General features: G+C 45.6%; 2 protein-coding genes across 3 annotated transcripts in view; both read left to right on the forward strand.

Annotated features, from left to right (window-relative positions):
* The first annotated feature begins 4,772 nt into the window (after positions 1-4,772).
* Positions 4,773-113,164, forward strand: LOC126527090 (calcium-activated chloride channel regulator 1-like). Of its 2 annotated transcripts, XM_055068550.1 has the most exons (21): positions 4,773-4,859; positions 12,241-12,410; positions 15,233-15,530; positions 16,882-16,988; positions 17,800-17,976; positions 20,584-20,711; positions 23,161-23,275; positions 26,424-26,651; positions 28,309-28,608; positions 31,243-31,461; positions 32,061-32,334; positions 35,607-35,780; positions 40,097-40,393; positions 76,375-76,487; positions 81,220-81,330; positions 84,636-84,773; positions 85,751-85,877; positions 93,764-94,075; positions 96,061-96,199; positions 107,832-108,177; positions 111,457-113,164. In XM_055068550.1, exons 1-21 carry the CDS (start codon positions 4,853-4,855, stop codon positions 111,619-111,621), a joined length of 3,945 nt encoding a protein of 1,314 aa, XP_054924525.1. In that variant the 5' UTR covers positions 4,773-4,852; the 3' UTR covers positions 111,622-113,164. The 2 variants fall into 2 exon arrangements, with proteins under 2 accessions (XP_054924525.1, XP_050030771.1); XM_050174814.2 differs by lacking the exons at positions 76,375-76,487; positions 81,220-81,330; positions 84,636-84,773; ... (3 more) ...; positions 107,832-108,177; positions 111,457-113,164 and adding an exon at positions 41,549-43,161.
* Positions 113,165-126,555: 13,391 nt separating this feature from the next.
* The window catches only part of LOC126527091 (uncharacterized), a 25,595-nt gene continuing 24,108 nt past the window's right edge, over positions 126,556-128,042 (forward strand). Inside the window, exon 1 of the mRNA XM_072284356.1 lies at positions 126,556-127,179. Within this exon, the coding sequence (XP_072140457.1) occupies positions 126,984-127,179 (196 nt within the window). The 5' untranslated portion in view covers positions 126,556-126,983. The remainder of the gene's footprint in view (positions 127,180-128,042) is intronic.

Raw genomic sequence — 128,042 nt, forward strand, 5'->3', positions numbered from 1 at the left:
TCATGAAGACGTCAACAATGGGTTAAGTCACCTTCCAATACTTTTTCTTGCTTCGTCAGGAGAGTACTGGCAAAAACAAGCGCACAAAAATGCCTGTGCCGTGACTGAAAGGACCAAACTGATTTGGTCAGCGCGGGCACGCATATGTTAGAAGTTCAAGTGTCATACCGAGACGCTGCATTTGTCCCTATCGAAATATCTGACGCGGCAGTAAGTTTGACGACTCCCTTTATTATGTGTGACATACCACGGACGTGTCTATGTTTGATTAGATAACATGACAATTGATCGCCTAAATCAGAAAATAAAGATTACAACGAAGGCGCCAAATAAAACAATGGATGAAGGAAGACGACACGGAACAACCACGTCACCTTCCCTCGTCCGTTGTTTTATTGGGCGCCGTCGTTGTAATCATGTATAGCCAACTCGCCCACCAGCTCGTTCTCAGAAAACAAAGACAATAGGCAAGGAAATAAAAGGTGACAAAGGTGAGCTAACTCCGACTAGAGGTGTGTTATGCTCAGCCACAATCTATTGATTATCTACTCCATTGCGCAACTTCTCGCAACGCCCAATCTTTTCGTGGATAGCTTCGCATTCGGGCGTTTTGCTGGTGAGTACTGTCGCCAGATGAGTGTTCAGGAAATGGGATAAACCAACTGTAAAAAAGTTGAAGTTCAATTTTATTGCACTGTTAATTTTTGTTACAAAACATCCAAGTCCCAAAGCAGAAGCTGTTTGGGGGGCGGTCGTGCTGTAACATATATACGATAAAGTACGTACGGTCAGCAACTGAGGTTTATAGCCATATATATATATATATATGTATATATATATATATAAATTGGAAGTGAATATGCAAAGCAACAGTAATAATGTAGCAAAGGTAGTAGTTTTATAAAATCAGCAACACATAATGCAAGGAAGCAATATCAAATTATTGGAAAATCATAATTTGTGAACACTACGTGTGAAAAACAATGAAGAAGCGCTCCACATTACTATGTTGAATACTGAGCACATTTAAGGTCCAACATGCAAAAGAACACAAAAGCTATGACGCGTGCCATGGCCGGAGGGCTACCGAATAATTTTCACCATCCCGAGTTTTTGTAGCATGCACTCAGAGAACTGTACATCACCATTCTTGCGCATTACCACACTTCAAAACGGGCCCATTGCCGACAGAATTCAAGCCTGCAACTATGTGCTCGGGAGGAGAACCACTGAAACATCGCGCGCAGCGTACCTCTAACAACCAGCCAAAAATTATGTTAAATAACATATTAAGTTAGGGGATTGATTTTAGTCACTTTCTAGCTAAAAATTAAAGTTGGACGGCGATTCAACCCCCAGTTGAAGTCGATGAGAGACAAAGCTTTCCTGAGCGAGTCGGAGGTGAGAACAGGGTGCATGAACCACATAATTTATTCCGAGAGGCCCGCAAAGCCTCCAATGGCAGCGCCTGCGTTTTCGACCAGAGGCGCACCGTTTCAACAACAGCGTCTGCAAGCGCTAGCTGCCACGAGCGAAGAACGCGAGAACGCTCCCCTTATAACCGGTACGCTGTGCTGTACCACTACATGGCGGTGCCGCCAACGTTGGTACATCGCACGTGTGTCCATTGGTACCATCGGTAATTGGTACCGATGCCACTGGTACCACCGGTACCAAATCTATCTTCAGCGTCGGCGCATTTTTTGTCCGCGCCATCTCTGTAACTGGCCCAGGATAGAGGCTAGAAACACATCCAATGCGGATAAGTTGGGGTAACTCGCCAAAAAATCTTTGTCTTTGAAAACGCATTCTTCAATAATGCACAAAGTGGTTTATTTTGTGGTGATGGCTCACTCGTCTGATGGGGAGAGAGGATAAATAGTTACACAGCATATACCAAGCATGAGCTAAAACAAAGTTCCTGCAAGGGTCCTTGCCCGAAGCCACGATGCGACGTTTCTGTAGGGTTGGTGAATAAAACGGACATAGCCAGCAATTGTAAAACAGAAAGCATGACGCATTCAGATCCTGTTGTGAAATTCAAAAACACTGTTTTTTTGTCCAGCTAATCTTCGAAAGACATAGCGGCAATTCTGTCTTACAGGAAGTACCAGCAGGTCAAGAACAAGTTCTTCTTAGCCACGGCTCTCATTTCTTGCATTCTGCCATCTAGTAATTTCACCGATAAATAAAAGCTTGAATTAGGAAGGAACAGCGCTAACTAAGACTATCACGAGAGGGAGAGCCACACAGGACAAGCGCTAACTTCATGTACCTTTATTCGCCGAAAGATCAGCAAATATAAGGAAAATCACGAACATGCGCACAAGCACCATAATGCATCATCTGCCAAACCGTTCAAGATACGACATCTCGCTTTTGAAGGGTTTCAGGGAAGTGTCAATAACATAGTTTTTTCTTCTCTTCTTTATATGGAATACGTCCAAAACTTTCCGTGTCTTTGTACCTCTGGCTCTGCGAAGAATCTTTATCTCTCGGAACCGGTGTTTACACTCATTCCAGTAGACGCATTGTTTCCATGGCGAACATGCTGCCACTCGGTCACACGCAGTGCAAGTTGCGCAATGTTGCGAAAGATGCGCACCTCCTTCTTTTAGCGATCGCACGTGTTCAGCTGCACGGTCATTTACGCATCTACCCGTTTGGCCCGCATAGGTGTTCCCGCAGGTCAAAGATATTTCATATACCACCTCAGTACAGCACTTTACAAACTGCTTTCCGTGTTTTTTGGTTCAGCTGCTCCTCGTACCATCGCTCGCGACGCGGGCGCAGAGCTGTGCTTGTTTTCGAGGAGCCGAAAAAACGTCTGGGACGCCGTGTGTGTTTGCCACCTTTTTCATATTGTGGGCTATCCTATGTACATACGGAACCACTTCCGGCTTCGCAGCTTGTTTTTTTTATGCGCACGGTTTCTTGACCATGGCACCTTTAATTTTCTGCAAGATCGCTTCAGCCACTGATGTGATAACCGTGCTTGGGAACCCAGCCGAAACCAACCTATCAACTTGCTTGTCATAGCTCGCACGCATTGAATGGTGACCCGATTTCGCGAGAGCAGACTCAAGACAAAGTTTAGCAATGGAGCGTTTTACAGCTTTTGAATGCGCCGACGCATAAGGAACAAGCTCATTTTGTGCTCGAGGCGCATACTGCCAACATGCATGCTCTTCACCCAAGATAATGTTAATGTCTAAAAACTGCAATTGCCTCTGCAAGGGCAGTTCATGCGTGAACACCAAACCCCGCCCCATCTCTTTAAAACTGTCTAGGACAGTGCTTACCCCATGTGTGTAAGTCAAAACGGTCAGTTTGTTAAAAACTTTAAAAATGGTCAACATACTTGAACACTTTTAGTACACCCTTTTTTGTTGAAATTCGCTCCAAGGCGCTGTCAATACAGGTTAAGAAAATGTTAGTAAGCAACGGGGCTCCGCAGGCTCCAATTAAAATTCCTTGTCTTTGTCGATAAAGCTTGTTCTCAAAAGAGAGAAACGTCACACCAAGGTAATATTCTAGCATTCTCATAAAATTGTTTATTGAGAACCCGGAGGAGTCTTGGAACTCTAGTGTACCGCTACTGTCCATAGCATCTGTGACAGAAGTAAATAGGCATCGTCGGGCACAGAGCAATAGAAGTCTTTAACATCTACTGAAAACACATAACCAATGAAAACACTTTTTCTCAAGATACCTAACATTTTGGAACTCCTTGCGGCGTACGGATCTTGAACTTTAAAGGATGTAAGGAAACAATGACTCTACTGCAAGAAGTGTGAACTACGGTTCCGAGAGATAAAGATTCTTGGCAGAAGCAGAGATACAAAAGCACATGAGGTTTTGGAAGCATTCTATATAAAGAAGCGAGAAAAAACTGTGTTAGTGATACTTCCGTGACCCTCTGCAAAAACGAAATGTCGTATCTTGAACGGTTTGGCAGATGATGCATTAGCGTCCTTGTGCGCATGTTTGTGGTTTTCCTTATATTGGCTGATTTTTCGGTGAATAAAGATAGATGAAGTTGGCGCTTGTCCTGTGTCGTTCTCCCTCTCGTGATCCTCTTAGTTGGCGCTGTTCCTTCCTAATTCAAGTATGCACCATCTAGCTCAAACGAATGCTGTCCTGAAAATAAAAGTTTATGAGACTGATTGATTGCAAGAAAAAAATATTTGTTTGATTTACGTTTATGCACAGCTGCAGTGTACTTCCTCGACTGGAGAAAATCTCAACGGAGGTAGTGTTTCTTAAGATTTTAAGGAACCCATTCCTGAAGGCAGTTTATCAGCCTTTCATGTATGCTTCAATGCTCAGTGATTTGCGGTCAAGTTCCTGAAAGCACGGGACAGGCATTCTGTTGGGATTGCTTACGATCCTTCTTCAAATATATGACGACAGCCGAGAGCACTGGCATGAGTAATTCGTGATAAGAGTTTCCACCCGGAATGCGAGTATTGTCAATATTTAAAGCCTGACTTAACAAGTCATCACATGTGACCCAATTAAAGTTATATGAACGCAGCTGACATCCTTTATTTTATGATGTCCTCAGCTGCATTTCTCCTTCTCTCTCCTGATTTCGTTTGCCTTTTTCAGAGCACATAAACAACATTTCCATATTCTTTGGTCGAGTGAAAGGGGATCTGGGGAATCATTGAGGAAGTTTTGAACAATGCGCGAGGCGTCGTCACTGTCAATTCTTTGCGCGATATCTAATCAGCATGCCTGGCAATCTCATAGAAAGGGTGCAGTAAAAGGGGCAACGTTTCGCACATACCTGCAGTACACAACTGGAGGCGAACTTCGCTAACGGCCTCGTCTTTTCAAGAATTGAATCATGAAAGGTATGTACAACAGCTCATAATTAATTATTTTCCCGCATTCATTGCTCTTAGTGAAAAATAAGGCACCTCGCCTAAGTCAATCAACTGGGCTATAAAACTATTAAAAAAAATGTTCTAATATAGAGAACAGTCAGCCAAACGGGTTAGTGAAGTATGAAAACCTCCTTTAAAACGCGTCCATTGGATTTTCATTGTTTCATTAAATCGCTTTTGAAAGATGGTTACTTTCGTTAGTTCTTTGTTTTTGGCTGCGGAACACTACAGGTATCGTCATAAGTCACTTAACCTTTTGTCTAGTCTACTTAATAATCATTGACTTGATTTCAGCAATAGCATAAGTCAATGTTCCAAATAAAAGCTTATTATTGGTTACCTAATCACTTTTATTCGCGAATGCGCGCAAGACATTGTGCTCCAGAGAACTGCAATGCACTTATAGGAAGCAAAGATTTCCTTTTTTTAAGAAAAAAAAAACCCGAAGTTCTGCGACATACTGCTACTGCAACAAAGCCTTCACGAGTGCTGCGATTTAGCGAAACATTTAACTCCACTACCCCAATTTCCGCGGCTTGGATAACCACGTATGTTGATGTAAGAGCTCATCCACATTTGATCGTGCCCGTGCAGCCTACCTCGTCTTTGATGAGTACAGTGGGAATTCGCAAAGCATCCGTATGCGTAAGCGAATACAGGTAAACTATCGAAAATTGGTGGATTCTGAGTGAACCATCTGTAGTTACCACAAAGTCTCTTATTTTTTTATTTATTAAATACTGCGGACACGGGGTCCAAGCAAGGAGGGTGACATATGGTACATACAATGAAAATCAGATTGACAAAACAAACAGAACCATGAAAGTACAAGATTAGGAAGTGGATTCAATTATACAATTCCATTCGGTTACAGTTCGAGGAAAAAAAGAAAACGTATATGCGTTTGTTCTTGGAAAGTAAGGGTTTAATGCATCACGCCTGCAGTCGCATGTAGTTCTGGTTGATATCTGCAATAAATTTTCAGATGGGTCAAGGGATAAATTGTTGGTGTGAAGTAGTTTATGAAATTCAAGTCTCTCTTTCTTTCTTCTAAGTTCTAGTGGTTCAAGGCTGTTAATTCCCATAAGTTTGGTGGGGGAATCACATCTAGAAAATTTGTTGACTATAAATCTGACCGCTTTTTTCTGAATTCTCTCAATACTATTGATTTTAGTTTTTGTGTATGGATCCCAAACTATGCAAGCATATTGCAGCTTAGTTCTGATTAGAGGGATGCAGCATAGCATTTTAACTTTAGATGGGGCTTTCCTAAGTTTGTGTCTCAACAGGCATAGTTTTCTGAAGGCTGAAGCGCAAGTGTTACTTATGTGATCATTCCATGATAGTATATTGTTGAGGGTCACTTCCAGGTATTTATAGCTAGTGACTTCATGAAGAGGTGATGGAGCTAACTTATATGTATAAAGCAGGGATGATTTCTTATGTTTCATTCGCAGTAGTACGCTTTTATCTGTGTTTAGTGTCATTCCCCAGCATCTGCACCATGAAAGAATACTATTTAAACTGCAACATAAACTATTTTGATCATGGAGGGAAACAATATCTTTAAAGAGAGCACAATCATCGGCAAATAATCGAATCTGTACATCACCTTCAGCAGTGTTAACAATATCATGAATATATGGAACAAAAAGGAGAGGACCGAGCACACTGCCCTGGGGAACGCCCTATGTGACCGGAAGGCAGCCCGATTTTTCGCCATTTATCTCAACGAATTGTTTCCAGTTAGACAAATAAGCATAAAACCAAGAGATAAACATCTGCGGGATTCCTGCATTTTCAAGTTTTAGAATCAATTTATTATGAGGGACCGTATCAAATGCCTTACGGAAGTCAAGGAAAATTATGTCTATTTGTCCGTTCTTGTCAAGGGTTAATGCAAAGGAATGAACTACCGTGACTAGCTGTGTGACAGTGGAATGCCCTCTTCTGAACCCGTGCTGAAAGTTAGTTAAAATTGAATGCTTTTCAAGGTATGTGGTTATGCTTTTCGCTATGATATGTTCGATGAGTTTGCAGCATGATGACGTTAAAGAAGTAGGATAGTATTTCTCTACAAGTAGACGGTCTCCCTTTTTATGAATTGGTGCTATTCGGGCTGTTCTCCAGTCATACGGTAACTCAGACGACAATAATGAAGCACGGAATATTATAACAAGAAACTTTGATAAGGTTACAGCATATCTACGGAGAAACAAATTAGGGATATTATCAGGTCCACTTGAACATTTCGGTTTTAGGTTCAGCACCATAGAGAGTACACCAGCATACGATATAAAATTCCCATCAAACGGTTGGTACACTGGGCAGTCACGTGAAGAATCACTGGGATTCGAGAAGACACTGTGAAAAAACATATTAAAGTGATGAGCAAGTTAAACCTTCTCCGTGACCATCTGTCCATTTATTGTCATTGGGGATATTGGTTTCTTCTTCTCGGCAATGTAATTCCAAAATTTACTCGGATCGTTTGTAGTAAAATTAGGCACAGATGAGTTGAAATAATAATTCTTTGATCTACGCACGGTAAGTGTGTGCTTGTCTTGTACTTGAGATATTAAGTTTGGCTGCGTACGGGCCTTTTTTAATTTCTTAATTTTACGTTTCATACGAATGACGTTTCGATTGATCCATGGTGTTTGCTTGTGAACTTGTTTTTTCTTATTTGGTATGAATTTATAAAGGCAAAAATGACACATGTCCTTTAAGAGGGTCCAAAGTAAGTTAAAATTATTTACTTAAAAATCAGTTAGACAATTTTCCAAGTAATCAATCAAGCATGCATCGTTCGCATGACAATAATTCTTGACAAAATGGACAGATGATTTTTTAGTTTTAGCACAGGAAACTAGCTGTAAGCAAACACAAACAAGATAGTGGTCAGATAGCCCCTGCTCGATCACCACCGTGAATTCAGCGAATTTCCGAGCTAAGAAAACAAGGTCCAAAATTGAAGATGAAGAACCTTCCACACGTGTCGGTTCAAGAACAACTTGTCTGAGATCATGTGTTAACATATCAAATAGTACATTAATATCGTGACTGTGATGTGGCCTAGGTTGATGGCGCATCCATTCTACACCGGACAAATTAAAATCACCTAGTAGAATAATCTTACTGTGTAAATAATTATTCATACAAGACTGTAGTTCATGCAATAATTCAGGAGGTGATTCAGGAGGTCTGTAGATTCCGAATATAATGAGGGTATAACCCCAAAGAGATGCCTTGATGCATAAAGATTCCAACGTAGATATTATGTCCAGAACGACAGCCTCTATCGGATCTTTAATTAGGACCGCCATACCTTCTCCCCTAGAAGACCTATCCACGCGATAAACACTATAGGAGGGAGGAAAGATGTCTTGGTCGTCAATATCCTGGCAAAGCCAAGTTTCGGTAATAATAGTAATGTGAGGCTCGTGTTGAAGCAACAGTATTTCTAAGGAATCTGCTTTATATACAATACTTCTAGCAATCAATGTATAATAATCGTAGTTATTTATTCCTTAAAAGTTCATTGTTTCACGACTGTGTTTGCCGAGAGCGACTATCTGCAACCTATTCCCGTTTGTTTTGCGATTCGTCCCAAAAGAAAACATGCCTGTCTACTTTGAGCTTGTCGTGTATAAGTGACACCATTCTTCCTTGAAGTTTATCGTTTCTTGCATTTTCCCACAGAAGCTTGCACTTATTTAAGGTAGATTGCGAGAAGTCTTTCTGGCAGAACATACTAGTTCCCTTCAGTTCTTTTTTTTTTGCGTTTTGCAGTATTTCTTTCTTTTCATTAAAATTCTGAAGATACAGTATTACCGGTCGCTTGTCACCTTGCTTTCCTTATCTGTGAATCCGACTGACAGAATCACAGTGTACATTCAATTTATCATTGAATACATCGTTAACAACTTTATCTTTGAGTGCATTTTTTGTTTCATTGGGAATTTCAGGTATCCCATAGATGATCAGGTTAGATCGTCGGCTTCGATCCTCATGATCTGGCAGCTTTTTAGCCTCCAAAGCAGATCAAATGTTCAATAGACTGCAAGCTATGGGTATTTGCTACCGGGGTATCTATTGTTTGCGTGATTTGTGTCTGCATTTTGTTAAACATGCTGTAAAGTTCCAAAACCAGCGCCTCAATTTTCGAGAAATGCGTTTGCAGTTCTTGTAGATCGTTACGAAGAGTATCCTACCGCTCTAATAACCATGTAAGCATATTGGTCCGTGTAGGGCCGGGATTTACTTCAACATCACCGCAAAGTAGCAATTTACACACAACGAGACACTCATAAACCATAGCAAGGCATCGGCGTGGGCACGGCAGTACAATAACACTACGATAATCGCTACGCAAGGAGGTTGTATCGGAACCAACCAGCACAATGAAGAACAAGGCTCCTATCAGTGTCATGGCAGTTCCTGGTCCGCCGTTCCCACAGAAGAAAAATTCCTGTGGCACTTCTTTTATACCGGCGATCACCGATGACGTCAAAGCGCTGCGCTCAAAAGGGTTCGTTAGCAGCAGGATTGTGTCTGGATATGACGATGATATTGGAGGCGCCATGTCACCGCCGATGCTGCATATGCGTACATCGCAGAAATAATGTTTGCCGAGACGTTTATGAACAGATATGTGTCTTGTAAAATCTTTGGCACGTATTGCGGAAAGCTCTTAAGCAAGGCATGTTTGTAAAAGCGGATGGCAGCAGATCGTGATGCCAGACCTACTAGCGGAGGCATACGGCCAATGGCAAACAACGCTTACGAAAAAAAATGAACATCGTGCATTAGGTCCCTGAAGCCTGTATTTAATTACCAAAGGTGAACTGTACCTTCAAAGCACGAGGGGCGTCGTTAGGTTGAACATAACATTCGGTGACATTCCATCTGTTATCCCAGCAACTTATGTTCGTTAATGTGTGTGCAGATAATTCTCTCAAAGGCACGGGTGTGGGCGCAGCGGAATGAAGCTAGCAAGCAGACACAGTTTAGGTACCACTATATATCCCCCATCCCCTCCCTACGTGTAGGGTAGCAAACTGGACTCCCTGCCTTTCCTTTCTTCCTTCTCTCTCTACTAGATCTCTAAATATAATATGGCGAATACCTGAAACCAGCCACCCGCTAATTTGTGAGGAACCTTGCAATGCACTTGGAAATACTGTCGCTAGTTAGTACTCGCTCTCAGTACCACGCTGTTTGTGATGCACTGCCTGCTAATATCTGATATACGTTTAAAGCGTAAGCTTTTCTTAGCTCGTTCCTCGGCTTCGTACTGTCTGCGTTGTCCACATGCCTCCTCTCTCACCTCTCAGACCCCCTTCCCTTTGGTAGAAGCACACGCCATGATGCCCGCGCCTCCGCCAATGAGATAGGAGAGCTCGGTCACGTGACGCAAAACTCGGTTCCCAGGCACACCAGCGGATGGTGTTGCCCTCAACACGTCACGGGTGGCGGAATCCGCTGATTACGCCTGCAGTTTCATTGAAGTCGTGGTCTCGGCGCGGTCAAGCCTCACCTTTCCCTTCGCGAGTCGGTAGTGGTGCGGGCGTTTGCCCCCACCCTGCGTTAACCAGGTGGTGTTTAACATCACGGCGTAGGCCAGTGCATGCTTAGAAAGGCGGCGACCACTAGAGCATCGTAGATGTGTGTACTTTAAAACAAAGTGCTATGAAACGTCCTTTACATTGAAATGTCATGAAAAAAGCAGGCACTTCCGACTACCAAGCGATTCGGCAAGCTCGAGGTGGGGAGCGAAAACGCCTAGCCCGCGACACAGCTAATGCTCCAACATTAGCGTTACACACTCATAACCGTCATCAGAGTTTATTATTTTTTTCTTCAGAAGCTGAGTTTTGTCTGTGAAACAGTTGTGTTGGCTTTCCTTGTGGCGTTACGCTACATCGAGCTAGACGCAACCGCATACAAGGCCAAGAATGTGCTGAAGCAAGCTATGGGGGGAAAGTAACTTTTTATATTTATTTATGGATCAATTATAAACAAGGGTTCAACTTGCTATAAGGTACAAAATTTTCATATTGTAACTGGGCACCGCAAACTTATAAATCAGGAAAGAACAGCTAACCGCGGCTCTAACCCAAATTCATGGCATCTGATTGCGCGTGGGATGCTCTACCAATTTAGCTACGGCGGTTGCTGTTCCACCCTCAAATTTCTGAAATAATTATGCTTAATAATGGTTGTTACGAAAACCTACTGACTTTTGTATTACGCACTCATTCCTTTTCGGAACGATGGATACATTTAATGTGCCACTCGTGCAACTTCGAAGAGAAAATCGAACAGTATTTAGTTTTTCTGACTGTTATGACGTCGAACGCGACGTTATTCGTATCCTGTTAAACCGGCTATATCTTATACCATCGTCATAGATAAAAGTTTTCAGACGATGGCCCCACGCGTCGCAAGCTGCCGAAGCAACGCGGACATTACTACGTTTTATGAAATGGACTGGCCTTAGTGGCCGACTGTCGGTGTGATGGGAAGCCCACGTGTTCGCAGTGCTAGTGCAACCCGTCCTTTCTTTCTTTTTCATCCTTAACCCCGTTACCCCTCCATCCCTAATTCGTTTATTCCATTACACCGGTAGGGTAGCAAACAGGAAGCACGTCTGTTTGACCTCCGTCACTCTCCTTTCACTCTTCCTCCTCCTACTTTATGGGTACTTGTGTGACATCCGTCATGTGTGGTATAGCCACCGTCCCGGCTGTCGAGAGCGCGGGAGCGGTGTGCTTCGGAGACCCTTAGCGCCACCCACCGGAGGAGGCGGGAACGACATCGTTGTTTCTGAGCATGCGCTGTTGGGCATGACAGGGCTTCGGCACTGGCGGTCGTAGCCATGTGCCTTGCGCAGCTCTTCGCTACAGGTGATCCTGCTCGATGACAGGGGATTCCGAAATATGGGCCAGGCGATAGTAACGGCTCTTTATCAGCGTGCGTCCTCGCAACACAGCGTGACCCAAAAACGCACGCACATGAAAAACCGCATGCTCACGCAGAACCGTCATCGGGCAGAATCAGCAGAAGATGAGAGCTGCGCGAAGAGAAAGGCTATGACCACAAGTAGCGAAGCTTGGCGCTCGTGTCAGCTAAGCATGCTAAGAGGCAACTAGACCTCCTTTAGGCGGTATACCAAGGGTCTCGGAAGAGCACCGCTCCTGCGCTTTAGACATCCCCGACGAGGGCTGTGCGTCACCTTAAGAACAGGTCAATAGGACGTTTTAACTTACTCGTGCATGCAACCAGCGTGTACTTGAAGGTTTTCCTAAGAAACCATTTAGTTTTATTTTTTTGCTCTGTTTCACAGTGTATCATGACAGTATGGGCTCGCAACTACCTGTAGCAACCGCACTACTGTGCCTAATGAGCTGTGTGTCATCCCTGGAAATAGACAAGACAGACGGCGGCTACAAGGACCTGTTGATATCGATCAACAAGGACGTGCCCTACAATGAGTCCATCGTGGAGAACATCAAGGCATGTGACATAACTCGAAATTTGAAACACATGTTGAACTACGCAGGACACGCAGGCCACGTTCCAGTAGCAGAAATTGAAACGCCTATCATGAAAAAAAATTATCATCACAGCATCTCTTACGTGTTATCAGAATATATTGCGACGTTTATTGACTTGGTATGCGGTAGGTCACTTGGCGTAATTTCCAATGCCTGTTCTTGACTTTCACTTACGCCCCTGTGACAGATGTCTGTGAACCTGTAAGCGCCACAAAGCATTCTAGTCGTTTCCCGCTTGTTCCCGCTTGAATTTGTGCTGAAGGTACAAATTTACCGAAGTTATGCAATGTCTCAGGAAACTTGCGAAGCGTAATAACTTCATTGTTGTAAAACTAAAGTCTCACTGCACTGTCTTTTGTATAAAAACTTGCTGCAGTCATCGTTTTGTGTTTGAGCACTTAATTTAGAGCCTGAAACAACCTTCCTGCAACCTGTTCAAACAACATCCTGCTCAAACTTGGCAGTTCTATTGCAACTAACCGAAAACTATGCTCGTCAAGGACTGCTGGGCAAATAAACGTTGGAAATGAGGCAACTAGAAGACATGTACATCGGAGTGCTGTTTGATCATGAAAACACAAGCAAATTATTTGGTCCCTGCGCCAATCCAGGCCAGTCGTAGGAATTTTTGCACCCTCAGCATACCTAATTCAATGACATCGACATGAAGCCAAGGAAAGCAGAAGTGAAGTTATTTGTAGGTTAAATTGAAGCGTACCTATGACTTATAAACTAAAGGTAAATGAAGATGGCTGAAAAAAAAAAATCTTGCCACCAGTGGCAGCTGAAATAAAAAGATTAGCGTAATCATTTATACACAATTAAAACTACAAATAACTTCCCTAATTTTTTCCTTGGCTTCATCGTCTGTCAGCTTCATACAGTTGTGATTAACGAAAATCGGGCCCCTCAGTTCTCTTCCTCGTCTAATTCAGACTTGCCTCGTGTTTTCTGGTAATCGGATGTTTTTGCAGCATATCAATCTTCCCGGTTAGTACATTTATTACAGCATATAACAGTTTGTAAAAGAGTTGGCTATACTTCGGTTACTAGGCCAATATTAGAATAGGGTTGTGTTGTGAGGGATTATCCCGCAAAAAATAATATTGGTCACTTGAATTATTTCAGAAAGAAAGCTAGCCTTTTAAAATTTTCTGGCTGCAGCCGGCCAGAATCATATTACCAAAATTAGGGAGAACAACTGTATTATAAAAAAAAAACAGTCTAGAAAATGCTGGCTCTCCTGTAATCGAGAGTAGATGTAAGCATGAAAAGGCTACCGGTAAAGTAGATTGGTTGGAATAATTACGACTACTCACAACCATCTCACAACCATCCCCGGCGCACCGGACGCTGCCGGCCTGGCCGTTGCCTGGTCACGCAGCGTGGCTCCATCTCTCGAAGGAGGCGACGCAAAACCCGCGCCGTGGAACTCACGGACCGCTGGCGTTGAAAAGAGCACAGACAACCCTGTCTCAGCGCCAAAAGATGACAATCAAGTGTATGCTGCAATTTATCTCCCTTTATAACGTCGCCATTTGAAATGGCAAATAAAATTTTGGCGTATTGGAAGTTACAGCTTGAGCGATATTGTGAGCAAACATTAGGCAAAACCCGGAAGGAATATTTTTGTAAATTGTTTGGGCAGTAACTAGCGTGTGTAATGCGGTCCTGCCCAAAGGGTTGGGGGCCAGAGACCGAATTTTCTTAAATTTTGACTAGTTGCCCGGATGATCTCGTTTTCTTCTCGCAACGATGCCCGGATAACGGTTGTGGCTTTTGGATCACGGTTATTTGAGGGTCGCCCACAACGGGAGCTAAAAAGCATTTCATGCTTACAATCCTACCTCATAGATTCTTCTACTCAGTATTGCACCAGAAGCTCGCCGTCACCATTATGTTATCTGTAGCACCCTTATCAATTAGCCAAAACTAGCCAAAACTGTCACAGCAGTCATTCGCAGTATCTACCACCTTACTTTGTCATGACTAACTAGTGTACATTCTATTTCTATCCCAGAACCGTCGCTAATGGAAACAAGGTTTCCATTGAGCGGCCGTGGGTGTATAACGCTCTTTCTTTGGTTGTTTGCGCTAATGCTATCCTTATGTCCTTCGAAGTGCTTACGCTGTTGTCAATTTTTGTCGCATTCCTGTGGCTTCATGCATTTTTTCCGAGTGTTTATGTTCTTTGTATTCTTCTAACTCGTCCTCCTTGCGTCATTCTGCTGCAACATTGAATACAAACGTATAAAGTACAACCAAAGATCCCCCGTACTAAGCTTATGCATCATTCGCCCTTGTTGCTTGCCATTTACCACTGAAATAAGCTGTCTGCGGAAACCGCTTCTGTCAATGACCATGACGCTTTTGTTAGCAAACTGAAGTGCCTATTGCGTGACGACTGTTAGAATTGTATGGTGCCGCCTACTTAGAATTGTATTATTCTCTATTGTTACCACTACCATTTTAGTTCTGCTTTTTCCAGTGTGTTCTTAGCGTTTGCAGTGTATTTTTCAGTATGTTTTATCGAGTTCTGTTCTCAGAAAATTGCGCTCTTTTTCATTATTTATTCACCGTAATATCTTATGTAATGCTATGTAAGCTCTGATGTAATGCCTATAAATGGACCTTTAGGGCACATGAATAAAAAAAGAAAGAATGAACGAAATAACTGTCAAGGCACTCTTTAGACAATACCTCGTCCTTCTCTCTTGTAATGATGAACAATCATGGCAGGAAAAGGTGAAGACTACTTTTTATATACGTGGACACTTGCAGAGCCTGCTCAGATCTTCGTCCGAATTCCTGCACCGGGCAACAAACGGCCGCGTGTACATCAAGCGCGTCACCATCGACTTCCCGAATACGTGGCCTCAGAGAAACGTTTCACGACGCGTGTCCTCGAGCTCCTTCGAGAAGAGCGACGTTCGTGTCAAGGTTCCTGGGTCACTCGCGGAAAACAGACCTTTCACGAGGCAAATGAGACCCTGCGGTAAGCCCGGAGACTACATCCAATTAACGCCCACATTCCTCAGCGAGCTCCATGCGTCAACAATGAAGACGTTCAAAAACCCAGGTACGCTTCTTACGCAAACTACCCCAGCCCTGTGTATCATCTGCTTCATCATAAGCTTCTTTAAATAAAAGTGCTGTCACAAATTTTAGAAGTTATAGAAACATTACAGAAAAATTCTTGCACGTAAACAGATGACAGCACGTATGAAGGATGGAAAATGAGGAAATACTTATATTAAACTGATACACAAATTGACCAAGAAATTCCGGACCAGGCGTCATCGCCATCAGCCTGACATCATGAAACAAAGCAAAATTTGGTGACACTGCATGCATAAGGTTATGTATGATCATGTCGCTCATCAAGAAATAAACAGTGCTGCGCACGGTTCTTCTGGCTAACACTTGCATGTGGCTGCCGCAGCGATCGCGGAGACAAAGAGGGCCAGTGTGTAATGACGTTACGACGCCTCATCATCCAACGCAAAAAGGAACAAAAGAAAAATTGTATGGTGAATATCTCGCAATGGCAAGCGCTTTATAAATATCAAATAAAATGGAGTTCGAGAATACGTTTGCCTACAAGTTTCTATGAAAAACATGTACTGTAATTACGAAATGCAAGAGGTGATTAACACATATTTCTTGATTATTTCCTTACTGACGCTACCTGTCTGCGAAATTTTGTTCCAGTACATAAACAAGTTGCACAATTAAGCAGCATTTGCGCAGCTAGCATAGCTTTCTTTATTAATATTTCATATAATTTAACGTTGAGGACCCTGTATAGCACCACACACACACACGCACACACACACACACACACACACACACACACACACACACACACACACACACACACACACACACACACACACACACACACACACACACACACACACACACACACACACACACATACATACATACATACATACATACATACATACATACATACATACATACATGGACGAGCCCTTATCCTCGACTCGCTTGTATCGACGAGTAATGCAGAGTGTCGAACAAGACACTTGGCATAATGCGAATAATGACTGTTCAGCCTCCCCTTGCGGGGCATAAAATGACATCAGTCATAAATAAGCGTTTGGATATTTCTAGAATGAACAAGAAATAGCCAACAAAGTGAAGCGATGAATACTAAAAACTGCATTTAAATAAACAAGTAAATGATCAAGTTAATGAAAACATGGTTACAAAGAACACAATATTCGAGGCCGTTATTCAGATATACAAACCCTGTCGGAGCTGTAGTTCCAACTTGTTTATTCTGTGGCACTGGCGCATGATGTGTGGTGGCCTGCCGGTTGACGCAGACGGAACTGTACCTGACGCTCTTCGGCATGACACGCCTAATGATGAGTTCTTTTTGATCTTATGTTCCACGCTTGCAGCGTACGTGTTCGTGCATGAGTGGGCCCATTACCGGTACGGAGTGTTCGACGAGTACGGCAGCCAGGATGACAACCAGTACCCGCTTACCTACTGCGAAGGCAGGGCGGTGAGCACGTGATTTGCACGTAGGCTGCTATATAAGAGCGCTGTTGCTATCCAGAAAGTAGCAATGTCCCAAAGACTCTTAAACACCGCATTTGCCTTCTCCGCTTTCAGGCTAGGCTAAGTTATGCACTACTTACACAACTACACAATCATGAGCGCTCTTTGTGGCGCTGTAAGTGAGTTTAAATTTCATCTAGGTGCTCTCTTTTTTGATCATTTGCGATATTCATCTATTTTTCATGAAACGTCAGGTCTTATTTTAACCATGCTTTCATATGTAAATTTTTTTCTATAACGTAGCACTTTCATTGGAAACAGTGCGAAGGTTTTTGTTTTCATTCGAGGGTTCCCATCGAAATTTTCCTGCCAGATCTTCAGCCTAATGTTTATTGAAATCTAAGTACACCACATTCATTTCCTTTTCCAGACGCGCTTCCGTCGAACCCTCGATTTCATTCTTTTATTTCTTGAACTTTTCAATCATCTGCCATCGAAATAGCACTGTCATGGCCGGAAGACGAACCAGGGTCGCCTTTCACACTTATAGAGTGTAGCATATATTTAGCGATACCAGCAGACGGCAGCGAAGTTGCAATGTTTGGTCTGCAAGCGAAAAAGCTGTCGCGAAGAAAACGAGGGAGATGGGCTAGGTATAAACAATAAAAAAAATTGCCTGCTCGCTTCATTCACTCCAGTTTCCTCATTGCAAATTTTTCACGAGCCAACAAAGAGCATTTTTTAACGTAAAATTCCGGCGCGCTGAAGTTGGTGCTTTTAACATGCATGTTTTTTTTTTATTCCTGCTCTCTCAGGTCAAACTGAATTCATGCTCGGAGAAGATTCGCTTCATCCCAAGACAGGTGTCTGGAGGAAGGTGTAAATTTAACCCCAAGACCTGCAAATTTCCTAAGGACTGCTTGATTGAGTTTTTGCAGTCGCCGGAGGATCCCGTCGAATCGTCAATCATGTTCATGCCTTATATCACCAACGTGAGTGTCTTCTATTCGACGTTCGTATTCGTCCTGTCTACTATGACCTCTCCACAAAAATACCTATATGCCACTAATATTGGGCATGCACATGAACTGAACTGCAATGAAGTTTCATTTCGTATAGGAAGGATAGCAAACGAAAGAGAGAGAGAGAGAGCTGTTTATTTAAAAGGAGAGAGGTTTGCTGGCGTAAAAGTATTCGCCTACAAGGGAAGGGAAGAAAGACCCTAGGAGGAGAGAGGCAGAAAAAAAAAATATCACTTGATATCTTCGTTTCGCGTTTGACTCCTACATATCCGAATACATGACTCGTCCTGACTTCGCTGCCGGCGTTTTATACGAGGCACATAGTCCGAATAATACGGTTTTGGGAGGATGCCGATCGATTGAAGTTAATCAAACAAGGAATCGAGTCTTTGACGTTGCATTTGGGGAGAGTGCCAGGGATCTAATATGCGCATAAGTGTGCACGGGCCTTGAAAGACTGTTGCTATATTTATCGCGTATATGCCTTTCACATACCTGTACGCTATACAGTCCAATCGGCAACCAGCGCTGAAACTTCGCGCGCCAACAGCAGCGCCGTAACATACAGCCTAGCCAGTCGTGGAAACAGTTATCAGACGCACACACATCAGCTTCACCGCTCATATTGAGGTACATGTGCCCGGATTATGGCCTCACTGGAAACCGGCGTGTTAGAACGTATGAGTGCATGCGCTTCTCCAGCGCCCACAGGTATGGCCAGAGCTCGGCTGGGGCGCACGGAGCTAAAGCGAACACTGATACAGGCGCGCGTCTAATATAATTAAACATGTGGCACCATTTTTGTGGCCTCCCTATCGGATGGTTCAGCATGCTTCAGTTTCACACTCAAACTGCATCTGCGCCTCCTGGCCAGCGCTGGTTCCCATATAATATGTCCGATCGATTCCACGGAGCCAAAGCTGTCGCAACTGGGGCTTCTAGTTTGACCATGGCGGCAGACTAGGCTGTTTGTGTACGCCACGTTAAGCAGTAGCCGACGATAGAGTGCCGCTAAATAACTCTAAGGTTAGTCATCTTGGAAGCCTTGACTGAAGTTCCGCGTCAATATATGGTTCGTTGCAATTCTTTCCAGCGTCGGAGGTAGTTAAGACAGCTAAGGAGACAGTCGAGACAGCTTCGACCCCAAGTAATGGGACGCGTCTCAAGCCGTCTGGAAGACGCATGGAAGGACTGCTCTGCGACGTGATGCCACTTCGCGGCTGCAAAACAATTTATTTATTTATTTATTTATTTATTTATTTATTTATTTATTTATTTATTTATTTATTTATTTATTTATTTATTGTACCTTCAAGGCCAGAAGGCGTTACAGAAGGGGGTGGAACAAAATACACAACCTGTACAGACGACAGGTCGTAATAATAAAAAAATAAAAAACGCAGATTAACAAAAGTATTTTTGAATAGTAGTCCTAAAAGCAGACGTATCGGTTATGTCAAGAACTCAGGCCGGGAGATGTTAGAGTCATTGGTAGGTTCAGGAATAAATGAATAAAAAATTGGTTCGTGCGACAATGTGGAACGCTCGATTTATGGTGATGGTCAGTACGAGATGATATGCATGCAGGTTCTGAGAAAAGTTCGCTTTTTACGTTCGGACTGTAGTAATAAATTTTGTGTAGCAGTGATAAGCGTGCTAACTTTCTAATGTTGGAGAAAAGCAAACATTATTACTGTATGTTTATTTGTTACGTCTGCGAGCGTATGAAAAACACGAAGAGACTTGCATTAAGCGCATAGGAAAGCGTGAGTGCGTTTTCTTGTGCTCAGACGACCTTCCCGTCGCAGGGGTAAAATTGAAATCGTGGGTGCATTTTGAAGTTTTCGGAGGAGCGCTAAAGGAAGAGACGAGTAAATACAAGACCGTCGAGTTTACAAGCGTCCTACGCAGCCGCCAGCTTGGTTGGACAATCGATTAGACTGCATTGTTTTTGAGTTCAAGGCTATCCTCCCGAAGTCGTCTTCTTTGGCGTCTTCGTTAAAATCGGAGCGATACTTAAGATAGTGGCTGTCCGCTCAGCCGTCTACTTTGCCGTCTACGGCGAGTATCGGAACGCAGCTGTAATAGTAGGATGACCACTGCTACTTGTCAGTCACGTAGGGACTGCGTTGTTAAATGCGCGGTAGGAGAGTGCGCCAGTGTTCAGAGCATATGGTATCGTTTTGTCTGACCCTTTGGATGAACTCCATGCGGGTGGGAATATCTTTGTCAGGCACATAACCCTTTAGTCCTCGCCTCCCCCGTGAACTTCCAAAGACATACAATGCTCAGTCAATCACTGAATTCCACACGTTCCTGTTTGTAGGATTCTTTCTGGAAGGGAGAAAATGATAATTGGTCATCCTCAGAAAGAGAAAGAAATCACGTATATCAGCGATTGTGCGATGTTCGAAGTTCCTCAGAAATATCAATGCAACAGTCTTCAGCAGAGCATTTATGGGCATATTGTAACGGTGAGCGTACTGTGTAGCGAATTGAAGGGTTTCATACCAAGCAGTGGACCGCGACGTTCAGCTAGAAACATGCTCACGTAAGAGACCACAACGCACTTTGCAGGTGAGCCAGTTCTGTGATTCCGACAATGGAACGCGCCGGCACAACCGTCTTGCTCCTAACAAGCAAAATGCGATCTGCAGGGGGAAGTCCACGTGGGAAGTCATCAGCGAGAATGAAGACTTTAAGAAGTATTCCCTTCTCTTTCGTCTCTGTACAGCACTTATCACTAAGCATTTGTACGTAAAAATCACATGCAACACCGAAATGCAGAAAGTATAGCTTCCTAAATGGTACATTTCAGTTGGATTATTGTGTGCATGAAAAACATTTATGATCAAGATGACTGTCAATCGAATTGGTATTGGCTTTGATTATAGACGTTTCAATTTTAATTCATTTCCAGATTGCAGCGCGTTAAATGGAACCTTTGCATGATGGCACTTTTCTATGTATGTACTATTCACTTTCCCGTCATGGGATATGACCATGTGGTACTCACAAAACTTTACATAGTTCATATGCATTACGCCTAAGGCCTAGGCTTTTAGCGGAAGCCTTAAAGAATTAAATTGTTGGGTTTTACACGCCAAAACCACGATCTGATTATGAGGCACGCCGTAGTGGGGGACTGGAATATTTTGGACCACCTGGGGTTCATTAACGTGCACCTAAATCAAAGTACATGGGTGTTCTCGCATTTCGCCGCCGCCGAGGCCGGGATTCGATCCCTCGACGTCGTGCGTATCAGCCCAACACCATAGCCACTAAGCAATCACAGCGGGCGAACGGAAGCTTAATTTTGAATTGCAGTCACTGTATCGGAAAGAAACGCGGACAAAAAAAAGGACACACTGTCCTCTTTGTCCGTGTTTCTTTGCGCTACAATGATTTCAATGCGTATCAACCAACTTACCCTAGCAGAAGTTTTACCACCTAACTTTGAACATTGCCATTCTGCGTTCATGGCAGATAGTGATTTTAGATTATTCAATCGCACACTGACACTTAGAAACGCGCGAACCGCTCTGAAAGTGCTCTCATCAATTGTTTCTACTCGTGAGCGCACCCAAAAGAATCGCAGCTCGATAGTTGTGCGCGTTGGCACCTGGTGGAAACACGAATGGCTCACTACTTAATCTCACATTTGCCACTCTTCTTCACCCGTGACAGCTGAAACTCATTGCTGCTTAGGAACGCGCGGACAATTACAAAAGCGCATCGCGATTAATCTTCACCACTGAGGCTCTTCGATCGTAGCCGCTAGCACTTTGAGACAATTTCAACCCGCATCTGGGCTAGTGAAGAGATAAATAACCACAAGTTTAGCGCAAGTGTCGGACCAAGCAATACAGCGCTTACGCTAAATTTCCCACTGCGTGGAATCTACAAGATATGTTTCAATTTTATTCTGTAGCAATGACCGCACGAGTCCAGCTCTGGCCTAGGCTCACCCACCGTAATGGCTTTGCGTATGGCGTTGCGCTGCTAAGCATGTGGTCTCGGAATCAAATCTTGGCCGCGGCGGCATCATTTCGATGCAGGCGAGATCACTATAGTGCATGCAAATAAACGGCACGTGCCGTTTATTTGCATGCACTTTAATGATCTCCCAGTGGTCTAAGTTAACCCGTAGTCCCCCACTTCGGCGCGCCTCAAAATCAGGTCGTGGTTTTGGCATGAAAAACCCAACAATTTTTTCGCTTAGCTTCACGCAGAAACCTGAGTGATGCCTGGATAGATAACACTAATTAACGTAAATTTAGTTACCCATGAGTGACACACGATAGTGGAGGACGCGATAGCGATGTGCACAGCGACACAGGCAGGTCGTCGACTCGGTTCGTGTACAGGCGTAAGAAAGCACATTGCACTAAAGGACGCACATTCATCGAACAGAAAGCCGTAGGAAAAGAGCTTCGTCACGTCCTGACTGCGAGGTGCCAAGTGCATCTCGACACACAATCTGCAAGATACTAAGAATGGGTCGCAGCAGTCCTTGAATAGGCATTTGTATTAGTTCTGCTACTGCCACACCATCACTGCGACTGCTAGCAGTCCTAGCAGCAGCAGTAGTAGTAGTTGTTGTGGAGCAGTAATAGTAATGGTAATAGTAATAGTAATAGTAGCAGTAAGTATTGTTGGTACTTATTTAATATTGACACGGGCGCAGTCTGAGTGATTCTTCAGGAATGCTATAAACGTAATATCACTTATTTTAGTCCACGTTCTTTATTACTTTATCTTATTTTAAAGGCAAAAATGAAAGCAAGCTGAATAATGCAGGCTGTAGTCAAATAATTTGGAGAAAGTGACTTAATGAAAATAAATGTACAGATCGAAAAGACTGGAATGACAAAGCCGTTGAACGTAGCTTTCAAGGATACTGAATAGCTGAGTGAAAATTCCTGCGGCTTCCTTAAAGTAGATAAACCCATGGAATGGAGCGGGGATAGACACTTAGGCCGATTCGATGAATCAGTGATTCTGAGTTGCTTTTCCATGAAATAGGCTTAGGCCGGCTTACACCCAGCAGCATCCTTCCATTTTTCGATCATATTGTAAGAAGATATACGAGGACAAATATAAATCAAGAGCCCTAATTTGGGCACGTCCTGCACTCTCCGATTATCCTTGCAGCCTTCCCAGGCCCGACATGTCCAAAAGCATCGAGGTGTCATTTGAAGAGACGCAACAGAGGGAGCATCTGGCCCAGCGGGTTGTTCTGGTTCTCGATGTCTCGCAGAGCATGGACGTAAGCGGCTGTTGTTTACAAGAGATTATGTTTGTGCAACGCGTCGGTCTCGATGACGAAAATACGACTTAAACATAATCGCCCAGAAAAAATATTTGACTCTTCGTGCCAGCCTCACTTTCTGGTTTGAAAACAAGGGGGAAAATATCATTCTACGTGAAAATCTTGCGAAACTTCCTCATGAAGGGTCGCCTTTGGCTGACTTGAATTATTAACCAATGCAGCGCACCATGAAACCGTGATTTGATGAAAAATAAACGGACGTATGCATTTTCTTTAAATATGTGAATAAGACGAGGCTTCTGACGTCACAGGTATCTAATTATACCTTCAGCACCTCACGTCTCGCGCCTAATTTCGCTCACCATGCATATCAGCGCTCTCACGCGGTTATTGGACCTCTTTTTTTCGGCACCCATCGCATGCGCACGCAAGGCCGATAGTTTTGCACGACATAATATTGCTCAGCGACACCATGAATTATCAAGTATCGTGTACAAGAAAATAATGTATTTACAGGCATTCTGTGGTCCGTTGGCCCCTAAAGACAAACACTGGTAATTCATTTGATACGCTGAAGAACACGGCTCGCTTTAAATTTTGCAAAATCTATGATGTCGCCAAATGTTTACGTCGCTCCTCGATGCATGGTGTTCATACGGGTATAACTGAATATTTCCTGCTTGGTTGTTTCCCGGGTGCACATTAAGTAATCACACGAATTCAGTTGCTCTACAATTTGCGTGGCCAGATATGCAAGGCTCTTAAGCTGTGTTTTGTCATACGCCCGTTGACCCTTATGAGCTGCGCAGATAAACCATTTGCGAAAGTGTGCAATCATGGATAACGTCGGGAAACGCGTTATCTAAAGCTGTCTGAACAAAGAGGGGAAGAGTTATCGGTTTTCTCTACGCTGTGTTTGCGCTGCGCTTATCAGACTTATCTCGCGGGTTCGGCTTTTACGCCCAATATTTCCGCGTGTTTAAGCTAGGCCTTCGTAGGACCTGTTCTCAGGTAAATAAGATCGTTAACATTGCATTCAGGAAATTCATTCGTTAAAAGTGAGTTAAGAGCTTCAATAACTACACATGATATGGCGCCAATATTACCGCGAGCAGAGGTGGGTATGGACGCAAGCGTCAATTGTTGGTTACACCGCATGGGCCAACGATCGAGCCAACGGCCATGTGCTTGCGCGATGATGTTGACACTGTGATTTTTATCTCTCAAATTTTATCCGGCGAACGTGACCAGCGTGGTGAGATTTAAGGGTGATAAGTGAGAAGTATAGCCTACATATGTGAGAATGATCACAAACATTGTCCCGTTTTATTACTTAGAACCGCGACGTACTATAGAGTTGACTATGTCCTATATTATTACCAAATTATTTAGCCCGCCATGTCTTCCTTTCTTTCCTTTATTCTTTTTCTTTCTTTCTTTCTCTTTTATTTGAGACAATTTCATACAAATCGGCTCACGAGGCACAGCAAAAGGCCCGGAAAGAGCCTGATTAGGATATGCCATCCTGACAGCGTCTGTCATACGTTATTCATACTTGTTGAAATAGCGTATGACTTGTAGCTACGGGAGCACTCGACAAGCGGCGGAAACTATGGTATACACGTTGGGTAAGCAGCACCTAAATAAAACATTTTAGCAGCAATATTCGCAGCAAGAACCACATACAGACACATTCGGAAAGTCGTAACGTGTGCAGATTGATGTATACAGATGGTTGCAAAATAAGACTGCATCATATGTAATAACCGAGTAAAATATTCGCAGCCTCTCCCGATAATAATAAATTATGGGGTTTTACGTACCAATACCGCTTTCTGATTATGAGGCACGCCGTAGTGGAGGAGTCCGGAAATTTCGACCACCTGGGGTTCTTTAACGTGCACCTAAATCTAAGTACACGGGTGTTTTCGCATTTCGCCCCCATCGAAATGCGGCCGCCGTGGCCGGGATTCGATCCCGCGACCTCGTGCTCAGCAGCCTAACACCATAGCCACTGAGCAACCACGGCGGGTAGCCTCTCCCGAAAGGCAAAGCATAGATTGCGATAGAAAATTAGCATACATCTATACGAAGTAAGGATAGCAGTTTTATTAGCCTTATAAACTTGTAAACATTCGCTGTTTAACTAAATTCCCAAGCACGGCGTCACGCGTGCCCGCGCAAACACGTACGCATCTCACTCGATGACCGCGTAAGCTTGCTGTGACAATGCTGGAGTGAGAAAGCGTGGCAGCAGCCGCCAGTGAATTGACCTTCGTGCTGCTTCTCGCTTCAAAGCGAATTAAGCGGCGAAAACACAGTGCACACGAAGCTATCAGCACTTTGTCCCCATCGCAGATCGTTTTCAAGGCAGAGGCCGAGCGACTGCGCGCGTCTGCGCCATACGCAGAAGGCGCCGAAGTAGAACCCCCCCCCCCCCTCCTTTCCCTGGTGACTTGCGCGCAGCGGAAGATGGCGCGCTTCCTCCACGCTTTGCTCCTTTGCGCTCGCGAGAATGAGCCGCCATCGTCGGCTCACCCTCGCACGCTCTCACTCGCACGTGTCGCATACGGCGCGCGCCAACGATGTGATCGCCCTTGGACTTTATACGGAACATCACGCAGACGGCGACGCGATGTCAGAAATTGGCCTGCAGTGGCCACGTAATTCATATCGCAATAAATACAATACAGTACACTATGATTATCCGGTCCTTTGTAACAGTGCCACAGGATGCGAGCTAGATGAATAAGGGTATCCGAGGGGATCAATTTTTTTGTTTTTCACAACCATGCGAAGTTTCAGACAGCAGTAAGGGAGAAAGCATAGAAAGTTAATTATTATGTTTGATTGAAGTAGTAAATAAACAGGGTAAAGCGTCGAGTCATATAGAGGGTCATATAGACGGTCATATAGAGGGTCATAGAGGGTCATAGTCATATATATAGACATCTGTAATAAGTTGCCTCTTGGTCCGGTTTCACTCTGCTTTACCTGATTAGTTCTACATCCCAACTAAACGCAACAGATAACTCACCCTATGCCTCATCTAATGGTAGTGCCAAAGGGTTTCTTCACTTCAGGCAAATGGTCATGCGCCCAAAGGGCATAGGTCGCTTCGCTGATGTTTTTTCGCGTATTCCAGGACTACGACCGGATGACGTTCCTGAAAGAAGCGGCGACCCGATACATCCAGGACATTGCGGATGGCTCGAAGCGGCTGGCCATCATTACGTTCAGTAACGATGCGGCGGTCCGTCACACCCTGATGCCTGTGAACGTAAACACCAGGCAGAGCTTCCTGAATACGGTGAAACAGTTGCGCACCGTCGGGGCGACGTGCATTGGCTGCGGCCTCCTGCGAGCCCTGGAGGTACGCACAACTTTTGCGAGTGCGAAGTATGAGAGGGAAGCTTTCACTCGGCGAGTTTTCTCGAACTCAGTGAACGTAACTTCATTTTCTGCAGTCACTGCTACTCCGTATTGTTGATTTTCTTACCTAATATTTCGACATAGCCGGCCCTGTTTGTGGTCCAACTCCCGACGTTTAAAATAATAAAAAGAGATTGTATTTAAGATAATTATGATGGTTAGTGTGCTTAAGTTTGCGTGTTTCGTCACTGCTGCAGTGCATTATGCGGTAGATGTGGGCTCGGCTCCCAGCGGCGGCAAATTGCTTTTCGTCCACTTTCGCTTACCTCTACCTTATCATCTCTAAACATTAGTTAAAGAACAACTAATTTCCCCAATGCCTTTTCTTGGCCTAATATGGTTGCATTATGCGTACGTATGTCTAAGTGTTTTGGTCTATTATTTTGTGACACCTGTTTTGAGGTACTGTGGTTATCTATATATATATATATATATATATATATATATATATATATATATATACGACCTCCTTTAGATGTTTTCTTGTCAAGCACTGACCATACAACACTCAGCAGTTCATCGGGCTAGCATATATATATATATATATATATGCTAGCCCGATGAACTGCTGAGTGTTGTATGGTCAGTGCTTGACAAGAAAACATCTAAAGGAGGTCGTGACCTTATCTACATTGATGCGTCATTGCTATAAGGCCAATATTATGTCGTGCCTCAGAAACAAGTAAAGGAAAAAAAAACTGCATAGGAACGAAGTAACTGATTTGTTCAACATAAACAGAACCTATATTAAGTTGCGTTTATTGCATTTAAGAGAAGCAGTCAACATACACGAAATTCATCAAGCACAATGTATATTTGCTTCTTGTTTCTAAACAAACATTGTCCAAGAGATTAATATTTCCAAAAATGGGAGGCACCAAGTTTAAAGCTATGTAACTCAACAATGGAAAGTTTATATTCTACACCGCTTCCAAGCACTCAGTCTGTCAATGTCCCAAAGCTACACGTGGGCTGAGGAATACGCCGCAGAATAGGACTCCGGGATTTTATAACATGCTATAACATGTTTTCGCATTCCGCCACCTTCGGAATGCAGTTACTGAGGCCCAAAAAGCTTGCAGCTCATGCTAAGCAGCAGAGACGCCATTTCCTTAAGCCAACGGGACGCGTGAAAATTAGCCACAGAATGCGGTCTCCCGTTTGCTCTATCATAAAAAAGTGCCTCGGACTTCAAATAAACTGCGTCTAAAAAGCAGGCCTGGAGCTAAGGCCCATACGCCTTAAGCCCCTGGCCCTGGGGTCAAACACCTGGAGAACCTGAGAACTTTCCCAAGTATTCTGCACCATCAGCCACAGCCGACATTCGCTACCCGCTATGGCTCTGTCCAGAAACAAGAACTACGAGAGAGAGAGAGAGATAGATAGATAGAGAGAGAGAGAGAGAGAATTCTCAGAGCTGCCAAGCTGCGAAACAGACACACAGATGGATTTTGTGGCTTGTGGACAATAAGTTATATAATTCACTGCTTCAATTCTTCAACGCACAGGGCATCCACGCTTTAATTCAAGTGCTCCCACGAGGCGCAGTACATTATGTAAGAAAAAAAAAAGAAAAAGAAAAAAAAACATCGTTACAGGTACTGAGGACTCCCGACGAGACACCGGAAGGCGGCATCATCGTGTTGATGAGCGACGGCACTGAAAACAGGGCTCCTTACCTCAATGACGTCATGCCGCAGTTGACGGCCGCCAAGGTGGAAATCAGCACGTTGGCGCTGGGGTCCAAGGCCGATGATAAGCTCGAGAAGTTGGCCACGGCCACCCGTGGAAAAGCGTTCTTCTTTCAGGACCTCCAGGGCGACACCGCGCTCCGCATGGAGACAGCCTTCGTGGAAGCCACCGTCGCACAGACCGGTGCAGACAAAGATTACGTCACGGTACGTATGGCGCCCTTTCACGGCACCGTTTTATAACGTCACGTGGTCCCACACGACACGCTATCATTTAAACAGGCATGCCTTTTCACACGTTTCTAGGCAACCGGCGCACTTTGTCGCCGAGGATGGCACAGAATTCCCCGTTCCCGCTACTTAGCCTTTTAAACACTTCGACCAGGACTAATCACAATAAAACCATCCAACACCCTATTAGTCGCGCGAACTCTCATAAATGCTCCTTGCTCCCGCGGGTCATTCCATTTTTATAAGACTATGCTATCTGACACATGTGTAAACTATTTTCCACTTGAATGGTTTGTGAAGTGTATTTAGCACGTATCAGAAATTCCTAATCTTGCATACTTAGTTACATTCCTGCGTTCAGATTTGCTTCAAGTTTTCTTGAAATTCATTTTTGTTACTCTTCACGAAGTAATTGTAACTAATTGTGTAACTCATTCCCCCATGACATATATATATATATATATATATATATATATATATATATATATATATATATATAAGCCCTAAATAATGGCAATCATAAACATCAGTGTCATCAACCCATCTTATACGCACTGCAGGACGAAGGTCTGTTCCGTCGATCTCCAATGACACCTGTTTTGCGCTAGTTGATGCTCTCCTAGGCCTACAAATTTCCTAAATTTCTTTCACACCGCATAGTTTTCTGCCGTCTTCGACCGCGCTTCCCTTCTCGTGGCACCTATTCGGTAACTCTAATAGATATCCGATTATCTGTCCTACGCATTAGTACGTAATTGTTTTTTAGCATAAATTTCCTTACACAAGGCCTAGTGCACTGTTAAACCGACAGACTACATCAAACAGACCAACAGTTAGAGAAGCCAACAATATACCTTTCAGTCACCCTGCATGCAGTTGGCGTGCGCGACACTTTTTGCTGTCGAGTAGTGACATGCTGCGTGTGAGTGAACGAACGCTCTGCTCGGCCAAATGAGGCTCCATTGTAACTCTGTGGGCACAGCATAGGTGGTGTCCACAGCGTAGTGGTGTCTATGACGAGATTCCCGATGTGCGATTGCTTCTGGTGCTTGAAATTAGCAAAAACATAGCCTTCGAGATCTGTATCGGCTACTCAGTGGCAACCACGGCTCGGCAGTGGGTTTGGACTCCTCCTATAAGTGCCCACGACCACTTTACTGAAGGCATTACCATCATTTGACGCGATGTTGGACGCGCCGCGACACCTAAGCCATGATTTAAGGAATAGTCTTTCCCTTCCCTGGCAATTCCTGCAACAAATAATTAACTTGTTCTCGAGCTTTGATCGGGTCATTGTACACAGAATTACGATTTGATTACTCTGTGAGCACTAGTACCCACTAGAACGTTCACAGACCTCAGAATCCTTTCAACGAGGTCTATAGAACCTTGGAATATAATTACGTTAAATGTGGAACATTTCTTGACACTCCATATTCGTGAATCAAGAGAAATACGTAAATTCGTCGAGATCTGTTATTTTACGGCCCGGATAACATGACGCATTGCGCCGATGTTAAGTAAGCATCGCCCCTGCAAACTTCATTGACGTCGACAGTATATACCTTCGAGATTAGCGGGAGGTCACCTAAAACATGAAACCCCGCATCACTCTTGCAGTTATTTCCGGCAAGGGGCATCATTTGCCTTTAGAGACATGAAAACGTGCGCATTTGTAAATATTACAGCATATGGAGGAATGCAGAGTGAAATATTAGATATACAGGTCCGCCACCGCAAGGTAAACGTCACTGTCACAGCACATTCCGAAAATTAGGAGATTAGGAATTCCAGCCATGACATAAATGGTGACGTAGATACCTGTGTGTGCAACAACTCGTTGAACTAATCAGCGATGCGAAAAAAAAAAGATAAAATCAAAGACAGACAAAGAGAGATAAATGAGATGCGAAAGGGAGGAGGGTTAACCGGAATATAGATATCCAGTCTGATACCCTGCACTGGGGATAGGGTAAGAATAGCTGAGCTAACGCTAAGCAATTTTTTTTTCTGTCGCGCGTTTACTTGGGGGTTTTACGGGCCAAAACCACGATATGTTTATGAGGCACACTGCAGTTGTGGAATCTGGATTATGACCACCTGGGGTACCTTAAAGTGCGCCCGCAGCACGGCACACAAGCATTTCTGCATTCCGCCTCCATCGAAATGCGGCCGCTGCGGCCGGGAAATGTACCCGTAACGTCGTGCTTAGCCGCGTTACGCCATAGCCCCTAAGGCACCGCGGCGGAAAGTGGAATAAGATCGAGCGGACGGAATCGCTACAAAATCGGGGCCCCGATTGTCGCGTTCCTGTCCTCTCCCACCACAATAACACCATCCTCAACGACCGCATTTAAAGTCCAAATAGAGCCCGGATATTGAACGTTCCATAAAACCCAACGGTGACATCGAGTGGCTGACGAAAACTCGTCTGGTCAGGGATGATCATGGCAAAGAATATGGTGGTTCACCCATCACAGTGAACAAGACTGCCCTATGGGAGCCGACACGTGGTTTGTTTTCTTTTAAAAGTTTTATTCCGTGGTCCGTGTCCCCTATTCTGCACCGCAACAGTGCGCTCAGGCAGCCGCTTTGTCGTTTTATCAACAGCTCACTGACGTCGAAAAGGCTTTTACGGGCAAGTTGGAGGAAAAGTTCGTGCTCGAACCTTCTTTGGGAAACAACACTGTCGTCGCCGTCGAACGAGTGAGCCGTGAGGTCGCTAACATGACAGTGACCCTCATCGATCCCAGTGGCAAAGAATGCCACAAGTGCGCAGTCCACGGCGACGCGGGAACGAAGAAAATCGTCGTACCCAGCCCGGCGCAGGTAATGTACCACCTTTCTCTGTACAGCGAATGCAATGACTGGGGGTCAAAATGATCAGCAATGCGAAACGCAGTGCTAGTAATTGCAGCATCTATCACAATACACACACACACACAAAACAAGAACATAAGTTTCTTTTTTCTCTTTCTGAGTAGCTTGCGAGACCTAGCACTCTGTTCGTACAGAACAGGCCCAACCTCCTTAAGTGGTACAAAGGAACAGCACGTGACCATAGCTCGTATGCGCACACAAGCCACGAACGCTTTCTATTTTCAGCCTTTAGTGAGACCCGTACCTCATAACTACGAACAAAGAAATCGTACAACTAGCTACAACTGTCATATTCGGCACCGCGATAGCAAAGTTGAAATGGAATGCAATGTATTTGGGGCGCTTTGATTTCTAACTTTAGAGTTTTATATGTTCTTGATTGTGTAATTCATTCATTCACTGACTGACTCATTCAATTATTTAATTGGTTATTTATTTATTTATTTATTTATTTATTTATTTATTTATTTATTTATTTATTTATTTATTTATTTATTTATTTATTTATTTATTTATTTATTCATTTATTTATTTATTTACTTATGTAGTCCGGTGAGTGGACGCTTCGCGTGCACAGCTCCGGTTCGCGCAAGATGGCGGTGAACGTCCGAATCAAGTCCCAAGGCAGGGACCCCAAGGACGAGCCCATTCGGGTCACGTGCCAAATGGGAAGCCTGGAAGTTGGGAAACCTGATGAAGCGATCATCTACGCCGACGTGAGTAAAGGTGCGAACGTTGTCCTCGACGCCACGGTCGTTGCTGAGGTCACCGGCCCGAACCCACCACACAAGTCTACGGTACCACTTCATGATGACGGCCATGGTGCGATTCAAGCTCTGCTTCTCTCGTATTCATACTTCTGATGCAAAGTAACAACGGTTTGAACTGTTTACCTTAGCGTAAATGTACTGTAGTCGGTGACAAACTGACGAATGCACCGTGCATTGGCTGCACGTTAAAGAACCCCAGAGGTTCAAATAATCTGGAGTCCCCTACTACGGCGTGCCTTGTAATCATATCGTGGTTTTTTCACGTAAACCCACTGAATTTTTTTACCAGGAACATTCTTGCATTTATGTTTCAACGGTCTCTTGGTCAGCGATAGCAATTGGTTCAGTGCTTCTGAAATATCTATCTTGACTATACCAGCTACTGATTTCGGCGAGAGATTCCACTCCTGAATCGCCGAGTGGAAAAAGATAGTGGGGTCAGTGCAGGAGGAAGGCTGGTTAACTTTGTAAAAATGGTCAAAGCACGAAAGCTGCCTTTATTATTGTTACAGTGTAGGCCCGAAGGCAAAGAGGGCGGATGCAGTGCGGTTTTGTGGGCGGAGCTTGTACTGAGTACATAGGCTGCAGCCGAGCGTATGCGTAGACGTAGGCCGCAGTACCGGTATACACAGACTGGAACAGCAACGCTAACGGCGGTGCCTTGCGGCGCTGTAATTCACCACAATGCGTTAGAGACGTTCTTTTGTTCAAAGATACTTTCTAATAGATATTATATAATGTCACTCGAAGCAACGTTGTGGATGTCATAGCCCCAGATTTCTCAAGTAAATCTTACACAACGCAGAAGTCAGTCTGCTCAGCATGCACTCAACTAATTTCGAATAAGTTATTTGTGTTGAGAACAATTGCTAAATTGCGTCTATTGTTGAGAGAATTTCTTTTTTGTTAAGACATCATTTGTGTACGAAAACTGCGGATATAGAAAGAAATAACAAAGTGAAGCACCAAGCTTACAGGCCAGCAATAAAAAACCGCCATGTTTGTAAAACAACTGTACAAGTTCTAAGCATAAAAAATTTATCGTTCAATAACTGTTGCATTTATGAAGAAATAATACGCAATATACAGCGAGAGTTTTCGCGAACCCAAAGTCAATAACAGCGCTCCAAACATAGCAAGGAATTTTCCAAAGCTTCTGAGACCGGAGAGATTGGCGTTCATGTTATTATCAGCGACGAAGACTAGATGACCACTGCGTGCTTCGAATACGAAATCAGCTACAGGTCTCCCATTGTCGTTTATTGTCTCGTGATGATGATAAAATGCTTAGGTTTTCGGTAGTGCCAGTACCCCGGAAATGTAGTCACGTATGTGATGGGGTTAGGTTCTATGCGGTTATTGCACAGCTAGAAAAGAGCCGAAGCAATGGGGTACGATCATTGGGAGTAGAATGCAAATAAACTTTAATGAGTAGCATTATCTGTTAGGTTGGCGGAAAATTTTCATGTGAAGCCAGAAAACCCCTTTCCCAGTACAGGGCGAGAATGCGCAGCTTAAACCCACTGTACGGCAACTGACAGCTGCTATTCGGAGTACAGTGACAAACAACCCATGGTCCACGATGACAATAGGCACGCCGGCGCAAGACATTCTACGAGCCTGTCCCCCCTCGCCGTTCCCCATACCTCATATGTAGGGAGGAGGCGTTCTACCAATAGGCCATAAACAGCTAAGTCTATATTAAACTGGAGATGACAAACAGTATACGACGCCCTGGTACAGACCCGATCAGTTAGGATGGAAAGTGGCTACAGGAGACCCAAAACGAGGGGACGAGGCACCCGTGTGTAAATTGCGCACGCACGCGAAGTCATTCCCTTTCGACGGGCTGTGACGGCATTAACGCCTTGGTTATGCCGCGCCGGGCATCGCTCAGACAAATTGAGCGGAACATCTCCTGAACGGCCAGGCAGGCAATGAACTTTATTTAAGTCCTGAGGAGCGACTCCAAAACCCCCTTACGAGGGAGGAGCCGCTGCTGGCCGCTCCCACGTCGGGACGAACGGGCCTGACGCCGCGGGCCCTGTGGACGGCCCGTAGCGGAGCGGCGAGGTTGGAGCTTTTGCTCCAGAACGGGAACTGTGGAATGTATGCGTAGTATTATATGGCGGTCGGCGTGGCGCGGAATTTTTGGGTTCGGCAATGTGAATGTTTTCATCTATCTGCTCGTACTTTTCACGCAAGTATAAACAAATAACGCATAATACATCATTACCGCGCATCATTACCCGCATAACGCGTTCCGCACCATGCTGACCGCCTCATCATGCTAAGTTACTGTTTAGGAAAGTCCCGCTTAATTAGGAAAGGTTACGCCACGACCTGGATTTGACCTGGCGCCCTTGAGCTTTAGCAGCGCAATACCAAAGCCACTGCACCACCACGGCGGGTCGCGTGCAGTTAATGTAAAATCAGCAAGAATGTAAGCCGCGTTTTTTTTTAATGGCTTCTTCGCAATACAACAATGTAATGTGACAAACCATACAACATATATTGCGGTGAAGTAAAGGGAGAATTTGCGCAGGTACAAAGTACAAACAACGGGTCATTATCAGTGCACTTTGACAGCCGCTCCAGGGCACCAAAGGACAACGGGGACGCAATACCTAGAACCCAAACTGCTCGTGGGTTAAGGGGACCCAAGGCCTCCGCGTACATGGAGTGCGCTTGTATAAGATCGGCATTCCGCTATTGCGGATAGGCTATCTTGCATGCGAACATCGCCAACACGTTCCGGCCTCAGCGGCCCCAACCCACGGGTCACAGTTGCTCCAGTTTTGAACCCTACTCCCCCCCCCTCACCCACCCCCATCGCTGACCTTTCAGTGTCCTGGAGATACTGCGCCGCCCGTGGCATCATAATCTCAGATGCTCTCCTGAGGTCGCCGTTTATTATCTTATTTTCGAATTCCAGGTGATCTCATCACGATGAGCATCTGTATTGCGGTGAAGGTTACTATATAAAGCCCATCCGCCGTTACGGAACGTTTATAATACCTTTGCCGAAAAGTTAACCGTAATGTGACCAAGTTAACGATAAACGATGAATTCAATTACTAAAACCGCAGTTGTACCTCACGTCCGGAAGCTACGTCGTTTAACATATGACCGACACGCAGCGATGCGTGGCCTGCGCCCGATGCACAAAGTCTTTCTCCTTACCGTTATTCTATAAGTATTCTACTGAACACTTCTATAAGTAAGCTCGATTATTCATCACTACATATCGAGCTCACTTATAGACATAGTGCGCTGTCGCTGACCGGTCATTTCTCATGTGCTATTATAATGGATCTTTTCCAGATCCTGACATCGGGGCCAATGATGGCACTTACAGCGGATACTTTGTCCAGTTCACGGGCAAAGGGAGGTACACTGTAGCGGCTCACGTTTCGAGCGATCACCGCGCTCGACTAAGCGTTCCGAAGATTGTTTCTGGCAGCTTCTTCAGCACCCCTGTGTTTACATTGGAATCCGGTGAGCAGCGCTAGTGCATACATTACCGCAATCCTTTACAAAAAGCGAGCTAGACAGTTCTTGTGTGTTAAATCGACAAAAGCGAGTTTGACTCAGTTGTATCAGAAAGATAACGTTCACGTCTTCTTTCCACTTACGTACTCCAAGGCACGGTTATCCCATTACCAGGAGGACTGAGGTTAGCTGGTCGTCACAATAAGCAAAAAAAGGTTAAGGGTCTGCCGATAAGGAGGAATCGCAATGTTAAGCGGGTAATCATACTTACTAATACAAATCTTTGCTTGACATTCAATTAAAAAAGGCTGACTATTCTCACACGCCCACGGTAAAAACATATAACACTCAATGAAAGGTGTTGTGCAACCGTGGCTACGGTTGTGATTTCACCCTACGGCAACCCTTCGGCGAGAATTGTCAAGGTTTCAACGCAAGAACAAGCTATAGTGCGATTTAGTTCCTATAGCTACTTATAAAAAAATCGCACGAATAAAGTGGCAGCCAACACTCAGGATATCTCAGATGGCTCTAAGCGAATGGAAAGTGTGTCAGCTAGCAACCTATCCTACAAGCGCCACTATATATCTACATATATATATATATCTACATATATATATATATATATATATATATATATATATATATATATATATATATATATATATATATATCTACATATATATATATATATATATATATATATATATATATATATATATATATATATATATATATATATATATATATCTACATATATATATATATATATTATTACCCCCTGCAGATGAATATGTAACATTTTCTGTGTGTTTTAATTAAGCTAAATCAAAGCTGGGGTGTCATTTAGAGGGTTCTATGACGGGTTAAACTGAGGCAAACGCTTCCTTCGAGCTCACTTTCCGATTTTCTTTTTGTTTCAAGCAAAGGGAATTCGTAGTTGACGTAAATGAAAAAAGCTAGCCAATAGTTTTTCTAAGAATCATTTGTAAAGCGTTCAAAGTGATGTAAGTATGCCCGCTAAATATTTTGCATTCTTAAAGGATAAGTAGGGTATAAACCTCTACTTCGGTGACGAAGTGAAACGGCACTGGTCTGTCTGAGAAGAGGTGCGTGAACGTTATTGCAGGAGGCCTTCAACCAGCTCGTAAGAATACGTTAGCTAGCAGGACGACGCTGCAACAGAAAAGGAGTACAGCGACCCAACACAAGATTGACAGAATCAAAATAAGGGCGACGTTATTGCAGTATCTATTATATTTTTATAAATAATGCTACACTTGAGCAGACAAAAATCATAAAGCTGTTACAACGAACATTGAAAGGCTGCTACGGCTACGAGCAAAACAACTGCATAAATAAATATACATTTGTTTTAGGCAATCGCTCAAACAGACAATACGCACCATTTTGACAGGGGCATATTGCAGAATTACACTACGCATCTAGCCACCTTAACGGAGTAGTGACGTAACATTTTGAACCTTTGATCTTTCGTGGTGATTGAAGATGCTCAACTTCAGAACCATACCCTACTGGCGATCCTCAAAGCACTCCAAATTTATGATATGCAATAGCTACGCTACGAAGCATTTTCGATTTCGTTTCCCAAGACGTTCTGTTCATTACGCCATTAAACGCAGAAGGTGGTCACGTGGGAGCGAAATCTTGTAACGTTTTGGCAGTTGCTCCAGTTCGCTCGGTCATCTATGCTGCCGCTCATTGCGCATCCTGATTTGACAGGACTGCAAACTTGAAGTCAGGGGACATAAATGCGGCAAGGACAGCTCACAGCAGAGATCAAATAAAATACGCACTGGAACGAAAAGTCAGCTGAGGTAGTAAATGCATGAAACAAAAATCGCAAAAGAGGTCATAGAACAGATAAAACGCAGGAGAATATAAAGTTCGCTCACATAAGTACCCAAAGGGTTCATTACACTTTATTATTGTGAGCTCAATACAGGGGCTACATCGTGTCTCAGTGCCACCGAATCACGCCGCACACAAGGACGTTGCGGACGAGTTGCTATAGAGTGGCGCGATTCGTTGCAGCTCAACCAAGCCGCACTTTTCTGCAGACTGATCCAGCCATCCGGTCCATCCCTTGTACTCAGCATAACACAATATTCAAAGAAGCCACCTGTGCGAGAGAGAGAAAGAGTGCGAGAGAAATAGAAGAGGGAAAAGGCCGGGAAGTTAACCAGACGCACGTCCCGTTTGCTACCCTGCACTCTGAAAGGGGAATAGTGATGAAAAGAGAGAAAGAGAGGAGATAGAGAGAGCACAGTTTCGCGCACATTTTAAGCTTCGCATCGAGTCTACACACGGTCGCCAAGAGCTGTCGAACTGAAGCACTGCAACAACGCTTTCGTGGCTTTCCGTGCCATCGAGAGAGAGAGAATAAACATTTATTTCATAAAGCGAGTAAAAAATTGCCTCGATGAGTGGGGCCCTCAGTCCAGGGCTCCATTGCCATGCGCGACTTCGCGAGCCCGCTGGATCAGCCGTTGCTGTTCCTGCTGGCTTGTGCTGCGCAGCGCAGACTCCCAAGAGGAAAGGGTAGGGTTGGGTATAGGAGGAACACCTGAAGGGTTAGGGCATTCCCATATGGAGTGAAACACCGTGGGTTTGGCCCCACAGTGGGGACAATAGGAAGGGTACAGGGTGGGATGAAAGATATGTAGCATGTGGAGGCAAGGAAATGAATTGGTCTGCAGTTGTCGCCAGACAGCGGCATCTGCTATCGACGTATACTGTCATGGTCCAAGGATCTTAGTTTCCGAAAATGGTCTAGAGTCCAGCTGGTTCAATGCTGTCCGGAGAATTTCACGCTTGACGTTGCATTGGGAACAGATACATAAGATGTGTTCAATCGGTTCTATAATTCCACAAGAGTCTCACATGGGCGTATCCCTTATCATAATGCAGAACGAATAGGCCTTTGTAAATGCTACCCTAAGCCAGAGGCCGCACAATACTGTCGCTTCAGAGAGAGCGTGCCAGAAAGCACAATTATACTCTTTGACCTGAATTGCTCAAAGAAGCAGATATTCAGCACTGCGATTTATTGGGCGTGTTAGTAAACTGACTTGGAAAGCATATTTAGCGCCAGCGAACAAGGACAGAAGAGAAACGACATCACAATGCGCTGTGGTGTCGTCTCCCTTCTGTCCTTGTTCTGTGCTTGTAAGCAGACATTATTTGCACGAAAATATCCAAATGCGTAATCGGCAAACTAACAGAACTTCGCTATAACTGTATAACTGATTATAGCCCACATTGCAAGTCACGAATTGTAGCCAGTGAGTTCACAATGCATATCCGCGTGGAACAAATTCTAAGAATAACACCAGTTTTGATATATTCGTTTCCAAAATGTGCGAAAAAATTACATTGGTTATTTTTGTACTGTAATGCATTAAAAAGGCTTGTTTTAAATAAGGTAGAGGAAAGAACATTGCATTCGCATGTTTGACGACGCTTATCTCAAAAGGCGCACTAGTTTCAATAGAGAGAGAATGCAAGAGGAAAACAGGCAGGGAGGTCAACCAGACGAGCGTCCGGTTTACTACCCTACAATGGGGCAAAGAAACACAGTTTCAAAATTCAATCTAAGTGGATGTGCCTTGAGAACTCACTGGCTTCTATTCGTACATTACAGTATGCGCCGTAAAGTAATTTGTTTAAATGATGATTACTGAAATCTTGTTAGGCAGCCAATTACGCATTTTTAATTTTCTATCCCTTTTTATTGAGTTGGATTGTTCCAAGTAATCGAGCTCAAGATATATATATATATATATATATATATATATATATATACCTACACTGCATGGAGGCGAAAGAAACAGAGATTCAAAGAGAAATGAAGGAAGAAATATGAGTATAGGGAAGCAGAAATCCCCGCACGTCTCATCACAAGCTATATCGCAGGCAGGTAGACCACGCAGCAAGCGAACCAGCCCTCCAGCTGCCTTAAACGCATACGTTACTGTCTTAACATCTTTTGCTCTCACAGTGGTCACCGTCTCTAGCATAGTACACAGCACTTGTCTCTCCGCACCATGGCATGCGCAGATACACAAAAGGTGTGCGATTGTTTCAACACAGCCGCAGCTGATAAGGATCTAATAAGGAGTGAATATGATGCATATACCAAATTCACCTCAAGGATTAGAGTTGGCTATCTGTCGCAGGAGATATTTATGGATTCCGTTAACAGTAAAAAAGAAAACACTCGATAATTTTCTCCGAAATGACAAAGCTAATACCAATAAGAGCACAAATATGACTCTAATATAACATAAACATCCTGGCAGACACATCGGGACGAAACGCCGAGCCGGACTACGAATACTCGATCGACGACTTCGAAGTCGATGACTCGACCGAAGAAGAGGCAAACCAGACATCGGCGGGTGCCGAGCCAGTAGGCGCATTCCAGAGGGTGGCGTCTGGAGGGTCCTTCCGGGTGACCGAACACATCGTGCAGAGTCAGGTGCCCCCAGGTACCATCGGCGATCTCACCGTAGTCGAACCGCGCCCAGGAGCGAACGACACGTTGCAGTGGCAACTCGTGTGGACCTGGCCCGGAGCTCACTTAACATCGGGAAATGGTAAGCGTCCGCTCAGAAACTTCTTGGCGTTGCACGTCGCTTAACTGGAAACTGGATTGAGCGGAGTGGTCCCTTTCAGTTGCCACGAGTGGATTTCAACCGCGATGTCATCGAAGTATGAAGCTCGCAATTAGTTCGCCACTGTACTTGGGATCGTGCGATGCTGGCGACGTTGCGTGAAGGGAACAAACACGCAAGCTTGCTGCGTGGTGATATTCTACAGGGTATTTCAGCGAACCTTCAAAATATTTTTCTAATTGCCTGTGGCAGATAGCAGAATTCTAGTCCATGAACTGGCCTATTCCAAGAGGCGGACATTACTTGCACAAGCAATTGAAATGCATAATGGAAAAATTAAAAAATAATCTCTAGTTAAGTCATTAACTTATGGCACACATTGCAATTTACAAATTTTAGCGGGTGAGACTGCAAGGCATATCCACTTGAAAAATAAAAAATGCGTGGATGACATCATTTACGAGATCTGCATCGTCAAAACTTGCGCTAAAAATGCACAGCCACTCCACTTTATTACCAAAGCGTCGTTTTATGCATTGAGGCACAAAAGTAACTGGGACGTCAATGCCTTTCTCCGCAAAGTTTGGGGAATAATATCTCGAAACTAGTGTCATCCTGAGAGGTCGTTCCAAGCGGATCCGCCTTGCGAACTCTCCGGCTAGAATTTGTAAATTGCAATGTATCATAAAGTAGCTAGTTCAAAGCTTGATTAGTGAATTTTTGTTAATTAGTCGATTATACATTTCAATTTATTTTGCAAGTAATGTGCGCCTCTTCGAGTACACCCGCTTATGACTAGAATTGTGCTATCCGCCACAAGCAATTTATAAAAATTTTCGAAAGTGTTCGTTCAAACACCCGGTACATGCGGCTGCTCACCTTCAACGCCACTTCCGTTCTACTTTACTAAGCTAAAATCATCAGAATACATTTGTTGTGACATTAACTGTTGTGTGACAGTAAATTCTGTGTGGTTCGGTGTTTTCGGTGCTCTAAATATGTCAAGATGCTCAAACGAAACGGGGCAGCTCTCTGCGTTGACTTGTATATCCCTGTTTGCAAGACACAAAGCGCATCATACTGAAACGTTCCTCCCCTTGCGCCTTCTTTTGACCTCGAGTACTGTATATTTTGCAGCTTCTGCCGTGGAAATTCGAGTTAGCGAAGACTATGCAAAGCTAGACTCGGACTTCGAGCAGCAGGAACAAATTACGATGGCTGACGTCGTCGAAGGCAGTCTCGACTTTCTACCTGCCGGTACCAAACACGTAGTCACTTTAGCGTTCTCCCCGAAATGGGCCACACCTAGACCCGACGGGTCCTTCGAGTGGAAGGCATTTCTGGCGGCTCGCGTCACAAACAGCGATGGGCTCAAGTCCAAGACGTCAAATATCGTACAAGTATTGTACGTGCCTCCTTCTGTAACTACCACAGTGGCCACCACCACAACGGATGCGACCACAACGGCAGCAACCACAACTGAAGTAACCACAACTGGAGTAACAACTGAAGCAACCACACCTGAAGTAACAACAACTGAAGTAACCCCAACGGAAGCAGCCACTACGGAAATTGGAACTACGACGGAAAGGGCTACCACGACGAGGGTTGCTGAGGAGCGTACGCGGAAATCACGCGGTTTACCGCCACCGTGGGTGTGGGCCTTGATAGGCGGGGTCGCAGCAGTGATCGTGGTGGCCACCGTGCTGGGAGTGCGACTCCGAGGAAGCATAAAGAGGCGCAGAATGTGCGGTTTTCCGACCGGCCGACCAAGGACGGATCAACGCGTGTGTGCCAGTGATTCTGCTTTAACCGTGTTGTAGCGGCACATCTTTTTTGCTGCATCGCAATGACGCAATAGAAGTGCCCGATGTTGGACTGTGCCATAACGTGAGAGTACCTCACGCTTCGACTGTCTGTAATTCGAGCTAGTGCCCGTATTGCGCCCCCCACCCCGCAATCTAACTACATGCAGGATAATGGAATTCTTTGTGAATGTATCTGTTGGTCTAGTCTTGTAACCTTCGTTCTGAAATAATTAATTCCGTTATTATTATTATTATTATTATTATTATTATTATTATTATTATTATTATTATTATTATTATTATTATTCGATGTTTCGGTATTTTTCATGTCAATGTCGTTGTAATTTTCCCCCGAAATTTGCATAGCGAAAAAAAAAATGACCGCCCTTCCACTACTGTGAAGAGGGGTGCAGAAGAAGCTCTGCATCCGGGGCTCTTCGTTGTCGTAACGCCTCGGCTTCGCGCTCCCTCACGGCGAGGCTGGCATGTCGACGACGAGCCCTTTCTCGAGCGAGTTCCCGGCGGCGTTTATCAAACGCCACCTTTTCTTCGGCCGAACGCACAACGCGCTGCCGTTCCTTCAACGCTGCCTGCCCTTCCGCAGTACGAACCAAACGCAGCTTCCCCATCTGACTGCCGGGCCTGAATGGCGGGAAACGGCGGGTGCCGAGGCGAGCGAACACGCGATCACACCCTTTCCTTCCTCCGGAGGGAGGGGACGCATGTGATTGGCTACCGCGCCTTGTGCTGCATCTATTTCTTCATGCATATAAAACTTCGCTTTAAAGGGCGCGTATGATGAATGTATGTTCAAATGTAATGTAACTATTTTGGATTGACACTACTTATACTTCCTTGCAATAAAGAAAAAAGAAAGACAGTGGCTGAATCGGTTAGCGTGGTGGTATCGCAACCTAACAATAAATTTTCATTTTCGCACGGCTTGGTTCTTTCTTTTTTCCTACGGCAACACCAACACCGACGCCGACACGAGTGAGGCAATACAAGCTTCGCCTGAAAATTCAGAACTTGTGCCTTCGGCGTCGATACACCTTTGCCCACGTTTCCTCCGTGTTTGATACGTGTATCCTGACAAGCAGCCTGCGTCGCGGCTGCTCCGAATTTATTTACGGTATCAAAAAGGGCGTCCTTTCAAGCCGCGTTTATCCACAGGAAAAAAAAAAAACAACGAAGTCGACACGGGAAATGTCAGGAGTGGCTACGCATATTGTTCTGTGCGTGGCCAAAAAGATTCGCGGTGGCTTAGCTCGGCTATGCCAGGATATACGTAGCGAAATCTAAGGTTGCATGGTTAAGCATGGCAAGCTAAGCATGATTAGCCTTGGTTAATCTTGATTGCAAGTCCAGGTTAGTCTGGTTGTCTGGCTAGTTTGCAGCGTTTAGCCAGTCGTTCGGCGCGCTGTTCGTCTGTTTCCTGGGTGATTCGTTTCCTCTTCAGCTCGTTCCGATGTCGATTCCAGGCCTCCTCCTGCTTATCAGAATTGTCGCCATCCGTACTGCCGCCTCAACTACTAGTACACTGTAGCCTCAACTGTGGTGCCGGCGCACGCGAGCTCTCCTTTTCAATCCTCCGACATTATATCGGGCATGCGACGCAGCTGGCGAAGCGAGCGGAGGCGAACGCAACGACGAGGAACGCGGTGTGACGAGGAACGCGTTGTGACGTCATGTACCTCCTCGGAGCACGGCCACGGCGAAATCGCAAGTTCGCGGCCAATAAAGCCTTCGCCTTAAGATTTCCTCACTTTGAGCGATGCGCGACTCGGCGCATCTTATTGTGGACGCTGGGAACCCTAGTCCATCTCGAGCGTTCGAGCACGTTCGCGTAAAATGTAGCGTCGACAGTTGGCCTAGTTGGCCGACATTCCGTTTGCTCGATGCTACGCACCATTTAGATTTTACGCAAGAATTTCTTTTTTTTCCTGTAACCCTTCACAGACACCTGCATGGACGCTCATTCGTAGCATAGACTCATCTGTATGCCAGTTCTGCCTGCGGGCCCGCAGCTGTGCTGTTCGACAGGAAAGACGGTCTCGTCACTTTAAGGAAATGCCTTGTACAAACAAGAAAATGAAAAGGAAAGCTACGCGAATACACAACGAAGGCTAGTCGGCAGTTGTGCATCGAGCATAAATAAAAAAATATGCGGGAAAAGCGTTCCTCTGATGTTCTCCCTAATAAACGATTTTTCATTGATTCTGTGCAGAAGATCGTCAACGTTCACGTATTGTTGCTATCGGCCTCCTCTATCGATGCATGCAGTGCTCGCGTGAAAGCCCATACATGACGTGCGTGTTGGCCGTACGTGAAGAATGACTTTGACAGGGTCGCTGCGCGAGCTCGGTTTGGCTCCAAGTTTTCTACTAAACTTATCATAGGGAACTATGGCACTGCAATCACTGGCAATTTCAAGATCAAACGAATCACATATGCGGCATTTAATTTCTGCCAAATCGACTGTATTCGACTGTATGAAGAATGCTTCCGATAACTCTCGGGCGGTGGTATTGCGGCTCTTTTTCAAAATTGTGGTATCACGAAACATGGGTTTGCACTGCCATATTTTACAATGTTCAGCCAAATGGTTATCGCAAGCATTCTTCATGCAGTCGTTAGGCTTACAGTGCATTAGTGTGCCTTCTTTAAACTTGTACAGTGCTGAATATGGTTTTTCTAGATTCTGTCGCATGAGTGCGCTCTTGTGATCGGATGTTGGTGGTTCCTGCACATGGTGCTCACTGCGCATGTTCTTCTAGTTTCTGCTGTCTATAAAGGAGTGACGCAACAAAATGATGTCAGTTGAGAGTAGCGCCTTGTTCTGGTCGCCTTTCTTGTGTCCGTTGTATTGCGTTAAACGAAGCATTTGTGGACCTGCTGGAGAAAGACGTGCGATTTCATGATCTTCAAAGTCGAATGGTCATCATACTAGAATTTATAGAATTCGGCCGCGCATCGTTTGGGTATATCTCTCGGCATTGATGACCACATCTCGCCCACTGGAGGCCTCGCGAGTGCGAAAGGAAGATCTGTTTGTTCCACCACAACGGTCGAGGCGCCAACTCCAATGTAGAAAGTTAGCTGAAACGCAGTTAGCATTCCGAATGTAGCAAGTGCAGTACAGTACATAATACTGCAATATACGCAGGACGGAGACCAAGACACAACAAGGCAAGCTCTAACTTGCAACCATGCAGGAATTAAATTAACTAGGAGGGAGCATCACGTCACGCCTCCAATCATGGCAAGCGAGCCCTTCGTGGGGCGATTCCTTTCGCTTTTTCCCACGCAGTTCCACCCCAACACGTGACCTCTGAGGCCTCATCGTATTGGCCGAAAAATTTCAGTTCACGGTAGTTCTTAATCGATGCGCATTTGTTCGGCTGCCGTACCTGCAAAGCGGGAGCACTAAAACTTACCCCATGCTCAGTTGAGGCGATCACATGTTGGTTCATTCATTGGCTGTTGCGCTATGTTTACCACTGGTTCGTTTCTTTCTCCATGCTTGCAACCAAACACACACAGGGAAGCTATCACTTTGTGAAACAGTCCTACATGCGTACTTCAAGTCGTTTTGCACAAATTTCCCTCTTGAGGGCCTATAACGTAAAACTATTCCAATATGTTTTTATGGTCTGAACAGACCAACCAAACGCTCTCCTTGTTCATATGAGGTCACTTTTGTTTGCTTGAAAAACGAATAACATTGCCTACACTGAGCGGCTTGTCGTATCTAAGTGGCTGACAAGAAGCGAGGAGCACGCTCAAGCGGATAGGGATTCGATGTGGCAGAGCCAGTGTAATGAAAATCGATAACCGGATGAAGAGGGTGGCGCCGGCGTCTGCGCTTGGCCCGCTTTTTAACGCGACAGCGTTAAGGAGCTCGTGTCGCAGAAAAGCCGGTGTCGTCGGCGTCGGTGTCGGCGGCGTTGGCCGTGAGCGATAAATCCCAGCAGGCACTTCATGAATAAAAAACAACTTGCAAGATGGGCTGGGTGGGAATCGAAGCAGGGTCTCCGGAGTGTGAGACGGAGACGTTACCACTGAGCCACGAGTTCGATGCTTCAAAGCGGTACAAAAGCGCCTCTAGTGAACGCGGTGTTGCCTTAGAAACGAGCTGTTTCTAAGGCTCAGGCGTGCGTCGCTTGCTCAGGCGCACATTTCGTTGTCGCGCCGAACGCTGCGTTGCTCGACGCTCACCGCGTCCGATGCGGGGCGCGTAGTCGCTGCGCCGTAGCGCGTCTTACACCCCTTGGAGGGTCGACGGGAACGCTGTCGCGTTCCACTCTTGAAGGCGAAGCTTAAGCGTCCTCCAATTTTTCTTCTTAGCTTGTGGTGGCTGGTCGAAAATTGCGGCGGCATGCAACGGAAGCTTAAGGATGACGCTAAAACGGATCCTCAGCAAAGAAGAGTTGGCAGGATGAGGTCGTAAACGTGCGGAAAGTACTCGAAAACATTACACGGCCAGCAAGAAGGTTTATTATACGCAAATAAACCCATGCTCTCCGGCAGGTGCGACTTGCCAGCGCCTGAGCGATCGGCGGCAGCCATCTTTTATTACTTTCGGAACGGGGCAGCCTGCGGCTCTTCAGAAGAAAATTCAGTTTTGTTCGGCGTATTAATTATTAATGCATCATTAATGCGTACACGTCACTTTGACGAGGTGAGTTTTCGCGGTTTTGTGACGTCGCGTGACAGGCAGGTGAAGTGGGTGCAGCCTGAAAACTTTTGACCAATAGCCGGGGCTAATGGGGAAAAGGCGCCGAATAAGAAAAAAAGAAACTGTTTTCCATTTTCCGGCCAAATCATGCATAATCAGTGTGTATACGTCATATCAGATGGGGAGGTGTCGCGGTTTTCGTGACATTGCGTGACAGACAGGTGAAGTGGGGTGGTCCAAAAGGTTTTTGACCAATCGCGGAGGGCCGATAGTAGAATAGGAATAGAAAAATTTGGAATAGCGCCCTTGGTTACTCTTAGTAAAGGTGACTATAGCCAAGATGCAAGTAAAATGCTGACAAATTGCGTTGGGAAAGCACGTTGGCAGCTTCTTTACAAAAAAGCTGCCATTCCTTTCACGAATGAAAGATCGCAGCACATGATTTCATTTCCTTTCATTGCATTTCATTGTTAATTTGTTTACCAACACCTTTGCGTAATGCCTGCACGCTCCAGAAAGTAAATCTTTGAGGGCCATTAGGGTGACAGTGTTACGGAGTCGAACCAAAATATTTTCGAGTTTGGTTCGGTTCGTTTCCGGTTTAGCTCCTGAACGAATATAACAACGGTCCAAACTGGTTAGGAACATCCTGAACCGCTTGATTGGGGTACAATTGGGTTAAAAGAAGAAAAAGAAGAGCACTCGCTTGCCCCCAGTAAAAGAACATGACATGATTCTGGAAAAATATAGTTCCCTTGGCTACTATAGCTGTGTAAAACTACTGTAAACCACGTTTTTATCTTTTTTTTCAGGGTAATGCATGGGCATTACCCTGAAAGGTAGGAGTGTTGGAGTGTTGGAGTGGTTGGCATGGTAGGTAGGAGTGTTGGCATGGTTACTGGAGAAGCATCGAAAACTTTAGATTTTTCTGTGCTAATGTTTACTTTTGCACGATAACCCTGAAAAGGTTATCACAAAAATGATGCTACATACACAGTTTCGTTTAGGGGTCGGAATTCGTACATTCGTGAGCTTCGTGCCTATGCACCTCACCCTCAAATTTCGTTCTTTGGATTCTTGAAATTGTCCGTACTCGTTGTCCATACAGCACAAAAACAAATACCTAGTTTACTGTTAACTACCCATGCATTGCATTTTATTTTTATGAACGAAGGCACCTAAGAGGATATGCTATATCATAGTAAAACGGTTTGCTCGGCTAGTTGATTCATAGCTAAAACCGAGTGCGAAAGCTGGACAGGACGAGAGAGGCGGCATAACCGGTGCTCGACTCCCAACCAGGTGCATCCCGCACGATTTGCGCGAAATACAGCTGTGACGGTGCGCACAAGTGTGCCTTACATGGTGGCGAGTTTAGAAGTGAAATGAAAGGTATGAAATGTCGGCTTCCAAACGGGTGAGGCGTAGGACATAAAATGCGGGTGTCAACTAGGGTTGAAGAGCAATTCATTTTTGAAAAAAGAAACGTGAATCAACAGGAAGAAGTAGTTTGTCATTTTTTTTTTGTTCTGATGTAGTTTAGACGTTCAGTTAAGGTTAGGGTCGAATAAAAATAACGCCGAGGAGTGTCATTTTTCAGTTGGCATTTGAGGGCGACGCCATGTAAATGGGTTGCGCATTCGGGTAGGAGTGTTGGCATGGTTACTGGAGAAGCATCGAAAACTTTAGATTTTTCTGTGCTAATGTTTACTTTTGCACGACGCGCCCAGCCAAAGATGACATGAGGGCATCGCGTCACCCAACTTCAGGATCCGAGCGGCCGTCGGCGTAAGCCTATATTGACACACCTGACGGGAAGATATTCAAAAGCCCATGAATAATAATATCCTGCAGTAGGTGACTGATTGGTGAACTTTCACGACTTCCAATTGAAGTGTCCCAAGCGCTATAGAGGTAAATGACAGTTCTATTATTTAAAGAAAGCTTTTATTAACTAGAAAAGGTTCTTACGCCATTTACGAGATCTGAGAAACTGTAACACTGCGAGATGCAAAACGCTGTGGAAAGCACCTTTGAAAACAAAATAGATGAGTAGGACGTGTAGCTTTTTATTTTTATTTTATCGAGCGTCTTACGCAGCGCGTGTAAGGCGAGAAGCGCACCATTCTCACTGTACCGCCAAATTGTTTAGGAGTGAGCAGGCTATTAAAATAACATCGACGGGAATTAGAAAGTCGTTCGAAAAGCTTGCAAAAAATTGAATTCATTATATTAGCCAGGTATGATTACAGTCAACTGAGTGGTCGATAAGTTACCCCACAAAAATATTACAAACTTTCTGCCGAGAAATAGGAAAGTTAAGAAATTACAATATCTACACATATGAAAAGGGAAAATGTCGGTTGTTTGTAAGGACATTGGCGACAGCGCCAGCATCGAGGGAACATCGCCTTAATCAGTACCTGCTTTTTCGCAGGTTAGAATTTCTTAATCGCTCATTCCCCTTGTTATGTAATTTGTGCTTGATGCTGCTGCTGCTGCCAAATAGTGAAAATAGCGAACATGACTTCCAATGTGCTATCTTCGACTTGCTAGGTACAGCTCACTGAGTCGAATCTTTTATTGCGTGCAGTAATACAACGCTAAAGAAAAAGGGGGAGGCATACGCGCTGACCAGCTTGGCGCTGTACGACTTGCCGGCGGCAGAGAATTCGAGCGCAACCAGAGTGCGAGTGATGATTCTGACTGACAAGAGTTTCGGATTATGTTAAAGAATTTAAGCGTTAAGCTTGACCAGTGGTTGCCGCTGAAGGAAATAGTTGAAGGCATTGAGGACCCCTTGCAATTCTATTCGGAGCAGTACAATGAACTGCGACAACGCACGGACAGAAATGAACCGGAAATTAAGGATCCAAAGCTCCGAACCTCCAGAAAACTCGAGAAAAACGAGGGCGACGTCAGTCAGCCTCAATCCGAAGTTGACGCCCTTGAATGGAGGAGCCTCCGCCTTAATCTTGAATTGCACGGAATCAAGCTCACGGAAAAAGAAAATCTGATTGATCAGCTAAATGTGCTTGCCGCGCAGCTTGAGCTTCCTCAGCTGACGGCTAATGACGCTTCGCTGTTCACCGTCTACCTTCAAACAAACGAAAAAGCCCAGGCATAATCTGGCGCTTTGACAAACAGACGGAAAGTCACTGTTGCTAGCAAAACAGGAAAAAGCCACGTCATATGGATCACGAGTTCTTCATAAGCGAAAATGTGACGAAACGGTCAGGTATTTTATTGCTCGAAACAAAACAAAAGAACTAGGCTAAAAGGGCGAAACACAAATATGCGTGGCCCAACAACGGCCACGTCCTTGTGCGCAAAGCCGACGGTGGACAGGTGTTGTTGACGATTTTCACGGCGGGTGATCTATACAGACAAGCTGGGCTAAGGCACGTGTTCCATTTGCCGCTAACTATAGGGCAGACGCAAGCGGGGAAACCTACGTATTACCCCGAGTATATGAGCAGTATATAGGAAAAACGTTCCCAAAATTATTTCAATGTTTTCACCTGAATAAGTGGTCAGTCACCAATAAAAAAGCTGAACTTTCTTTGTTATTTGAACAATTACGGGTTTAATTTGATGCAATGTTATTAATAGAAGCATGGTCTGCTGACGATGCAAATGTTTTCCGTCTTCCATCCTGTGATACCTTTTAACTAAATCGTTCGTATTCACGCGGTGGTCCATCTTGATTGTCGTCCATCTTGGTTAAGGAGAGACTTGTGCTGCCCGAACTTACTGTGAGGACACATGACTGCAAAACCTTGTCAATCAAATCACAAAATATGGTAGTAAATGTCTGCCATCGTCCTCCCAGTAGCACTCTGGCCTCTTTCTTTTTTAACTATCTAGAAGCAATTACAGAGTTTGTGAACAAAACAGGTTTTGATTTTATTTGTGGCAGTGACATGAATATTAATATGATGAATTATTTCACCTAGCTAAAACTTGACCTTTTAGTGACAGCGAATAGTGAACGTAATTAGCCTACCCACTACACTCACTAAGTATTCTTAATTAAGCTAGCCTGACTGCCACGGCCCTCAAGCAGATCACACTGGAACTTTTGCATTGTTCATACCCTAACCGGATGCATGTTTACACGGATGGTTCCGTCTCGGAAAATTCGATGGTCGCCATTGTTATACCATCTCAATCGGTCATCATCAAGTTTAAGACTTCACACGTAACGACACCTACAGGTCCCGAACTGGCCTCTCTTCGCGCTGCTGTCGAATACATTGAAAAGGAACCGCGCCACAAATAGGCAATATATTGTGATTCGAAAGCAGCCCTCCAGAGCTAGCGAGGTTTACGACGCGGCAATTATGAACAGCTGGTGTCACAAATCAACGAAACTTGCCATTGCGCTTCTGAACGAGGACATGATATCATCTTTCAGTGGCTACCGGGACATTGTGTCGTCGTTGGTGATCACCTCGCCGATGACGCTGGCCGACGTGCCCAAGCTGGCGCACCAACACTCCTTATACCTTTATCGAGAGTCGACGCTGCAAGAGAGCTTCGCAGTTTCGCTCGTACCATCACGTTAAGTTACTGGCCTACACGACAGAATTCTAAGTGTCGTTTATACAGGCTCGACCCATCACTGAAACTTAAATTACCAGCAAACCTTTCACAATGTGACGCAACACTGCTGTGTCGGCTGTGGGTAGGAGTAGCATTTACCAACTCCTACAGCTATCATATTGGAATGGCGGACTCACCAATGTGCGCTAAGTGCAAGTGTGAAGAGACCATCAGTCATCTTCTATGCAACTGTTCTCGCTTTGATAATCAACGTCAGACTCTCCAGTGCGCCTTGAATAGACTAGATGACAGGCCATTAACGGAAGCGAAGATCTTGGGAGCCTGGTCCCACAGTTCATTAGCGCAGAAAGCAGTTTCAGAGCTTTTTCACTACCTGAAGGCAACAGACATGAGTGCCCGACTATAGACACCCTACACCTAACTTAGTGCATGTGAAAGTGCGGTACAGACTCACGTTTTCTCTCTCTCTCTATCTTTCACTCCCCATTCCCCTTACCACGTGTAGGGTAGCAAACTGGACTCAGCAGACTGAGTCCAGTTAACCTCCCTGCCTTTCCTTCTTCCCTTCTCTCTCTCTCTTTCTCTCTTAATCCTTGATTGACACTTTTTTAACAAAGATAAGTTATTCAAATGTCAAAGCTGGTGTATTTGCTTATGATATCTGTGATCACCTGCCTTCACTTCATTGTTGTAAGGTACGTGTGCGTAGTAAACGGCCCAAATTAGCACACTTTATACAGAAAATTATACAAAAAAGCTTTCCCAGATTTGGTGGACAAATGGAACATACCTTTTGGGAAGAAGTGTTCAGGTTCAGCGACGCAAACAGGGCCTATGAAACATTTCCTCTTATTCTAAAACCAATATATGCAGCCAGTTTTCCTGCCATCCGCGTTATCATCATCATCATCAGCCTGGTTACGCCCACTGCAGGGCAAAGGCCTCTCCCATACTTCTCCAACAACCCCGGTCATGTACTAATTGCGGCCATGCCGTCCCTGCGAACTTCTTAATCTCATCCGCCCACCTAACTTTCTGCCGCCCCCTGCTACGCTTCCCTTCCCTTGGGATCCAGTCCGTAACCCTTAATGACCATCGGTTATCTTCCCTTCTCATTACATGTCCTGCCCATGCCCATTTCTTTTTCTTGATTTCAACTAAGATGTCATTAACTCGCGTTTGTTCCCTCACCCAATCTGCTCTTTTCTTATCCCTTAACGTTACACCTATCATTCTTCTTTCCATATCTCGTTGCGTCGTCCTCAATTTGAGTAGAACCCTTTTCGTAAGCCTCCAGGTTTCTGCCCCGTAGGTGAGTACTGGTAAGACACAACTATTATACACTTTTCTCTTGAGGGATAATGGCAACCTGCTGTTCATGATCTGAGAATGCCTGCCAAACGGACCCCAGCCCATTCTTATTCTTCTGATTATTTCCGTCTCATGATCCGGATCCGCCGTCACTACCTGCCCTAAGTAGATGTATTCCCTTACGACTTCCAGTGCCTCGCTGCCTATTGTAAATTGCTGTTTTCTTCCGAGACTGTTAAACATTACTTTAGTTTTCTGCAGATTAATTTTTAGACCCACTCTTTTGCTTTGCCTCTCCAGGTCAGTGAGCATGCATTGCAATTGGTCCCCTGAGTTACTAAGCAAGGCAATAACATCAGCGAATCGCAAGTTACTAAGGTATTCTCCATTAATTTTTATCCCCAATTCTTCCCAATCCAGGTCTCTGAATACCTCCTGTAAACACGCTGTGAATAGCATTGGAGAGATCGTATCTCCCTGCCTGACGCCTTTCTTTATTGGGATTTTGTTGCTTTCTTTATCCGCGTTAAGCAAAGGAAAAAAATTCGGAAACCTTGGATAAGCTCAGACTCCCTTTTAAGTATTGAGGAGAAGAATAACCTATATTACAAGTTTATTGAAACTAAAGGTGCTGTGCTCTTTCTTCATTTAAATCATGCCGCGATCGTCTTGATAGGGATATAAAAAAAAGCAAGGCGTGACTACTTTGCAAATTTCTTCGCTGCTGCAGCTGGATGTCCTCAGCTTATGTGGAAGAGACTTAACCCTGTCTGAAAAGATAAAGCGACTCCTGACAAAATTGCGAAATGAGAAATAAGTGGTCAGGAACTTTCAGGTACATTGCTTCGGACGCCTATATTAGGCACTTTATTAGTGTCGTCAACATACCCGTCGTGCAAAATAACCTTAAATACCTTGCTTAGGTTACAAGCACAATTATTTTAAAGCCGGTAAATGAAATTGAAGTAAGTGATATAATTCATAACCTTAATAGAAGTAACGCAAAAGTCATCGATCCATTCCAGATTAAACCTATCAAGTACATTGCTGATCTTTCAGCCCCCTGTGTTTCTTGCATATTTGACCTGTCTTGACCAAGCTGTTTTTCCTCGTCAAATGCAAGTAGCTCGTGTAACAGTGCTGCACAAACAAGGTAATAAAAACGACATGGGCAACTATCGCCCCATAGCAATCCTTCCTGTATTTTCAAAAATTCTGTAAAAATTAATTTTAAATCGCTCTATTGAATTCGAACACAAATATGACCTTATAAATAACTCCGTTCCACTCTTGGTTTTGGTAAGGCTAATAGCACTGAGCTTGCGTTATTAGCTCAAAAAGAATTCACCTTAACCACCAGGTGACGAGGCAAAATTGGTCTTGGGAATTTTCGTGTACTTATAACCATATGAACCAGTCTGTTCTGATTGAGAAGCTTTTACGCTACGGCTCCCGCGGCAGAGCTGCACGCCTGATTAACTCCTATCTGCAGTACCGTGTCCAGACAGTTGGCATAAACCAAGACCTCTCTGGTCTGCTTGCTGTATCCTGCGGTGTGCCACAAGGTAGCTTCTTGGGCCCCTTTCTTTTTAGTCTTTATAATAATGACATTAACAATGTAAACTCTGCGGCAAAATATATAGTTTACGCTGATGACACCAGCATCATTAGAATAGGAAATTTGCTCGATGAATTAATTGATGAAGCCAATTCAAGCTTAAAGAAATTCGACGAATGGCCATGCCCAAAATAGTTTTAGGTTAATTACCAACAAAACAAAAGCTTTGATATTTCGCAGTAAAAAATAAAAACGTTGTCGTCAACAAAACCATACTACTAAATTCTTCGCCTATCGCTATCATACCCAGTTTTAATCTCTTATTTTTATCTTTATCTTTATTTTTATCTATTATATCTTATTTTAATCTTTTATTTTGATCTCAGCTTAATTTCTGTCATTTAGTTCGGGCTACCGCCACTCAAGAAAATCTGCGCAACATTCATGACTTGCTAAAAAAGTTCTTACGTGTAATTGAAAATGTCCTTGGTTACTTTCATACACGCAATTTATTTTGTAAAATGTAGGGTGATGCCAATCGCAACAATATACGATTACCGACTGTGTAGAGTTAATAAACAAGACTAACCGGGTTTTCTTAAGAAACTTGCCAAGTTAGAAAACAGTACCACTATACAAGGTGTCCAAGCTAACTTTAGCCAGAGTTTTAAAAATGCGAATGCCACGCACCTGGAAAGAACCAAAGTAATGTTGCTTGCCGTCGCTAAGACATACTCAGACTGTTTTGTTAATCCTACCTAATTACATAATTAGTGATAATTATTTATTCAACTTCTCAAATATTATAATTACATTAAACGTGTCAATGAGAAAATTGTACAGCGACATGAAAAACTCCAGATACAGCTTTCTGATGCTTAATACGCGCGACATAAAAGTGTTTTTCTGAGCGTGAAAGAAGCCCGCGAATGCAAGCAAAATTGCCGCGCTACTGGCCGGCCGCTCGAGGAACTTTGGCTCTGGCTTTTGGCTCGAGGCCACTTGAAGGTCGCCGACAACGAGAGCTAAAAGAATGTCATGCTTAAACTTATTGCAGAACTCATGTCACAATGACTGTCGATGGTAATGCAAATGGCAGTCGAACAATGTAGCAGCAGATCATATTCCTGAAGTCACGTTTAAATATGAGACTTTCGTGGCTTCGGCTGTATGCCACCAACTCTGATATCCTCCCCTTTTTGCTATGGCACTCGTTTGCCAAAGTGGCCCATTAGCATTGTCACGAGCAGAAGTAGAAGAAGAAAAAGAAGAGAGAGGAGAAGGAAGAACAAGAAGGCCAAGATCCACTTTTAATAATATACAAAATGTATGTACGGCCCATTTTAGAATTTGGATGTGTTTTATTTTCTGGTGCTCCAGCTTATAAATTACGTCCCCTTGTTCTACTTGAGCGGGAAGCCCTACGACTGTGTTGCGGGTTACCGAAATATGTTGCCAATAACATATTACACCAAGAAGTCAGGTTGCCCTCAATATTGTGTAGATTTCGGTTACTGACGGTGCAAACAGTATTAAAATTGTATGAATCCCCTATTACAAGATTGAAATGCATATTCATATCCCAGCCTGCACTTTTCTTCGGAGTACATTGGCATCGTTTTCATACACCACAGGTGGTCTTCGCACAAACATTGATAAAGCCCTTAAATGTACGTCTCTGGGAGGTACCGCCTATTTGTGATGTGCGAGAGAACCTACAGATTATATATGATGACATCTACCCAAATAATGCAAAACATCTCCCTTATAATATATTAAACGGCTTATTACAGGACCATTTATTGAGTTTATCTATAAGTACGGTCATTGCGACAGACGCCTCACAGTGTGAAGAAAAATCTGGAATTGGCATTTTCTCTCCTGCTCTAGACTGGTCATTTGCAATCAGGATTCCGGACTTCTATTCCGTATTTTTGGCTGAATTTCTAGCTGTAGTCCTAGCCTTACGCAAACTAAATTTTTCAACATCGGCGGTAGTAATTATAACAGATTCTTTATCCTTATGTTCCTCGCTCACAGCAAATGGTGTCACTAACCTTTTACGTACATTTCATTTTCTAGTGCCTGCCCACATAAATTTAATTAGATTGGTTTGGGTGCCTGGACATAAAGGATTAGTCATGAACGAAATGGCTGACAGTCTCGCGAGAGAGGCCCTCAGTGGCCCTGTATTACCATTACTTCCTACAATAGCTTACCTGACGACTACAAGATTCAGGAGATACACAATTACTCAAGACTTTTTGAACCCAGCTGTAGCTAATTTTTCAGAATATCGACACCTCCTATTCCCTTGGCCCAAAAATTCCTTTCACACCAGAAAAACTGAAGTCATCTTTACCCGATTACGTTGTCGAATACCAAAATTAAACTTCTATCATCACAGGGCTGGTCTGGTGCCCTCCCCTCTGTGCCCAGTCTGTGGAGAAGATGAAACAATAGATCATTTTTTCATATTCTGCCGCCGTTTCACTTCTTTAAGAAAAAATCTAGAATCAAGATTTACACAGCTTGGTTTGAGCTTTTCAATTATAAATATCCTTTCCCTAGGAGCCTCCTCTCTTGGAAAGTGCCACAGGGATATTTGCTCAACCGTGGAGGATTTTATAAGTTCTACAAAGAGATTGTCTTGAATTCTTAAACATTTTATTTTTGTTCATTTTCTCCAGTTAGCTTTACCAATTTCAGTCTTTTAATAAAGATAGCCTAATTTCACCCAAATCTTGGCCAATCCCCCACAGTGGGTGTGCGCCATCGCATAAGGAGTACCATACCATACCATACCAACGTGGCCTACAAGGAGCGAGGTGTCAAATGGCAGAACACCGCTAAAGGAGAAGAAAGAAGAAGGCAGCTAAAGCACTGGGTGAAGAAGGCGCTGAACCAAGGACGTCGAGATCGAAGAGTTGTGCTGGAGGAGGACATCGGTGGCTATGCACCAGCCGGGTTCGATCCTCCACGCCCACGGCTGTGCACCATGGTCGCCAGAAAAGGCATGGTCCGAGGAAAACAGTCCCGTCCTATGCTACGGGGACAACCTCGTCCTCACCGACGACAACGCTCGACAAGCCCGACCGGAGACGGCCCTCAGCGGAGATGCCAGTGGTGCACCCAGCAATGCGGAGGAGCTGCACCAACTCGGACATGTAAGTGCCACACCACACGTGGCTCATTAGGACGTGAGAACTGGTGAGACAGTTTAAGAACTCGGGAAATATATTAGTGTGAACGAGAGAGATCAAACTCAGTGTAACCATTGTTGCGGATGTATGTAAATGTGACGAGGACTTATCGTTGAGATACATTATAAATGTGTTTGGTGTGTCGGTCCAGATTCATGTCTCATGCGCCGGTAACCGTGACAAGCATGAAGGAATGACGACTGTATGACGCCGACGCAATGACAATGGAATGACGAGAAAGGAATTATAGTGCTCCAACGACAAAGGCGTATAACGACAACGAAATGACGACAATCAGAAGTTGTTAGTTAAATTGTGATGATTGCATAACGACAACAACGTGTCGACGACAGGCGGGCAATGAGATGATGACGTTGGGATGAGGACGACACTATGAGAACGAATGCATGATAGCACCCATGGGACGACGACCCTATGGCGACGACGGAATGATAACGGCGGCATAATCACGAATTTACAGCGACATAATGATGACGATAGAATGGCGAACAAGGAATGACGTCAATGGATCGACAAAGGTGGTATAACGACGAAGGTATGATGAGCTTCGGATATCGAAGTTGCAATATGACGTCGATCAAACGACCGAAACGGCATCCGGACGATTGTATGACAACGAATGCAAGACGATGACTGTATGAGGATGCAGCGACGGCGATGGCATGACCACGGCATGAAGACAGTGGAATGACAACAAGTGTATTACGACAATTACGTGATGACTACACCACGAAATCTGTATAACGACGATGGTGTCACGGCCACGGCATGACGATAGTCGAGTGAGGAAGCTGGAGTAACGATTATGGTACGACGGCATTACGACGATGGTCTGACAATGCAGTGCATGGTCAGCATTATAGGAGACGTTTGGCGATGACCACAAGACAAGGACGGCGTAATCTCAATTCAATGACGAGAGTATGATTACAGTACAAAGACAAAGAAAGAGTGACGTCGATAGAACTAGGATGATGGCATAGCGACTACTGCATTACAATAATGGTATGAGGTTACTGAAGTGATGACAATGACGAAGCGACAGCGTAACGACGGCTGTGTGATGAGGATGGCCTGATGACGGCAGGTCGAGAGTCGGATGACAAAGTTGGAGAGACGGCGATACAACATCGAGGGTGCCGCGACCCCAACAAGACTAGGCCCATACCTAGTGGCCAAGGCTAATAGACAGCTTGGGATACTGGTCGGGATAGAAGGCATGACGATGACGGCATGACGCAAGTAAGATATCACGAAACTGGAATGACGACAATGCAAACATCATGATGCAACACAACCAGAAGCACATACCTTGTGGTCCAAGCAGGTAGACAACTTGGATCACTAGGTGTGTACTCCTGGTCGTAATTCGTCATATCTAGCTGACTATTAGCTCATTAGCAAAACAGAGAGACAGACAGACAGACAGACAGACAGACAGACAGACAGACAGACAGCAGATAGATAGATAGATAGATAGATAGATAGATAGATAGATAGATAGATAGATAGATAGATAGATAGATAGATAGATAGATAGATAGATAGATAGATAGATAGATAGATAGATAGATAGATAGATAGATAGATAGATAGATAGATAGACAGATAGATAGACAGATAGATAGATAGATAGATAGATAGATAGATAGATAGATAGATAGATAGATAGATAGATAGATAGATAGATAGATAGATAGATAGATAGATAGATAGATAGATAGATAGATAGATAGATAGATAGATAGATAGATAGATAGATAGATAGATAGATAGATAGATAGATAGATAGATAGATAGATAGATAGATAGATAGATAGATAGATAGATAGATAGATAGATAGATAGATAGATAGATAGATAGATAGATAGATAGATAGATAGGCGGGTAGGCAGGCAGGCAGGCAGGCTCAAACGGCCAGTAGGCACTCACCCACAAAACGCTTACATCAGAGTTTAAATCGTAGTTCGGCCTCACACAAAAGTTGATGCAGCATTGAACTTGCCCTTCAGAAATTTACTAAAGCATACCTATCCTTATGGATAAATTCACAGCACCTTCAAGAGCAAACCAGTCACGTGCTTGTTTACGAATAATTACTACAGAACAATTCATTGGGTTCTTATGCTGACAAGCGTGCCAGCGTTAATAAATGCACTTCTGAGTGCGCATTTCAGGTATCGCTATTTAACATTAGCAAAGTTAAGTAGATAACATATGCCGACGAAGCGATGATATGTTAAATTTGCTAATTTGCTGCGCCTAGTGAAGCCACATGGAGTCTCGGATGTATTGAGTGCAAAGCATAACACATAGGAAACAAAGCAAATGCACATCTAGCTGCTAAGGCACTCTCACTGAAAGTGTTTCATGTCCCCGATTTCGCCTTTGCTACAGCAGCTGTTAAAAACATTCTTTTCCTTCTTTTTTTTTTTTTTTTTTTTTTTGTCGCATGGAGGCAGGTGCGTTACGGCCTCGGGAACTAGAGGACTGATACCATTCCGAACACCGACAACGACGCACGTACCGGTCGACTGCGTGCAGGTTCGACTCATTGACTGGCAAACGGTGGTAAACAAGACACCGACAACGCGTGCAGTGCGAATTGTTCCAGATTACTCGGCTTCCGCGCTTCCGGAGCGGCACCACATCAGACCGGAGCCACAGCGTAGGGCCTGAGCGACTGTTATCCGGGTGTGCAATGTTCACGAACGCTGTGCGGTGGTAAGAAAATGCCGGTCGTTTATTCCCTCAGGGTAGTAGTGATGTGGGGGAGTCGGTTATTCATAGCGAACACGCGAAGTCCTTCGTGTCACACGTGCCTCCTGCTTGTGTAGTGTGTCAGTTCTCGAACGGGCTCGTTTATTCGGTTCTCATGTCTTGTAAGAAAAAAATGTGCACGTGAACATACGGGTCGTTGTCTTAACTAACAGATCAGGGTACGTAAATACGACGTGGAACGTACTGTTTCAGGCCATTTAGCCTTCCACTGAAGAAACTGTGGTGGCGCGGCGTAGTCCTAAAATACTTGTAATCACGAGCAAAAGCCGGGATATAATCAAGCGCGGAAGTTTAGAAGCCGAGGAAGTCTTTATGCTGCAACGCACCGTGTTTCAGCTCCCATTCTCGCGTGCTTGCTGATGTAGAATCGCGATCCCTACGTATATAATTTCACGACGTACTGCAAAACACAATGTTAGCAAATCCATGCCATGTCACATCTTTATGTTTTTGTCTATATTTGCCCGTGACGTTCCCTATGTCTGTATTCCTATATGGAGATCTTAAGCCGGAATAAAATTTCGCTCCTTTAAAGAAATGTCGTTGTCTGCAGAGTGGTCGAGGGAGATTTTTCATAAGTGACCTTCTAATATTTGCAAATACTGATACAACTGACAAGACTACGAGAACTTGAAGCTCTAGTTTGGGAGGTCCAGTACTCCACAATGATAACCGACATCATGGTATCGTAAATTGCGTTAACTTCTATACAGAATAAACTACAGGAATTTCACGATTCAACTTTACGTTCAACAACGCTTATTTTTATAAAAGAACATTTCCCAAAGCTCACATAAAAACCAAGGTAGGAATACACGCATAACTTGCAATGCAACATGTCTGTTATTATCGGGTTTAATGTTTATTAGTGGTAGTTTAAAGAGTTAGGAATCTCACTCCATCGTAGAGTTAGGGAGATGCAAACTAATAAATAGGAGCCATCGTAGATTGGCCACACGGTACTTTCTTTTTGTTTTTAATTTACCGAAATTTAAAACGTTTACAATAAACTATAAAATATTTTATTGCAGCTCAGCTTGTAAACTTCAGAATTTCCTGGGGCTCCGGAATTTTCACCGATCAATTAGCTATTTTATCCTTTGGTCAATAGCTACCCACTAAGTCTTTGTTTCGACCTATCTGTAAGGGTTTTCTTGTGTCCTAAACTGCTTGATTTGTTCAGACATCAGAGATGACATTTTATTTTTATTCTTCTCATGCTTCTTATCGCTAGTCTATGCACCGTGGTTATCTGCGGGTGCTTGGCAACATCTCGTCAGCCGAAATGCCACAAGGCTTCCAGACGTCCACACATTATCTTCATGATGGCTGACGATCTTGTGAGTACGAATGTGTTGACACTAGCCTTTGTCAAGCTAGTGCAACACGACGGGCCTTAGCCACAAAAACGATTTCATCTTCATCTTTCAATCCCTTTTCCCCCTTCCGCAGTGCAGGGCAGCCTACCGGGCTCCGCCTGGCAAACCTCCCTGCCTTTCCCTTACGACTCCTCAGTCTCTCTCTCATATATGTCTTCATTCTCCCCCAAAATGCTGGGGCAGCCTGTTAATAATGACTATATCGTGAAGGTAGGGAGAATTAACAAAAAGTAATTCATTGGCCCACATTATCAGCTGCATTGTGCCTGATATCCAGACTTCTTATTTATTTATTTATTTATTTATTTATTTATTTATTTATTTATTTATCTATTTATCTATTTATTTATTTATTTATTTATTTATTTATTTATCTATTTATCTATTTATTTATTTATTTATTTATTTATTTATTTATTTATTTCCTCACAGGCTCCCGAAGGAGTATTGCGTGAGGCGTGGATACAGGGAATTAGCAGAAAGAAAGGAGTACTAAGAAATTATACATTATTAGTGAGTAAACGTGAAAGAACAAATATCTAACAATATAGATAACTCGATAAACGAAACAAAACGACTGTGTGTAGTAGCAAAATAAGGAGTACCAAGAAATTTTACAAGAACAAGTCTCTAACAGTGTTAACGTAATACAAAACAAACATTCAAACAAAACAAACAAAAGAACTATACAACTTCGCTAAAAGTATTTACTAGGTGCGCAGTATGGTTTAGTCGTGATGAATTATGGAAATAATATGCGTAAGCGTGCTTTGAAGGATACAGGGTCAAGAATGTCAACTATGTCGTTTGGTAGGTTATTCCAATGCTGAATGGCACGGGGTAACGCGGAAGAATTGAAAACATTGGTTCGGCCAAAGATACGCTGGAAACTCAGATGATTATGCAGACGCCGAGATGTACGAGATGGACGAATGAGTGGCAGGGTGGACCGGCGTGTGCTATGGACTATTTTGTGAAACAGACAAAGCAAGGCTATGGTTCTTCGTGATTCAAAAGGCGAGAGGGATAAATATGACTTAATGCTAGTCACGCTAGAGTCGCGGTGATAATCCCTGACGATGAAGCGGGCAGCGCGGTTTTGAACTGACTCGAAAATCGCCATTAGGTAAGCTTGATGAGGTGACCAGATAGACGCTGCGAATTCCAGTTGTGGGCTTACGAATGTCTGATAGGCGATTTGTCTGGGGAGGGCAGGACCATAGCGCAGGTCACGTTGAAGATAACCGAGAGTACGTGAGGCTTGAGCAGTTTTTTTCGATGTGCTCAGACCATGACAGGTTAGATGTAAGGAGAATGCCGCGATACTTATATGAGTTGGTGCGTGTGACGGGGTTCTTATCCAGTGAGTAATCGAAAGCGGAAATGTCTTTTTGCGGGTGAATGTTATTAGTTTGCATTTATCAGTGTTTAGGGTCATTTGCCAAGAAGAGCACCAGTTAGTAATACGGTCAAGATCTCGTTGGAGAGCGAAGTGATCGGAAGGTGAGCAGATCTGACGACAGATCACACAATCGTCTGCGAACAAGCGAATGGATGATGATATTTCGGATGGCAGGTCGTTAATATAGATCAGAAAAAGTAATAGTCCGAGTACGCTCCCTTGTGGTACATCATATGTTACATCGCTGATACTGGAAATAAAGTTATCGATGACGGTGAATTGCTTACGGAAGGACAAAAAATTTTTTATCCAAGGTACTGTTAGGGAATCGATGTTTAAGCATGAAAGTTTAGCTATGAGACGGCATTGAGCAACGCGTTCGAAAGCCTTAGCGAAGTCTATGAAAATGTAATCTGTCTGTGGACCCGTATCCATGTTTAGGAAAATATCCGTAGTCAATTCGAATAGTTGCGTTTCACATGATAGTCCTTTTCTAAAACAATGCTGATGTTTAAGGAAGAACTTGTTAGTTTCCAAGTGATTTGCTACATTTGAAAAGATTATGTGTTCTAGTAACTTACCGGAAACGCTTGTTAGTGATATTGGGCGGTAACTGTTAACAGCACTTTTATAGCCAGACTTAAAAGGAGGGATAACTTTACCTATCTGTCCGTTATACGGAACTTCCCCTGTTGAGAGAGACTGTTGAAACAAGCAAGAAAGGACTGTGCTAGAGGGCACTACTGTATATTTTGATTTTTGAATTTATACCGTCCATGCCGGAAGACGTTTCATCTTGAGGTTGTTGATCAGCTCAGCAACACCAGTGGTTGTTATATTGATGGGGGCCATGTACGGACGATCGAGTTCGATGGGTGTTAGTACTTTCGAATGGTCTTCCTTTATAAATACGGCCGTGAAGTAATTATCAAAGATAGATGCTGAAAGCTCTCGAGCAATCTGCAAGCCAGAACTAACAAGTATTTGTTAAATGTCGGAATCTTTAACGGGAGAGATCGTCTTCCAAAATGTTTTGGGGTTGTATTGAAGCAGTGATTGCAGATCTCAAGAGATATACTTTTCCTTGGCTTGACGCAGGGCGTTGCAGTAGGCTACATCCCAAGACTTATGTTTGCTCCAAGATACAGGTGTGTCCACACCTTTGGCAGTCCTGTAAAGACGCTTCTTTTTATTTTTTAGAGTACGAAGAGCTTTACTGAACCATGGTTTCGATGAGCTAACGCGAAATAAAACCTTTGGTATATGCGCATGTGCCAATTCCATTAACTTTTCTTTGTACAGGCACCAATTCTTGTACCCTGTGCGCTCAGAAAACTTTCCTAAGAATGACGACGTGAAATTTTCCAAACTATTGTTAATAGCGCTGACGTTTGCTCTTTTGTAATCAAATATTTCTTTAGTTTTCAGGTGACGTGAACATGAAGGTGCATGAACTGTGGATTGTGATAACCGGTGGTCACTGAACCCTTCCACAAAAGTGATAGTGCTAACCCTCTCGAGCGCGGACGATAGAACAAGATCCAAAATGTTACTGATACGATTTGGTTGGTCTGTTAATTGCACAAGTGAAAATCAAGTGTTATTTGAACGAACTCACAAGATGCACGTGATTGGCTTCGCATGTTCTGCCAGTCAATGTCTGGAAAGTTAAAGTCACCAAGAAGGAAAATGTCAGCTTTGTTATATTTGGATCGAATAGAGGTAATGTTATCGTGTAATTCGGAAATGAAGTTGTAGGAGCCACAGGTGCTCTGTAGCATACACCATCAATTGTATTCGATGGGGAAATGATACGCAGACCCACAGAATTTCGAGACTCGAAGGAATGGGCACAAGAAATGACGTGATATGTTTTTTTTACGGCGAGCAATACCCCGCCACCTCTTCTGTCGTCCCTATCTCTGCGATAGATAAGGTAAACATTAGAATCGAGTAGAACTTCGCCATCCGTAATTTCAGAGCTGAGCAAGGTTTCCGTAAGTGCCAATATGTCGCATTCACAGTCATCTTAAGTATGATGATGAGGATGATGATGATGAAAACGTTTTATTTAAAGGAAAAGGGGAGGGGAGTAGTTTCTAAGGCACTATTAGCCTGGCAGGTCCATACCATATGGTACAAATCTGCTTTCTGCCCACAGAATTTACACTCAGCCGAAAAGGAGTGTGGCTCAATAGCATGTAACGTGACTGGGTTATTAAATGACAGGGTTTGTAATCTTCGTAAATGACATTCTTCTGATTTATCTAATCCCTTAGTCGGGCCCGGGTATTTTCGTCGCGATAAGGGCAAGTGCTGTAATACGTTTGCATAAGTTATTAATGGCACTGGGAAGTCCGAGGGTTCGGGGAGGGAGGAAAAGGGACCCCGGTGGAGAAAAGCTCGGGCGGCAGCGTGTGCACGTTCATTTCCCTCTACACCCTCGTGACCTGGCACCCAAATCAGCTCTTTGCGCGAAGCGAAGATCCCAGATTGTTTAAGGATCCTGCAAGCTAGTGGTGCAATTAGGCCCCGCATGTAATTTCTATATGCAGTTTGCGAGTCTGTAATGATGTATTCGGAACTAAGATGCGAAGCCGCCATGGCGATCGCCACCTCTTCCAATTCTGCAATTTCCCCATGCCGAACAGTAAGCCCATTGACCGTCTGCGCTTGATGCACCACCGATATTGTGGAGGCTCCTCCCACAGGACCCGCAGCATCCACGAGGAAGGCTCCCTCTAATTTAGAGTAGATCTGGTCCATCTTCTTGGCTCTTGCCCTCCTGGGTGCACGTCTTTAGGAAGGGGCAGCGTCGCAAATTTGCCTCTCCACTCTTTCGGAATGTCTTGTTGTCGTATCGTAAGGACAGCTGATATTCAGGTCCTCCAGTACCTTCCGTCCCGTTTTCGTTCCTGCCAATCTGGCATATTGACTTCATAAGTGGGCCTCAATTATCTCATGTGTTGTATTGTTCAACCCCAACTGCAACAAGCATTCTGTAGATGACCGACAGTCCTAGTGCCTTCTTATATGCTGTTCTGAGCATGACATCGAAATGCTTTAAATCACACCTCCTCATCCGAAGGTACGGAGCCACGTACACAATTCTGCTGAGTATAAAGGCTTTGACCAACCGAAGAGTGTCGTTCTCCATCATCCCTCTCGTATTATTGGTGATACATGTGATCATTCGCATTAATGGTTCGCATCATGTACGGAGTTTAGTAATCATTGCTGCGTTGACACCCTTGTTGTTAACCAGTAGTCCCAGGATACGCACTGTCTCCACTTTAGGATCGCAGCGTCGTGCACTCTAATTTTGACCGGGGCTTTATCTTCTCGTCTGCGCGTGATTAGAATTGTCGATTTTTCCGGAAAGCATCGCAGTCCGCACTCCTCGGCATATTTTTGGACTGTCGAAGCAGCCTCTTGGCGCGCCTCTTCCATCTGCCCCAGACTGCCCTTCGTCACCCAGAGCGTGATGTTATCTGCATAGAGGGCGTGCCGAATTCCTCCTATTCGATCGAGTTGTTCAGGCAAATTTATAAGGGCAATATTGAAGAGCATAGGGGAGAGCACTGCTCCTAGTAGCGTACCTCTACCGCCCACAGGGATTGGCTGGGATCTCAAATCTCCAATTTTTACATGAGCCTGTCTGTATAGTAAAAAGTCTTTGATGTATTCTTCCACACTGTGTCTTCCGCAGGTTCTCCAGGATCTTTGAGTGCTTCACATTATCTAAAGCGCCCTTGAGACCCAGGGCTAAGATTGCTCTACTACTGCGTTTGCTGGGTGGGTCAATAACTTCCATCTTGAGCTGCAGCAGTACGTCTTGCGTGGATAGGCGCTCCCTGAAGCCAAACATGGTGAGGGGCATGTAATCGTTTTCCTCCAAATACGCTGAAAGTCTATCATGCACTGCTTTCTCCATCAGCTTACCGGTAAAAGAAGCGAGGCGAAATAGTATGGAGGTTGTTAATATATATCTCTTTGCCCGGCTTAGGCATAAAGCTGACGTCTACCAATTTCCACGCCCGGGGCAGTTTGCCAGCTCTCCAGCACTCATTGATATAATCCGTCAGCTGGCCTAGCATCTTCTTGTTCATGCTGGCGAGCAAGCCGCCCGTAATTTTGTCCTCTTCGTTGTACCTCTTCTCATGGTTACTAGCGCCGGCTCATGTGGTGAATTGGGTTTTTTTCTTAAAGGGACACTAAAGGGGGTTAATATTAAATCAACGTGGACTGTTGAAATACCATCCCAGAAACCTCGAAACGCTTGATTCATGCGAAGAAGAGACTTATTTTAAGAGAAAATGCGTTCCGAAGCGTCCGCGTACCTCTAGCGCAGTTCAAATCGCCCGCCCTCCAATCGAGGAGTGGTGACGTCGTGGTCTCATAGTGACGTTGCGCCGTCGGCGAGTAAAACGGCGCCCCTGACGGCGCTACGGCTTTTCTGCGCAAAACGCAAACGCGCGGCCAGAAACAGAGCCAGGACAGAGCCGCCAGCAGCGCGAAAGCGGAACTATGGTGGCTAGCGGAAGGGAAAGCGCGCGACGATAAGCTGGTGTTTTATTTTATGACGCCAACTTTGACGCTCGTTGCAATGGACGACCCTGACAACGACGCATTGGCTCGCGATGCTGGGTTCGACTTCAGCGATTTAAACACTGATGAACGTGACGTGCTGCTGAGGGCTCGCGCTGCCGCCGTCGTTGCGTACTACTACGACGGCAACTCTATGTCATAGTTGTACGTATTCACACATTTGTAGCTTTTGCTTCGTGAAAGCCAAATGCCGCACTCACCGCCCCTGCTCCGTCTTCGACCTGCAGTTCTTGCGCTTCGGACAATGCAGGTAAGACCGACAGAACAGCGCTACGGGAAAGCATTGCTTTGAAAAGCACTTCACACGACTTCAGTAAGTCGGCATTGAACTCGTAATCCTCTGGACGAAAGTGCAGCGAGCCCCCTATACGATTTTTCGGCTCTTTGCCAACGCGCTATGGCAGAGGTACGGCACTTAACCACTTCGAACGGAGAAGTTCACTCGTTGGCACACAGTGATAAGTAACGTTGGATTCGCCGCTGCAACTGCCCTTGGCCAAGTTTCGCGGATCGTTCGCGCATCCCATGACATCACATGGACGTGGCATTCTCGCTGCTTGTTCCAAATGCAAGTTTCGCTAGCCAGCAGAACCAGCGCACCACGACGCGATAACGAAACAACTAAAACTTCAAAGCGCGCGCGGCGCAGAGTCGAGTGAAAACGAAACGTTTCGACGACCCGTACTACTGAAGGGCAACGTCAAAATGTTATTTTTTTTTTAGAATCGAACAGAACTAGGCAAGTAGCATTTTCTTCCGTTTTAGAACCTAATGAAATGATCTTTTTAATACGAGTCGTTGAGTACTAGTGAAATAAATTATGGTGAGGAGTGCCTTCGTCATCGGGCTAGTACCGGAATGTCGCTGGGGGGTGCGGGGTCTCACGTCGTGTCATGCATTTACCTCAATTTCTCGGTTACTAAAGCTCTGCTCGCGATTATATTGACGCCTTAGACGTTCTAGAGCATTGCTTTATCACTTTAGCTTGACTTTATAGGAACCTTCAGTGTGCCTTTAAGTGCACGTGTTCGCTGTCTAGGTCTTTGCTATCGGGGTAGGGGAACTACAGCGGCGGGGAGCTGCATCGCATGTGTACACATTGTTATCAATTCTTAGTTTATTGATGGTTAGCTTCAATTGCGCGTTCTCTTTTTTTTTTTTGTGGTTTTTGCGAAGTTTGCGTCGAGCGATACGCGTATGCATAGAAAAATCTTCACGAACAGCAAAATTAGTGTTCTTGAACTTGTAGTAGCCTTTTTCTATTACGCACTGCTTATCCTTTAAAAATGCGAAATTGACAATGACCGGTCTGTTCTTCTCACCGTTGTATGGGCTGAGGCGAAGCGTGCCTTCTATTTGAGCTAGATCGATAGTGATACCAAGGTGGTGGTTACATATGTCAATGATTTTTTACTCTGATGATGACCATGATTCGCTTTTGTCATCTGTGATTCCAAGAAATAGCAAGTTGTAGCGGCGAAGTCTATTTTCTGTGCCTTCACAGCACGATTGTACTGTTTTTAGCTGTGTGGAAATGCCTTTAGCTATGTTCAGTGATTCGGGCGATGTATTGTTGATGGAACTTTTCAATTGAAATAATACCGACTTCTACAACCCGGAGCCTAGTCGACAACTGCTTTAGCTCGACATCAACGGACGCCTGCCAATTTTTTAGTGTTCGCAGGACATTACGAATCTCGTCCTGGCGGGATTCAATACGTTGCAAAGTTGCGAGAACGTTATCCAGCACATGCCGCCCGGGGTTTGATTCTATATCGCTGGATAGAAGTAGGCGAAACCAACATATGCATAAAGAAAACAAGTTTTTGCCACACTTCAGTAACGAGAGTAGCTCACTGTATTTTTCTTTCCCTGCCTTTCATAACACAACCACACTTCTGACTTCATAACGTATGGCTGCTAGCGAACGCTCATGAGGTTTCGCATCTCTCCGAGCAGTTGCACCGATCAATTGGCAGCACTGCTGCCCTCGATTCCGGATATCCGAAACGGAATAATGAGAGAAGGGGCCTCTGCTATAATTTCCCAGCAGTTTGGCCACGATCGCTAAAATCACTTTACCAGAACGTTGTGAACATGCTTCTAAGTTGTCGCCGTTGTCTTTTCGATTGCATTGAAGTGCTGACTGCATAGTCGCCCCACTGTGCGATTGCATACGTTGCTATGTAGGTATTGTATTAATCACCCACCCAGTCACTTCGACTATATAGGCTCATTCAACCATTGGGCTTATTCATTCCTGGGAATGAACCACGCTCCAAATGCAAAAGCCGTAGCCTCGAACATGAACTCAGTGGTGCCGCACGACAATACGCCCAAGCACACCACTGTCGCCTTTCAACATTTAACACGGTGTGCATGTGCGTGTTTCAGCCCTGTTGACCATTCTAGTCACGCGTGCGTTTTTTTTTTTTTTTTTTGTTCGAAACTCATAGCACATCCTGGCTAACGGTGCAGTAAAACACGGATGTTTACGGGAGACACTAGCTGAACGACAAATGCCAATTTCTGCCCTCCTAAGTAATAGCGCTTCTAGTTTGTCAGATCCCCATGGAGGTCGCAAAAGCTACTACAAACCGAAACTTTGAATTCGATAATATTCAACGCCTCCCGGCCCGCCTCAATTCGTGTCTTGTCTGATTGAATTCCTGTCTCCATTCAAGGCGGGACATCATTTTTCAAATGAATTAGCATTCTTAGGCTTCTTCACGCACTTTCCAGGGTCAATCAACAAATATATCTATCTATCTATCTATCTATCTATCTATCTATCTATCTATCTATCTATCTATCTATCTATCTATCTATCTATCTATCTATCTATCTATCTATCTATCTATCTATCTATCTATCTATCTATCTATCTATCTATCTATCTATCTATCTATCTATCTATCTATCTATCTATCTATCTATCTATCTATCTATCTATCTATCTATCTATCTATCTATCTATCTATCTATCTATCTATCTATCTATCTATCTATCTATCTATCTATCTATCTATCTATCTATCTATCTATCTATCTATCTATCTATCTATCTATCTATCTATCTATCTATCTATCTTCATTTTTCCGCCTATCTGGGTGACTGGGTAGTCCGGAGTACTGTAAAATTGTATTTGAAGAAAAACTCCGGAACATGGACGAAAATAAATGGGCAATTAAAGTGCACAAGTACATGTACATCAAAAGCATGCACACAGAATGAAGGAAGAGGCCAAGAAAGTTGGCAACCAAGTACAGGGTAATTGGAAGTATAGATAGACAACCAGGGGTCATTGAAAAGAAAGTGGGAGAAACAGATACAGTAAACTTGATGCAAGCAATGGAAACAAAAGAAGACCTTAGAGATTTAGACGAATCGTAAGAAAGAAATTAGAAGGGAAAGTCTGTACGGTAACACAAAAGACAGTGGCTTGTTATTTGAGGCTCGAGCTGGTTGCCTAAGGACAAATACATACCGGAGCAAATATTCGCAACAAAATGAGGGGTGCCTCTGCGGCACCGAGAGAGAGAGAGCAAATGATAAATGAAATGTAGGGAGGTTAACCAGGACTGAGCCCGGTTGGCTACCCTACACTAGGGTAAGGAAAAGGGGGGCGGAAAGATTAAAAGAAGAAAAGAAAGTCCACTGGGGATATCATTCGGTCACTCAGTCCGGATCACATACGCTGACTCAATCCAGTAGTTTTCAAATATCACAGCAGTGCTTTTGTGGCCTTTTGTAGCTGCGATATCCGAGGCTATGGTTCCAAGATCTTGTTCAAGGTGAACGGCTTTCTATCTAGCTAATTGAGAGCTGTGCAGAGGTCATGCCTTTCATTTTCAAAAGATGGACAGTAGCACAGTAGATGTTCTATGGTTCCCTCCACACCGCAGACATTGTACTCGGCGCTATCAGCCATTCAAATCAAAGATGTATATGCATTCGGGAATGCGACGCCCAAGCGTAAGCGGCACAGCACTGTTCCTCATTACGCGGAAGACCTGGTAACAGCCGTAGTTGCATAGATGGATCGAGGGAATGCAATCGATGTTGAGTGAATTCAGGTGTGTGCCACTTCTCCAATGTCAAAGAGCGCGCTAGCTTGCCTAAGTGTTGAGCTGCGTCCATCCACGATAAAGGTATAGAAACAAGGGTTGCTCCTTCGTGTGCTTTCCTAGCAGCTTCGTCAGCGAGGTCGTTGCCGGAGATACCGCAATGGCCAGGCAGCCACTCAAACACGTCATCGTGTCCTTTCGTGATCACGTGATGGTGCGTTTCTCGTATCTCCGACACGAGTTGTTCACAGGACCCGCGACGAACAGATGACAGAAGACATTGTAATGCCGCCTTCGAATCGCAGAATATTGCCCACCGATTAGCCGGTTGGTTATTAATATAATCAATGGCACCTCGGAAGGCAACAAGCTCCGAACCGGTCGATGTGGTCAAGTGAGAAATCTTGTATCGGATGCTTAGTGATCGTGATGGTATAACCACTGCATGCGCCAGTGGAGCTGGTCTGAGTGGAAGAGCCATCCGTATATACGTTGACTCAGTCAAACTAGAAAGTGTGCAAATAATCCAGAGCTGCATGCTTCAAGGCCAAGGTAGGCAGGTCGGTCTTCTTTCTTATCCCTGGAACCGTAATACGCACTTGAGGTTGTTTTAAACATCACAACGCTGAGGTTGAACGTGTTGAGTGTGTGAACCCCGATGGTAGGGAGGTATATACGATGGATGCTGACCTCGTTGGAGAAGGACGCCTGGAGTCGTAGTTCTGGCAGGCAGGCAAGAGATCTTGACTGCATCCGTGAAAAAATGACGAACATGGGCCCTAAGCGTTTCGGTGCGAATGTAAGTCGTGATTGGATGGTCTTGAGCCATTATAATGGTTCCTGCTGTTGAGGCGCTCCGAGGAAGGCCTAGGCAAACACGTAGTGCCTGCGCCTGCACACTCTGAAGTTCTCGAAGATTTGACGTGCATGTTTTAGCAAGCACGGGAGAGCTATAGCGTAGGAATCCGATGAAAACTGCTCGATATAACTGTAGCATGGAGCCCACTGACGATTCCCATGTTTTTCCAGCGATTAACTTGAAGACGTGAACCACAGATGTGAGCTTCTTCTTCAAGTGGGCAACCTGAGGGCTTCAAGAGAAGTCCCGGTCTACAATGACGCCCAAAAACCGATGATTCCTCTTGTAGGAGATAGGCTCACCATTGATGCATACTGGATAACCAGTCATCGCTTTTCACGTAAAAGCGACTAACGCACATTTTTCTGTTGAGATGTTAAGGCCTTGTGTGTGAAGATAGTCAGATGCCTGTGTTACTGCTTTCTGTAGCCGTGCGCGAACCTGCAGGCGAGTGATCACTGATGTCCCGATGCAGATGTCATCGGCGTAGATTGAGACACTCACTCTTTCCGGTAGGGATTCGGCCAGCCCAAGAAGCGCGAGGTTGAAAAGAATAGGGCTTAGAACACTGCCTTGGGGAACGCCTCGGCATGTGTAGTCATCTGTAGTCGGACCATCTTCCGTACATACGAACAAGGACCTTTGTGTCAAGTAGTTTCTGATCCATCGATATACTCGCCCTCCTAGTTCAACTGTCAAAAGTACATCTAGAATTGTTTGATGGGAAACGTTGTCGTAAGCGCTCTTCAAGTCAAGAAAGAGTGCTACTGATATTTCAGCGATACCCCTAGATAACGTACACCTTCCAGGAGGGCTTACATTTAAAGTGGACGATAGCATAAATTAACCAGTCAGCAGTTGAGATAAGAAAGAGACGTTTTAGAATTATGGTCGAAGAAAAGCAGGGATGAAATTCATAGAGCCAGATCCGTAAAGGCGTAGGTAGCGGTACAAGGCAGATATAGTTCTAAGAGGAAAGAGATTAAGGAAGTGTACACAAGATACTAGAATTAAAAACATCTATGGCATACCTGATTAAGTCAAGCAAGCTAGGTGACTATTTGTCACCGTTCTGTTTTAAAGGAGGTGTCAATAAATCATCATCACCATCATCGTCGTCGTCGTCGTCGAAGCGGGAAAGAGGAATCCTGTTGCAATACACGCCCCATACATAAATCGCTTCGACGGGGACAATACCTTGTGTCGCTATATTGACTTAATGCTACACGCATTACCGTCGACAGTCATCGTAAGATGACTCGTGCCGATTTTTTTTTTCGAGAATATTGCGTCCGGTAAACATATGTAGGCGACGGTATATCTGCGACAACTGTAGTGCACCTCTAGAAGTTTTACACTGTCGTGTACGCTCCCACTTCGCAGGGCTGGAACGATGTGAGCTACCATGGCTCGCGGCAGATACCCACGCCAAACATTGATGCCCTAGCGGCTAGCGGCCTCATCCTGCAGCGACACTACACCTCGCCAGACTGCACGCCTTCCCGGACAGCTCTGCTCACAGCGCGCTATCCGTCGCGTACCGGTAGGCACACGGTTTTTCAATGCTATGCAGGCCTTTTCTACAATGCTAAGGGCACTGAGCGAACGAAAGGCAACATTGAGATCCCACCAGCATCGAGATAAGATGGGCCTGAGCGCGAGCGCAGTAGGCACGTATAGTGCATGCAAACGGTTCGTGGACTGCGGGCGCGCTGCAACAGTTCTCATTTAGTTTGGTGTGGTTTTCTGTAATACCCATAGCGTATATTCGTCGCGTAACATTTCTCTGCAAATGCAAGCTTGGTTCCCCTCTTACGTCTGGGGCTCTCTGCCCCTCTCAGCCATCCGCCACCTCAGATTGTGAGCTCACCCCATGCCATACGGAACCACATCACCGTACGTCTTCTACCTTGCAACATGCACCCAGTGCACCACGCACAGCGAAGGGAGGTCCGGGCCCTAGTCATACACAAGCAATATGGGACTTTATCCTCTACAGCCTACATGGATAGGGGGTCTTACCAAAAACGCGCAGCCAGAACAGCCACCGTAGTCGTCAACACAGAACACTGGAGCAGCATTTCGCTTACCCGAAACAATCCCCTCCAAGCCGAGGAAGCGGTCATAGCCCTCGCGCTCTCCCAAACAGAGGTTGAAGTCATAGTGACCGACTCCCAAAAGGCATGCCGCAACGTTGCTGGCGGCAGAATTCATACCGCTACGCTCACGATCATCAATCAAAAGCCACCAACGAGATTAGTCATGATCATCTAAGCGCCAGCTCATCACGGCATTCCTGGCAACGAGGTCGCCAGCCACCTGGCTCGAGATCTGACCCACCGAGCCGACGCGGAGGAATTAACCCGAGCGCATGCACCCTCTAGTCTCCTATCAAGAAATCACACAACACTACAAGCTAACCTGCAGAACATATGCACCCCTACACAAATCACTTTCTAGAGAACAGGAGCAATTCCTCCGAGCTCTACAGTTTAATACATTCCCCTACCCAACCAGAAATCACCTCATAGACTTTACACAATTCTCTCCGCAATGCCGCGTCTGCGCAGAGCCCGGTTAAGTCAGGCACATAGTAGGTGGTGGCAGAGCGGCACCATTCAATCCCCCAAACCCTTACCACACCAACGAGCTTTGGGAGACAGCCTTGGCCAGCTCCGACCTCGAGGATCAGCAACGGCTGTTTGTGAGGGCCCAGGACGCGGCCCGAGCTCAAGGCATTCTGGAATGAGGACGCCTCTCCAAAGCTGCATTTACCCAATAAAAACGTTTATTCTCTCTCTCACTCCGCTGTGGAATGGGTGGGGAGGGGGGGCTAACTTGGCCTAGCAGCTGCATCCCGAACGCGCCATTGTCTACTGCGAAAGTGAAGGCGGCGAAGGGAAAGGACCTTGACTGCAGGAGACTTACGTCATTGCGGATTCCATCAGAGCAAAGTAAACGAAAAAGAGGGAAACAAACCAAGCAGCGCGGCATGCATGCTGTGGCATTTTATGCATACTAGCGTAGTGAAGGCACAATGTAGACAACTTCTAGAGCTATTCATGCGACAAAACGGCCTAGCTGCGACCGACTCCGAATTCATGCCGCCACATTGCCGTATACCTGCTCCGAAGTGAGGGAACGATATTAAAGGAGAAGTTCGACTTTCTTTATCGATGATAACAATCAACCTTCTCTCGCCCTAATTGGTGAAAATGGGGCTTTGAAATAAGGTTATGCCATTCTTAATGAAGTTGGTGTCGCTTTGTATTAACTAACTTATTGATAGAAAACACCTAATATTGCCGATTTTGTGCATGCCTGTTGCTATGGCGGCTCTAAAAGAATGGTAATAGGGTCCTAAATAGGTAGTCTTTCTCCGCTATCGACGACCTTTCGCTTGTGGCCCAGCAAGAGAGGGAAAGAGGGAAAGGGGACTGAAAGAGGGGAAGGAAGAAAGAGGTTCATTGTTTGCACTGTTGCACACTCAAGAGTTCATCAATGAGTCAGTCACAGACACTCAGACAGGCTGGTGCATTTCGAGAAACGCACCAGCGCCTTTGTGGCCTTGCACATAGCAGACACACAGATGAAAACATCTTGGGTCCGTGGCCCTGCAAGAAGCGTTAGTGGTTAATGGATTTGGATTCGCAGCCCTGTAGCCGAGCACCGACTGCCCTTTCTCTCGCATGTATTTTCTTTTTCTTTTCATGTCGACAGATGTGGGATACGAGGTGTTCCTACCAGCAGCGAATGATGCTCTCTCGCTGCGCTTCGAGCTGCTGCCGCAGTGGCTGAAGCGACTGGGATACACCACGCACATGGTGGGAAAGGTAAGCTTCGCTGCACTCACAAACGGTGCCGTGTAAGAGGACTTCGTTATCCCCAGGCACCTTAGGCATCAAATCCTCACATATGAGGTTGATAATGTTGTAGAGAAGTTCTCGCCGAGTTCTATACAATCTGTCCAGTCCCACAATATCTCGTAGAATTCTACAGATCACGTCTGATAGATAACGAGAGTGTGGGCTAGTCGCCGCAGATCGAATGATCATCATCGGCCTAAGCCCACTCAATGCTGGACAAAATGTCAGGTTTCGGCCTTGATAGTTAGCCCTGTCTAGCGCCATTTGATTCCTATATGCCTGCAAGTTTTCTAATCTTATCACCACGCCTAATTTTCTGATGCATACATCTACGCTTTCCTTTCTTTGGCCAGCACATAGTTGCTCCAGTAGGCCACTAGCAGTTGTTAAAAAAATATGGGGCTTTACGTGCCAAAACCACGATCTCATTATGAGGAACGCCGTAGTGAGGAACTCCGGATATTTGGACATAGATGTAATGGAAGAATTTCTTACATCCACGGGCCTCAAGCTGTCACCGACCAAATCCGAACTCCTCCTCTACAGACAGTAGAGGCAGGGCGCTAGGAACCTCGAGCCTCTGGAAACGCTGCCAAGCGAAATTGCAACACGAGAAGGGCACCCCATTCCGAGGGTGAACTCCATCAAAATTTTAGGACTTTTAAGCAACGCCAAAGGCTGTAATGCAGAAGCTCTAAACAAGCTAGGCGCGCAGGCGAAAAATATACTAAGATTCATCACTAGAATCGCAAGCAAAAGGGAGGGGGGGGACTCAAGGAGGACAACCTACTCAGGGTCTTCCAAGCTTTCTTCAACAGTCAAATTACTTACACGGCACCATACCTCAAATGGAGCAAAATCGAAAAGAACAAACTCGACATGCTCATCAGTTCCGGCGTCAAAAGAATACTCGTTATTCCACAATCCGCTATCAGGGTAAAACTACTTGAACTCGGAATTCACAATACCACAGACGAATTAATTGAAGCACCATTTATTGCACAGATCTCCAGGCTCTCGTCAACTAAGCCGGGAATTAAGATTCTTGATGAAGCTGGTCTATTCCCTATACAAGACCCGCTCGACAGACACCCCCTGTCTAAATTAGCCCGGGAAGGTATAAACGTAGAGCCCATACCGAGGAACATCCACCCAATATATAACGAAGGTCGCAGAAGAGCGTGGGCTAGAACCATCCTTCGACGAATCGATCCTTACGGGGCAGATGCATTCTTCGTCGACGCCCCCATATATGGCAGCTAAGACAGGTTTGCAATCTCGGTCGCTGACGCGCGCGGAACACTTATCAGCGCCGCGTCAATGTACACTAAACACGCGAATGAGGCGGAGGAACCCGCGACAGCCTTGGCTCTTCAAGCCGCAAAAGGCCCGACCACCATTCTCTCCGACTCGCGCACGGCGGTCAGGGCTTTCTCATCCGCTCTAGTTTCTAAACACACAGCCGGCATCAACAGATCCTTTCGTATTACTGCGGGAGGAGAAACTGGAGGTCATAGCATAGCGTGGTTCCCGGCCCATGTGAAGGATCTGACTAACCAAGTGGTTTGCAACCCTAACGAGCGGGCCAACTGCCTGGCGCGTGAATTCACGAACCGTGCCCGAGCTAACGGTCCGGCTCTCCCGCAGGATTGCCCCTTCAAAGATCATCTTACCACCTTTCACAATATTACGTCGCATTACAGACACAGCAGGACGAAATTCCCTCCCCCCAGCCCGAAACTGAACAGGGCTCAGGCTGTTACTTTCAGGCTCCTACAGACCAGGTCCTACCTCACCCACAGAGAGCTTAGTTGGATAGACCCGAATTTCCCGCAGTCGTGCTCCAAATGCGGTCACGCATGCTGCTCCTTCGACCACATGTTCTGGCTGTGGCCGTACAACGCGGGCTCCGAGCTTCAATACAACTCCAAGTGGGACGCCTCGCTGACGAGCTCGGATTTCACGAACCAACTACAGGCCGTCCAGAGGGCCTGCGACGTCGCGGAGAGTCACCACCTCCCTGTCCCGTTGTAGGCGGAGCCATCAACTTGATTGGGGAGCCTTCGGTTCCCCCCACGGAGCAAGAAATATTTAGGAGTGGAAACTCCGCTGTTTGCGGCGACCAGAAAAGGTCACAAGCCCGCGGATATATTTTCATGCTGGCGGCACCTGGCGGCATGGGAAGAAATTACCGCCGTTTCGGTTGCCGTGGCAACCGGTCGAGCGTGTTGCTCCCGTTCGGCCGCGCGCGCCTGACTTCTACTGAGGGCACTCTCGCGCGCTTCTTTACCGCTTGTAGCCCGAAGAGCAACTGCTGCTACGCTTCAGCCATTTGAGCACAGTAAAAAATAAAACGCGTTTTCCATGACAGCTATAAGATGATACGTAGCTTCTGGTTGTAGCCAGGGCTATCTTGCTCCGTGGCGGGCGGTTTTCGGCTTTTTGCGCTTGCGAAACTGATGGCTATCTCGTTCCTAATCGCTTAAAGGGCGACCGCTTGTTTCTCGCTCTAGTGCTCACAGGGGTGCGCGTAGGAAGGATGCCGCCGTGCATGTGTTTCCGTTCCTTTTCTTTTTTTTTAAGACTCGCGAAAACTAGTTGCCCTAGCTGCTTGGCGATAAGAGGAAGATTAGCGGAAGTTTGCCACACGTGTTGCTTTTTTTCATGGGCACACAACAAAACAGTTTTCTTGAGTGCGCGCACCTACGCTGTTCGATTACGGCGTGCCCGCTGAAGCAAACACCCGTGTCGTCTGCTTGTCGTCTGCTTTGAGCGGGCGCCGCCGGAGTGAGCGCCGGAGCTGCCGGAGCCGCCGAGCCGCCTGCCGGGCGCTGCTCTTTTTTTTTTTTTTTCCGCTGCGGCTTTTACGACGCGCCGCATGGTGCCGCCACTGCATAGGGTAGCGTCGGCGCATGGAGCAATTGTGATTTTATCTGGTCGCCCGCGCTCGCTCGCGCTGACGGGAGTTTCACCTCCTATAAGTCTTACTCCGTGGTTCCCCCCAATCAAGTTCCTCATGACACTCTAATAAAGTTCTTGTCACTGTCACTGTCGCCTAGAGAGATCTAAGCACACGGGTGTTTTCAGCAGCAGTTTTCTATGCGCGACATGAAGCGCCAACGCGACCGCGCAGAAATAACCGATAGAGCAAGAATACTCGACCTGTGTTGGTCTTTGCTTGATGGTTACGTTTGTAGATTAAGCCATCACTATATCTTCATTTAACCTTCTACCCTTCATAAGAGGAAGCTTTAGCACGGGGCCAACTCTGAATCCCTTGTTAAAATAGATGTAAAACGCAGAAATACGTTGACAATACAACCGCTGGACCGATTTGAATGAAAGTAATGGCATTTGAGAGATAAGGTTAAATTATAGTTACGTTTTTAAGTAGAACCTAGATTCAGGGCCTCGAAATTTCTTGACGGTTAGTGGAAATCGGTTAGCTTTAAACAAAGCAGAAGCGCGAAGATTGTAAATTCATAGCTGTACTCGAAAAGCTGATATTGCAGTCCTGTAAATTGCACTTCTTAGTGCACATCGAGCGCATGAATCTGATATAAAAACTTACAATTCACCTAAACTTGTTACAATGTTAGGATTGTTTGTAAACGTCCGACTTACAAATAACTAGTATATTTCATAGCATTGTCTAATACATAAAACCGTGTCTGCCTTAGTTGTACTATTAAAGGCAGCTTGCAAAATTGCGATATCATTTTTATTACTTAGCTACATAAGTGTAAACTTGGCATTTTTTTTCTATATTCAATAATCTTCGTGAAAAAGAAACAATTGACGGCCTGAATAAAAAATTATGTATCCTGCTGTCACTAGATTGTAGCCTTTTCTTTTTAATGCAATAAACCGCATAAAAATTGGTGCCGTGGTTGCCGAGAAAAACTATTCTTCCGTTCCGATTCTACGATTTGAATGACCTGCGTGGTCATTTAATTCGTAGAACAGAGGAGGCGAAACAACCTTCATGCGAAATGACCTTCAACGACCTTCATGGCTGCGGTGTTCTGATGATGAGCAGGGGGCTGTGTCGGCCGCGTTGTGAGAAAGGCAGAATGCAAAAACGCTCGCGTACCTAGCTTTAGGTTCACGTTAAAGAAGCCCAATTACTTGAAACTATAACCGGTGGAGTCCTTAACTACAATGTGTCTCGTAGCCCTCCATCGTTACTTTGGTGCGTCAAAAACCTCCCTCTACTTCCTTCATGAATCGCCATCTCATCTGGAGTAGCCTGTCGGTAGGCTAAACTCTCCAGAAACCACTGCCCTTTCTTTCTATTTCTATACCCCGTAATCTTATGTGATTACATGGCATGCCAAAACACAGTTTTTTTATCTTAAAGTCAAACAGAATACCACCTAACATAACTTCAACAGTAATTCATACACTTGTCTATCTTTTAGCCTTGGCGTCTATCTTTCGTGATCAAAATCAGAATCAAGTTAGTATTTCATCTCCGGCTTCGATGAGTGTACTCGTTTATTGATTGCAGAGGCTGAGTGTCACTCGTAACCCCTTGTCCCCTCATCAGCCCCTTTGACATTACTTCAGTTTTCTGCACATATGCCTTCGAACCTGCCCTCAGGCTTGCCTCCTCACGTGATTTCGCTTTTCAGGTAGCCCCGTTAGCAATACACGGTAAAACTATGCAACTAAACAGACGGTGCTGCCCGTTACGCAGTGGCACTTGGGGTACAAGAGTCTCGAGCACACACCGACCTGGCGTGGCTTCGACACGTTCTTCGGCTACTACAACGAGGACGTCCATTATTTCAACCACACAAATGAATATGTGAGTAGGCGCTTTGAACTAAGAACGCCTTCTGATGGAAGACGATAGCCCAAAGTAGGGACACCAAAAATGAAGCTCGACTTCATTTGGTGGTCTCGTTAACAGATATTTATTATAAATATCGTGCCTTTCTATAACGATACTAGTTAAGAGTTGGTGCGCACGTCGTCCATGTCTTCCTTCCTTGCCCATGCGCTTGTCGCGCCACCCACATCATGCCTCGATTGGAGAATCAGTCTTCACGTCTCTGACTGGACTCTACTTAGAGACCAGGCCATGTACATGTAGCTCTCGAAATTGCTTCCTCATTACCGAGCATAACGCATCTACACGTAAACATCTACTCCTCGAGACGTCGGGTCTCGTAATATCAGTGTATCTATCGTACATTTCTCATCTCCTTGAATGGGTAACTGCATAAGTCCTACACCTGCCGCGGCTCTACCGACACGTGTAGCAGCATCTTCTGCGTGCCTCATGCATTCAATAACAATATATATATATATATATATATATATATATATATATATATATATATATATATATATATATATATATATATATATATATATATATATATATACAGCCGAGTGATTCATTGTCTGCATGCACAGTTGTATTTCTAGGTAGGCAAATCATCGACCTGATGCACCAACGGTGAAGTGCTCCGGAAGTAGGCGAGAAGTTTAGCTCTACAGTACCAAGTTTTCTTTTTACCTACCCTAGTCGCGCTATAGACCTACGTGTAGTACACGAGAAAGATGCGATTGCCATCATCGGGTCCTGCCTGCTAAAAGACTCAAGTTGTGCTCACTGCTTCAGTGTAAGCCAGCAAAACTGAGTTGTGGTCACTCCCCTCACGAACGGGCCGCGTAGGACGTTAAAAGAATAACAAACGAATGCAACGCTTCATTCAGGCAAGAACGTTTATTTCATTTTAGCTGCAAAACAGCGATATGCGTCAACGATTGTCTCAGGAGATGTCTGTGCGTTAAGTACATCTAGTCCTCGTGTCATTTTAAGGTGCACTTCCTTCTCTGTTGTCTCAGTTTCTGCTGTGATCATTTCTCCTGTTTAAACTTTTTGCGGGATGTTCCTTTTGTCTTCGTAATGTCCTATTATATGTGATATATTTATGTTTATTATGTGTAATGTTGTGGCGATCTCTCTTAGTGCCAGCATCTCCTTATTTAGTCACGTCCTTCAAAAGTGAGAGGCATGGTGTGTCGACTTTATGCCATGTTACGGAACCGTCCAACGTATCCAATGAACATTAAAAGGCTCCTGAACCACCCTTCGGGCTTGATGAAAAACATAATCCGCTGACAGCACACGCTGCTGCGCACATTTCAGTCAAATTTTACAGTTGTGAGAGGCGCATGGAGCTCGCAAGCGGAATCTGAAGTTATCCGTACGGTACTGATAACGAACAGCAATGTGGCTGGCCTGTTATGATGTGCATTTGTCTGCAAGGTTATTTTTGTAGTTGTCATCGTACACCAGTTTTCTACAAATACGATAAGCTGACAGTTTTGCACAGTGTCGTATTGGCCGTTCACGTGGATGCATGCGAAATCGCCCCTCTAGATTCACAACGTTCTGCATCTTCAATCCAAGGACAAGACTAAATTTTATGGCACCATCTTGTACTAAAAGTCAAATAATTTTGTCTGACAGCAATGGTGCCGTCTTTTGCTAGGCCTAACAGCATCAGAACAGACAGCTAAACTAGGGAATAGCAACAAAGCCCTGCTAATCGAATTTCGTCCTCACAGTGATATGACAGCTACCACTGTTTTTCGATCGCTTTCGTTACCCTTGCCATGAACTTCAATGGTGCGAAACGCTGCAAAATCTCGAGTTTCTCTTTTCAACAGAAGCCTGCTCCTCACTCCTTTCTCGCCGTTTTGTTTCGTAATATAGCAGAAGCCCATACACTGCTTCTATTGGCCAATAAATTACATCAATAAAGAAGGGTGCTTAAATCGATACGTTTCTTCCTACTGTTACTTTGTATATTTATTGACAACTTCCCATTCTAGCACGCACACTCTCGTTAGTTGAGTGAAATACCGCACTCACAAGGTGCACCAGACTGCAAAAACCAAATAAACGCTTCGCTGCAACTCGGACCTCCAGCCGGACTGCACCGACGCGAAGCGTCTCTTCTGTGTCGGTTATGGTTGGGAGTTGCCTTCACGAAAGCTTATTCAGCACTAATTGCACATGATGTCTCCGGCTGCGAGGAGAACAATGACCACCTATTGTGTCAGTGTCCTCAACTTGAAGCACGAAGCCATAGGTCGAACACATTCGGCAAACTAGGCATGGTGCTCTGGCAGCAACTGTGAATTTCGCGACCGGACGCAAGGGGAACTGACAATCGCGACTCAATCTCGCGCGCCATATATGCAGGAAAGCGGGGAGGTAGCGCGGGAGAGAGGGGGTGGCTTCCATTACAGCAACAAGTTGCGTACATTGCAGGGCGGCGCGCGATCTCATAAGGGATCTCTGCAGACGGCTCATACCTTTGTGCTCGCTGTGTTCTGGCCGCTCTTGCGTTGAAGCGACGGACGGCACGAAGGTCCGTTCGCTCGCTGCTGGTACCGAGCTTGCTCACATCAGCGCTTGGACAGCGAGTGTCCGCGCTCATCGAGTGTTATGTGTTCATGTTTGCTTCTGCGAGCAGACACCGTGCTGGTTAATTCATTTAGTACGTCAACGTTCCAAATTTATACGGCTGATAAAACCACTATCATTACTTTGTATAGCTGTCTATTAATTTGCTATCGCAGTCAATGCTTCCCCTTTCGGGCGAAACTGCGAGTTTTTGCAATTCTCCCCCCACTAAATGCTGCCGCGCGGTCGGGATCGAACCAGCTAATTCGAGCTCAGCAGCGCAACACCATGCCCACTAAGCTACAGCGGTGGGTCATCTGAATGATTAGGAGATGAGTGTAGCGCAAGGCAAAGTATCAGACAGCAAACCAGTGGAGTGCGCTTAGTGCTCTTCACAAGTGGGAGTCATATATACGAACAGTCTAAGCAACAGTGTAGTTGTGGAGTATTTATCCTTAGCTGTGCCACACGTGCAGCGTTTGTGCACACACACACCTTGAGCAAGGAAGGAAGGAAGAAAAAAGTGGAGAAGGAAAGGCGGGAGGTTAACCAGTCTAGCTCAACCGGTTTGCTACCCTACACATGGGAGCGGGATGGGGGGGGATGTGTTGTGCTATGCGCCTGAGCAAAGAACGTATTGTGGTATCATAGGCCAGACCACCGATTAATGGTACATGTCGACGCAGAACGGACACTGCGGCTTGGACTTTTGGCGCAACGTCGGTCATTCAACGCAAGCTGCCACCGACCTCAACGGCACCTACTCGACGAACGCGTTCACTGACGAGGCCAAGCGAATCATCGCCGAACATGACGTTCGAAAGGTGAACCTACAGTTCGGAGCTTTCCTTTTTTCCAGCAAATCACAAAAAGGCAAAAGAATCGCATGAAGACAGAGACTTGTATTGATCGCTAGTAGACGACTAAAAGAGGTCACACCCGGAGCCGACGTTTTGACGAGGGCAATTCCCGAAGACATGTCCTTTTGTCACACGGCGCCAACGAGTTCAAGCCCCCTTGTAGAAACGTTGACTCTGAGTTGAGGCTTCAGTTGTTCGCCGACTGTTCATCAGTACGTGAGAAAAGCGGTTCAGTGCGTCTTCAACTTGTTCGCGGCCTCTCAATGCATGGCTTCAAAGTAAACAATAGTAAGATGCGCTGTTGGAATAGTTGCTGTGCATTTTTGGTGGTGAAAAACGAATACGAATAACAGGGACAAAAAAGGACCTTTGTGATGTGTTATTTCGGGCTCCTTTTCAACTTTCAAACTTATGCCGCAATGCGGTCCAGGACCCATACGTGACAAGCCTCATGAGTAAGTAAAGGTTGTGATTGGACATTGCAGTAGTGGTGGTCTCAATATCACACAGGTCGTCATCGTAAGTAGCAGGAGTCTAAACGCCAAACAAAAAGATGCTCTTATGGAAGAGTCTTGTATGTACCTCCGCAGACTGGAGAGAGATGATGCTTTCAAATAAAAACCCAGGAATATCAGCAAGGCATGCAACTCGAGGTGTATGTAGTAATATCCAAAAAGTGATAGGAGGCTATGCTTAGCTGTAAATTGATTTAAAAACGAGTTTGTAAAATGGCCCTTGCTCGAAATCGAGTCAAACGATTATAGCATCTGAAATACAGACACGCATAGGCTAACATGGACGCAGGAAAAGCGTTACAAGAAGCACATAATGAAAGAACAAACATCACAAAGCGTTCTCTTCCTTTTTTTTTTCGTTTTCCTTCAAACATTTGGCGGCAAGTGCTGAAGCAAATGACATCACCTATTGTTGTTATTCTACAGCCCCTGTTCCTATACATGAGCCACGAAGCCGGTCACACCGCTTGCAGCTACTGCACCGCAGAGGCGCCCAAGGAGAACGTGGACCACTTCACGTACATCGCAAACTACAACAGAACTGTTTTGGCGGGTGAGTTTTTTTTTTTTTTTTTTCTAACCATGGAGGATATTTCTTTTGGCGCGATATCGTGCGTGAGCACCCTCACTACAGAACATCCAGTAACGTTACAGTGGTCGTTCTACCAACTGAGCTATACACCTCTTTATGGAGCACAGAGGAAGGAAAAAAATTTAGGAGAGGCCCTGTCCTGTTCACGCGCTAGGAGAAAAGTGTGGATGAAATCACGCGGTATTTCTTGCTGTAGCGCCCATGTTTGTCGGGGCGCAAAGGCGGTTTTGTCATGGTGTTGCCTGCTCACGTGTGTGCTGCTCCGTACGTAGATCTAGTACCATGGTAAAGGGTGCCGTATGTGCAGGCTTGCGTTAGCCTCCGTGATGTGTGCCGCCGTATTAGCTAGAACATGTTCTCCCGGTTGCTGTTGTGGCCAGGTGGGACTAGAAAAGTAAAAAGCGTGAAACGAGCGCGGGTAACACGTATACATCACATACCACGCCGCGAACGAAAAGACATCTGGGAATTCTAGGACTCGGGCCTGCCAGATCTTACCTGAGCAGAATTTTACTAAACTTGTTGCCACCACCATCTGGGAATATGTTTCCCGTCATCGGTGGGTTCCTGCTAAAATGTCATCACAGACTGAAACCGCTGTGCTTCAGAGTACGTACGGTAAACGCCTTGCAGGTCAGTGGCCGCTGTGCATTGTTCCTGCTTTTGGCAGTGGACGATGCATTAGTGAGACGTGCGCAAAATAGTGATGCGGAAGGATTGGAAAGAAGCGTATGCTGCGAGTAACTGAGGGACGAACCCTCCTCACCGCAGCTATATTATCTGTACGCCGGAAGGGCGCAAGGGAGTTAAGCTTGGCGGGCATGGTGCAAAAGTGAATCAGGCGCGACAGAAGAACGTACGCATTCGCGCACATCAAACCGCTCATGGTCGCACGTGGGCCAGGTCAACGATCTAGCCGCACGCATACGCGCGTACTATTCGGATACCGCAGAACTTCCTTTCCGTGAAGCTTCACTAACGGTGACAACAATATACACCGTATCGCAGTCAGCGCATTTAAACGCGTAGCGACGTTCTCTTCTGCTAGTTGCCTCCTCCTCGGCGCGCTATGGCTCGTCACATCTCCGTGGTGCGCAGCCGCCCGAAATGCGTCCAATAAAGCAGAATAATTCCTCAAGCCACGACCAGCATACGTGTCGGCTCTCAAAAACTGCACATGGGCTAGCCGTAGGCAAACGTAGTGGAGGACCGATCCTCACAGTCTAATTGCTTGCTGCTTGCAACGGCTTGCAATAACTGCTCGCAACGCTAGAGCAGAATACTCGGACGAGATAACTCGGGCAACGTCGCCGCGACGGTGTGCACCGCGATTAGATCTGTTGGTCGGATCACTACGGCGCCCGCACTTCCGCGCAGCCCGGCGTGGTTTCGCACCGAACGTGATGACGATTGATGGGGTTTTGTGGCGCAATGGCCACGGAAGGCAAAAGAGCGCCATACAGTGAGATGGTGTATTCGGCGTAGTGGTCAATGTCAGGTGGTACACGTAACGCGGCTGTAAAGTTGCCTCAAAACATTCGCCGTAAAAGGCGTAAAATACACGTTTAAATAACGCTGTCACAGTGATGCACGGGGCGTATACTGACATGTTACACGTAAAAAAAAAAGATATGCCATGAAGAGGTGATACACTAAAATGTGAGCTATCAGAAACTCTACTGCCTCATCAGGGCCCTTCGAGAGTAACGGCCTGGAGGCGTGCGCTGTACCAAACGCTACCCCCGCAACAGCGGCTAATCAAGAGAGGCCGCGCTACGAATTCTTAGGGCTGATAACCTGTAACAAGCCGATTTCACTGAAAAAAACTCTAATACAGTTTTCGTGTTGAACAGTGGTTCCTTACCAAGAAACATTGCTGGATGCAGAGGGAAACGTTGTCTGTAAGCCAGAGGGAAGTGGTTTTTTTTTTTTCTTTCAGCGTCTGTTCCTTGGCACTCCAATAAGACGTGGATGTCGGTCAACCTCTCACTACATTACATCGGTTGACAAGTGGGTGTGTGTGTGCCGTACGTGTGTCGTATTGATCGGCCGAGTTAAGGGGACATTGACCTTTCGTGATTTTCTTGTTGATGGTGTCGGAGTTGTCGGACGATCTCGCCGCTGCCACCAGTTGTAAGGGTTAAAATTAAATTATGGGGTTTTACGTGCCAAAACCACTTTCTGATAATGAGGCCCGTCGTAGTGGAGGACTCCGGAAATTTCGACCGCCTGGGGTTCTTTAGCGTGCACCTAAATCTAAGTACACGGGTGTTTTCGCATTTCGCCCCCATCGAAATGCAGCCGCTGTGGCCGGGATTCGGTCCCGCGACCTCGTGCTCAGCAGCCCAACACCATAGCCACTGAGCAACCACGGCGGGTCAGTTGTAAGGGTTGTAAGAGTTGGAGGTCGTATGGAGGAACTTGGGAGGAACTAGGCGTACAGGGTTTATTTACATATTTTTACATTAGAACAAGAGATACATTCGACAGTCTAGCGTGACTCCCAAATGGAGCCCGCAAGACGAAGCATAGAGCATGCGAGCATGAAGCTCCAAACACACTGCTTGTCGAGCACGAGCACACAGCTCACGAGCACACCCTAGCACCCAACAAACAGCTGTTTATAAACACTCCGTGCTCCCTAGATCTCTAGGTGAAGGAAACATTCGATTAGTCACCGTAGCCGAGCCGCCTTTGAGCGCGAGGGCTTACACACGCACATACGCACTGGTTTCACTGCCCCCACCGAGGTGAGACGGGCTTCGCAGAACTCGGGGCTTACGTCTTGACCAAAGGAGGCGCCTCTTATTTCCCCAAGCTGACATTCGCAGCGTGGCCGCCGGTTCTCCATTGTCTTGCGTCCTGAAAGGCGCGTGGGACGTTGCTGCCAGATACATTCCCTCGGGAACTCCCCCGCTCACGGAAGACCAGGTGGGCGGTGGCGTGTTCCGTGACAAAGCCTGGTTCGTCGAACTAATCTCGGCAATCCCGCGATGAAGAGTCGCGGACGCGGCGTATTGTCCTCCGCACACAGCAGACTTAGTGGCGCCGTTTGGCTAGAGAATGACGGTGGCTTTGCAGGAAATGTCGACGCCGCTGTCGCACCTGGCTCGCAAAACTTTGCATGTTGGCACCTCAGCAGGCCGTTCTTAACAATGGCTGGATGAATAACTTTGGTTTGATTAGGCGAAGCTTGTTAGATGTTTCAACATCCCAGAGGTGTTGCCCACAGCTTTTCAGTTTTCTCCGCAGGTAATATTTCAAAGCTATTGCCACGACAGCTACAAGAGTGTTGCGAGTTCTCTTTACTATGAATGTAGCTAGTTTATCGGCAAACACATAACATCCCTATGGCCAGCAACCCAGCTTATCACGGTACGTTGTTCAGCTGCATAGCTAGGGCACAGAAGCGAAGAAAGTTCAAGTACTGCAGGATTTCTGTTCTTTAGTAGAGATATTAAAGCCTTAGCTACGCTTAATGAGTCTGCAAATATAATTACCTTCTGTAAATTGAGTTGCATAATGTGCTTTGCAGTCGCAAATGACGCACAGGCATCAACCGTAAAGATGCTGGTTGTAGCGTGTACGACATCTGATTCCAAAACTGGTGGTCCAACTGCGGTGTAGGACACGCCCGCATGTGACTTTCATGCATCTGTGCAAAATTCCATGCATGAGTACTTCGCCTGCCGTTCTAGAAAGAGCACTCGAACGTGTTCGTGTGGAGCGCACTTCGAGGCTTCTACAAATGACGTGTCACATTCTACAATCTCCCAGTGCCGTGGCGGTAACGTCCTTGCTGGAGTAAATGCGTTAGTGACATTGTTTTGAGTTAATACTTTTTCGGGCTGTAGTTTAGACAGTGAGAAAAACGTTAACGGGCGCCAGAGGGATTTGCACAGCTTACATGCTGACTGCACATTCAAAGAACTCAAGACACTCCCCCGCCATACCCCTCGCATACCCGTCCATGCACACGCACCTTCCGCTCGTTAAATAAAAAAAATGTGTTAGAAGCCAATTATAGTTTCCTCATTAACTCAGTACATCCGACTGCTTCTCACGCATGCGTCGAAGCATTTCCGGTGCACGCGTATGCGGCTGCATGCGAAAATCGTGTGACGCAGGCCCGCCTGTGCATTGGACCGGCGGGCACATTTGCGAATACGTCACTGCGTTTGCAGCGCTGAAGAGCAAGGACGCAAAAGTAGCACATCATGTTTCCTTCTGCGCGTCACTGTTCCCGAGCGCCGCATGAGCCATTTGTCACCAACTAACCCAGACAGCGCCTGCACTTCAAAAGATACGCGTGCAGCTTGTGGGGATGTGGGGATGCGCGACTCTCACGCCTCCCCTGATGTGTTGTTTTCTCCCATAGCTCCCGTCTCCTGTAATCCGGCTTCGCCGCGTGGCTTTACTGCGGCGGTCGGAATGCTTGCAGGGTAGTACGAGAGATGGCGCAAGTGTTGCTCTGCTAACGCCACCTAACGGCGGAGTTACTAGGGCGCAAAAATGAGAAAGCTCTTCCTCTTTAGCTCGGGTTCGGCGAGCGGCGCGGACGCTCGGCGCGCGCGCGCCGATCCATGCTTCTGCGAGACCGTCTCGCGAAGCCTACCCCGGAATGGACGAACACGACCATTCGAACGCGCCACCGTTCGCGTGACCGTACGCGCGAGCGACCAGGCGTTGGTGTCCAGCATGGGGCGAACATATTCGCTCGTTATCCGGTCACGGTGAGCCGGACTTCTGCGATTTGTGGCGCGCCCATCGGCATGTTTTGTGGATGGCAACTCGGCTAGCAGGCATGGTCTACGAAAGGTGCAATAAATGCCCTTGTGATTGTTTGCACTACTGTGTTGTCGTTCCTTTGTCCCAAGAGCACGGGTGAGAATCCCACAAGCTGCACTGTAAACACTTGCTAATTTGGACCCTGCACGACGTCAAATTGAAGAACGACCTATGAGCTGAAATAGCTGAAACGGGCGCCACGGTTGAAGGTGTTCGCTTGCGGGTATCTCTGGCTTTCGAAACGTACTTTTGCAGCCGAAAAAGAAGCATGTTAAATTCACAGTAATTCGCAATGGCACCGCTACCGCTGAGTGCCGGCGCTCGAAAGTAAGGCTGTCCCCACATAGCATTGCTAATAGCGCAGTGGCGAAGCTGATAAATTGCTCCCAGTTCTATGTTCCTCCTCGCCGCTAGAAAGGGCTATAGGTTATTTATTTATTTATTTATTTATTTATTTATTTATTTATTTATTTATTTAAGATGCTGACAATGCCATTACAGCGCTACACTGAATGGGAGTTTGAAGTTTATTACGATTTTGACAATACAAGATTGTCATGACGCCGGAGCAACAAGCGAGATTATACACGCCTGACTAGGCCCCTGGCGCCACGAACACAGCAAACAGTGCAATATATATATATATATATATATATATATATATATATATATATATATACACATATATACATACTTATATATACATGTATATATACGAATGACACAATTATTCATAGAATAAATCAATCCAGCACAATAAGTATAAATAATCCACATGAAGAAATAAAGTAGGTACAGAAAGATGCAGAAAGCCAAAAGCCAAATGGAAAAAAAGAAAGTCTTGCAACGCATGAAATTGCATATCGGTCGAAAAAGGGAAAAATCAATTAGAAAAAACAGGTGTCAATTGTCGAGGAAATACAGTTTCTATTTCTTTCTGAATGTTGAAATGGTTGAGGAATCTTGCATGATATCAAATAAAGCATGCTCATCATTAAGTAAATTAGGAACCTGCCACTGTAAAAGCTGATTGCCGTAGTTTGTTCTGCTTTTTACCTTAATAAGGTTCCTAGATCTTAAGGTGTAATTACTTGTGGTATTAGTGTATATAGAGAAAAAGTTCTCACGATTACTTATGAATTCGAAAAATGCTTTTTCGGATAACTTTTGTTTATATAGACTAGTGACACTCAAAATGCTGTCCTGGTGAAAGTACTCAGAGGTATGTTCGTACATCGATAGGTTATGAATAATATGAACACACTTTTTCTGCATTCGGAATAGAGTTTCCAAGTTAGCTTTAGAAGTGACGCCCCAGATAAGTAGAGAATAGTGCAATGCAGAATGAATAGTAGAAAAGTACAACTGACGTTTAAGTTTTAAAAGTAACAGCGTGCGATGCTTATTCAGCATACCTATTAATTGTGCTATGCCACGTCTAATATAACTTACGTGATGCGTCCACTGTAGATTTTCATGAAGGAGTAAATAGCGTGTTCAAAATGGCAGTCTTGAATGAAGTATAATCAGGCGGTGAGGTGATTAAGTTCAGTGGACGTCTTCGTCATGAACGAATGGTAGTACAGGTTGGTCTGGCAGAATGGCAGTTGAACTTTTAAACGACGGCAAACAGGAGATAAAACGCAGGAAGGTGGAAAAACAAGGTGTGCTTCAGCTCAAAGGTGGTAGGGAAGCCGTTATGAAAAAGACATAAATGGGCTAGTTTTCGTCTGTTAGGAAATATAAGGAGATCAAGAGATGATTTTCTTGCAGTAAGACTGGCGGTACGAGAATAGCTGGCAACAATAAACCGAAATGAACGATTCCGGATGGATTCGAGTGTGGATACCTGTGTAAAGGTGTGGGGGTCCCAGCTGAAGAAGCGCACTAGATTTTTGGTCTGAATAATGTTTTCAAAAAGAAGCAGCTTGAGGGAAAGGGGCGTTAAAGAAAAATTCCGAACCGGAATACCGAGAATGTGGTTGGCACTGCTAATCACGTTGTTAATTTGCGTACTTCATGAGATATTGTTGTCCATGTGGACACCTAGATACTTGTATGAACTGACAGAGGACAACTCAAAATTTGTGATCGAATAAACAGGGGTAGCACCGTGAGTAGTGTTTCGGTAGATTGTCATTATTTTGCATTTTTGTCATTAAAAAGAGATTAGGCTACCACGACATATGAGAACAAAGACTGTCATTAGGATTCAAACAAATCAAAGGGGTCACTGGATGGTGGCGACTCCAGGTGACCAACAGTGACCAAACAAGGGAAACAACCAGCACTCAATGTCTCGGCAAGGATCGAAACGTTGGTTGCGGGGTCAGGCTTCATTTGTTCGCCGTCTACTACTCGGAGAAAGAGGGCGCATCACTATACAGATGAGTGTCGTGTAGTGTTGGCGAAGATTCGAGACAGCTGTGTGAATATAGCGCAGACTTCAAGCTCAGTCTTTCGGAAAAGCTCAGTAAACAATTAAGGTTAGAGAAAGGCTAAGCAGTACTGAAGTTACTGCGCAGCAATGCTCGAGCGCTGTTGAAGGGTGGGTACTGCACTAGCAAATGTCTACGCGTTCCGCTGCAGGTTCCACAAGTTGGGCAGCGAAAGGCCCGGCACTTGGCCTAGCGAGCGTGCGCGGGATTTGACACGTTAGCGGATCTAACAAATAGTAAACAAGAGCATGCACACTACTACAGCACAGTTACGAGAGGTAAAACTGCTGAAGTTGCTCGCTTTAGACGACTATGTGGTCGTTACAACAAGTGAAGTGTGTGCAGAAAATGGTCAAGAAGCGGAACAAGAAGATAAATATGGCTGAATAAAACGGGTGTACAGCGCTGGACAACGGGACGTGACTAAGACGTCGAAGCGCTGCTGCTTATAAGATGCTTAAGCGCTGTCTGTCTCAGTCACGTCCCGTTGTCCAGCGCTGTCACTCGTTTTCTTCAGACAACTAAAAACCACCCCAAGTTAGCACAGTATTGCAAAGAAATATGGACGACGGCGGGCAGACAGATTGAGCCACCCTGAATGTGCGCACGTTCTCTTTGCAGGCGCTTACGAGGTCATGGACCGTTCCGTCGGGGAACTGTTGGCCGCGCTGCAGTCTCGCGGCATGCTCGCCGACAGCCTGGTGGTGTTCACCAGCGATAACGGCGGCGCGCCACTGGCCTCGTCAGCCTTCGAGTACACCAACGCTGGCTCCAACTGGCCCCTCCGCGGGGTCAAGCAGGAAGTGTGGGAAGGGGGCGTGCGGACGCCGGCGGTGCTGTGGTCCGGACGCCTCAGTGGAAGCTTGCCCCGAGCCCCGTCGCAGCAAGTGGTGCACATCTCCGACTGGGCGCCCACGCTATACGCAGCCGCAGGTATCGCGTATACAGCGCACGAACTTGGCGAAATGCCATCGCCGTCATCGTCACCGCGTGCTGCGGAACGAAGACCTCTCCTCTGTTTACCCATGTCTTGTGTTTGCTGACGCAGGACATGGGTAATTCTATTAACCCCAAACTTCATAATATCATCCCACCCAGCAGATGCCCCCGCTGCGTTTCCTTGCTCTGGGCAACCACTGTGCTACTGAAAGACAACACCGGTTATCTGCCCAAAGCATTACAGAACATGATCGCCTCCGCCGTCGCCTCTTTAGGTTGTAATTGTACTGCTACTGCACGATGTCTTTTACGAGGTTCTTTTATGACGGTATACAGAGAACGAAACCTTCGTGTCTAGGCGGTTTGTTTGAAGTTACACTGAGGCACTTCATAACATCGCAAATAACCCGCCTCAGAAACGCATTACTCCTCTTTACCAGTAGAAGAGAGCTTTATTATTCGCAGTTTTATAAAAGGTGGCCTCCACAATCCACAAGTGTCGTGAGCTTGCCAAGGTAACCTTCTCGTATCCAAGAAATAGCGACGGAGGCACTGCGCAAGCGCGCTGAAGGAGGCTCAGCTTTGTTTCTTCAGTGCTCACGATAAGTAGCATCCATAGAGTTCCATACAATACTTACTACAGGAAACTATGGCGCTGCGATCGTTCAGCCACCATAGGAATGATGGGTAGCACACGGATTTGCCTGATGTTCTTCCCGGTGGCTTCAGTTGTTCTTGTGTTCTTGTGGCTTCGCTTATTATCCATTCTCAGCCTTCATTAGGCTACATTTTGAAACAATCTATACCTTTCTTTTAAAACAATGCAGAGCGCAATAGGACTCTGTGAACACGCATCCTAATTCCAATGGTTACGCTTGTCCATGCATCCGTGGCGTAATGACTTCAATATCGTGCTTCTGAGCTAAATTCTGCAATCCTGCCATCGGACAATTTTAATAATGCTTCATTAATTATGTACAGCGCAATATTTTCATGAAAATGATGAGTTTCTAAAGTCACCAAGCCGTTTAAAGCCAGACGCACGAAGTTTAGGCACATCCCTATGCTACTAATTAATTCCGTTCTTGCTGAACCGCCATGCTTGCACCTCCCGTAGACACTAGCGCTACAGTTCCCTCTAGTAACTATGAAACTCAATGGTTGCGTCCATTAACGTATGGCACATTCGACTGGCCGCCTTTTAGAGCTCTAGAACATTCGCGTGGCGCTGTTTATATTTGGCTGGTTGAAATCGAGTTCTCGGCACATATTCGCCTGGTTCATTCGCCTGGTTCATCTAGACGCACGAAGTTTAGGCACATCCCTATGCTACTAATTAATTCCGTTCTTGCTGAACCGCCATGCTTGCACCTCCCGTAGACACTAGCGCTACAGTTCCCTCTAGTAACTATGAAACTCAATGGTTGCGTCCATTAACGTATGGCACATTCGACTGGCCGCCTTTTAGAGCTCTAGAACATTCGCGTGGCGCTGTTTATATTTGGCTGGTTGAAATCGAGTTCTCGGCACATATTCGCCTGGTTCATTCGCCTGGTTCATCTCCGGCTTAGAGCGCTCGGAGGCATTCCCACATTTACCCTTTCAGAGCGCGACCGAGACATGACGGAGAATAGATAATGTGGCTGCTCCGATGGCTCTGGGAGCTGGGCAGTCCAGCTGGGACAAGCCCTTTCTGGCGTCCAGTCGCGAGAGAGCTCCGCATCGATCCAAGCTGAGTCGGAATTCCGTAGAGAACAGTAGAACATACCATTACTTGTACAGCTCAGGCAGCTTGCCCTTCCCCGCACATTTTTCATATTGGCTCATTCTATGCCCTCTAGCCGGCCTCAGTTCACATAGCAGAGAAACGGTCCTTGCAAAGAAAACTACATCGGCACTCGCCAGGAGTCACCTAAGCAGCCAGGTGCCTTCATCTGCCCATCCATGCTCACTGACATCCTCTTCTCTTTACTTACAAGGTGGCGATCCTAAAGACCTTGGTGACGTGGACGGCAGGAACTTGTGGGATGTGCTTTCCACCGGCAGAGGCAAGGGACGCGAAGAGGTGCTCCTGGAAATAGAAGGCAAGCTAGGAATGACAGCCCTCATCTCCGGCAGGTATACAATGCTCACGTTTTACTCTTCAACGGGTGCAGACAAAATTAGGGTAAACTGAGCTGACTATGCCTCGGGAAGTGCATCGGGTTAACTGTTGCTGTAATCGTCGCTTTCGCTCCATTTTGTTCAGTTCCTGAAAAAGGCACGTTCACGAAAGATTTCTAACTATGCCTGCCCTGCACCCACCGATCCCACATTTATGATAGGTTTCCTAATATTATTGTTCTACGCAATTAATCAGAGAAGTTGGTAGAAACAGTACTGCGTGCACCCGCAGTGTAAGTAACCTTTACGTAAAAGCATCGAAAGTCGTTTATACGCTACAGCACATGCACACCACAATGTCAAGTTGGGTCTTTTCTGGCAACCTCTCCGTAACTGTGCTTATATGAGCTTCCAGCCCAAGTCCAGCGACAAGATTCAGCTATATCCTTCCCTCTGCGAACCGTCTAGAATAACCTGGATAAAAACATCCGCAGTGAACCTCGGTATACCAGCACAATCATTCGATATTGGCAGCCCCACTTGGTGTTGTGAGCTGGAGAAGCGCGCTATGGGCGCTCGTTGTGATGGAATAACGCTCGGGTACAAAGATTTCGGGTATGCGTTAGAAAACCCCTCGTTTGGGAAAAATAAATCCGCAACCACCCCACACAGCGTCTCTCGTAGCCTTCGTGTTGCATTGCGACGTAAACCCCATCAACGTATAAAGTAGACAATGTCAACGGCAAGTCAGTGCTAGGTGTAGTTGCTTATTGTGCTTCGTCGTCCAAGTAGCCCTCCTATTCAAATTCAAATTCAAGTTTATTGTCATCTAAAAGATGAGGGTAGGTTCGGGATAAAAGTGACGCTTGAGGAGAACCCAACGCTCCCGATTCACAGAACTCAACGAGGGCACAATGGCGAGTTCGTTGAACACCATGAACATTAAGAATAAATGTGCGAAATAATGATGTTACACAATAATATTTCTCAAAAACTAAACAAAGCATGAAAACAGTTTTACAGAATGCAAGTCACAGTATGCATGAATATCGATACTACACAAAGTATACGTAGAAATATTCCCTTCCCGGAGTCCTCCACTACGGCGTGCCTCATAATCAGAAAGTGGTTTTACTACGTTAAACCCCATAACCTAATTTTTTTTGACGTGTGCCGTACAAAGGAGCCTTACTTTTTCCGGTACACGATTCACAAACGCTACAATGACTCTTGTGCACGCGAAATCTTTGAGGATGCTGCTATCGCAGCGAATGGTACGCGTTGCGTCAGCACTCCTTCTTTGGCCTTAACTGAGGCAGAACGAACATATCTTAACAGCAATAATTCTGGGGAAATCTAATCGGTGTCTTGTTCATGATTTGGTCAAGCGAGTGGTGTACCTTTGTTTCCTTTAGGTATATATGTGTGTTTGTTTCTTAAAAAAAGAATTCAGTCGTCAGTCAGTGCTGGTGTGTGTGCCCCTTCTTGTTCGTGTTTTCGCGCTGTTCTCCTGTCGACTATGAACCGACTAGCCCAAGCCGCCACGGTGTTGCCACGATATTCAAAAAGGCGCTATTCCTAACAAACAGTGATAGCTTGAGTCTTATAGCTAGCTAATGCTGGTAAGGTTTGTGAAGATGGACAATGTTAAACCGTTTAAACAATTCACCGGTATGTGCATAGTAGTCCACATTATCTATAAATCTAATCGCTTTCTTTCGAAGTCTGTTTATTTCAATAATTTTGGTTGTCGTTGTGTTCCCGATACTAACAAACAATAATTTACGTGCCATAAAAGCAAGCTTTTATATGTGTTATCTTGCCGAAACTGAAAGAAAGGAACGCATTTTTGCAAGTACACCAACACATTTTAATTATTTACTAAATAAATCATTAATTTGAGGTTCCGATGACATTGTACAAATAGAGATACTCCGAGAGTCTTAACGTCCCAACAATTTCAAATGCCACACGACCTATATGTAATCTGATGTATGCACTGTTACTAGCATGCTTGCAAATGCCGAACTCAAGTTACCAATACAATCCTCTAAATCAATTGAAAGCAAGTAGACGATACATCACAAGTGATAAAAGAATACAAGTTTCACCCCGTTTCACTCTCCAGCCCCCGGAGGCTCAGCAAGAAAGCCACATCGGTCTAGCTAACTCCGAGCGTTGCTCAATGTTATTGTAGAAGACACCTTCGGCTGATAACAGGTAAATAAATTTCATTACTGAAAACAGAATTGCTACGTTGAGAATCGAGTAGAGGTTCCCTAGGGGATAAAGAGCATGCTTCAAGCAACGGTATTAGCGGTGGAGAAATTCTGCCGAAGGAGCGGGCTGAAGTGCGCGCCCGAAAGACAGAGAGAGAGAGAGAGAGAAAGGACTTTATTTGCACCCGTCACAGAGTATGGGTGATCGGGGTGAGACGCAGCTCCCCCTTTCACCGTCTACCTCCTCCGTAGACGTGGGCCGGAATCAGTTGGCTTCCGGCGGCGGCCTGGGTTTGACCGATGACTTGTTTTTGGGCTTGTTCCTCCTGGCTATGGAGGGAGGATTCCCATGATTCTTTCTTCCCATGTAGACCGTTTACCACTGGGCAAGCCCAGAACATGTGCTTTAGGGTCGCTATGCCTTCACAGTTTTTGCATTTGGAAGAGTGCCCCTCAGGATGCCATTTGTGTAGGATATAAGAATTTGGGAAGGTTCCCGTCTGTAGTTTTCGTCAGATTACTTCTTCCTTCTTTGTGAGAGATCTATGGGGGGGGGGGATTCTCCTGGCCATTCGATAGTGTTCGAGAATTTCTCGGTACGTGGTTAAGTCTCGCTTTTTGGACAGGGAGTAGTCTGCCTGCGCTGGGACCCGGTGTGTGAGTCCTCTGCGACCTTGTTGGTGATCTCGTTCCCTGTGAGTCTACTACGGGTGGGCGCCCATATTATTCTAATTAGGTCGTTGGGTACGTTCTCCTTGCCTGCTTGCAGAATTTTGCCGGCCTCTTTGGACACCTTAACCGGTGTCATAGGCTTTGATTGCAGTTTTAGAATCGGTGATAATTATTCTGGTTGATGGGTTTGTGATTGCCAGGCAATCGCCGCGATCTCTGCCTCCTGTGGTGAAGAGTGTCTCACGCTACAGCTCGAGATTAGCTCGCCTTTGTCACTCACTACTACTGCAGCGTAGTGCCCTTCTGGGTACCATGCCACATCGGTGTACACTACCGCTTGTTTTGGGGGAAGGGAGCTTTAGAGTCTTTAGACTCTGCTTCTCCTGCGTTCCTGGTTGTGCATGGGGTGCACGTTTCTTGGAATGGGGGGTATTATTAACCTGTTGGCAATTTCTTTGGGGATGGCGGTTATCCCCTCTAGCGATTTTGGGCTCTGGTATCCCAGTTTCCTAAGGATGAATCTGCCCGTTTTGCTGCCAGTTAGTCTGAGATATTGTGCCGTGAGTTTCGCCTCGCATATTTCCTCTAAGGTGTTTGACACTCCTAGGTTGAGGTAAAACTGTTGCTTGCGCTAGTTGGTTCATGCTTGAATGAGTAAAGAGCAAGGCGCAATAGACCAGGACAGAAGAAGTTTGTGTTGTGAAGTCGTTTGTGTTCATCTTCTGTCCTGGTCTGTTGCGCCTTGCTCTTTGCTCATTCCAGGTTGAGGATCGTCTCGGTTGATGCGCACGGTGGTAAACCTAGGGTGGTTTTGACACCTTTCCCGATGAGGATGTCTACCCTGTCTCTCTCTGCTTCAGTTGTCTTTAGGTACGAGATAGCGTAGGTGATTCGGCAAATGATGAAAGAGTGGACAAGTTTAATTAGGTTCGCCTCCTTCATCCCCGCGTTATTGTTTGCTATCCTCTCGAGAAGCCTGCAAGTTTGGTTGGTCATGGCTTAGTATCGCCGATTTTTACAGTGAGCATTTTAGCCCTATTGGTCTCAGATAGCTTTGCACTTCCCAAATTACGCTTTGTAGGGTGCCTTCTATTTGGCCACCACTTCCACCTCTGTCGACCCATAGGGTAAGGTCGTCAGCGTAGAGATCGTGGCAGAGGCCTTTTAGCTTTCTCAATTTTTCTGGATGCCCGATCATTGCAATGTTAAGAAGGGTAGGGGATAGCACCGATCCCTGCGGTGCTCCTTTGTTGCCTAGCTTAATGTTTTCGCTTATTGTGCCCCCGATTTCTGTGTTCACCATTCGGTCCGTTAGGAAGCTTTTGATATAGATGTATAGCTTGCTTCTTACATTTGGGCGATTGAGGTGTGTCAGGATCGCTTGGGCTTTGACGTCGTCAAACACTTTGCTGACGTCCAGTCCCACTATGATTCTCGAGTCGCTAGTCTTCCTTTCCAATACTTGTTCTTTGAGCTGTAGCATGACGTCGTTTCTAGATAGTTGCTGTCTGAATCCAACTAGTTGGATTCAGACAGCAATACAGCAATAGACAGATAGTTGCTGTCTGAATCCAATGTTTCTTACTTTTCTGGTATCCGTTGAGCCTGTTCTCTGTGACGTTCTCCATGAGCGTGCCTATACAGGAGGTTGACGATATTGGCCTATGGTTCTCACGTTTGAGTTCTTTCCCTGGTTTGGGGATGAGGACTAGATTTGCTTTCTTCCCCATCCCGGGTATCTCCCTCCGCTCCCAACCTTTTTGCATGAATGCCGTTAGTTGCTGGAGGGAGTTGTCATCTAGATTTCTAAGCATATTGTTGCTGACCCCATCTGGGCCAGCCGCGGTTTTTTCTCTGAGCTTGTTTACGGCAGCTTGGACCTCTCTTATGGTGATTGGTTGGTCTAGTTTCTCGTTGTTTTCGCCGCTATAGTCGGGGAATGTTTCGGTGTTTGTTTCTCCTATGTACATCTCTTTTATCTGGTTGATCATATCCTTTTCCGACCCCTGGAAATTGTGTGTTAGTCTTCGCATTTTTCTCCTGGTCTCAGCTTTGGTGTTGTCTGGGTCCAGGAGGTGTCTCAATGGCTTCCAGGTGGTGACGGAGCTTAATCGCTCGTCTAGTCTATCGTAGATGTCGTTCCAGTGTTGTCTGTTTAGTGTTTGGGCATGGCTCTCAATTTTCTTGTTGAGAGCTGCTATGATCCTTCTCAGGTTACAGTTGTCCCTTTTTTAGAAGAGCTCGGTTTCTGCATCTTCTTTCTTTTGCCCCATTTGTGTCATTTGGCTATCAACACAGACTTATTCCTCATCTAATTCTATTTCCTCATCAGCCTCTTTGCACGCCTGCTTGATGCCGTTGGTCCATTCAGCTATGTCGGGGATCTCCCCGCAACCCCCTCCGTTGTCGCGGAAGGATTGCCAGTTGATGTATTTGAGTGTTTTCCTATCACGTTTCCTTTTGACCCCGTTTTGGACAACGATCCCTATAATTCTGTGATCACTGCTTTTCTCTCGTGTTGTGCCATGTAACCTCAACGTCCGCTCCGATCATTGCCAGGTCGGGGTGGTGTCGTATGACACGCTGTTCCTCTGCCTGGTCGCTGCGAGTGGATCGTGGAGGAGTGTTAAATTGCACTGTATCACGGCGTCCCATGATTCCCTCCTCTTTATCTGGAAGTGGTTGTATCCCCATGCTTGGTGTGGCGTATTAAAATCCCCTACTATTACGAGACGCTGTTGCCCTTGTGCCAGTGCTTGCGCTTTGGCAAAGAGCTTCCTGAAACCACAGCCTTTCCTTAGTTTAAGAGAGCTGTAGACGTTCAGGACTAGCAGGCTGCGTTCTTTCCTCCTCTGTGGTATAATCTCCGTTAACACGTAGTCAATCTGCGTGCATCCTACTTCATGCTGCATGATGGTGATATTTCTCTTCACCAGAGTAGCAGTCTGAGTGTTTGGCGACCGGCCTGGGTACATTTTGTATCCGCTCAGTTTAGTGTTTTTTCCACACTCTTGCAGCGTGAAGTTATCGCGTCTCGCAAGGTAGGCTAGGAGAACGTTCCTTTTTTTTTTTTTTTTTTTGAAGCCCCTACAGTTCCAATGCCATATTGTGTTTGCCCTAGTGTTGAGTCTTGCCATGATTCAACCGCGGAAGGATTTGCCTTTGCTGTTCTGCGAGTTCGTCCATTGTAGTTCCCACTGGGGTGACTAGTTGGCTGAGCTGGGCTCAGAGTTGGTCTACCCTCTCCGCGTTACGCTTGGTAGCTATAGCCACCTGTTGTACTACCTTTTTGAGTTGCTGCATGTCTACCTCAAGTTTGTCTACCCTGCCCTCGGCCTTCTCAAGGCCCGAATCTGTCTTTTTAACTCGCTTTTCCTTTGGCGGTACAGCCGCCTCTGGCTCGGTTTGGGATGACTTATCGTCCATGGCCTCCTGATGCGCTGAAGGTCGTCTGAGTTGAACTTTGAGCTCAATGTTCTCCGTTTGCAGCTCGATCACCTGATTGCAGAGCTCCTGCATCTGAGCTTGTGTTTGCTCCTGGTAAAGCTTCTATCGCTCCTGTTGCTGTTTCAGCATTTCGTGTTGTTGTTTCATTTGCTCTTTGAGATCCCTCACTGTGTCTGAATCATGGGAATTCCCCGCTTCCAACCTACCTTTTTGGTGGGTGGTGCCCCTTGCTTCTTGGAAGGGGTGGTGGAGGCCTGCCTCGGGAAGGATGTGGGCAGGAGTCGCTCCTTGCTCGTGCCCCGCGTTTTGCTCTCGTCCCGCCTGCTGCGATATTCTCGAAGTTTCTTCTTCTCCTCCTGTTGCTGGAGCTTCTCCCATTGTCGTTTCTTAACGATGTATGGGGTTCTGTAGATTTTCTAGCAGATTCTGTCGCCGGTGGGGTGCGGCTGGCCGCACAGCTTGCAGGTGGAGTTGCAGTCGTGTCCCTCGGTTGGGTTGGGGACGCCGCAGCCCCTGCACTTCTCCTCCTTGCTCTCGGATACGTCGGATCAGTGTCCCAGGTCTCCGCACTTATAGCATACGTAGTACTTTTTTCTTGTACAAGTAACAGTTCAGGATGGCACCTAGGCATTTGATTTTCCTCGGTACCTCCTTTCCTTGGTGGTGAATGTGAGCATGATGGTCTTGCTCTGTCCTAGTCGTCTGATCTCTAGTACCTTGGTAATCTCCTCATGTTCTGCTATCGCCTGCTTGATCTTTTGCAGTGAGGTGTTGAGCCCTATTCCTTGTATCACTCCTGTCGAGAAGTCGTCGGGTACTGCCAGGTGAACGGTCATCCCCTGCACTTTCCCTTCAATGTCCAGGTGTGTGAGGCATAGGAGCTTGTCTCTTGCCTCCGTGCTGGGGGAGAAGAAGACAAAAATTGCTTGCTTCTCGTACTTGACGAGCTGGCCCGCCTTGTTCCATTCAACCTTCGCAGTTACATGTATGGATTCGGTCAGGGTCGGTCCATCGGACTGTTTGACTACCATGCCTCCCTTGGGGCGGAAAATGATTCTCCAGCCATTCTCGGGAAGCTTGACTTGGTTCAAAGCGATCGATTTCTCCGCTTGCTGTTTGCCGTCACGCTTCGGTGATGGTGGTAGGGTGTCTATCACTTTCACCTCTTGTGAGGCGAGCTTGGCTTTCCGTGCCAATTTCTCCTCGAGGTTGCATTTGTTGAGTACCGTGATCCAATATGTGGCGTCGAGCTCGCCCTTTTCGGCGCTGCGACCTTGCACGGTGATATTCATACCACCTGTTGTCTGCCGCACGGCTAACGCGGCGGCACCGGGGGCCTCAGTAAGCCTTAGCCCTCGTTAGGCCTAGTGGCCGGCGTTAGGGTTAGCGCGTCGGTATCACGGCTGGAACACTTTTGTCTCTGAACTGGCGAAAAATTCCCTTACGGACAAAACGCTGGTGTCCGCAGAGTCCTCTCAATTCCCATTGACGATTTTAACCACCTCTGGTCAATCCCACACCATTTGCCGCTAGAAATCACTGCAGGAAGACAGGCCGACGTGACACACGTCCACTCGCTACGGTTCCCTAGTGGCAACTTGATCTGCGCACCCGAAAAATCCGACGCCATCCGGATACACGCGAAAGGCTACACATCCAGAGGGTCGATCAACATCGGGGTTGAGGGCCTCACGGTTTAAGAGGTACCCACGATGCGAGTCCTGGATCTGTGGCTTCGGAACGACGGAAGAGCAGCACAGACACTCAAAACCCTCACATTCGCAACCGACAAGATAGTCCAAATGATACGTCGAGTGACGTATCGAAAGGTGGGCACGCGAGAAGACGAGACACCGTAAGGCTCGTACAGGCATTAGGGATTAGTCGACTCATGTAACCAAATTCTGATCAGGGAGAAGGAAAGGCAGGCCAACACGATAATTTGAACCACTTTCAAGCCGGCTCTGGACTTGCCTAAATCTACTTCCAGGGAGCGCATGCTAGCTTTGGGAGTACGCAATACTTTCTAAGAACTCAGGCAAGCCATTCTCATGTGACAGAGCCTCAGCGTCACTAAAATTGGTAGAGCAACATTGCTTTGACTTAATATCCAAGCATACCCCATTTATCTCAACGAACAGGCCGTACTTCTCCCTCCTTCGGTGATATACAAAATTACAGTAGTTACAATTCCCAAGAACATGCATCCCGAATGCAACAAGGAAAGGCACAAAGTACGCGCACAACATATTCAATCGTTGTACTCTAATAACCCTAGGTACAATATGTACTACACGGATGCAGCTGCGTATGAAGAGGCGACCGGGCAGCGCTACCAAAGGAAGTACGCCCTGGCAGTCGTGAACGCGACCTGCCAGCAGCAAATAACCGCGTCGGCCAAGCCGGGATCCCCCACCTCGGACTTCAACGTTAGCAGTGGCGATCATGGTCGCTCACGCGCAGCGTTCGCAAGAGGCCTCGGTCGTGGTCACGGACCCCCCGAGAGACAATTCGCATGTTTCTCAAGGGGCATGTGACTACTGCTAGCCTCGCGAAAATCCCTAAATTGTTCAACCACCGTCGTCACCTACTCTGGTGCCAGGGACACACGGGGGTACAAAAGAACAAACAGGCTAACGTGTTAGCTCAATTGTCTACAAACAGATCGATGTCGTCCTCTTCTAACCCTATACCCCCCCACTATCCCTCACAAAATCTCACCAATTTAAACGCCTAAGATATCTTTGGTCATCAACGCGGAGTCCGCAGGAAATACCCGCGGCCTCACCTACAAGTTAGTGGGGAAGAGGCCGCCGGCTGGCGCAAAATACAGAATTGGGTATTCATCAATCTAAAAATGCTAAAGGCCATGTATCCCACTCGCTTAAGGGCCGAACTGCCCTTGGTGCGGTGGCATACCCAGCCTAATACATGTAACCTGGGAGTGCACTAAGTGCCCTGATAGGCGAAATAGCAATAACACAATGGAGCAGTGGGAGGCGCCGCTCATCCGTTCTGACTTCGCAGGAAAAGACTCCTCAGCCACTTGAACTATCTCATCCATATTAGTAATGATATTGCCGGCTTTATCTCTTAACGCATACACCTGATTGTTACCTATTCCTAGTTTCTTCTTCACTGCTTTTGGGCTTCCTCCGTTCCTGAGAGCATGTTTAATTCTATCCATATTATACTTCCTTATGTCAGCTGTCTTACGCTTGTTGATTAACTCAGAAAGCTCTGCCGGTTCTATTGTAGCTGTAGGATTAGAGGCTTTCATACATTGGCGTTTCTTGATCAGATCTTTCGTCTCCTGCGATAGCTTACTGGTATCCTGTCTAACGGAGTTACCACCGACTTCTATTGCGCACTCCTTAATGATGCCCATAAGATTGTCGTTCATTGCTTCAACACTATGGTCCTCTTCTTGGGTTAAAGTCGAATACCTGTTCTGTAGCTTGATCCGGAATTCCTCTAGTTTCCCTCTTACCGCTAACTCATTGATCGGCTTCTTATGTACCAGTTTCTTCCGTTCCCTCCTCAAGTCAAGGCTAATTCGAGTTCTTACCATCCTATGGTCACTGCAGCGCACCTTGCCGAGCATGTCTACATCTTGTATGATGCCAGGGTTAGCGCTGAGTATAAAGTCTATTTCATTTCTAGTCTCGCCATTCGGGCTCCTCCACGTCCACTTTCAACTATCCCGCTTGCGTAAGAAGGTATTCATTATCCGCATATTATTCTGTTCTGCAAACTCTACTAATAACTCTCCCCTGCTATTCCTAGAGCCTATGCCATATTCCCCCACTGTCTTGTCTCCAGCCTGCTTCTTGCCAACCCTGGCATTGAAGTCGCCCATCAGTATAGTGTATTTTGTTTTGTTTGATGATGTCCTCACCTAACCCTAAACACCCGCCCCCCCACTATCCCTCAAAAAATCTCACCAATTTAAACGCCGAAGATATCCTTGGTCATCAACGCGCAGTCTGCAGGAAATAACCGCCGCCTCACCTACAACTTATTGGGGAAGGGGCCGCCTACTGGCGCAAAATACACAATGGGGTATTTCTCGATCTAAAATTGCTAAACGTCATGTATCTCACTCGCTAAAGGGCCGAACTGCCTTTGGTTTGGTGGGATACCCAGCCTAATACATGTAACCCGGGAGTTCATTAAGCGCCCTCATAGGCGAAATAGCAATAACACAACGGAGCAGTGGCAGACGCAGCTGTCCCGTTCCGACTAGGCAGGACAAAAGTCCTTAATTGGCCAGGTCAGGCAGGCGACAGAGGCCAGTGGCGTCCTGGACTGGGGCGCTCCGACCACCCCTCCTTCAAATCTTATCGGTCAATTCAAGATCTCATATATATATATATATATATATATATATATTTGGGTGCGTGCGTGTTGAGAATATTTCATATTACCTCGAGTGCAAGGTATGAGTATTTCATGGAAATTTCAACAATTATTGTCATATTATGCAGCAACTATGATGTCTAGTGTGTTGGCTTCGAAACTCGCGAGAAGGTAGTCGAGCTGACGGCAAGCACCAAAACCATGTGGTCAAAAGTAACCAAAGCTTGAAATATTGGCTAATGGGTTATAAATAATTAAAACAAAAATATGTAACGATTCATTATATATATTAGACACGAATCAAAATATAGAAACGGGCCTACTTAAGCCAAACCACGACTAGAGACTAGTATCCGGCAGCAGGAGACGTGACAGAACTGTAAAGCAAGACTGAAATAATCACAGGTTTGGATACAGTAAACTTCAAAAAGTTACTCTGTCACAGCTTTGCGTCCATTCAAGGACATAATCTGTACACGCAAATTATTAAAAAGGACATGAGGGTAATATTCGCGACAACGACATCCCGTATACCATGGTGCAACAGAACTGCTTGTTGGCCTAGTTGGTGCTTGCTAAAAGAAATGTTTTTTGCCGCAAGTTAACACACACAAACGGAAGTGCCGTCCGTGTTGTCTTTATGTATCTTCGTTTTATGTGTGTTAACTTGCGGCAAGAAAACATGTCTTTTAATATACCATGGTGCGTACACGAGGAACAAAAAAAAAACGCCGACGTAGGCGGACCTCTCATTCAAGCACATAAGCAAGGCAAAAGATCTATCCAGACGCCGCGATGTGCCTTAGAACAATCGTTTCCTTAAACAATAAGTCAACATCGGCCATCTTCAGATACAAAATTATACTCAGGTCATGTACCTGTGGTTCTCGGCTTGTGTGAAATGCTTGGGCGAAAATTAATGCTTGCGTGAAATTCCCTTGTGTGCTCAGGTACAAGCTAATCAGCCGACCCAGCGGGCCAAATGACCCGCAGCTCGACGTTCAAGTAGCACCACCGCCAGGGCAACCTCCGCAGGACCTCGACCTGGACGCCCTCGTGACGTCATCGGCAGCCTGGCAGGCGCTGCAGAACGCCTCCATCGACGCCGGCGGGCGAAGCCAATCTTCGCCGAGACCCAACTGGCGCCAAGAGGCAACGCTCAACTGCAGCGGCAGCGGCGCCTCGGCGAACAGCGACAGCGCGCAGAGCAACTTCGATCCGTACGACACAGTCTTCGTGTTTGACATCTTCAGCGACCCGTGCGAGCGTAACAACCTCGCATCGTCTAATACTGAGGTACGAAATCCCGCTCTACCTATCTACGCAGGCGTATCTTCTACTAAGGCCACGCAGCACGCTAGCTCTAACGCACTTATTTAATTTCCTTTAAGGTGATTACTGGTCATTAGATTCAAGACAAATGGTTCCGAACAAGTTGCCCACTCTTGCGCGGATACCTAATCACGCGTGCTGTGATTTACTACTTCTATATAAGAAAGTGTGGCAGTTTCACCCCAAATCCGAAGCATCGATTGGGATAGCAAATTAGTAGACAGCTATGCGAAGTAAGAATAGTAGTTTTGTGACATTTGTGACAAATAAATTTGTGACATTCGCTTACTAACTAAATCAACAAGCATGGTGCAATGCGCATACAAGCAAACATGAACACATTTCACTCGACGACCGCGCACACTCGCTCTCGAAACGCTGCAGTGAGAAAGTGCGGAAGTGAGCGAATTGAGCTTTGTGCTGTCTCTCGCTTCAACGCGAACTTATCGGCAAGAACACAGCGCCCACAAAGCTATTACCACTCCGTGCCCTCTGTCCCGATCGCAGATCGCTTTCAAGGTAGGGCCCGCGCGGCCGCTCCATAAGCAGCAGCCGCCGAAGTAGAACGCCCCCCTCCCTCCCCTCCCTCCGGTGCATGCCCGCGCGATAGAAGACGGCCCGCTTCCTCCCCGCTTTCCTTGCTAGCGCGCGCGAGATTGAGCCATCATCGTAGGCTTTCACGAACATACAGCATGTTTTCACTCGCACATACAGCATACGGCGCGCGGCAACGATGTTATTGCCCTTGGATTTCATAGGAAGCATAACCGCGACGGTGACTCTGGTGCCGACGATGACGTCAGAAATCCATCTGAAGTGTCCATATAATTGCTACCTCAATAATTAATATTAAATGCCTAGTAGTGAGCCAGATCGCGTTGCGCCATGTTGTGTAGGAGAGGGCATACTCAGCGGAATGTTCATAACTGCTGTCTACGGAAAAGGTTTCAAATACAGGTGGTAGTCCATGAGAACAAACTCCGCGCGTAGAATAATGAGGCAGAAATAGTACAAAGCACTTGTCTGCAGATTCGTCCAAGTTTTCCCGGCGCATAACGCATGCGTCATCCCCATGTTTTCTCGCCATAAGTTGCCGCAGCAGAAGACTTACTGTCTCCACCCAAGATCATTCAACGTGTTCGCCGTAAGGTTCACCGTCGTACCATAACACACCTTGTTGCTGATGGTGATAACAATAACCTACAGCTATGCACATACCGCAAACCTCCTTAGTTGTGACGGTCGCGTCATGTCAGGTGCGTTGGATTCGCCTGCACCATCTGAACCAGTTCACAAGGTGCTGCATCCTGCCATTTCTTTCAGCAGCACAGCAATAGCGTCCTCTGTATCAGGCCGTTCGTTTCAGAAGCTACAGGAAGGGTGCAAGTCGGGTTCACGATGTTGCTGCATCCTCCCTGCTAACGGTATCGACTTGGTGAAGACGTGCAGGTGCGAAGTAAACTACTCAGCACGCTGGCGTAAGCCCTGTCGAAGCGGCGCTTATACGCGTTTGCTGCGTCTACGCATGCAAGTGAGTGTTTGCGCCTCAGAACCGTACCTGCGGTTCGGGGCTCCTCAATTTGACTAGATTAGGCGCGCAAAACAAAACGCCTGCTCCACGCCTGCATCTCGGCATTCGTTACGAGTATCGCGTTGTGTCTGCACCACTGAAATTGAGCGGCACAATTTCTGCACTTCTTCTGCCTCGCCGTCAACTGGTTCACAGTGATGCAAGGTGAACCGAACGGACATGTCGTTTTCCTTTTCGTCTTTCCAGTCGCCGCAGTCTAGATTGGTGCCAAGGCTTTCCTTAAATATGCCTCTACAACATTTCTTTTTTCTTTTCGGCTCCATCTTATGCATCCTGTCTTTTGCCTTCTTTTATGTGATGTATATAGGTGTTTAAATACCGCGCGAGGTTAACGTCATGATCGCGTGTTCTATATATATGTGTGTGTGTGTGGCTTGGGCAAACACACGCGCACACACATTTGTGAAGCCACCTGTCTCAAACTTCTAGAGTGTCTTATACGCGTCCGATATGTGCAACATCGCGTTTGCACTTGTTTATGTCATCTATCAATCATCTAGCATTTTTTTTTTCGTAATCACGCGCACAAATGCGGGATAGGGCGCCAACGTGTCTGCGCGGAGATTTCGGAGGCAACAACCGCCATTCTTGGTATCCATGTTAGATGGCGCCAGAATACCACACTTCTAGCGCCGTTTAGCATGCATGTTGTAGCAAATATTCGCGACAAAATGATGCATGTGTCTGCTACAACAAAAACTAGGGCACGTTTCAACACGATGTAATGGAATGTCAAGATGTATCACTTAGCCTAGACCGCGGGGAACGTCCACCTTCCACAAGCGTTGGGGTACAATCATGTTCGAAGGTAAGAGCAAAAATATCCCAAGATACGGGACAACGAGAAGACTGCCTCTTCCTTTTATTGTTTTTCTCTACCTTGTCTCGTTTCTTGGACTGTTTTTGTTCTTCGCATCAGCTCAGCTAGCCTTAGAGCGAGCTCTCCTGATAAATGAGTTAGCTGGTCAGCGGTCTAGTTAAGCAAGATATATCACAATAGTGGGGGGAAAAAAGGCCGCAAATAAAGGAAGTAGGGGTGGGTCACATTAGGGTATACAGTGATAAGGGGACCTTATTGAAGAGAAAGAATGTATGCAATTAGATAGGCAGAATGCTAGAGAACAATATATGCAGGTAAACCTGATCACCTTAACCAGGCTAGGTGATTCTGTTTCGCTGCTTGGTTATAAAACATCATCGTAATTAGCAGCTGCAGACTTGACCAAGGCGCCTATCCAAGTATTGCTCGTGGATATGCACCTGAAGCGGCGATCCATGGGGACCTATGTCAGCGATACCGTGCCAGAGAGACAAACTTGCCATCAGTAGCACCAGATCTCTTAATAGTAGGTAACGCACCTGACACAGGGCAAAGCAGTGAGATGAAACACATATATGGATAATACCCAGTTCTTAACCTTTGTAGATGTACAGCTGAGTTTGGTTTATAACTCATTTTGTTTGTCAATACCAACGTGTTGTACAGTTGACAGCCCTGTTTAGCGTCCCTTGCAACACTAAAAGCGTGTTTGTGCACGAGCTACGCGTAAGGCCTAAGGTACGACATACCAACAAGCCCAACCTGCAACTATGCTCAGTCGCAGTTTTGTGTGAAGAAGCTTTTCATTTTCATTTTTGTTTTCTCTTCGTAGCTGCGTCATAGGCTCCTCGACAAGCTGGCCGCATACCGGAAAGCCATTTCACCTCGACCGAGCGGCTTCGAAACCGACGAGCGTGGCTACCCGGAGCATCACCGCTGCCTCTGGTCGCCCTGGATACGCGTAAAGCCGGCGCCGTACCAGAACTGCTCCTGCTGAAAAGGCTGCCGAGGAACAGCGTTCCAGGCCGCTGCCAACATAGCAAATTACCCGCCCCAAGAAGGTTCCGCCACCGCGTGCCGCGGCGGCGGAAGTGTGAACTACAGACCGATTTCCTTAGCCTCTAGTTGCAGTAAACTTTTAGAGCGTGTCATCTACAAACATATTATTGAGTTTCGTGAGGCCAACAATATTTTAACAGTCTTCCAGCATGAATTTCGCAGTGGCCTCAGCACCATTACGCAAACATGTGAACTTGCTCATGACATCTGCCACGCACTTAACCTAGGCCTTCAAATTGTTTCCGTATTCGTAGACTTTTCCAAAGCCTTTGATACATTTGCACATTCCAAGCTTCTGCATAAACTAGATAGCATTTTAAATAATCCTAGCCTAGTTACTTGGATCTCTAGTTTTCTCTCAGATAGGTCGCAATACGTATGTTTCGATTCTGCGAAATCGGCTACGGTAGCCGTTACCTCTGATGTTCCGCAAGGCTCTGTTGTAGGCCCGCTTCTCTTCCTCCTGTATATAAATGACCTACCTACGAACGTGCTACCAACTAAAATCCGTCTTTACGCCGATGACTGCGTTATCTATCGCACAATTACCAGTCATGAAGATCACGCCATTCTGAATAAAGCATTTTCGAACTTTTGTACTTGGTGCAACGAGTGGCAGATGAAGATCAACTTTCTCAAAACTGACTCTATGTCCTTCTCGACACGTACTACACAACTGCGTCTTCCTTATTGTTCCAATGGTATTCTTCTAGAAAACGTTTCTGAATATAAGTATCTTGGCATTCCTTTTCACACACGATTTATCCTGGTCCAAACATATTGAAGCAACCTGTTCTAAAGCGCTAGCATGTCTTGGCTGCATAAAGCGTTCTCTGCGCTCAGCCCCCAATGAAACAAAATGTGTCACTTATAAAACCCTAGTGGGGCCCATCTTCGGTTACCGATGTGCTGTTTGGAATCCATACCTGAAATCAGACATAAAATAACTCGAATCCGACCAAAAAAAGCTATTCGATTTATACACCGGCGTTACGACAAGGACTTCTCCCCCTCTCCTAACCTTCCCTGCTTGAACCTCTCTTCGCTAGTAGAGCGGCGTAATGTAGAAAGTCTTAAACTGTTTTACACCACTACTAACTCTGAACGTTGCTCATCCTTGGAATACATTAAGTTTGCTAAAGCGTCTAACAGCGGAATTTTCATCCACTAAATATAACACCCCTGTACGCCCGCACTGACGAATTCAAATATAGTTTTTTTCCCCGATCCATTGAATTTTGGAACCAGCTTCCCCCTAACATACGAAAACTGACACCTGATAATTTTCTTAAAGCAATCACTGGTTCATGCCCATGATTCCTAGGACCATGCATTATATACCATGTTTATATGCATATTGTATGTATTGAGGTCATTTTCTTCTTTTTCATATTTTTCGCTAGTGGTTTGCTGTGTGCCTTGTACCTTTGATTTGTGTACCCCCTTTTGATGTGTGTGTGCCCCAGTAAATTTTGTACCCCACTCCTTTGTACCCTCTTAGGGTTGCAGTATGTATGAATAAACAAAATAAATAAAATACAGAACACCGGATATATTCACAATAACCGTCTTTTCTCCTCACTGAGCTCGCCTTGAAGAATATCTGCCCGCTTAGAGGAACGAGGCTGATTTCCCCATACCCTTCTTGCAATGCAGGGTAGCTCACCAGAATATTAGCCGGTTAACCTCCCTGACTTTCCGATCCCGTTTACCTCTTTCTTTCTCTCTCTCTCTCTCACGAACAGACGAGAAGGGTACCCTCGTTGCATGTGGCGTGCTCACGATGACGGCGTTCAGCTTTTCGGGTAAAAAATGTACTTGGGACAGAGGCGTTAACATTCGCTGAACGACTGTTGCCGCCCGAGACGGTAGATTATCCTAGTATAATTACAGTCGTGCCAGTACTGCGAACAGAGCTTTAATAAGCGAGAAATGACAGAAATCTGATTGATAGGTGCTGACGCCCCTTCGAAATCCCTGCGCTAGACGTACGTGGTGTCCGAGATGACTAACGCTGTTCGGGCACGGTTGGTGAAGTGCAACTTTCCTCCCATCGACGAAGACAAACAAACAAGGAAAAAAATAAGGCTTTTCACCGGCGCGGCCGGTGGCGGATTGTACGCAGAAAGACATGCCCTGCGAGCACGGGGGATAATTTGGCGCCACGTCCGTCTGAAGTCGCTGAAATGAAATCCTACTTCCATGGTAACAAGGTCCATCGCGGTGAACACGACAGCGGCGCCGTTTGCATATATTTTATCATCGACGCTTCAGTGGAGGCCGACCTTTCGCACGAAAAAATTTAGGTGGCGCCGATGTCAGCGCCAGTGACAAGAACTTTATTGGAGTGTCCTGAGAAACTTAATTGGGGGGAGCCGAAGGCTCCCCCAATCAAGTTCGTGGCGCCGATACGTATTTATATTTCCGCCGAGAGTTAGAACACTGAACACACGCATACGTGTGTAGCTGGGGACGACGATATTATCAATACGCATCGGAGCCACTTAAATTTTGTCTTGAGAAAGGTTGGCCTCCGACCGAGATGTCGACGAATAAGCAGTTTTTTAAGAGCACATACCCTTTGTTAATTTTTACAGCCACCGACATTCCTGCTCGTTATCTCTCTCTCTCTCTCTCTCTCTCAATAAATATATATATATATATATATATATATATATATATATATATATATATATATATATATATATGTATACGTGTGTGTGTGCGCGCGTGCATGCGTGTGTGTGCGTGTGCGTGTGTGTGTGTGTGTGTTTGTGTGCGTGTGCGTGTGCGTGTGTGTGTGTGTGTGTGTGTGTGTGCGAGTGTGTGTGCGTGTGTGTGTGTGTGTGTGTGGCAACCATCTGACAGGTTTAGATGTTTCTATGAAGCGAGCGAATATGCACGCAGCACACATTGACAAAGGAAAGATATCTTTACTGACATTTCGGCCGTGGCACGGCATTCGTGAGAGTAAGCAGTTTGGCTATACCGCAGCCGCTTCTATGGGCCTACGTGTTCAGCTATGACAGTAATGTATAAAGCACTTAATAATGTCTAACAAAAGACATCGCATATTAAAAGGCGTGTCATGTACATCACATGTCACGCTGTTAGGAGAATAATTTTTTGCCGTCTTTTGTAACACATGATCAACTGCTTTAAGTAGTACAACCTTTAACACGTGCGCACATAAAAGGATATTTTTCCGTTTTCGATGTGTACTGCGTGCGCGCACACACACAGACACACGCACGCACACACACATACATAATCGCCCTCATTTCTTTACTATCCACCTTGTGTGTGCATAACTTGTACATAATATCCAATATTCTTTCAGCTTGTTCACAAAGGGGCCCTACCAAGATGTTCGAGCGAAGCACCAGGGGACTTTAGATGCTTCCGTAGCGAGGTTCTACCAAATGAAAGGAACGACCACAAAATTACCGTCTTCTCACAGCCTGCAGAAATAATTTACCATATACGTGACAAAAATGGTGGAATTGGATGGTCTTCCTCTCTCCGTAAAAATGGAGTTGGATTCAAGCGTCTTGTTGAGTTTTTAAAGCCCGAGCTCACCCCGCCATCTCCAAGAACAGTTTCGCGGTAACTCGAAGCCATGCCAATAAATGTTGCGTTTCCACGTCTGAACGAACAACTCTAATGCCCCACGTAACAGTCTACATTTCATTGTCGACATCTAGTTGAGTGCGTCAGTCTGTCATGGGCATATGTACACTGTATCTCTTCGGCACACTGAAGGCGCCACATTCGGCAGAATATTAGAGAAACTTTTGTTGCTGAATTGGGGTCACGCGGCGTGAAGGAGCCGCAGGTTGGCGCCGTAGTGTGGGAGAATGCTGCAAACATGACGAAGGCGTTCAACATGACCGAAGATTTCGGTGAAGAATGGCTGAACAGGGTTCCGGACGAGGAAGGCTGTGAGGACAGCTTTGAAGAAGAAGAGCTGCCTGAACGGGCCTGTGAGGAGATTACTTCCATGGCACCCTTCCACAGAGTGAGATGCGCCGGCCACACACTCCAACTTGCCGTCAACGCAGCGCAGCGCGAAGGCGAAGGGGCAAAGGAGCTTCTGGCGCTCATTAATGCCGCAGGCGCTCTTTTACGCCCTCTTGCTACTGGACTGAGCGTCTGAGGGTGCTTTGCGGAAAAGATTTGATTTGAAAAGATATGACAACAAAAAATGTTGCGTTCATTCAGCGTGCACATTTTGGTGCGCAGAGAGCTTTCTAGCCATAACAACACTCGAACGGCCAGCAATAGAGACTGAACGCTGGTCTAAAATCGAAGTTACGAAACTATGTGAAATTGGATGCGTCATGTCGAAGTACGCACGCAATAGGTAAGACTGACTGCGGACACAACAGAAGCTGCTTGACAGCAAGTGCTGCAGCATTCATTCCATGAAGTTTTAACTAGAGGTGGAGGAGGAAATAACTTTATTGTGTGCCCTGCGAGTTGGTGGGGAGAGCCAAAGGCCCCGCCTAGGTGACGGCCAGGAGTTGTTGGGTCCTGGCGGCATCCTCGGCCCGCTGGACGGCCCATAGCTGGTACTCGAGGGCGGGGCTGAGCAGCGCGGCTTCCCAGCGCGTGCGAAGGCTGCTGCTAGAGGCCGCGTTTTCTTCATTGTTATGTATCCCTCGGCATTCCCATAATATAGGCTCCAGCGTGGCTCTGGATTCACATGTTTTGCACTTGTCTGGCCAAGAGGAATATTTAATGGCCTTGGCAATGAAGACTCGCTACGGCCACTGCCACGAACAGTCCAATATCAGGCGTTTGTCGTCCGCGTGTTTCTGGCATTTGATTGCGATGAGAATTTGCACAAACATTTATCGCTTCTTTCACTGCGGAGCTGTTAAGGGCTCGCTAGGTTTGTCATGTTGACGTCCGCAGTTCCGAGCGAAGTGCAGAGAGTGTGAGATGAGAGGAGGCGCAGAGAGGCACAGAAAGAAAGACAGACAGACAGAGAGAGGGAGAAATAAAGAAACCAAAATAAACTTTCTTGGCGAGACGAGATTCGACACCGGGTGTACCAACGCTCCGTAGGCGAGCGCCGTAGCCGCTATACAGCCACGCTTGCAGAACATGCATTCATGGGAAGCGTGTGATTGCGTTGTACCGCCGGAGTCTCTCTGTATGCCAATTTTGCCTGCGGGCACGCAGCTGTGCTGTTCGACAGGAAAAAGCAGTCTTGCCACTTTCCGGACATGCCCTGTACAAACAAGAAAATAAAAGAGAAAGCTACGCGAACACGGAATGATGGCTGGTCGGCATTCGAGCACCGCGCATGATTAGAAAAACGCGTGAAAGGCGTTTTTCTGATATTCTCGTTAATAAACGATTTTTTCGTTCATTCTGTGCAGAAAATCATCGACGTTCACATATTGTTGCTATCGGTATCTTCTATCGCTGCAGGCAGCCCTCGCGTGAAAGCCCTTACGTGAGGCGCGTATTGGCCGTACGTGAAGAATGGATTTGACAGAGGGCGCTGCGAGAGCTCGGTCTGGCTTCAAGTTTTCTACTAAACTTATCACAGGGAACTCTGGCACTGCAATCACTGGCACTTTCCAGGTGAAACGCATCACATATGCCGCACTTCACCTTCTGCCAAATCGTTCATACACAACACAATTACTGGGTTGAACCGGCTGCCTCCAACAATCGCAACTGCAATAAATGAGACTAATTTTCATGAACTCCTAAAAAAAGAAGAACGCGATGTGTAGCTTTTCTACTAATTCAGCTCCGTTCACCGCAATGCGTCTTATATTTTTTTTTTCGCGGTGTTTATTACGTGGCGTTTTTTTTATCATGATGCATTGAGCGTTGTTGTTCAGCCTGGTTCTTGTTGCCTATTCATTCGTCGCGCTTCTCTAGCTTGCCTTTAAATTTTTGCCAACCCCCCATGAATACCCTCGTTGTGACGGCCTTTAGGGATTTCTTGAAGTAAAAAAAATAAAGGACATTTCGATAGAATGAGAATGATCGTTATTATACAGATTTGTCTGATCTTGCGGCTTGTGGGTTCAGACTTTCATGTAAAGGTATTGCGCGTTATCTGTCTAAATTTCTAAACAATCACGTTCTTTAGAAGGCAGGAGGGCGATAAGCCTCTGCGTACGTGCATATATGATTGCCGATTAGTGCACTTACAACGCAATATTTTGTTAAATAAAATCAGTCTCCACAGCCGCAAATACGTCTGAAGGCAAACCTATGCACTTCCAATCATTCCCACACTGGCTGAACCTCCATGCATGCGGTTAAGAAGCCAGCACCAAAGTTTCTGTGATATTTTCTTAAAGAAAAGTGAAACTCGGAAGCAAAACGCACATGACTGAAATTCTGTGGCACCCTGTCATGTTGTTGTTGTTGTTGTTGTTGTTGTTGTTGTTGTTGTTGTTGTTGTTGTCTCGTCACGCCTCGTCCACTGGAGGCCTCGCGAGCGCGAAAGGAAGATCTGTTATTTCCACCACAATGGTCGGGCCGCCAACTTCCATGGACAAGGCTTATTGCTGTACTTGGGCAATCGCAGGCTTTTTCTCTGACCTGCAATGCAGGAGGTTAGCGAAACGCAGTTAGCATTCGGAATATAGCAAGCGCAGTATAGTAAAAGATTCGCAGTACACTCAGAATGGATACCAAGACGCAAGAACGCAAGCTTTAACTTGTAACCATGGAAAAATTAAATAAACTATCTGGAAAGTGAGAGCACTAAAACCTACCGCATTCTCCGACGACGCGATTACGTGTTGGGCTGATTCTTTTGGTTTCATTGGTTGTTTCGCCATGTTTCCCACTAGCTCGTTTCTTTCTCCATGCTTGCAACCAAACATACGCGGGGAAGCTATCACTTTGTCAAAGAATCACACATGCGTACTTCAAGCCGTATTGCGCAAATTTCCCTTTTGGTTACTCTCAGCTAGTAAATGTGAATATAGCAAAGTTGTATATAAACCGCTGATAAATTGCGTTGAGAGAGCACGTTGGCAGCTTCTTTATAAAGAAGTCGCCATCGTACTTTCTCAACAAATTCCTTTCATGAATCAATGATCGCAGAACATGATTTCATTGCATTTCATTGTTAATTTGTTTACCAACACCTTTGCGTAATGCCTGCACGCTCTAACTATATCTTTGGAGGCCGTTAGGGCGACAGTGTGGTACTAACAAGCAACAGTGTTACGGAGTCGAACCGAAATCTTCTCGGGTTCAGTTCGGTTCCGGTTTAGCTCCTGAAAGAATATAATGGTTCAAACCGGTTTGGAACATCCTGAGCCGGTTGATTGGGGTACAATTGGGTTATAAGAAAAAAAGAAAACTCGCTTCCCCCTGTAAAAGAACACGACATGATATAGTTGCCTTGGCTACTAGTTGTGCAAAACTACTGTAAACCATGTTGTTGTTGTTTTTTTCAGGGTAATGTAAGGGCATTACACTGAAAAGGTTATCACAAAAATGATGCGACATACACAGTTTCGTTTAGGAGTCGGAATTCGTACATTCGGTGAGCTTCGTGCCTATGCACCTCACCCTCAAATTTTGTTCTTTGGATTCTTGAAATTGTCCGTACTCGTTGTCCATACAGCACAAAAACAAATACCTAGTTTACTGTTAACTACGCATGCATTGCATTTTATTTTTATGAACGAAGGCACCTAAGAGGATATGCTATATCATAGTAAAACGGTTTGCTCGGCTAGTTGATTCACAGCGAAAGACCGAGCACGAAAACCGGACAGGACGAGAGAGGCGGGAAAACCGGTGCTCGACTCCCAACCAGGTGCATCCCGCGCGAGTTGCGCGAAATGCAGCTGTGACGATGCGCCCAACTGTGCCTTACATGGTGGTGACTTTAGAAGTGAAATGAAAGGTATGAAATGTTGGCCTCCAGACGGGTGATGCGTAGGACATAAACTGTGCACCCCGCACCCCACGTATTACCATCAACAAGACGACAAAGTTTGTGTTTCGTATTGCAGCCGCCCGCAATGATTACAAATGAGTGCATGGTGTGAGTGATGCAAACTTGCATTTCGTCGAGCAATGGTTCCATTGCAGCATGAGGCGATCTATTAACGGCGATGATGGCAAATGTGAAAGTGGGAGTCGCGCAGTTCGATGCTACTACCGACTTTAAGGTGGGAAACATAACTATGTCGTACTCATTAAGGGGTGCTAATAGGTCTAGATAGTACAGTTGAGTTAGCTAATGCAATCACTGTGGCGGGCCACATGGCTGTTACAGAGGTAACCGCCGAACCCCGCTCTGTGACAAATCGACATGAGACACGTCGTTTACTCTCGCCTGAGCAGAGGCCTGCATGATCGTAGAATTTCGGCAAAAACGACCTTGGGCTGAAGATGTGGTTGAACCTGTTGGTAATGGTTCTTCGAAAAAGTTGCGGTTTGGATTCAGTTGCAAGATGGCGCAAAACATATCTGGTCGGTATTCTCAATTGTTGGCGATGGTAATCGGCACCTTGCACACGCAGGGACCCAGTAATCGACGTGTATACTTCATCCCCCCATCCCGCTCCCATGTGAGGGGTAGCAAACCGGTTAAGCTAAACTGGTTAACCTCCCTGCCTTTCCTTCTCCACTTTTTCCTTCCTTCAGGTCGCGCTTCGCCCTGCGCGAATCGGTGAGGTGGTCTTCCCACATTGTCAGCAGCGCGCGCGTCTCGTCGTCGGTCCAGTGCGCTTTTCGCTTTTCATACTCCGCTCACGAAGCCGCCGAGTTGGCTTCCGTGGTCGGTGGATAGACTTCAGCGCGGCACCACTTTCAAAACATTAGGCAGAAATGAAAAAAAAAAACATGTGAGCGTTTGTAAACATGGCCGACAAGAGGTGCTAACGTCCAGTCGGAGACTGGAAACGAGAATATCGCTGCACAAAGTACTTCAACAATCATGCTGTACGTCATAAAATTATTAAAAGATTCATAAGAGCAATTATGACGACCTTTACTCTGATTACATTTCGTCTTTATTTATCGATTTCGCAATTTTTGTCCTAGTCCCCTGTCGTCGAGCTTAAACAAGTCGCGCTTGCATGAGTTCAAGAAACTCATTCTATGGGCAAATGCCATTAGCTGTGAATGTCATTCACTATGCCCCTGTAGAAGCAACAAAAATGGCATTAAGACGTAGTCTCGTTCGCTGCGAATGACATTACACATGCCGTGTGACAGGGGGGTTACTCCCAGACAGAAAGAAAGAAAGAACGAAAGACTGCAGAAAGAAAGGTGAAAAGAAGGAAAGAACCAGAAAAAGAAGGAAAGAAAGAATGACAGATGGAAAGGAAAGAAAGAAAAAAGACAGGAAGAAAGAAACAGTGAGAGAAAGAAGGAAAGAAAGAAATAATGCATGAAAGAAGGAAAAAGAAAGAGAAAGAAAGAAGGAAAGAAAGAAATAACTATACAAACAAACTGCTCGCTCTCCCGCAATCGAGAGTATATGTAAGCAGGAAACAGCCACCGGCAAAGCAGATTTGTTGGAGGTGGTACTAGCCACAGCCTTAAAATGGTTGTGGTATGGTGTGCTGCAATGGGGCAGTATGTTGTCCACATAGCGAAACGCCACGAGATGGGCGCTGCGATCGACCGGTGTTCCCAGCGCGCGAAATTTAGATATCTTGTGTATAAATCTTTTTGCATTTGTAAGATATGTCTCGCAAAACACAATCGAAATAACTAAAAAAAATTATAGTATGGGGTTTTACGTGCCAAAACCACTTTCTAATTGTGAGGCACGCCCTAGTAGGGGACTCCGGAAATTTGGACCACTTGGGGTTCTTTAACTCGCACCGAAATCTAAGTACACGGGTGTGTTCGCATTTCGAGCCCATCGAAATGCGGCCGCCGTGGCCGGGATTCGATCCCGCGACCTCGTGCTTAGCAGCCCAACACCACAGCGATTAAGCAACCATGGCGGGTCATAGAAATTATTATAATTTTCAAAAGAACAGACAGACAGACAGACAGACAGACAGACAGACAGACAGACAGACAGACAGACAGACAGACAGACAGACAGACAGACAGACAGACAGACAGACAGACAGACAGACAGACAGACAGACAGACGGACGGACAGACAGACAGACAGACAGACAGACAGACAGACAGATAGATAGATAGATAGATAGATAGAAAGGCAGGCAGGCTCAAAACGGCTGAAGTAGGCAATCACCCACAAAATGCATCCATCAGAGTTTAAGTCGTAGTTCGGCCACGCACAATATTCGCCGCAGCATTGAACTTCCCGTTCAGCAAAGTACTAAAGCTTACCTATCCTCACGAATAAATTCACAGCAGCTTCAAGAGCAGGCTAGTCACGTGCTTGCGTACGAATAATTACTACAGACCAATTTATTGGGATGTTCTTATGCTGACAAGCGTGCCAGCATTAATAAATACACTTCTGAGTGCGCATTTCAGGTCTCGCTATTCAGCATCAGCAAAAGTACGTTAACTTAAATGACATACGGCGACGAAGCAATGATCCATTAAACTGCCAATTTACTGCAGTATATTTTCTAGTGAAACCACCTGCAATCTCTGATGTATGCAGTGCAAAACAGAACACACAGGAAACATCTAGCTGCTAAGGTTTATGTTTAGGATTACATGTTCACAGTTTCACCTCTGCTACAGCAGCTGTTAAAAATATTCTTTCTTTTTTCTTTCTTTCGTCTTTTTCTTTTTTTGTCACATGGAGCCAGATGCGTTACGGTCTCGAGGGCTAGAGCGCTGAGATTGTTTCGAACGCCGACGTCACACGTGCCGGTCGATTGCGTGCAGGTTCGACTAAGTGACTGGCAAACGGTGGTAAACAGGAAGCTGACAACGTGCGATGTGCGAATTGTTCCAAATCACTCGGCTTCCGCGCTCCCGGAGCGGCACCACATCAGACCGGAACCACAGCGTAGGGCCTGAGCGACTGTTATCCGGGCCTGCAATGTTCACGTACACTGTGCGGTGGTAAGAAAATGCGGGTCGTTTATTCCCTCAGGGTAGTAGTGATTTGGGTGAGTCGGTTATGCATAGCGAACACGCGAGGTCCTTCGTTTCACACGTGCCTCCTGCTTGTGTAGAAGTCTGTCAGCTCTGGAATGGGCTCGCTTATTCGATTCTAATGTCTTGTAAGAAAAAAAAATGCACGTAGAACAGACAGGTCATTGTCTCAACTAGCGGATCAGGGTACCTAAATACGACGCGGAACGTGCTCTTTCAGGCCATTTAGCCTTTCACTGCAGAAACTGTGGTGGCGTGGCGGAGTTCTCAAATACGTCTAATCACGTGCAAAAGCCGGTATATCACAAAGCGCGAAATTTCAGAAGCGAAGGAAGTCTGTATGTCGCAAGTAACATGTGTAAGCTCCCATTCTCGCGTGCTTTCTGATGTAGAACCGCGATTCCTACGTAGATTTAATTTCACCCCGTGCTGTAACAGACAATGTCAGTAAAGCCATGCGATGTCATATCTTTCTATGTTTTTGTCTATATTTGCCCCTGGCGTTCCCTATGTCTGTGTCCCTATATGGTGAGTTTCAGCCAGAATAAAATTTCGCTCCTTTAGAGAAATATCGTTGTCTGAAGGGTGGTCGAGGCAGATTTTTCATGAATGAGCCTATATTATTTGTAAATATTGATACAATTGACAAAACTACAAGAAGTTGAAGCTTCACTTTATGAAGTCCAGTACTCAGTGACAATAACCGACATCATGGTATCGTAAATTGCGATAACTTTTATACAGAATAAACTACAGAAATTCCACGCATCCCAGTTTACGTTCCACAACGCTTATTTTGATAAAACAACATTTCACAAAGCTCACATAAAAAACCAAAGTAGGAATACACGCATAACTTGCAATGCAACGTGCAGGTAAATATCAGCTTTATACTTTATTAGTGGTAGTTTGGAGAGTTAGGAATCTCTGTCCATCGTAGAGTTAGGGAGACGCAAACTAATAAATAGTAGCCATCGTGGATTGGTCACCCAGTACTTTCTTTCTTTCTTTAATTTACCGAAGTTTAAAACGTTTACAATAAACTAAAATATTTATTGCAGCTCAGCTTGTAAACTTCAGGGGTTCCTAAGGCTCCCAAATTTCCACAGACCACTTAGCTATTTTGCCTTTTGGTCAATAACTACCCACTAAGCCTTTGTTTCGACCTGTCTGTAAGGGTGAAAAACCCCAAGTTGGTCGCAGCTTTATCGTTGTCTTGTGTCCTAGACTGATTGCTTTGTTCAGATATTAGAGATGACATTTTATTTTTATTCTTCTCATGCTTCTTATCTCTAGTCTATGCATCGTTGTTATCTGCGGGTGCTTGGCAACGTCTCGTCAGCCGAAATCCGGCAAGGCTTCCAAACCACCACACATTATCTTCATGCTGGCTGACGATCTTGTGAGTACGAATGTGGTGACACTAGCCTTTGTCAAGATAGTGCAACACGACGGGCCTTAGCCACAAAAAAAGATTTCACCTTCCTCTTTCAATCCTCTTTCCCCCTTACCCAGCGCAGGGAAGCCTACCGGGCTCAGCCTGGTTAACCTCCCTGCCTTTCCCTTATGACTTCTCTGTCTCTTTACCTCTCTCTCTCATATATGTCTTCATCCCCCCCCCCCCGAATGCTGGGGCATCTTGTTAATATGACTATTATCGTGAAGGCCGCAAGAGTTAACAAAAAGTAATTAATTGGCTCACGTTATCAGCTGCATTGTGCCTGATATCTAGACTTTCCTCTTCTCCTGTCTTTCTCCTTCACAGCCTTTCTTGACACAACCACACTTCTGACGTCTGAACGTATGGGTCTTAGCGAAAGATCTCGAGCCAATGCATCTCTCCGAACAGTCCCACCGACCACTTGGCGGCATTGCTGCCCTGGATTTTGGCAATCCGAAACTGAACAATGAGAGAAGCGGCTTGTCTTATTTTTTCCCAGCAGTTTTGTCCACGATCGCTATAATCATTTTATCACAACGTTGTGAGCGCGCTTCTAAGTTGTTGTTGCCGTTAGTTTATTGTTTTGCATAAAAGTGCTGGTTGCGCAGTGGCCCCACTGCACGATTTTATACGTTACTATGTAGACATTGTGTTATCAACGCGACCAGTCACGTCTACAATATCGCCTCATTCAACCGTTGGGCTTATTCATTTCTTGGACTGAACCACCCTACAAAGGCGAAAACCGTAGCCTGGAACATGAACTCAGCGGTCCCGCACGACAATACGTGCGAGCACGCCACTGTTGCCTCTGAACATTTTACATGGTGCGAATGTGCGTGCTTGAGCCTTGTTGACCATTATAGTCAGAGTGCAGTTGTTTTGTTTTATTCGAAACTCATGGTACATTCTGGCTAACAGTGGGGTCGACCACAGCTGTTTACAGCAGACACTAGCTCAACGACAAACGCGAATCTTCAATCTCCAAAGTATTGGCACTTCTAATTTGTTAAATCCCTATGGAGGTCGCAGAAGCTACTACAAAATAAAACTTGGAATTCGATAATGTCCAATGCCTCCCTTCCAGCCTCCATTCGTGGCTCTGTGTATTGAATTCCTGTCTATTCGAGACTTAATTTCTTTAATGCATCAGCTTTCTTGGGGTTCACGCACTTTACGGGGGTCAATCACTTTCCGGGACTAAAGATCCAATGAGGATCTATCTATCTATCTATCTATCTATCTATCTATCTATCTATCTATCTATCTATCTATCTATCTATCTATCTATCTATCTATCTATCTATCTATCTATCTATCTATCTATCTATCTATCTATCTATCTATCTATCTATCTATCTATCTATCTATCTATCTATCTATCTATCTATCTATCTATCTATCTATCTATCTATCTATCTATCTATCTATCTATCTATCTATCTATCTATCTATCTATCTATCTATCTATCTATCTATCTATCTATCTATCTATCTATCTATCTATCTATCTATCTATCTATCTATCTATCTATCTATCTATCTATCTATCTATCTATCTATCTATCTATCTATCTATCTATCTATCTATCTATCTATCTATCTATCTATCTATCTATCTATCTATCTATCTATCTATCTATCTATCTATCTATCTATCTATCTATCTATCTATCTATCTATCTATCTATCTATCTATCTATCTATCTATCTATCTATCTATCTATCTATCTATCTATCTATCTATCTATCTATCTATCTATCTATCTATCTATCTATCTATCTATCTATCTATCTATCTATCTATCTATCTATCTATCTATCTATCTATCCGTCTTTCCGCTTACCTGGGTCACTGGGAAGTCCGTGGTATCGTAAAATTGTATTTGGAGAAAAACTCAGGAACATGGATGAAAATAAATAATGTGCACAAGTCCTTGTACCTCAAAAGCATGGACACAGAATGAAGGCAACCAAGTACAAGGTAATCGGAAGTATGAATAGACAACCAGGGATCATTGAAAAGAAAGTAAACTTGATGCAAGGAATAGAAACAAGAAAAAGGTCATTGAGGTGTACACAGATCGCAAGAAAGAAATTAGAAGGGAAAGTCTGTACAGTAACACAAAAGACAGTGGCCTGTTATTTGAGGCTCGAGCTGGTTGCCTAAGGACAAATACATATTGGAGCAAATATTCGCAGCAAGATGAGGGGTGTGTCTGCGGCAGCAAAAATTCTGCGAGACCCGTAGGTAACGTACACCTTCCAGAAACGCTTACATTTGAAGTGGACGGAAGCATCAATTACAGTCAGCAGTGCAGATAAGCAAGAGACGTTTTAGAGCATTGGTGGAAGAAATCAGGAAAGAAATTGATAGGGCCATATCCGTAACAGGCGTAGGTAGCGGTACAAGGTAGATATAGAAGTTTCAAGAGGAAAAAGATTCAGGAGATGTATACACGATACTAGAATTTAAAAATCTATGGCGTACCAGATTAGGTCACACAAGGTAGGTGACTATTTGTCACCGCTCTATTTTAAACGGAATGTCAATGAATCATCATCATCATCACCACCGTCGTCGAAGCGCTAAAGAGGAATCTCAGTGCAGTACACCCCTCTTACATAAATCGCTTCGACTGTGGCAATACTTTGTGTCGCTACATTGACTTAATGACTTATTAATTCACCTAATTGGCTTAATTATTGTTGACAGTCATCATAAAATGGTTTCTGCCGACTTTTTTTTTTTTTTCGCAGATACCGTGTTCGGTAAACTTTTGTGGGCGATCTCTGTGACATCTATTGTGCACCTCTAGATGTTTCTCACTGTCGCGGGCGTTCCCGCTTCGCAGGGCTGGAATGACGTAAGCTACCATGGCTCGCGGCAGATACCCACGCCCAACATTGACGCCCTAGCGGCTAGCGGCCTCATCCTGCAGCGACACTACACCTCGCCAGACTGCACGCCTTCCCGGACAGCTCTGCTCACAGCGCGCTACCCGTCGCGTACCGGTAGGCACACGGTTTTTCAATGCTATGCAGGCCTTTTCTACAATGCTAAGGGCACTGAGCGAACGAAAGGCAACATTGAGATCCCGCCAGCATCGAGATAAGATGGGCCTGAGCGCGAGCGCAGGAGGCACGTATAGTGCATACAAACGGCTCGTGGACTGCGGGCGCGCTGCGACAGGTCTCATTGAGTTTGGTGTGGTGTTCTAACGCACCCATAGCGTACTCGTCGCATGACATGGCACTGCAAACGCAAGCTTGCTTCCCCACTGTGGAACGGGGGGAATAACTTGGCATGGTCTAGCAGCTGCACCACGAACGCGCCATTGTCTTCTGCGCAAGTGAAGACGGCGACGAGGAAGGACCTTGACTGCAGGAGTCTTACGTCATTGCGGATTCCATTAGAGCAAACTAAACGAAAAAGTGGGAATCAAACCAAGCAGCGCGACATGAGGCTGCGACATTTTATGCATACTAGCGTAGTGAAGGCGCAATGCAGCCAATTTCTAGAGCTATTCGTGCGAAAAAACGGCCTATAGCTACGACGAACGACTATGAATCCGTGCCGTCACATTGACGTATACCTCCCCTGAAGTGACGGCACGAAATTAAAGAAGAAGCTCGACTTTCTTTCTCGACGGTGACAATCAACCTTCTCTCGCCCTAAGTGGTGAAAATAGGGCTTCGAAATAAGGTTATGCCATCCTAAATTAACTTAGTGTTGCTTTGTATTAGCTAACTTGTTGATTTAAAGACCTAATATTACCGATTTTGTACATGCGTGTTGCTATGGCGGCTGTAAAAGGCTGGTAATAGGGTCCTAAATAGATCAAGTCTTTCCCCCCTCTCGACGGCCTTTCACTGGT

This window comes from Dermacentor andersoni, chromosome 9 (genome assembly GCF_023375885.2).
Source record: "Dermacentor andersoni chromosome 9, qqDerAnde1_hic_scaffold, whole genome shotgun sequence".
Taxonomy (NCBI): Eukaryota; Metazoa; Arthropoda; class Arachnida; order Ixodida; family Ixodidae; genus Dermacentor; species Dermacentor andersoni.

What these genes read in the sequence shown, in the direction of transcription:
- LOC126527090 (XM_055068550.1), top strand. An exon ending in CCACGCACATGGTGGGAAAG is followed by an intron (nt 76,488 to 81,219) that starts GTAAGCTTCGCT and finishes CCCGTTACGCAG; the next exon opens with TGGCACTTGGGGTACAAGAG. An exon ending in TCAACCACACAAATGAATAT is followed by an intron (nt 81,331 to 84,635) that starts GTGAGTAGGCGC and finishes ATGTCGACGCAG; the next exon opens with AACGGACACTGCGGCTTGGA.